General features: G+C 40.8%; 5 protein-coding genes and 1 long non-coding RNA gene across 8 annotated transcripts; 3 read left to right on the top strand and 3 right to left on the bottom strand.

The window, feature by feature from the left end:
* Positions 1-5,605: 5,605 nt before the first annotated feature.
* QPCT (glutaminyl-peptide cyclotransferase) lies at positions 5,606-19,994 on the bottom strand. Of its 2 annotated transcripts, none has more exons than XM_050894304.1 (7): positions 19,934-19,994; positions 15,139-15,285; positions 12,457-12,738; positions 9,701-9,877; positions 8,719-8,818; positions 8,115-8,231; positions 5,606-6,015 (listed from the first exon to the last, which is right to left on the bottom strand). In XM_050894304.1, the coding sequence occupies exons 2-7, from the start codon at positions 15,211-15,213 to the stop codon at positions 5,870-5,872; spliced, it is 897 nt and encodes a 298-aa protein (XP_050750261.1). In that variant the 5' UTR covers positions 15,214-15,285; positions 19,934-19,994; the 3' UTR covers positions 5,606-5,869. The 2 variants fall into 2 exon arrangements, with proteins under 2 accessions (XP_050750261.1, XP_050750260.1); XM_050894303.1 differs by lacking the exon at positions 19,934-19,994 and adding an exon at positions 19,485-19,729.
* Positions 19,995-26,101: 6,107 nt separating this feature from the next.
* Positions 26,102-81,830, top strand: PRKD3 (protein kinase D3). Of its 2 annotated transcripts, none has more exons than XM_050895128.1 (19): positions 26,102-26,142; positions 28,987-30,017; positions 42,053-42,191; positions 43,908-44,039; positions 44,757-44,914; positions 55,074-55,263; positions 57,954-58,031; positions 60,008-60,191; positions 61,722-61,845; positions 64,696-64,773; positions 66,460-66,736; positions 69,589-69,641; positions 70,025-70,097; positions 73,454-73,560; positions 74,155-74,316; positions 74,793-74,891; positions 76,459-76,726; positions 77,642-77,727; positions 78,595-81,830. In XM_050895128.1, exons 2-19 carry the CDS (start codon positions 29,727-29,729, stop codon positions 78,766-78,768), a joined length of 2,673 nt encoding a protein of 890 aa, XP_050751085.1. In that variant the 5' UTR covers positions 26,102-26,142; positions 28,987-29,726; the 3' UTR covers positions 78,769-81,830. The 2 variants fall into 2 exon arrangements, with proteins under 2 accessions (XP_050751085.1, XP_050751084.1); XM_050895127.1 differs by lacking the exon at positions 26,102-26,142 and adding an exon at positions 27,569-27,786.
* NDUFAF7 (NADH:ubiquinone oxidoreductase complex assembly factor 7) lies at positions 81,357-88,478 on the bottom strand. Its single transcript, XM_050895129.1, has 9 exons — positions 88,309-88,478; positions 88,068-88,148; positions 87,216-87,326; positions 86,001-86,211; positions 85,447-85,505; positions 84,591-84,704; positions 83,613-83,756; positions 83,096-83,269; positions 81,357-82,703 (listed from the first exon to the last, which is right to left on the bottom strand). Exons 1-9 carry the CDS (start codon positions 88,396-88,398, stop codon positions 82,494-82,496), a joined length of 1,194 nt encoding a protein of 397 aa, XP_050751086.1. The 5' UTR covers positions 88,399-88,478; the 3' UTR covers positions 81,357-82,493.
* A 452-nt stretch (positions 88,479-88,930) lies between these two features.
* Positions 88,931-105,934, top strand: CEBPZ (CCAAT enhancer binding protein zeta). The gene is made up of 16 exons (XM_050894452.1): positions 88,931-89,077; positions 89,242-90,761; positions 91,822-92,053; positions 92,639-92,804; positions 93,444-93,532; positions 94,055-94,108; positions 94,810-94,912; positions 96,080-96,148; positions 98,505-98,571; positions 100,075-100,175; positions 101,668-101,728; positions 102,841-103,049; positions 104,102-104,185; positions 104,663-104,724; positions 104,811-104,892; positions 105,711-105,934. The coding sequence occupies exons 1-16, from the start codon at positions 88,931-88,933 to the stop codon at positions 105,848-105,850; spliced, it is 3,186 nt and encodes a 1,061-aa protein (XP_050750409.1). The 3' UTR covers positions 105,851-105,934.
* Positions 105,748-107,432, bottom strand: LOC127014837 (uncharacterized). The gene is made up of 4 exons (XR_007766226.1): positions 107,347-107,432; positions 106,277-106,321; positions 105,928-106,011; positions 105,748-105,811 (listed from the first exon to the last, which is right to left on the bottom strand). It is a non-coding gene; the product is annotated as an uncharacterized LOC127014837 (long non-coding RNA).
* A 1,328-nt stretch (positions 107,433-108,760) lies between these two features.
* SULT6B1 (sulfotransferase family 6B member 1) lies at positions 108,761-116,369 on the top strand. The gene is made up of 6 exons (XM_050894584.1): positions 108,761-108,968; positions 112,406-112,518; positions 112,758-112,846; positions 114,626-114,716; positions 115,009-115,165; positions 116,070-116,369. The coding sequence occupies exons 1-6, from the start codon at positions 108,767-108,769 to the stop codon at positions 116,198-116,200; spliced, it is 783 nt and encodes a 260-aa protein (XP_050750541.1). The 5' UTR covers positions 108,761-108,766; the 3' UTR covers positions 116,201-116,369.
* Positions 116,370-123,688: the final 7,319 nt, after the last annotated feature.

The following is a 123,688-nucleotide window of genomic DNA, read 5'->3' as shown; positions in this document are numbered from 1 at the left end:
ATTTTCCCAAGAATGTATTGAGATATAGCACAACTCCATAAGAGAGTAAAATTGTGACCAGGTAGCATTTTTTTTCTAATGAGAATTGCTTACTGAATGCTGAATAGCTGAGAGAATAGGAAATTGCAGAAATACAAGTCCCAGTTCATAGAGATGTTTGATTGCTGTATTAAGCCATCTTTTGGCAAAGTCACAATTAGTTTTTGGCTGCAAAAATCCATCGATATTCATATTGTGGCCATTGTGAAGACAATCTGCCATTTCAGTTTCCAATTAATTTTGTGAGACCATGTTTCTACATTTTTATTGATGCTTTTATAGAAATTCAGATGGCTCAGCAACCATTTTCTAGTTGTAAGTATTCCATATTCATCTCTGATATTTCTTCCTTTTTGGTTTAACTGCAAAATTATTTAGCAATATACAGGGAAATAAAATATTTCAAACTTAAGATTTTACAAGCACCTCTTTTTATGATTAAGCCTATTTAAGATACAGGGCAGATGGCTGTATTGTTTCTGAAGCCAGTATTTCATTTTTAACGATGGAAAGTATTCTCTGATTCGATTGTGACTTTGTATTTTTCCTCTTTTGTATTTTTTCTGTAGTTCCAGGGGAAAAAGTATGTATTTACATTCCTGGTTTATATCTAGAGTACAGGTCAGTGATCGCTGACAGTTCTTAGTCATCGCTAGAGTGCTTAACTTTTGGGGCACGCTTGGAACAAGACTGCCTAACTTGTCTCTGCTTTTGCATTATTGTCCTACTGTACATCTAGAAGGCCATATTTCTTCAGGGCCTTTCTCAGAAAGCTCTTCCCTCTGACTGCTGTCTTTTTCTTCACTGCTCTGATAACAGGGAAAGGCCTTTTAGAAATACTTCGATTTTTTTCTGTTCTCCTGTGCAGTATGTATCTTATAATTCCCTAGCCAATACCTCCTCTGCACTTTCTTCTGCATCTCTTGGCTGTTGAGGAATGGGTTGCCCATTCCTATTGTTTCACTTGCAACTCAGGGTGCTATATATTGGCTTCCACCTTGTTAATCTGTATACTAAGTCAGTCTCTCCATTTGTCCAAGGTGGTTATATGGAGCTGTAGTATCTCAGGGACTCCAAAGACATTATGTTACCTGAAGATAATGGGTTTGATAGAGAAATCTTTCTCTTGTAGAACTGAGTTGAGAAAACAGCCTTCATGTGAATTTTAAAGATCTGTGGCCTCTTCACACTGGCTGAGGATTTCTTTTTCCACATAAGGACATTGCTTTCCTCTTTTTATTTTTTTCCTCCACTATCTGTGTTTCTCACTCTAATGCTTGGAGGAGGGCATCACTCTTGCAAACAAAGCGAGGTGACATTCTGCATGATGGTATCTTGCCGGGATGTTTTAGGCTGAGGGTAGTGTCCGGACTGCCGCTGGTATTACAGTCCATGTAAGCTGCAAGTAGGGAATCTAGTTCTGTACTTCATTTGCAGCAAGAGTAACAGTTTCATTGCTGTGTTAGAAAATGTCATGGCCTGGAAAACTTGCATTTAAAGATTACAGTGAACTTGTAACGATTGGCTGTGTTTCTGTGAGGTCAGTATTAGCTCAGTAATCACCTTTGTTTCATTACTCTGTCTTTACGTGTAGTCTATTACACATGCCATTGCTGCATGGAAATTCACTGAAGTACAGAACACTTGAACAGATTCTCCGTACCTCTTGGGTGCTGAACTAGACTGCACTCTCTACAGCGTCTGCAACACCTTAGAGCCAGCAGAATGGTTACAGTGTACTACTCTCGTGTGGCCTATTTGAGAATTGTTCCTTACTGCCCTTTCATAACCAAACGCTTGCCCTTTTCCTGACACTTTAAATACGTTGTATTATATTGATTGCATGCCTACTTGTTTTTAGTAGAAAATTAAAGCTCCATTTTATTAAAAAATGAAGCTGATCTTTGATTTAAAATGAGAAGGGAGAATGAGAATCCCAGAATTCTGAGTGCAATATAATCACTTTAACAAAATTATTTTTTGGAGTGATTGTTTACAATATATATCATATGTGCAGATGATAAAGATTCTTTTAGAGATTAGCAAAAGCTTTTCAGCTGCTTTATTGTTATGAATACATTAAGAATATTTGTTAAATCAGCACAGAGTAAAATGTCTCCTTTTATATGAGGAAAATAAAATCAGTGTCATCCTTAAATGACAAGGAAAAAGCGGTAATTTGTGTACCAGATTTTATAGTTATCTTTTTATATATATTGATTGTTTAAGTGATGCTCTCGGGTGATACTTCAATCTCAATGAGCAGATGTGTGAAACTTCAGAACTGTTTTGCTGGGTCTGCTACCAATGTAGACTGGGTCCTTGTAATAATTCTACAGAAAGCATTTTTACTGCATTTTGTCTTTTCTAATTGTATTTTGCTGTTAGGTGGTCACAATCAAAATGTTTATTTGAAATGTGGTGAATAAGAATTGCTAATTTACATCGTCTTTATTCCTGGTGATAGGAATGCTGCCCCAGCTAGAGAAAAAAGAGGACTGGTACTCGCTATCATTTCTGTCTACCAGAGGATTTGGCATTGTTACTCCCTTAACTTGTTCCAACTGTGATTGCATAGGATCACTTCACTTGTAGGTAAATGCATCAAGCTTTAGAGAATTTGAGGGGCATGTACCATTACTTAGGCTTAAGATTCTTGTGAAAAACTGCATTGTCCTGATATAAAAGGAGCTAGAGTGCCTACTACAATACAAATAACTAATGTAATATGGGGTTTTTTTGCAGCTTTACCTGTTGAGTAATGGCTCTCGAGTTCATTCTGTTCTGCGTTCCCCTCACCCAGGTAATAACCACATACACCTTTGGAAGGACTCTGGCAAGCCAGTGACAGTCTCTCGTGGGTGGCAGGTTGTTGATTTTTATTCCCCCCCGCCCCCTTGATGGAGATGTAACAAATCCTATTTGAGGAGAGATCCTGTGCAGCAATTCTGCTGATTTGTGTAATTATTAGATTAGTTGAAATCCCTCAGTTGATTTCTGTCCCCTGCTGCCACCATCCAACAGGGACAGAGAAACTCTCCAGGGATAGGTTCTTCAACATAAAGCGTGTCTCTGAATTCTGAAGTGATTATCTGTACTGTGCATGTCCAGATCGTATGGATCTGGATACTTGGTGATATTCCACGTCAAAACTGAGAGTGGAAGAGATACCAGTCCTGGTCTTTTCACTTGTATTTTTTCTTTTCTGGGTATTTTATCAAATGGCTATGCTTTCTCCTACCTGCTTGTTCTCCTCTGCCTGAGTAGCAGTGAGAACCCACCTTGCACCATGTCTTTGCTTTACTGACTACTTCAGGTTCTTGTGCTTTTAGGAGCTTAGATTCTTGGATTCATGTGGTTACTAGGCTGATGTAAGATTTCCTTCCAGCAGTTATTTTTTTAAATGAATGACGGATCATATAAATTGCTGAGATGATGACCCTACCCTCTTTAAGTAAACCCTGTCCGGGGCTGACATCCAGTTAAGAGATAGCCCTCTTTTCCTGTACAAAAAAAAAACCAAAAAACCCAAGGGAAAAAAAAAAAAGCAAGCCTCTTCATGTTTTCTTCATGTTTTGAGAACCACTGAATCATATTACACCAACCTGTATCTCATTTCTTTGGACTGAGTAAACATAACTCAAGAGAACTGCGTGCTCAGGCAGTGAGAAGTTGGTGACAAAATTGACATGCCAGACAGAGCATGGTGTACTGCATGGTTAAATTATGGTTTCAACTAACTCTAATAGAAATTTAAAAAAATTAGGCTTTTCCCAGTTATAACAACCTTCTGATCCCACATTTCATAATGAAGCCTATTTTGAGTTAACTTTCAAATCCTTGAAGAAGCAGAGTAGCAGTGCACACTGCAAATGCATACTGCATTTTTTATAGGCCCTGCAAAGTATGAAGTACCACAAGAGTTCACCTGTAAAAACGAAATTAGCCACACAAACTCATGTTTAGTATTTCTCTGTATAGCCATTTTGTTACGTTTTTTCGACACGTTTACTGCACGGAGGGTGCAGTAGGTGCCTTATACTGCTCAGAGTATTCAAACTTCAGAAGATTTAATTTAGTTGTTTAGAATGTTTTCTCATGGGCTGAAGTAGAGGAGAATATGATAGCAAAGAGTTCAAATAGCTTTGATGTATTTACACAGATGTACAGTAATATCCGAAAATAAACGCATCTGTCCAATTTTTAGAATTTTCATTGTATTCCATTTCAGAAGTTGCATGCAAAATAGAAACATTTCTCACAAATGTTAGTGATGGGAAAATGTAAAATGCTTTTGTTTCATCTTGAGCAACAAAACCAGATTGAATTTCATTTTCAGGCTGTCCTGTAATACTAAAATTTTACAAATTTGCATTGCTGTAAATACATATTTCTTTAAAATATCTATGTAAATATTGTCTTAGGTTCAGAAATGTTTGCTTTAGGAAAATGGTAAAATACGGGCCAAATCTGACATGCCTACAACTCCATAGCTTATTTCCTTTTTAAATTTCTTTGCCCGGGATAGAACTTTCTAATGGAAGAAGTTCAGAGCAGTAGAATACTGACTTGTTTTTTCTCAGTTCATCCTCTAGCAGCTTGATTTTTTTTATTTTTATTGTTTTTCTTCAAATGATCTCATCTTTTTCTCACCAGTGGAAACAATAATTCTGTAGGTAGCTTTTGAATACTGTTCTTCTGGCTTCTCCTATTGATTTCATTCCAGGCTAGATTTTTGCCAGAGTGTTATACTAAATTTATTGAATAATTCTAGTAAGGAATGTAAAAGCACAGGGTTGTTAAACTGGTGAGTATCTTTTTCTGATATAGGCTATGGCTTGTCCTTACTTTTTGGTGCTTACACTGTCTTCTTGCTTCTGACACTCATTTTACTCTCGATAGATAGCACTTTGCCCATGAAACCATATTTATATAAAATTATAGTTTCTAAAGTGATCACTTTCCTAGTATGATTACTTCTGATGTAATCTGTATCAAAACCAGCAGGTTTTGTTTTGGGTGGTGTTTTGGGTCAAATTACGAATGATTCTCACGTGACTGAATGGTGTGTGCTGGGGTGTTGCTCCCACACATCACCTACTCTTCTGTTTATATCTCCTGTGTTGCAGTCAAAGCACGATGGAAACCCCCACATACCTTCCTCTTAGCATCACTCCCCACCACCCTTCTCCATCAAAAAGTATCCAACAAACGACAGGGAGAAAACTGAATTTGGGTTATATCTCTGTTTCCTGGTGGCCTGCTGTCTGCGGACAAGAGCCCTTGCAGCCCTCCTTGTAGGGGAAGGAGGAGAGGGAGCAGAGAGGAGTAAAAATCCCTTCTGTGCGTCAGGAGTTCTAGCAACTCATTTCAGGATGGGGTGGTTTAGTTCAATCCAAAGTAGAAGTTTTAGTGTGATTTTTGCCTCTTTTGATAATGTGGTATAAATTTCCATTGCTGAACACTGCAAAAGTTGGTCACACCTTGTAAAAACTGCAGCTAACACTTAAGTCGGGAGGCATTCCCTCCTGGGATGTTAATATGTGACATAAAACAGTGATAACAATCTGGAAAAATTCTGGGTTTTTTTATTCAGAGGTAGACATGGAAAGATCAAATTTTTTCCAGGCTGAAACTAATTCTTATTTAATGCTGTCTTATTTGGCTACACGGAACGTTGGGCCAGGAACAGCTGAATCAATAACCAATCTAGCAAGAGCTATCATTGTATTTTGCTTCGCTTTAATGCCCTCCAATGCAACTAAATAGCAAATGTGAAAGTGGGCAAACAGTATTTAGAATGGAGTACGATTTGTTGCCATTTTGTCTGTCACAGGTTTAGATATTCCAGTACAAACACTTGCAGGATTTTGCTGAGATTGTCAATAGTGGTTTCGTCAAGGTTTTCTTCTGTGTCCTCCATGGTATGCCATACTGCAGGAAAAGGGGATGGAATCAGATGTAGGACTGGAACCCCTATAAGGAGGAAAGTGAAATTTGGAGAAGAAATGTTGGAGAAGTTCTGTTAAGCCAATTGATATGTCACCATTAAGCGAGAGTCAGGTAACTACTCAATAAGCTTACTTTATAGAGGAGTGTGTGTCACTGCAGCTTCCTTTTACCTTCTCTTTTTGAAGCCTGTGACTGCATCCCATCCATTTCATTGTGTTTCCTAAAATTGGCAGCTTCCTTTCCTTTGAGTACTTTTCCCTCTTTTTTTTTTCTTTTTTTTAAGGCACCTGTAGCTAGTAGTTTTACTGTGATACTTGCTTTTTTTTTTTTTTTTTTTGACATTCTTTGCATTGTAGTTGTTACCATGTTTAGGACCTACAGAAGGGCAGAGAAACCACTGCAGCGCCCCAAACTGAAAACTGATTACCACGTTCTTGTGACAGTGTTAAGGTTGAGCACTTTTTGAAGTATTTTTTAGTCCTCTCCATAAATGGTAAAATAGCGTGTCTGTATTTTTGCTCTGTAAAATAAAACCGCTGTTATCCTCAGATAAAAGAACTTCCACTTGAAAGGATCTGTATCACTGCATATATATATACCCACACATCAAGCCACCTATACATACTGCAACTTCTAGGTAAAAAGAGGAGTTAAATCACTCTTCTGCTTCCTGATCGCTTTTTGGGGGAGCATTGTTTGTCTCCAGCCTCTTTCCTGTTTTACTGCTTTTCCTGTCTCATTTTTCAGCTGCATACCACTAAGGAATCTGTTTTCTTCACTAGGTGTTAATCATGTTATTAGAAAAGGTTTTGAGGTGTAGTCATTGTTTTCCCCTATCAGCTTCTCCCATGTAGGGTTTTTGATATCCCTGGACATGCACATGATGGCTGTGTTGGTTTCATTGGACCTGGGCCCTGCCTTGGTGTGAAAAATGAAAGATTCATGGAGTTGAAGAGCCACTGAGCAGGAGACAGTAACCATAGGTCAGTGAAGAGAGCACTTGCTTAGAAGCGGAGAGGTGCACCTGCTCTTGTGCCTGCTTCCGGAGCTGTGTGCGCACTTTACATTGCTCAGTAGTTAACAGAGCATAAGCAATGGTAAAATTAGGGGCTGGATATGAAGATACCTCCCTCCTTTCCTAGGTAGATACCCTCTTCATTGAACTAGTGTTACATTCCTTTTTGGTTAACCCTTCTCTAGCAATATGACTCTTGTAGTCCTTGCTGTACAGTGGAAAACTTCAATCAGAAGAGTTTACTGTACCTACTACCCTTCTTTGGCCCACCTTAGTTTTGAAGATGCTCTGCTGAGTGCTTGAAGCAATAAGGACATCAAATCCACATCTTGAACTCGGAAAAGTGCTTTAATCACTCACCTGTAGCTTGACAAGGTGGCAGCAATAGTACAACTGCTATCCCTTTCTTTGATTATATCCCAAAGGAAAAGAATTGCCACAAAGTCAGAGGCTATGGCGTAGGTGTCTGCCAGGAGAAATGCTTAGGTAGGGAATCCCAGTTTCAGGTATGTGCCTAATTAATTCCAGGAGGGATTTCAGGCATATTGTGTCCTTTGCTATTTCTGCTGGCTACTCTATGCACCTTTCCCACCACTCAAGCTGACAGCTGTGAAATCTCCATTCTCTTTAGGGAATGAGGATGTCTAATTTGAGTATGTGAGTTTTTGCAGGAGTCAGTGCCTTCAAATTTAAACAGGTAATAGTGAGCATTACTGTAAGTTTGACAACAGATCTTTAGAGATTTTTGTAGTCTTTGAAGATACGACCCTTGAGTGTTTCACTGCTCCTAGAAATAGTAACTAGCCGGCTAGTGTGGTATGTAGTGATATCCCACTGGATCAGAGTTGCTTATCTTTGGCAGGACACTACTGCTGACAGAAATTTCCATTTTCTCTGTGCCACTGGAGCTGTGCTCATGCAAAATGATGATGGGTATGTTTTATCGCTGCGTTTGTTCGGGTATGTTTTTCAAAGCTGTGACTCTTGGCCTGCGTAAAGTTGGATTTGGAAGCCTCAAGTTGGGGCAGATAAGCTTGAAAAACAGGATCACACGCACTTGCTCATTCACTAAATGATGCATTTGTTACTGAACTTATACTTTAAGTACCTCTTAATAAAAATGGAACGTGGTCATCTTCAACCAAGCCTCGATGTAAAGTAGTCTGGAAATACTGCCTTTCGACAAGGTGATTCTTCAACAGATTCATGTTGTGTAGCTCTTGCTCTGTAATTCACAATGAAAGTGATTATTACAACTTTTGGACAATATGAGGCATGTTCGCACATCTGAATTATTTTTCCTCTTACATGGAAGCTTTTTCCATCAAAGAAGAAAAAGGAGTTGGTGACTGTCTTTTGCATTTGTTTAGTACTTAGAAGACCTCAAGATTGGTGCTATTACCATCATTTTACAGAAGTGAGAACCAAAACACAGAGGTGAAGCAGTTCCCAAGAGTCGCAGAGTGACAATCAGTAATAGAATCTGTTTCATGGCTTCCAAGTGTCTGGGAATCTTCCTCGGTTATTTAATTAATTAAATATTAAAATCTTCGTATAGGTTTAAGACACACCAAATTTAACATTTACATTATTAAATATTATAACTGTAAAACAGAAAAATAATCTAAAAATCTCATTTACAAGACTTGATACAATCAGAAACTACACACTAAATTTTCAAATTCACCAAAAGCCCATACCCCTCTCCTTACCAATTGCTTGAAGCCTCTGAAACCATCGAATAGTGTTTCGAAAATAATTGGGAAAGACTGGGTTTGGTGCACCAATTAAATCCAGTAGTACAAGCAGGTCCTACAGAAGAAAGAATCTTTAATACAGAATTCTTTACATTACTGCAACACCATCAACAGCAGCAGCAATGAAACCTCTTGGTTCCTGTATAGGTCATGACTAGGTCTTTGATAGCTCTGGCCAAAGATCTGGCTTTTCTACCGTGGTGCCTGAGAAAAACTCATTAGCAGAACCCGATTCCAATCTGATGGATTTTGCTGTCTTTCCGAGGAGGAAAAAGGTAGGCCATTTCTCTGTTCCTCCAGCTGAAGCAGACTGCATCGCTTTGTTTGCGGTTTGTGTGTTATATCCCTTTAAAAGAAAAACTATGGTAGGTGGGGAGAAAGAAGAGGAAATTGCTTCTTCCCCGGAGAACAACAAAGTCTGTCAAGGGAAAGACATTTTATGAGTCACAAGATACTCTGACAGAAGAGAAGTGTCTCAGCAGTGAGTAGGGAAACTAGAAGGCAGTAGGGAGAAGGGAGCAGACAACGAGGATGTTAGTAGGAATGAAAGGGAAACAGGGAGCTTGCTGTAGCTTAATGCTGAGCTAGGGGAGATTTGTTCATACGCCAATACTACGTCTGTGCTCTTTCCTAATCACTTTCAATTATCTCGCTTGAAGAAGGTGGGTATCCTAGTTTATATTATAATAAATTTGTGTATTTTGATTTTTCTATGACTCCTCCTCATACTTGCATGGAGAAGGTCTAAGCAGATTTACCTGAAAAGCTCTTGCCAGCTCTCTATTTTATCACATCTCATAAAATTTCCACAAGCTTGCTTCTTCCTTTAACTTTGCTGGGGTTCACGGTTTCTTGGGAATTTGGCCAATTACTTGCTAATTAAATATTAAAAAAATGCAATTTACTATTACTCATTAGGGAGGTGAAAGCCACTTACTATGCCGTGCAGCTGACTTGTGGTTGTTGAACCAGGTGGATGTGGAGTAGATACCATTTTTTGAGCTAAGTGTTGAGATCCATAGAGGGAATCGGAAGGGGACCACCGGACAAAGGCTTCTTCACCGTCAAAAAAAATGAGCTGAAGTGAAAGGTCTGGTCTTGATGTTGAGCTGGTCTGTTGGAGGAAGTTAAAAGTAACATAACTGATTCTGGCCAGAACATTAAAGGACAAATACTGTAGTCATATAAGCAACATCAGTAGGGGTATATTTTCAAGGTACCCTATGCAAACCTTCCTATGGCTGTTAAACACACGTTACGGTGTAATAGTGGTAGTGATCAGTCATTATTTATCTAGCACAGTGACACATTCTCCAGTCTGGTATCATTTTGGTTCTCGTTAAAAGTTTCATTTCTGACTTTAGCGGACATGAGCTGAGTATGTTGAGACAGGTCTGCAAAACCAGGTAGCAGAAACGTCATCTCAAGTAATGAGGAGACATGTCAGCAACAACACCTGATGTGAGTGCTAATATTATTACTTGATAGTGCCACAAAGGAGTAGTATCTCCGCTGCAGTTGTGCATCAGTGGAGGTGAATTATGTATTTGTAAAGTTGATGGTTCTTTGAGGGACAAAGAGCGGTCAGTCATGAGAAGAATGACCATTTCTTTTCCTTCAGGGGGACTTGCAACCACCAAGGCAACTTTACCCTAAAACCAAAGCACAGAGAATGGAGTAGATACGCCCTTCCCTTTCAACAACCAAAAATACCACAGCAGTAAAAACTAAGAATATATGTGATTAATGTATTTAAGGTCACAAAGGGGACATCTGTGTGAAATTTCTTCCCCATGTAGAAGGAGCCTTTTTTCTCGCTCTGTTTACTAACTGAAGCCTTTTTTGCACTGGTAGCGTTTCCTAATAATCTACAACATGGCGAAACCCAGTTCAGTTCCACTATATGAACAGTTTTGGGAACTGTAGTCTTGGCAGTTGCTATAAATATTTTAACCCCTCTATGAATTAATGCTACTTCAGGTGAAATTGCATGATATGGTTAAAAAGGTGGGGTCACTGGCAACAGTCATGTCCTGTATGGGCTACAACTCCTAACTAGCTGGAGCTGATCCAATATAAACAGTAGTGGGAAACTTCTATAAAATGTCACTCACGCAGGCAAGATGATATCGATTATGCTTACACTGATATATGGATTTCTCTAATGGCAATGCTTTGCTGCCCTTTGTCCTTTGCACAGGACAGAGCTCTTTTGATAAGTCATTCTGCATTACATTCTGGAGGAAACTGTATTAATGCCATTTGAATTTTAGAAAGTAGTATTTGTATTATTATTACTGTTTAACACATTCCCAGGTCTGAATAACGTAGAGAGATGTCTTTGCCCTTTAATTTTAAACTTACTCTACATAACTGGAGAAACATCGAGATAAAAATCACAGCGTCAAGTCAAAGTATAAATAGATTTGGCTGAAAACATAACAAAGTCTGTTATGCTACTATGAGCAGAGCAAAAAGGTCATAACTAATATGTTAAGCAGACAGATCCCAAAGTATATTTTGTTAACAGACTGTACGAATGGTATCCTGCGCAAAGTAATTACATTGCCTTTTTGTCAAATGCTGTCATCTTACATGATAAAACAATTTAATCAAAAAATGATATATTACTTGCGAAAAATTCCAGTCTTTAAGTCGGTGTGCAGGTTGTTCCATAAATAACCATCAAGCAGATTTATTCTAAATGAAACTTCTAAATGAAAGCATATTTAATACAGGAGTGCTGTTTTGTGATTAAAAACATTGGCATATTCTTAATCTTCGAATTCTTAAATATTCTAATGTCAGAAGGCACCAAATCAGTTTCTGGAAACAACTGCTGACAAGTAATCTTAATACCTGAGCTGAGTGTATTCCCGACACTTTGTAAAGCATTTGAGAGACCTTTTCCTGTGAAAGCTCTTAGTGTATGAGAAGTATTATTCTGTAAATAGTAAATACTGAACCAGTAGATGGCATTCATGAATCTGTAATCCTGCAAGTTTGTAATCCTACAAGCTTTTAGAGCTTGCAGGATCAACAGATTTTTGTGCCTAGCAATGGCAACACTTTGAAGCAGATTTTCATAGCATAGGTAACACAGACTGATAATATTATACTATTACTTGACTCAGCCATCACTTGTTTCATAAATAAACTATTCAAATTGATAAAGGAAACCAAGAAGAAAAGCTTGAAATCGTTATGGGATGGAGGGATGTGAGTGTAACTGTCCTGCACAGCAATTAGTTCATCCGTCTCTCAAAACAGAATACAACTGAGAGATTTTAAAAATGCAAGATTCAGAAAGCAACAAAACTTTGTCAATGACCCTAGATGTTACTGGATATGATGGGAGCTTCTGAGTAGGGTTCTGTGCCTTTTAGATAGGAAGTAGGACTACGTCTCGCCGAGTCTATGAAACATGTATTATTCATGTATAAATTGTTATTTTTATATAGTATATATTTATTAGATAAGTTTTAGATAGCCACCCTTTGCATAATAAGTTTTAATGTGATAATGTACTCAGAGTAGTAGATACAGATCTCTGTCCTGTTCTTGAAGTCAATGGGACTTTTACTACAGGCACAGCAATCAGAATCAGGCATGCAGGCTATGGGAGAGAATATGGAAGTGCCCTAAGGCCTATTGCTGTTGCAAAAACAAATGAAAATTAAAAAAGCAAGCTACCTTGATTAACTGAAGCTTGTTATCCAGAGCACGTGCCAGCTCCAATATCATAGCACAAGGCACGGCTGAATCAGTTGCTCCTACAAACACTCTCTCCTGCCATTGTTGTCCAAAGAATTTTGAGTCGTAGTGGCAAGCAAGTACTAGATGGCGTTTTGCAGAGGGGTTGAGAGTGCTGATGATATTTGAAAATGTTTGATATCCATATGGTGTGTATGTCTGAAATGTATCTTCTTCAATTTCCCAACCAGCCTGTAATCTTTGAAGACGGTGCTTGATATGCTGCAATTAAAAAAAAAAAATCAGATTAATCTTGCTTGCTTCAGAAAGATGTTACAGACAAATTGTCATTAGCTAATTAATAGTGGCACTTAAGCTTATTTCTGTAAGTTCATGGTATTTTTAAAAGATAAATTTTATAGCAAAAAATGTCACTTTATAAAATGAGCAACATCTTTGCTACCTTAGCCTTTGACTGGCTCACTTGCTTTTCATTTCTCCCTTTTGTCTTGTCTTTGGAGTCTGAAGGGGCTTTGAATGATTGCCCATTAATATGACACATTAAGATCTTGATCTCTGAAGTTTCCAGGCCAGTGTTTTTTCAGGTGTAACCAGGACAGATTTAATGTTTACCTCTTCAAATCTAAACTCAGTTGTGCCCTTAAATTAAATGTCAGAACTGCCTGCAGAGAACTTGGTGTGGCTATTTTGACAATTGCCACACATAGATGCCACAGCAATATAAAAAAAATGCTGGGTGGTTTTTTTGTTTGGTTGGTGGGGTTTTTTGTTTGTTTTTTTCTTTTAGTTTTTTTTAGCTTCTATGAGAAATCTGCCTTTCAAGTGACATAAGTTGTTTACAAGGCTATAAGAGACAGTCTGATTCCTGTAAATTAAAGAAAGAACTAAACATTTAAGAACAATGTTTTAAAAATGAAATCCTTTAAGTGTAGCTCATGTAAAGATAAAAATTAAGACAGTGAATCTATAAAAGAGATCATTCATTTTAGGTATCTTCCTACCTAAAGAGAATACCTCTAACAACCCCAGTTATACTTAGTAGGGAGTTCTGGCTAAGTCTTATTAGAGGGCCATCTCTGTTGAGCAGCTTATTTTTATGGGTCCCTAGAGTGCTTCTTCAAGGCAGATTCCTCTCTCTTTAAATAAACATTAGGAAGAGCCTCTAAGGGGAAAAAAGAAAATAGACTTTGAAGACTTGTTCTGCTCTTAGTGAAGTCAGTGGGAATATTGCCATAAATTTTAGTGCTAGAACAAACTTCCATTTTGTTTGTAGTCACCCTCTGAAAGCTTTTATGGCGTTGTATGGTCTATCCGCTATCTGTAGGCAGAGCAAAGGACGTCTGTTATGGATTAAGGGGAATATATAAGCCTGGATGGAGTTCCCATTGTGCATTAGCCGTGACTGGCAGTAGCCTTCTCCCTTAAAAGAGTCTGATGCTTTTTCTGTGTCTTAACAAAGAAATGTCATCCATTTCAAACGCCATTGTGCTTTGACAATGGAGGACACTTCTTTTTTTTTCTTTTGGTAGGGGTCTACTTCAGTACATGCTGTTACCTTGTAACAGGATGATCCTATTTTGAACGTGATTTGTGGTTTTCTAGCCTAGGCTCAGTTGGTTTTTTGTTTTTCTTACTTTTTCCCCTTTCATTTGGCTGCCTTCCAGGCTATCACTAAAGACACCACAAAACTAAATCTATAGAGACATGCATGCACACATAAACACAGGCAAAGCATAAAAAAGCTGCGTTTTTCTACTCTACCAATTGCAGAGTAGCAGATAAACTTATTGTAGACAAGGCTATCTTGGAGCTGTTGAGTCACTGCCTAGAGGGTAAATGAAGGCTAGTGAGATGTTGTGAACGTCTTGTAGTAAACTCAGCTGTACCACTGTTTTAGTCTCCTGCTTGGCTAATGTAATCCAAAGCCAGCATGGCACACAGTCCTGAAGATGCCCACGCCATGAGTGCAGAGCAGAGGTGCCGACAGGGCAGCAACCCAGTCGTGTGGTAACTCCTTGGGGCTCAAATACAATGTGCTGGAGCTTTTACTGGCTTGGGGCCAGGTGCAATCTGGATATGTTAGCCCAGCATTAACACACTGCTGCGCTTGGGCGAGCGGAGCTAGTGTGGTACTTGGACCAGTGCTGCACTTTGTCATGTTGACCATTTCATCTGCCTGCCCATTTGGGCCCCTCCGATGATCCCTTTTTGTGTTGATACACCCATCTGAAGCAACACTATAGGGGAGTGTAACAGCACTGGACCTCTCCAGAAAAAGGGGGTGGTGGTGTCATTTATTTCATCCCCGTGTATGGGCCCAGGGGGTTTGAACCAGTGACCAAAAACCTGCTCATGTGAGGGAAAGGACAACGGTTATGTTGTACTTTGGGTACCAAACCTGAGGCAAGCTTTTTAATTTAAAACATACATTTAAAAATGGACTTTTTTTGTTTTTTTCATCATGCTATGCAGCCCTGGGAAATAATGTCAGCTAAAGTGCAAGCTGTGTCATGTAGGCTCTATGCAGTCTAGACTTGAACAATGATAGAGTTGATCCTACCGAATGAAAGGAATGTGTCTGTCCCTTTAGTGGTCACTAAAGCCGCTACCAGAATATAAATAATAGATGTTCTTAGAGGTTTTCAGGAAATGTTGTCTTACCTGTCGTACGACATAATTTCCTGGTGATCCCGAGTATCTTTCTATCAGCATAGGGCGCAAATCGTTCTCCCACATTTCAGAAACATCTGTGTTTGCTGCAACTTTTTGAATAGCGTCAGAATGTAAAATTCTTGGTTGGTGAGAATACTGTGGAAGGAAGAAAAAGGAAAGATTATTATAACTATTACTAGACCTTTTTAACCATAGTTCTCTTCAGAATTACAGTAATGTGATATATTGGGCTACTTTGATTTACTGACAACAAAAAGTAATTTTAAAAAAAGCTTTTCTCTAAAAAATGATTGACATTTTTAAGTTCTGTGGCTTCTGTATCTTTGATTTCCATGCAAAACACACTAGTATTAAAAACATGGGAGAAATTTTTTACCTACTAGCTAGCTGTAAAAACTCAACCCATGATTGGGTTCTCTCTTTTCTAATATCTTAATTCTCCATACATACAGTCATGTCTGCAACCATGCCACCTTCAAATGAGGTTTACGTTGAGACAAACACCAGAAGCTTTGTTTTTAGTAGTAATAATATTTAGCTTTATGCTGTGTCTACATTATGAGGTGCAGTACTGCAAAGAAATGCCTAAGCTAGCTCAGTCCCAGAAAGAGTGAAGCTGTGTCATTGTGGCCTCTGCCCACAGTGGTGGTATTGGTGTGACTACACAGCACGGTGCAGCTCGTTTGGGGCCAGCTGGAGTATACATCAGCTTTGTGACACATGGGTTAACCTCAGAACTGGCAGCTTGTCTCCTGTGACAACAGCTAGTAGTGCTAGCTACTCCCAAGTGGCTGCTTTTCTGTTGCCTAAGCGTGGATGTTTAGAGCTATTTCAGGTGACCTAGAATACTTGAGACATCCTCATGGGGCTGGCAAATGCATGTCTTTGGCGTGCAAGAGCCTTGTGCCGTTCTGGAGTGGCAGCTGAATGCCAGGTGGGATCCCCAAGGACATCTCAAATGCCCCTTTGGGCACCTGATTTGAACCTATCCAATCTCTAGCAGTTGTCTCCTTGGGAACTTCCTGAGCCACTCCTGTTTTTAGAGATTCCTATTTTAGGCACTATCATAGGATGCTCCTGTCATATACGTTCCTTATTTCTATCATAGGGACTTCCCTCTACTCCTCTCTTTCTCCCACTGAAAAGTCCTGGTCTATTTATTTGTTCTTTGATCAGAACTGCCTTACATGATTGATCAGACTTGCTGTCTTTCAGTGTACCCTGTCTACTTCATCCTTTTTGAGATGAGGAAAGGGAGGGAAACTGGAATATGAGTGCACCATAGCTTATAGTGTAGGGTAATGGTATTTTCTATTTTATTCTTTTCCTTTCTTCAAACTGTTTAACAACTGACTTGCTTTTGGGCTGCTGCTGTATCAAACTGACATTTTCATAGATGTATTTACTCCATCATTGTACATGTTAACAAAAAACAATCATTCCCCCTCCTTTCCCACTCACCCACGTGCATCATTTCACATTTGTCTGAAATGACTGCTGAAACTCATTACCTGGCCAGAAAGTGTACTGACCCTGAGATCTTCTGCAGTCCTGTATAATGACCTGTTATCTTAATTACCCCGACTGATGAATATTGTTAAAAAATGGTTTTTGCCTCACTATTTGTCTTTTTTTCTACTTCATTTGTGTGTGTGCTGAGCAAAGCAGGCACAAGCACAAATATATTCTAGACTTCACTGTAAACATTTAATTCTACTCTTCTCTCTCTTCCTAGCTGTTTATCTATGTGTGGACCTTGCCTCTAATTCCACTTCAGTTTACTAGGGAAGTTAAGTAGAGAGCAGACACAAAGACACTGAATCCTACAATGCCAATTTTAATATAGTGTTTAAAGCTGAATTTTAAGACTATAAGAGCACCAAATTTTAGGATGTGCAGTTAACATTTTTAATGCTGGCAAATTTAGACATGGATTAAAGAAAAATTGCATTTCATCTGATATAAAAAAGAACTTCTACAATACAATTTCCAAACTTGTAAAAGATGCATAAACTGTCTTTTGAAAGACTAGAAGTTTAATACGGTGGAATTTACACCAGTGTAGAAAAGGGACAGGCAAGAGAAAAAGTTGTCAGGGAGCTGTTCTGTTTAGGAGGAACGGGCTGTAAGAGGATAGAGAAAAGCTAAAGCTATGCACTTCAGAAGAGTGTAGGACGACAATTTAATTAAGGAAGTTTAGAAAACATGCCTTCAGTTAAACAAGTGAAGGGCCCAATTCGAACGTGGCATCAGCTTGCTTCTAACTGTAGAGCACGCCTTTTAAGTGGGGTCATTGAATCACTTTGCAAAGAAAAATTATTATTATTAAAGTACAAATGTATGAAAACACTTCAGAAGAGAGGAATAAATTCTCATTTCTAATAATGGAGATATCTTCACATTTGGGAAGTGAAAGGAATTACAAAAGTGGTCATGAAATAAAAGAAGCAGGATGAGATCTGTAGGTGACTCATTCCTTACAGTGTTGGTCAATCCCTATTTCCTCCACGGCCACAGCAGAGAGGCAGAGCAATGTATTTATGATAGAGCTATCACTAAACCTTTTGTTCTAAGCTGCATAAAAGTGCAAGACTTCAACTTCTACAAGTAGCCCACGCTTACCTGCCGATTTTGGTATATTTCAGCTGGGTGCCAATGGAAGTTAGCTTCTAAGAACTCGTTAAGTTTAGGATCTGATTCCTCCTCCTCAAGGAGAGAAGGAGGGGAAGGTCTGTACGCTATAAGGCTTTCAGCTTCTGGCTCACGCACCCCTTTAGCGAGAAGGAACAAAAGTTGTCAAGGGACAAGAATTTGATGAGAAAGAGGAAGTGGTTCTTGGTTAGTGTCTGCATGGGCAGAGGAGTTCAGATGCTATGGTTCCGCGGTTAGATGATACTACTTACATCATTGGCAAGTAGATTGACTAGCTGGAATGGAATGAGCTAAAGAGTGTATTGGTGTGGCTCAAGGGGGCTGAAAAAAGGAGCACTGGGGCTACAGGCTTGTACATTGACTAGTATGACTAAAGATTTAGCCTCATGTATTCTTATATATGTATTATATATATACATATACATGTATTATGCATATTATAGATGTATTATGTTACAGATACGTAGTCTATACATGAGCTATATATATAGTAAGATACAATTAATAGAACAGAATGACAAAGTTTCTCTTTAAAAAAAAAACAAAAAACCAACACTTATTTGAATGGGGAGTGAATAAAATCAAGGAGAAAGGGAATGACTAAGGGGAAGTGAGTGGAAAGGTATGAGGGAAGCCTCATTTTACCAGTTTGTCCTGGACTCTGATCTACTGGTGAAGAGAACGGTGCACTGGATTAGTGGAGTTCAGTTAGTTCTGGCTGAACTTTGAGTTCATCTCTTGTACAGACACCTGGGGATGGGCCCTAGAAGTATATTTTCCATTTGGAAATTCCTGAACGCTTTAATTGAATGTAATTTGCAGTTGTATGCTCTCCCATGTTCCATGTGGTTTAGTTCTTCATGAAGAAACCATGTTAGTGTTTCATAAGACCACTAAGAGCTGTTACACAGAGAAATCAGGGGTTTACTGCTTATTATAGTTTCATTAAATGTTATCTCGAGACTGCTTTTTTCACTAGTTCACACCACACTTTGAATTAAAAACAATATAGTATGGCTCTACAACATATTAGAATATTACATCCTTTCAAAACAATTTTGCAGTAGCTATCAACACCATCCCTACTTGTTTTTCCTAGCTAAATGTGCATCACTGCTGGAAGAGCTATTTGTTTTTTCAAACTAAGCCACTGTCCTCTGAATCACCGTAATCACGTTGAAAATTGGAGTATAATAGAATGTTATGTTATATGGAATACAATTTCGGATTTTGATCCCTCTTGTCCTGTTTGGGACGTAAATTCACTAACCGCCCCTGACAAAGCTTATCGCGCTAGCTGCCCGTTCCCAGGTGGTGTGAAACGCATCGCTAACGTGACAAACGTGTGAAGACGACTTGTTCTCTGCAGCCATTAGCTCGGGGTGCGAGGGAAGCCATGTTATCCATCCTCACCTGCGCTCCCCGCAGACGGGACCGGCCCCGCGGCTCCCGCGCTGAGCGTGGGCCGGCGACCCACGGCTGAGATTCACGTTCGCGCCCGAGGCAGGATCACATGAGGCTGGGCGAGGTTTCCCGGCGGGCGGGCGGGGACCGGCACGCCGCGGGGATGCGTGCACCGCCGCCCAGCTGCTGATCCCTGCCTCCCGGGAAGGGGCTGCCCCTCGCCCCCCGCAACCAAGTGGAGAGGCGAGAAGAGCCTGAGAAACGCAAACGGGACCCACCTTCTCCAGGGTCCAGTCTGCTCCGGTTTCCCTCCCGTGCACCAGGTGAAAGCAGGCGACGGCGGAGAGGCACAGTGCCCCAAGCAGGCGGGAAGCGGCCGCCGCCCCCTCGCCCCCTGCCATCCCTCTCCTCTTCCCTCCCCTCACGGGAGGCCCGGGGTGGAAAGGGGAGAGCCAGGGCCGGTGCCGGCGGAGGAGGGAGGCAGGGAGGGAGGCTGCTGCAGAAGCGGGCGCTGGCTGTTGCAGCCGCAGCTCTGCCAGCCTCTCGCAGCTCGTCCCCCCTCCGAAATGAGCCTCGTCCCTGGCACCACGTCAGCAGTGCCAGGAGGGCTGCCTGTGGCCAGCCCCGGGCCCGCCGCCCCCTCCCTCCTCTCCTCCTCCTCCTCCTCCTCCTCCCGCCGGGGCCGCGGTGTTGCAAGAGGAGGCTCGCAGGGGCTCGTGATTCTCACCCTGAGAAACGCTGTAGCCTGCGGTTTCCCCTGAAAACTCCTTTTGTGTTTCTAGGGGCGGCTTTGAAATGCATGGAGGCTCCGTGGCGGCGTGTGACCTCGGCGCGTCCGAGCACAGATGGTAGCTCCAGGCACCTGAATGAGGGCTCTGTAAGAGCGGCTTGCGGCTCCTGCTGAGAACGGGCCTCGATCGTCGCTCCTTACTGATGACCAGTCTGAAATGAGTATTCGTGAAGGGTCTTGAAAGGCAAAGACCTACGGAACTGCAAAGTGGTTTAATTTATTATTTTACAAGCTCTCCTTATGACCTTTTTTAGGCCCAAAACGACAATACTTGCTAAAATGACAATCCTGCCCTTAGGCGTCTTAAATTCTGTAATTATACTATTAACTACCAATGAAGCAAAATTTGTGGTGAGGTGATATTTTGCAGTAGACCAATTAAAATGATTAAACCAAAGATATAAGCTTCTGAGCACACAAGCCCTTCAGGTCATTCGGCATCACCATCCTCGCTCTGTGGTGTTGCAGAAAACAACTGACTGTTTAAAGTCTCCATTTTTTACATCATTCTTAAAGTTCAGACTTAATGCTAAAACAAATTGAAAGAAAAAATAAAAGAAGAAAGAAAGAAAGGAAGGAGGGAGGAGGAGGAGCAGTAATCATCTTGCTGCTATTCAGCCTCATACTGGAAAGCCGCATCCTGGAAACTACAGCTTTGCAAGTATTCAAAGCGTCTGTGAGGGTAATATTAGAGAAATGGAGCAATTTGTTGATTTGCAGATTCTTGACCCAGATTCCACAGATTTCCTAGAACAGCTGGTGGATCTGCTGCCCAGCATACAGATGGGATCTCTGGTGGTGATAGTTTTACTGCAGATTCAGCATCCTTCTAGCTGATGCTCAGAATGTGGCTGTATCCAAAATTTTCATATACGGGGAAACAAAGTGTTAATTTAAGTCAATGCCATTTTTTTTTCCCTCACAAAAGTCCACACGTTGCTTTGTTAGGAAATTGTTCCAAATGCAAAGCCAAGTCACTGGTGAATAGGGAGAAATGGGCAATCATTTGATTACCAAGAAAAATCAGCATGGTTTACAGATTCTTAAGCAAAAGCCCCAGCATGTCAGCAGAGATCAAGTCACAGGAAATTAGTCTAAATCCACCTACCAAGATGACAGTGATCCCAACAGGACTACACAACAGAACAAAAATCTGTTGCCCCTCCATCAGATTTCCTGTGGTTGGCTATATAATCCAGATGCTGGACAAAATTTCTGGCTGATGTGCCAGGGTTCTCATACAATGTAGCGGAAAAAAAAATAATACAATAGCTACAGGAGAAATTTGCCAAGAATATACGCTTGATTCAGGACTAGCTAACACTGTTTTCCCCTAAGGGATTGTGGGCCCGCCGAGGGCTACAATTCTTTGCTAGATTATGAATTTGGCAAGCGTTGAATTTGACAAGTCATCTTAAGAGAGTGTTGATCTCACCTACACGGGACACACAGATAAAAATGTAAGTGCCAGACCAGACGCATAGAGAGATTGAATAGGATTTTTTAAAGGTGTTACTTTCAAAATTTGGAGGGGAGACCTTCCTCCCCTCCCCCTCATAACCACCCCAGAAAGTTCCTTGTCTAATGATATAAAGAAGACTGAGAAGAGGAAAAAAAAGTCTATTGAAATGTAACAGAAATCAGAGCAGTTCACAGCTGAAAAGAGAATTGCATAAATATTTTTAAAAATAATACACAAAGTTAAAAAAAATATTAATCAAAGGTGATGAACATTTTGTTTTTTCAGGGATTTATAAAGGCTAAACATTTTGTTTAGTTCTACTCCATACTACCAAATTGAAAATATGTCAACAAATTGCTCAGTGGTCAGCTGTTCTATTTTATACATTTTAAATAGTTGGTTTATTACCCTGAAAAATCTAATAGGTGTAACCAGATATCATCTAGAGGAAAAAAAAAAGGTAGATTATTTGAAGAAAAGCATACATTATCTGTGAAAATATAATCTGTACATTGTTCCTTTCCTGTGACCCAGTTGATGTGACAGTGCCATCTACTGCAGTCCCGAAGGATAGACGTTAGGGGCAGCACCGTCAAAAGCTTTTCCCTGTGCTGGCACTGCAGCATCTAAGTGTCTCAGCCCAAACCGCCGCTCAGAAGCTGAGGCTGCGTGCTCTGTCATTACCTTGGTTATTAACTCCGGAGAAAAGCACTGTCAAATGCTGCGGATTTAACGCACGCCTGTTTTCTCAAGAAGGGGGACTCCTGCACCTTCCACCATTTCAAATACAGTTTTGACGCTCAGCTCTTTCAACTGGCAGGCCCATCGTAGGGAGAGGAGAGTAAGTGCGGTTTGTTGTGTTTTGAATCCGCCTAATACAAGGTAATTTTGTGCCTGAGCTATGGCTGATTTACCAGCAGTGGTAAGCCAGCAGTTAGAATATACAGTCTGAGATTTCCAGTGTTTGGCAGCCTGGGCTGCTGCATATTCAGAAGTCCGTAGGCAGCTCTTACAGCCCAGAGGGAAAGGGTGGCGGGGCTGATGTTCAGAAAGGAGCACATGGGCCTGCAGGTGCCCGGTGCTCACATGTGTTCTGTGGGCTTGAGCTGCTATTCATCCCAGTCCACTCGTGCACCGTTGATCTCTGTGGGGTTTGGAACAGAGCCTTTGTCAGGTTGTGGAAGTACCACGCTTGTTGATTCAGGTTTAAGAGATTCTGTTTCCATGAGCTGATGTATTCACAGACAAAGTTTTACTAAATGAAATACGCAGGTGAACGCTAAACACTTATTTAGGGAAATAACTTCATGTTTGTTTCAGAGTGGGTACAGTAGGATTATATGATATGAATGAGGCTGCCCACCTGGCAGGCGCAAGGATTCGTGAGGTCATTACTTAAACTAGTTGGAGGGTAAGTGAATTCCAAAAGGTCTATTACATATAATTAAAAATATAAATATATTTTTTTTTTTCAGTGGATTTATACCAAGGTAAATTTTGATTCCATGTTTTTTAAGGCTATACTAAACTTTTCACTGTTTTGTTGGAGGTGGATTTTAGGACAAAGTTCAGCTAAGGGCTCAAACCGAGACGATGAGGTAATTCAGAGACACATCAACATTTCAGGATTTTATCCAAACCAAACCTGAACTCCTAACTCTTTTTCAGCTCTCTTACAGCGGGGGGGGGGAGGGGGCGTGAAGAAAGGAGACCATGAACTGCAAAAAAAAAAAAAAAAGGAAAAGAAAAGCATTTTGACATTTTGTCCATAGAGATATTAGTTCCTCTTTTTGCAAGCATTTCTTGTAGATCTTGCAAATCCAGAATGGGGGCATTTGCTATGCAAGATCAGTGTCAAAAGCAGTAAAAACTAATCATGGCAGCACATGCTTATGGAATTTCTCAGACAAATGTACCAGTCAAGTCTCCTCGGACATTGCCTTCTTTGTAACCCAGTTAGATGATACGAAAATATTCCAAACATCAGATTGGTGAGTAGAAATGAATATATTATGTTTCCATTTTCAGATACAAAATATCCAAATGCAATCGGCATTAATTTCAAACTGGAAAAACATGACGTATTTTTAGGGTTATAAAACAGTTGTTCCAAATGCAGTTTATCTATATAGACCTAGTGGCCCATATAGAATGAAAAACAGTTTTTTAATAAAAGCAAATAAAGAAAATAAAAGTTACCCGTTTCCTGGTATCTTGTAGCTGTAAGAGAGAGCAATTTGTAAAGTGCAGAAGGCTTCAGCAGGGAAAGCTCTGAGCTGTGAAAAGAAGCTAACCATCTGAGGGAATGATGTGGGCTCAGAAACAAGATGAAGAACTGATGAAATCCACAGGAAATCACTAATTATGGTAGTCACAAAAATAACAAACTAGAATGCTCTCCCTGTCAGTCGGTGCAGAGAGGGCTAATGCGGTCATGATGCTGTGCTATCTAGTCAAAGTCGGTTGTGCATATGCACAGAGGTATGTGCGGCTCTGTACATAGATGCTGAAATGCAGAGCTACTTTCAGATGTGGTTTACTTGGAGATCTTTCCAAACAGAACAGTTTTTGGATGCTTCAGGACTATTTGTTTAGTAGAAAGTACCGCTGCACAAATACTTAGAGCAGTTTGTTTTGTTTTGGCTGATGCTGTTCTGTGTTCTGTAATAAATTGATTTTAACTAATCCATCTTCTGTTCTAATTTATGAAAAAGCAGCTATTATGGCTTAGGGCAGCAAATTAAATGGCACCAACCCTATTGGATGGTATAAAGCTGAGCTTCTTTACAAAGAAGTATAATCGTTGCCCAGTGACTGTGGTAATACCTAATATCCATCTGGTATCGTCCATAAACAGCTATTTTTAGGGCTGTTACTCAGAATGTGAGAAGCTCACTGCACTTTAAATACTCTGGAGTATGACTCCTTACTGTGCTAAACATCAAAAATCATGTTTATGGAGGCAAGCTCTATGTTTACAGTGGTGGCGTGTGGGAGTCCCACTTTAGAGGAAAAAGGAAACTAAGATTGCTCAGTTATCTGGTGCAGAGCTTTGGCAAGAACATCCTCTATTCATGGAATAGCCTTCATTAAAAAGTCCCAGGGTGTTTTTTAGCATTCAAAACCAGTTAAAAGCAGAATCAGCCCTTAACTGCTACAGTTTTAGTTTAAAGTAGTTCCAGATTTCGACAAGAAGCTGCAGGCTAATTATTTATCAAATAAACTGGCTCCAGTCAGAACACGGACCTGGTTACGCTCTGTATCAGCTGCACTGTGTAAAGGTTCGATGCAAAATAGGGTGAAGTAAGCGGAAAGACTCCACTCAGCTTCAGTGGGTTTTAGGCCAGGCCTCAGGAGTATAAGAAGAAGGAAATGAGAAACGTACGTTACAAACAGCACTATAAATGACAGAGCGCTAATCTGCTTCTCCATCTGTGTCTCGCTGAGCTGAGAGTTAGAAGCCTTTGAATTTCTGTTGACAGTTTGCCTTTTCTAAGTGTTTTCGGTCGGGTATATAATTTAAACTTCAGTAACTTCTTATGGTAGTGGATATTATTTTAAGACTCGTACACAGAAATTGAATCCAAATTCAAGAAGGAAGATTATGGGTTGCCTTTTAACAGGGAGCTTTTGGGCTGGAGGGAGGTTACAAATGCAGTTTTGCCTTGTGACCTGTTTTATTTAGTACTTTTGCTAAATGCGTTTGCTAAATGTCTTGCGTGCAGAGGTTTGCTGATGATGCAAGGGTGGCATCATTAATGCAGAGCAGGAAGATGGGATTTGGGTGAATCAGAGTATTAGAAGGGGGGGCTGAAGCGCAGTAGCAGACAGGGACAGCCATGTCCGAAAGGGCCTGGAGAACTTCTGCGGTAAGCTACAAGCTCATCAGTGGGGACTACTGAGAGGAGCACGGGGAGCGGAAGGCACGCTGTTTGCAGAAAGCCCTTTCGAGCTACCAGGTCAGAGCGGCCACGAAAAAGACCAACGTGATCCTGTGACACACTAGGTCAAGTATTTCCTGTGCAGAGATGAAGGGCCTTGTCCGAGGCCCTGGGGAGATCTCCATGGGGCTGCGCCGCGCCACCCACGCCCCGGAAAGGTGAACTGAAAGCGGCGCAGATGGAGAGAAGGGCTGTGGCGGCCTCGGCTGGGCCCGGGAGCAGGGAGGCCCCGGGCGCTCCCTGAGGTACAGCGGGGAGGGCGGAGGAGCTGTCGAAACTCGAGGCCGGCGCTGGCACAACAGCGAGCGGGTGCGAGCTGGCGCCGACCCAAGTTTTGGCACGACTGGAGGCGGCGGCGGCGGGGCGCCAGCTGCAAAATGGAGCGCAAGCAACCGCTGAAGGCGCCGCCCCGCCCCGCCGCGCCCCGCCGTCCCGTTAGCGGCTCAGGGCAGCAACCGCCACAGGCAAGAAAACTAACGGAAACTCTTTCGGCGAGGCCTGCGCATGCGCCGCCTCACTCGCTGAGCCCCGCTCGCGCGGGGCACGCCGGGGCTTGTAGTTCGCCTGGGCGCGGCGCCCCGGGCCCGAGCGGGGCTGCGGGACTACAGCTCCCGGCAGCCCCCGCGCCGCAGCCCGTCCCGGGCGGCTCTGGTGTGTGCGGGGCGCCGCGGGGCTGCGCGGCGGGTGAGATGCGCGCGAGGCAGCTCCGGCCCGGGGGCAGCCGGCGTCTGGCGGGGCCGCAGGTGAGGGCGGCGGGGCGCGCGCGCCGCCGCTGGGGCCGGGAGCCGGCGCGCGGGGGGGCGGGGGCCGAGCCCGCCGCGCCGGGGAAGGGCGGGGGCGGACTCGGAAAGTTCCTGCCGCGGCGGGAGCGGCGACGTCGCCGCCGCCGACCCCGGCAAGGGCCCTGCCCCGGGGGCTGCGGGGGGGCCCCCGCCGCCCCCCGCGGGGGGAAGCGCCGTCGCGGCGGCAGCTCCGCCCTGGCGCGGGGGCGCCCCGGGGTGGGGGTGACGGGCCGAGGCCACATCATCTCCGGAGAGCGGCGCCGCGGGGAGCTGTGCCGGCAGGGGCGGGTCGCCCAGCGGGGATTTAAACCTGGGAGGGACGGGACGGGACAGGACGGGACGGGCGGCTGCCGCCAGCGCCAGCCCGGACGGGGCTGCGTGACCCGCGGCAGGCAGGACGCATCCCGCCGCCGCGACGACGGCTCCTCCGCCGCTCCGGCCCGGCCCGGCCCGGCCCGTGGTGGTGGGGAAGCCGCCCGCCCGCCCGTCCGCCCGCCCGCCCGCAACGCCAGCCTTGGCACCTGCGGGCGGCCCCGAGGTCCGGCGGCGGGAGCCCGGCTGCTGCGCGGCGGCGGCTTCAGTCCCTCCCGGCGGGAACCGGGAAAGCGGCCGGCTCCCGCGGGGGTTAAGAAGAGCGAGAGGAGCCGCTTGGAGCCGGGCGCGAAGTCCGTGTCTTGTCTAGCAGGGGGGAAGGAGGGTGAATTAAGTGCCAGATGTTGGAGAAGCTGCCTGAAAGCTGCTTCGTTTGGGAGCAGCCCCAAAAGGAAGGGGAGGGTCAGCGCTTCTGCGGCGAGAGCAGGCTGGAAAGTAGGCTGCGAGCTGTGCAGCAGGAGAAGGGGGCAGATGGGCTCCCTTCATGGCCCTTGTGCCTCTCTGCTTTTTGAGGTGCAGGGGTTTTTTTTATATATATAAAATACAGAATCGTAGGATCGAATATAAATTTCAATATGCACTTTATTTGATGTTCAGAATCAGTTTATCCTGACTACAAAGTGAGCGGTTTCTATGATTTTCCTTTCTTGGAAAGATCCGTTCTTTCCTACCAAGTAGCAAAAATAATCTTCATTAAAGGCTTATATGCAGATACACTTGGTATGAAAAGGCTTTGCAAATGCATCACGCTTTTGGTAAATATAATTAACATTCTAATTAGGCAGCTGTAGGTGAGCTTTTGCAGCGTGTTTTCACTGTCTAAATTAAACTTGCTTAGTAGATGCATTAATTCTTTCACATCGTGTGGCTTTTCCATTTTCTGTTATGTTGGTTAGGCATTATTGTTTTTCAATTCAGATTCACCCCTAAGGCTTGGTATTTGCTGTCTCTGGTATCTGTGAGAAGTGAGGGAGAGAAAAGCAATATGTAGAAAACAAAAATAAGTAATCTTCAAGCAAAATTGAAGGCACTGTGAAGCTGCTTTCTTGAGAAAAGTGCTTAAATGTTACTGTTGCTGCCCTTATTCTTGCTATTTATGACCTTTATCTGTATCGTGTTTAGTGTGTTCTTTAAGGCAGAAGTTGTCTTTTCAGGTGTCGCTGGTAAATGTCCAGCCACTCTTGAGTATTTGATGACAACAGTTTGTAGATACCTTCTGGATTTTCAGCACAGGTATCAATGTGTTCTCTGTTCTGGAGCCCCTGTTAGGAATTTTTATCACAGAACCAAGAGCTTATTTTCCTTCCAGTACTGCAATTTATGTACCTCTCTTTCCTTATCTACCTTTTAGAATGCATTGGCAGTGGGGTTTTGAGTTATTACACTGGTAAATACCAGGAGTGCGTAATCTATTAAATGGCCTGTTTTACCAGTTATCAGCCTTATTTCTAGTAAGGACAGTTTATATTGTGTGTGATAAACTGTGGCATTTCTTTTCTAAAATTTCATTTCATTTGATCTTAGTGACACTCTGAGATTTTTTTGTATGTAAAGGAAGGAAAAAATACATGAACTTGTTGATTTTGGTGTCCTGTATGGATCTATGCTTCTTTAACAGCTGTTAGCGATACGTAGTATCTATGTACTTGAACCACTTTTGCATTCACAGCTGACTTTCTCTGTGGCAGAAGTTGCATGGGGAATCTAAAAATGATTCTTTTCGAGCATTTCAGTTGGTTGTGAAATGCTTGAAATATCAAATCAGGTAGCCCAGCATCTTGTAACAAGTATTTTGAGCCTGTGCTCATGAAATGATTTATTTTAAAAGGTTGTAGCAGACTTGCTTTTTTAATCAGACATGTGAGCATCAAATGATCCCCCCCCCCCCCCAAGGAACCAATGCTCAATTGTATTCTATGCATATCTTCGTACAGTTAGAGTTTGTGCAAGATGTTCTTCAGTTGTCTTGAATAAAAGTATTAAAATGGTATCCTGAGTACATGCTACATAGAGGTTTTTTGAGTTTTGACGTTATGGTTTTTTGGACATTTCAATGCATTTAATAAATTTCCTTCCCTACCCACCAGCTTCTCAGTATACACCTACAGAGCAGAGCTGTGGTCTACTCCCCCCCCCTTTTTTTCTTTTCTTTTTTTTTTTTACCCTCTTAACTGTTAAGTGCTTTGCTCTGCTAAATTACTGTTAATTAAAAGATGTAATAACGTATTGGGCAGTCTTAGGTCTGATTTGTCTTGTGTATCATACAGTGGGAAAACAGTTAAGTTCAAGTTATAAGTACAAAATGTTACTAACATAACATATTTGAGTACAAGGAATTGGTGATCCTGCTGCTTCAAAGTAGAGTGGTTATGACATTGCTATGCAATTTTATGCATTTCATGTGAAATAACAACTTTATCTTTTCCCCTACAGGCAGAGTACAACGCTTCAAAATGCTGGAGATTATCTGGGTGAAGCTAGAGATTACATTTAATGTGATTGTGTCTTCAGACATTCTGCTCCTGCATTTTACGAGCTAAAATATTTTATAAAAATGAAATCAGATACCTTCACTGATCTCCAAGTTAACTGTGTCCTGTGAATTCAGAGAAGACTTTCTGAAGGAGGAATAGATTCATCACATACGTGGACTTCTGTTGTTGCTCAAGGATACACTTTTTTTTTTTCATTCTGAAAGGCTATCTACATGAAGATGAGTCTGCATTTAAGATATGATCTGTGGAATTAGGTGAATGAGGATACTTTTAATGAGTTACCAACACTTACTTCCATTTGTTTCCAGCTTTTTTTTAAATACATAAAAATGAAGGACAAGTATAAAACAGCAGAGCTGATGTATTTCTGTGAGGCCTTTATGTAAGCCTCTGTTGTCCGGACGTGGTGCTAAAGGACAGGCAATTTGCTTTTGATCAGCTGATTGTAACTGCGGGAAGAGAACCTTTAATTTAAAGTAACTTACAGCTGAAATTATTTTACTCTTTGGCTTGCACAGAATGAGAGGGAAAATTAAATTTTACTGGTCAGGGGCGTTTTACTGAACTAAGGAAGGGAAAGTTACATTATCTTTGTTTTCATTTCAAACCAAGAACTGACAACATATTTTTCTTAGAATTTGACTACTAGGGAGATCTCGACAGAGTAAAGCAAGTCAGATGTCAGCAAACGACTCTTCTCCCCCCTCCTTACAGAAGTTTTCCCCACCTACGTGTCATGCTGCTGCACCGCAAACCCCAACTTTGTCTTCAAGTCCCCAGTCGGGGCTCTCCAGTCGACTCTCCAATGGCAGTTTCAGTACACAGAGCCTCACCAACTCCCGGGGCTCTATGCATGGGGTCTCCTTCCTTCTGCAGATTGGTCTCACTCGAGAGACTGTCACCATTGAAGCTCAGGACCTGTCCCTCTCTGCTGTTAAAGACCTTGTGTGCTCTATAGTTTACCAGAAGGTATGGTATAACACTACCACGTCCTGCTGATGGCAACAGTTGTTTTGTAACGGACTGCTAGTGATAACAACATGTGACTGGAATATGCCAAGAAGTTTGGTACAGTGATAAAGATCCATGTTAGATGTTTGCAGTTATGCACAAAGAAATTTTGTTAACTCCCAAGATAGAAGCTCTTAATTTAAAAGGAGTAAACACTCCTGTTACTTTCTTGCTTGTGAAATCTAGTAAAAGAAGATGTAGTAGTAAATTTCCTGCAAGAATTAGTTTTCACAGTATGGAGAATATGTTTTTTCCTTTCAGTGATTGTCACTGATGCCTTAGGTTTATGCTAGTTTATACTTACTACTGTTAAGGAGTATTCTTGGAACAGTATAGCCAGCTGTAATGAAAGGACCAATTGTGGCTACAGAAGTGCACTGCAGGCCTGCAGGCTTGCATGATACTAGCTTTTCTTTTTGTTTCTAGTTAATAATTAACCCCCCCTGCCAAACAGCTGATACTGTCCTAGTATTGTTATTCCATATAAGGAATATATGTGTTACTCTTTTATGAGAGGACTGTTATCAGCATAATTTCTATTAAAAGAGGGTTGACCAAGAAATAAAAAAAATCTTAGCATACTTTTCAAATGTGTCTTGGTTAAGCTGTTGCAAGTTCTGACTGTCTAGGAAGGAAATATCATTGATCTTGCTGGTTTTGCATCCAAGTTTTATCTTTATTTAGGTTAGGTAGGTTAGATCCTACTAAGCAACCTGAAAAGTAGTTAACATTGTTTCATAAAATAATGAAGAAATAATTGCTCTTTTCCCTCAAGGCCAGGGCTGGATGAGAGGGAGGGAGCTGAAGGTAGATTATTTTGTAGGGAATTGTTTTCTCCATGTCTTTCATTGTTGTGATCGGTATTTATGGCTGATTAGTTTTATTAGATGGTTCTTTTTCACTTAATAGCTTGAAAGAAAGTAAATGCAAACATTATATGAACTGTCATTTGCATATGCTTGTGTGTCTTTTTTCCCCATCTCACAGCTTACTGCATCTTCCATATTTTTAAAAAATAGTTGGCAAGCAAGCTGATTCCATGATAACTTTATGGGCTACCAAAATGTAGTTCAGCATGTTAGTTCCTTTCTGAAGAGACAAGTTATTTGGGTCAACCTTTTTTTTTTTTACCATGCATGTTAGGTGCACTTTTTCGCAGCCATTTTAGGGGCCGCTTTTTCTTTCTGTATCAACTCCTTCTCTTTGCGTCTGCATATTTCCTGTCTTCTATCTTAAAGAAAGATGAAAACAAATACTTTCACACTTATTTGTCTCTTTCCTTTCTGTTCTTTTGGCAGGCTCAGCTAAAAATTTAGCTCCAGTTCTTGTAGCTCAAGAAACTTCTTGTATGCTGAGCCTAATCTACTGCAAAACTGATGAGGATTTCACGATCAGTTTTCCTCTTTTGTCTGGCTTTGATTCAGTTTATGCTCTCCTGCAGCTGATGCTACCAGTAAATGACTGCTCAGTGAGAACGCGTTTGCAGGCAGCAAACTGATCAGGAAACAACATTATGTGTGGTGGATTCATCTTTCATAAGTAGTTTAGCAGCCAGTGCACAAGTGGCAATATCCTCCCTTCATCTTCTATTTGACAGCAATATGTCCTGCTGTGACTTTCTTCTCTTAGATCTGGTGACTGTTGCAAGTATATTAAATATTCTAGTATTAATATATAGACAATTTTGTATTTATGTAAAAATTATAAACTGTGGTGTTCTGTGTACTGTCATGCATATGGTTGCCTGTTTTTTCCAGTTGAAAGCTTTGAAGCTACTGCGTATGCCTTTGAGATTCAACAGTGTTAAAGCTTCACTTTCCTTTCGTATTCCACAGCCTGCTTAAACTGTCTTTTCTTGACTGATTCCTGGCTCTCAACTTCAGGGTACTGTAAAGTTTGTTCGTGTGATAGTTCTGTAGTTAGCAGTGTCTATTTACTGTTGCACTTTAGTGAAAAAGGAGAAATATCTTTTTTTGCTTAGAATCATTTATAGCTTTTCTTCTTATTTGAATGGTATCTTTACTAGAATTAAATGGAAGTTTCCTTCTTATTTTTAATACTGCTTTTAAATCACATTTCAGCCTTGTATTTCTCTACATATCTGGAACAAAAAAGAAGTTTCAGGTATCCTTCCTCATTTGCTTGGGGGCTTGAACTGCCTGCCTAACTCTATTTCAGGCTACAATTACAGTATCAAAAATGTTGATTAGGACTTACGGCAGATCTCTGAGGAAGCTGAATTTTAACCTTTGTAAGAGTAATTATAGCATCCTCAGAAGTTTTCAGAAAAATAACTTTATGCCTTACCTTTATTTCTTTCAGGGGAAATTAATCAACTGGGGGGAAAACAATCCTGCAAAAGCCTGTGTTGGAGAGCAGTTTAATTAGGAAATAAGTACTATGTTTACCTAATGCATTTTCATAGTGCTTTCTGTATTGCCAGTCTTGCTGTATTGTTGATGGTCAGCTGTGCTTCCTGCTTCAGACGCTGCTGTTTGGTGTACCTTGTTCAGGTTTTGCAGAAGGGTAATTAAAAGTAGCATCAGCAGAACTGAAACTAGAGAGACATGTGTCTGCAAGAAGAGCGAGATGAGTAATGCAAATATTTGATGTGTCTCTTAGCTCTGTTAAAAATGTTCTAAACATCAGGAGAGGAGCAAAAACTTTTTTTCAAGTTTAAAGTTGAATTTGGGGAGCACTATGTTAGGGATATTGTATATTGGAATGCTTAATAGAAGTCCTCAGAAAAAACAAACTTTAGACTTTATAGCGATGCTTCAAAAGATTCTTGGTTATAGTCTCAATCTATCTTCTCTGTTCATTCCTTATCTAGATTGCTGTATATTAAAGTACCAGACATACAGTTCTCAGGGGGAGTCTGAAGAGGAACCAAAGCATGAACAGATATGACTGCTGGAATAGAGGGAGTGTGTTTAGAAGCAGAAAAATGTGTAGCATAAGTTGCAGATGGACAGTGTGTGTCCTTGCACAATGATCAGATATTACAGAGGCAAGTTCTTCATCCTGTTTTGTGTTTAAATACTCTTTCTTCATTCCTCACATGAGAGGACATGAAGTAGAACATAGGGCTTACTAGCTTAAAACTAGAAACTCGCATGTGGTGATGCTCCACTGCCTGCAAAATGAGAATTATGTAGGACAGCATGCTATAAAGGCTTTATTCTAGCTTGCTTATTTTGTTCTAGTTAAACTAATAGCTGTAAATGAAAAACATTTGATTGTTCTGTGCTATTACTTATATAGTATCAATACCTGCAAGATTTATTATAACTTTTTTCTTAAACTTATGAATCTTTACTTTAATGGTTCTGAAATTTTCCTTATTTACCTTTTTCATCTACAGACCTGTCCTTCATCCTTTTCATTTTCAGTCATACTCGGCATCCTCCTTCTTTACATACTTTTCCTCCAACGGCTTTGCTACATTTTACTATGAAATAGGCCAATTGCCCTCCTACCTTAGGGTGTTTGCCTGAAATTCTCGTGATCCTTTCTAACCGTTGCCTTCTCTTTGACTTGAGTACTGATACACTGTTTAACCGTACAATCTGTTTCTTAATCTTCCAAACTAGTTTTTCTTTTTCCACTTCACTGAACCCACCCAAACGATCACCACTTAGCAAAGTCAAAGGGGTATTTCTTATGTCTTACTGATTAACAAACCTCTCTCGGATTTTGCTTCTGTATTTTCATAACATGGTGCTGTCATATATCTTAAATTTAAAAAAGAAAAAAAAAAGGAAAACCAAACTTATTTTTTCACTCACTTCCTCCTCTTCCTCTGCCCTTATATATTTCTAGTGTTTCATTCATGTTTGCTGCATTTGTTTCCTGTCTATTTATCTCTTTCTTATCAAACTTGATCCAGCGTAGTATTTTTTTGGTCTGTCATGTGTCTGTCTTAGTTCACCTCCAAAAGTAATTTTTCCTTCTGTGGCCTGCCTGTTTCAGGTTTGTTCTTAAACCTTCTCCACCAACAATGTTTACAATTCTGCTATTGCTGAACTCTTCCATATAGTACTTTTTTTTAATTTCTTTCTTCAAAGAAGTCTCAAATTTATCTTGCTTACGTATAGGCTTGAAACCCTTATCTAGCACGTGTTGCTTTCATCTTGATTCCTGTAACTCTTGTGTGTTTGGTATCTGCTTTTGCTAGCAATAATATTTTTGTTGCCTTAATTTTTCGTCATCCTAACATGATCACTCTCTTTCAACTGCATGTGTAATTGTCTGTCTCTCAACAGCAAATTCATGATTGTGTATAATCTCATTTCTGCTTGATTACTGGCTTGCTTTGTGCTTCTTTGTTCTTTCATCTTATTTTTTGGCTATTTTTTCCATGTTGGGTTTTTTGGTCGTCTTTCTCTCTATAGGCAGAGTCCTTAAGTTGTGATTGTGTACCTTAAATGTTGTCTCCTTTCCCAGCAGTACTTATGCTTTCTTACTAGTGTTGTCTGATTGTTTCCTGCCACGTTATGCTGTTTTGACTTGCCTGAATTCAGGCCTTAATCTGTCAATAGCCATTTACACAGCTACTTATCATGTACACACTTGTATTTATTTCTTCAAGACTCTGAAGTGTGTAAGGTGTTGAGAACACAATTACTGGGAGTATAGCTGTGTTTAAAAGGAGTTAAATTTTGCATATTACACCTGCTTGTGAGTCTTTCCACTGCTTCTGTAGTTTCATACTTTCATTGTTTTTATAAATGTTGTAGTTCTGGTACATTGTATTCCCTGGTGAATAATTTGAATAATCTGAATTGAATGTGATCCTATCAGTATGTATGTACTTTTTTCATAGTCCTGCATATTATTTTAACTAGACTAGGTGGGATTTCATTTTCAATAATTGGAATATGACTGAAGTCCTTGGATTGTTTGGAAAACTAGCCAGTTTCCTTTGAAGATGAAGTAGACTGGGGCGCGGAGGGGAGGGAGGTGAGGAGATGTGTTCAAACATTTTGCTTTGGTAATCGGGGAAAAAAAGCCTGACATGAAGAACACACAAATATATCTGTAGAATTTTCTAACCAAGTGATGATTAACTGTATACCTGTATTATTCTTATTCCTAAGAACTCAAGTTTTAGTGGGGCTGAATTGAAGTAATTTGGATAGCTAGCTCTTCAGTGAGGGCTGCTGAAGGGGAAAGAAGTGTTTATTTTAAAATACTTTAAATAGTCATATTGTGAAAAGACCAAAACATGTGGAACGAATATGAGCTGTCTTCCAAAGGTTTGGACACTGTCACGGTAATGGCTATCTAACCAAATTGTGGCAGAGGTGTTGACTTGAAGCTTAATATGATTTCTCAAGTGTTAACAGATGTTTTACTAATAAAATACTGAGCAGTAAAAGAATCATATTACAAGGATCATATTACAATCCATCCATATTACAAATGGATCTCTACAACTCTTGCAGTAACAACTTAATTTGTTGTAATAAATAGGTAACAGTACTGCAACCATCCTTCTGGGTTTTTCTCCAGGTTAAGCTTGTAATAGTTCGTGGTGCTTATTTTTGAATGGCTCTAAAATTAATGGAAATCATGTTTTGTATTCATCAGCTGTGCTCAGATCTTTTTCCCCCCTGTTGGTCTGCCTTCTTGACTTGTCATCTGCTTTCTTCGTATGAGCTAAATAAGGCAGCAGAGTAATAGAGAGCTGAGGCATGAGAAGCAAACATGCCTGGGAGAAGTTGGGAGCTGGGGAGTACTGGGGGCACGGAGCTGGTATATGTGGGGCAGATTAGCATTTCCAGCATGGTAATAGGTTTGTATGCTGGGAAACCTAGCCAAGGTAATAGGTTTGTATGCTGGGAAACCTAGCCAAGCTGTAGTGCAAGTATGTCTGTACTGAGGCATCTCGTGAGGGAAAGATCTCCTGCAACGTGTTTGAAGCTAATTGTCTGTGTGATAATGTGATTTGGCACATGATTCTAAAGAGTGAATATCTGGGTAGGGATGCAGGATAATAGATTGGAGTGATTTCAGTGAACGAAGAGACCTTCCAAGGTAATGGGTGTTTTGCACCATTAGACTTTGGAATTAACTTTCAGTGGTTTGAAGCATTTGTTTTCAGTTATGATGGGTCATGAGATATTGGACCTTGAAACAATATCCGCCTACGCTTTTCCCTAGTGTGAATTTTTGGCGACTAGTCCAGAACTTTGTAAAGTAAGTCCTGGAACTTGAAGTAGAGGGGTTTTTCAGTTACTGCCAAGATAGAAAGTTGTGTTTCGCTCCAGCAATACTGGCCGCTATATATTGAGTTTTTCTGGGTAAAAAGAATGGTGTAATGCACTGTCAATTAAAACTAGACATACTGTAATACTTACAGTATAAGCATTCTAGATAACACCAATTGTTTTTCCTCAGTGTAATTGGAATAATGCACTAGTAGTGTTACCTGTGCTAGTACCACCCAAGTACAAAAGATTGCATACATTCTTTACGTAAGTTGATGATATTGGTGTACCAGAGATTAATTTTGGCACAGTCTATCGCATACGTAGACTTCGCGCAAGTGATTTCCTGTAGTTAGATGCTCTTTTGGAACTGTTAACACTGGGAACAGTCTCCTTTTTGCTTTTAGGAAACATAGTAATACTGGGATTAGCAGTTTATATGTTCTGAGTCACTGTGCAGATACTTTGGGCTTTTATGCAGGAAAGTAATAGCTGTATAATCCCGTAAGATAAAACAGGCTTTAAAAAATTCTGCTTTGAGTTTTGTTTTCAAGTTTACATTATGAGCTCCTAACACTTCAAAGGAACTGGATAGTGTTCTTCCTTAACAGCTTCATGTAATTGAGCATAAGGAAGGCTATAAAAGCTGTACTTTGCTGCAGTACAAGAGAGAAAAATTTGGTAGTGTACAGCTTGAACATATTTTAAGCTTTGCGTAAAAATTCTGTTAAAAGATACTACTTGAAATAAGAACCTTGTTAATCGATGAGGTTATTCTTGGCCAGCAGTCTGCACATAGCCTTCTGGCTAAGGTGCTAGCAAGGAATCCTGTATTCCCGAATGTACTGGGGAGCGGAAGAGAGAGCAGGGCGCTGCACGTCTGCGAGGAGCCAAGCTGCTTGGACAGCTCCCCCCATCGAAGCCTGGCCAAGTGCCTTAGACACAGGCTCTGATGGACCACCTGCAGCCCATCAGGGCCGGCCATGCAGAGGGCAGCCAGCCAGCGCTTCCATTGCTTGGGCGCACAGGACTGTAGTGGGGGCAGAGGAGAGTAATCTGAGCTGAAGTGTGTGGAAAGGAGTGGTCAGAGAGGCATCTTTGTGTTAGGGTCTGTCCTTTTATAACTGGGGAATCATGGCAGGGGTGTGTGCAAGGAAAGCGCAGGACTTGTTCATCAAACCTGAAAAGTTTTGTTAGGGACAATTGAATCTGACAGCCTCCTGGCAGAGGTGAGGCTGCTGCAGCTCAGTGTGCCAAGTGCAACCAGTAGCAAGACTGACCATGTATTCCCAGTAGGCACAGGCACTTGGAAAGAGGTGTGCAACACATACGTGCATACACACAGATCGACACAGGCAGACACACAGAGCACTCGCATGAACACAAACAGCAGCAAAGGTCTCATACTGTACCTTTCTCTGGTGGTTCAGGATGAAGGTCTGTTAGTGGGAAAACATACACACTCACGCTCTCTCTCTCTGCCCAGTAGCAGCCCCTGGATCTTGGTCTTTCCAGTTGCTGGTAGCTGGATATTCAAGCTACTGGGACTGCAGCCCCACTCCAGTTGTTGGCTCTTGATTTCACTCACTCTGGTCTCTCCAGTTGCTGGCACCACAGACACGTGGGTCGTCTGACCTGTGGTCTGGCTCCAGTTGCTGGCATTCAGCCCCCCCAGACGCGCACATGTGCTCAGAATGAGAACCCATCATCCAGGAAAGTAGTTAGAAGTAGAATTTAATGAAAACATAGGACACATGGTGCGGATCATGCACAGGGCATGGCCAGACAATTGTTCTAACCAGCCCCTGTTTACAGGTGACTGGCCTTTTTTATCATCTTATCCCTCTATTTTTTCCCCACGTTTGTTCCTCCCTGAATCACCTCTTTCCTTGCCTTTGATTCCTTCCATAAACATCCCATAATAAGTCTTGTACAATCCTAATTCCCCCGGCATCTTATAATGTGTGCCATACCATTGGGCAGCAACCCCTCTCAGTCCAAAAGGTGCTCTAGTGTTGACTTATTTTGTTGGGTTTTATGGCTGGAAGCGGGCTGAGGCTCTCCTGTAACAGCCCTGGGAGGGGCCTGGACAGGATATCCTTTCCTTGGGAGTCCTTAATTTGGGTTCCCCACCTGCCCTTATGCCTCTGTGCTCCTCTGGCATGTGGAGATGGGCCTTTGGTGGGCTGATGGCTCCTGTGATGGGAGGAGCTGGGCAGGGTGTTATGTGGGCTGCCCCACCTGCGTTGTTCCTCTGCGCTCCTTTGTGGGCATGCAGACGAGCACCTAACCTAACAGGCAGGATAGTTAAGGGAGCTGTTGCAAGGTTCCTCAGCTATGCCTGTCCCTGTTGTGGATTCAGGAAAACCTTGTAGCAACTGCAACCCTGTAGTACCAATGGAGAGGTTATCTCTATTCTAACGCTTTCAGTTTTTGGAATTATTTTTTCAGAAATGGATATTAAGCATGCACAATGCATAGAAAAATGTGTCCTGGGTGAAGTCTGTCACACATATCTGTAGAAACTGTATACAGAGTCTGTGTTTAGTGATAGACTTCTTGCAATAAATACTAGCATAGATTATTGTTAGTCTTGTTAGGCCTGGGCTTGTGATTCTGCATCTTAGTCTAGAAGCTACTGATGAAGCTGAAGCTGGTAAATAGAGCAATTATCTTTTATGAGGTTAAATGTTACAGTTACAAAAACAGACAACCTTTCACAGTCATTTCATCCATGTGTATGTATACTTGTTTTGAGAGAACAGGGTAGTAAAACATGTCACTACAGTGTCAAAAACGTTCATGATACACAGCTTAAAAGGTCAATTTAACGTAGAACCAAATGAGGATGTTGATGCCAACAGTTCTAACAATCTATAATAGATGATTTTGCTTTTTTTACAATACTTTTATTCCATAGAAATTAATTTAGCCTTTGTCTGGAATTTATTTGAAAACCAAATCTTAATTATAGGCATTATACTGTTACTTACAAACTTTGGAATTAATGTTGATGCTGCTTTCTAAGGAATGTAATGTCTCATATTTTTAATTATTATACTTGCTGTCACAAAGAGGATTTGAGTATTCATCTGTAACTCTTGTTTATTGTGTCAGCTAATGCTTTTTAGTCACCAAAATTCATGTGATATGTTTAAAACATTTTAATAAATCTAAGATTTGTACATGAGAATGGGTAAATGGTGCACATGCAGATTACTTATGGTCATAGCATTTAAAATAAGTGCTTCTTGGTATGTGATTATGTGACCTCTGGTTACTGGGGTGGGGGATTATGTGTAGGGATGTTCTGGCAGCTGCACGATAGGTTTATGGTCTCAAAGAATGAAAAAAAGAGAAGCAAAGACATATCTTTATCAAAAGAAGGACACTTAAACCTGTGAAATATCTTAGAGGTTCCTTAAAATCTGTGGTTTGTAGGTGATTCTGTGAACTTAATACAAAGAGGCAATAGTTCACACTGATTCTCTGAATCATCAGTTGTCCCTCCTGGCAGCTAAAATTAATATCAGCATTAATAAAAAGTGTCATGTTTATCTGCAGGCAGATACGTACCATGTTCACCTTGATTTTTCTCTCCCCTTTTGTTGGAATTAAGTTTTTTCAGCAGCATGATGCAAATGATATGCTGTAAATAGAAGTATCTGGAGGATACAATTGATTGTAGCACTGATGTCGTAGCTTCCTCTTGTTGATACTAGCATTAAGATGTGATACCTGGCTAAACAGAGTATATAGTATCAAGGAATAAAACCTCACAGCACTTATTAAAAAAATGTAAATATAACTTGTTTTCTTGTTAATTGAGGCACAGTGGAATTTTGAGTTAGAGCTTAAAGCAGGTTTATGCACTGTTTCAGGTGTGAAGAACTGTCAGTTCCCTTGGAAGACTTACTAGCATGCTGTATCTATGCATGTTCTGAATATGAAGTCAAGTCCTGTGCATACTTGCAGAGATACTGAGAGACATATTCGGGCAGCACAGCTAATTCTCAAGTTTTTTATTTGCTTTCCTAATACAAATAATCTTTGGGAGATTGGAAAAATGTAATTTTCAGAATATTCATGGATATTTGCTGTTTATCAAGATGAATCAGTGGATGAGTATACTGAAATAAAGTATGATAAAAGAGGAGTTCTTGCAGGTAATTCCAGATGACCTAAGGGATTTTAAGCAATAGCATTTTATTGTATAATGGTTTAAAAAACATCTGGTTTAGGGGAATATTATGCTACTGTCATATCTGTACCATCATGGCTACTCTACAGAGTACAAGAGAGTATCAAATTTATGTAGGGAACCTCAGAGTGAGTTGGGAGACAGAGGAAGCAGCCTGCTGCTTTGGCATCAGCCCAGTAAATCAGTTTCTTAGTGCTGCGGATTAAATATGTACTGGTGTCAGTATAATTTTGTCAGGTCCATCTTTTGCTTTTGCATGGATTAAATGGCACAAGTTCTGCCTCTCTTTGTGACTGTCCAGGTAGATATTATGCTTTCCAGAGCATGGGAATTCTTCAGTATTATGTATAATGTAAATGTGTAGGGTGTGCACACCAAAACAGAGAAGGCCAACTTAATATTTTGGATAAAATTGCTACCGGAAAGAGGAAGTTATTTTCTCTCTGAATGGGAAGGGAGTGTGAAAACAATGGGTGTGACAGAAACCTTCATTATGTCTTTGATTTCGTAGAAACAAGTTTTTGACTACTTTAGTTAAGGACGATTAATATACCACAAGCTTCATGCAGTTTAGACCCTGCTACTTATTGACTGATCAAGATCTAAATTACCAAACTCTAGTCTGTTACCTAATTAATTGAAAGTTTGTTGTGTGCTTTTCCATATTTTTTCCCCACATTCTTCCTGTTTTCTTCTGTGGAGCACTTCTGTGTGTGTGTTCCCACCTCGAGTTTGAATTCAGGTTTAAACAAAAAGGCCAGAGGAGCTGGTTGATTGGTACTCATTCCTCTCCAGGGTCTACTCCTGCTGTTTTTCTCTGTGAACTGTCTGTTTACTTTTAAGCTTTTCATTTTAAGAAGTTTTGCTAACACCTGACAATATTTTGAAGAGTGGGGAAAATACAGAATAAGAAAGCTATTTTCAGTGAAGTGTCATGGAAAAATGGTGTGTTACTTAGTCTATCTATTCCCTATATGGATTTGCAATATTATCTTCTGTCCTTGTGGGGAATCGAGTTTTCCTTTTCTTGCATCTGCAGATCTAAACTGTTGTAGAATAACGACATGGAGCCTCTCTTGGCTTGCCCCTCAAGAAAAGTGTGGCAGGTGCTGCTGGAGTGTCTCGAGCTGAATACCTGCCTGACCAGAATGTCTGTGAAATAAGGGTTACAGGTGGTGGTATCTGAGTTAGAAAGATCTGCATTGGCTTTCATGTGCCAGGCTGATTATGCAGGTCTGAGAGATTAAAAACCCAAAGAAACAAAAACCCTAACGTTTTTTCTTTTCAGGTTTGGAAAAAAGTGTCACTGTTGGTGGGGGGGGAACAGGGAAGAAGTTGGTATTGATGGGTTTTATATGTCCTGTTTTGATGTGGTGTTTTTTGGTGGGTGCTTTTTTTTTTTTTACCTTTTTATGCTACATTTCAGTTCAGAAAATGCTTCAGTTCCTCAAAAATAAGCAGATCAATTTTGTTTCTGTGGAACACTTAAAACACTCAAGTTCTGTAGCTGTTATTAAAAACATTTATGGATAAGATTATCAAAGGGCATGTGTTAATTTAGAGTTTGCTTTCTATTGCAGTTCCCAGAGTGTGGTTTCTTTGGCATGTATGACAAAATTCTTCTCTTCCGTCATGACCTGAACTCAGATAATATTTTGCAACGAATTACATCAGCAGAAGAGATACATGAGGGAGATCTTGTTGAGGTTGTACTCTCTGGTAGGTATTGTTGTAACAGTGGAACAGTGCTTTATTCAGTAGATTAAAAGAAAACAGGTCTTTATGGAACATTATTGTCATGCTTGCCTTGAGCTCTTTGACTTAAGTCTCATACTGGGTCACTGTTTTGGGGTAGAGGTTTCCAAGAAAATCCAAGTGGTACTGATGCTTCAGTACTCAGGTTTGTTATTGTTTCATTATCATGTTTTAGTCTTATTCAGGTTTACTATTATAAATAAATCTGAATTATAAGAGTATGAATTTATAATTATAAGTTTATTATTACAATTGTTGAAGCTGAAATGCAGGTAGGATTCAGAATTTGCTCTTCCAACCCTCTCATTGGCTTTCTTTTGCTTAGATCTGTCTTTTTGTTCTGTAGCTTTTGCCATTGATGGTTTATACTGCTAAAAGGCTTCATATAAACATAGCTGCTGAATCATACCTATAAGGATAGACTCTTAAGGGTTATTGTAGTGCTTGAAAACAGTTTCTTTTGAATGATAAAGTCCTTAGAGTGGTGGTTTTTAACCTGTAGTACTCTTCAATAAAGAGGACAAAAAAATCCCCAAACCCTAACTGATTTGAATTCTATGTGTTTCATCAATACTCTGTCGAATTCAACCAGAAGCCAGCTGTAGTTAAACTACAAATAAAAGCTGGACTGGTATCGAGCAGTTCTTTCAGACTTTTGAGCACTAGGTGCCAAACTGAGATTACATTCTAGAAAGAGAGATCTCTTGGCTCTCATGGGATTATATTTGTAAACTGCATCAATAGAGTATGATTTCCAGAGTCATAAGGCTGAGTTCCTTGGCTGCATTTCAGGACCTACTGTTCTAGGCATGTCTAGGGTGTTCAGTAGTTGATCATCTTGGTTTGAGCTTTTCATTGCTTCTGGTGAATGGCATATTTAGAAAATTTGTCGTGTGTGCCTCTTCTTGACAATCTCTGACAGTTTCCTTAAACAGACAGACCACCAGAAACCGAGGCATTTTGAAGACATGTAAATCTCTTTCAGTAGGGTTTTAAAACTGAGACATGAGAACCTGAATCTGAAGTGTTAGTACATATTTGATCAAAGAATAGTAGGCATCAGGGCAAGGTAATGTTGGTGTAAAATACCGCTTTTTTTTTTTACATTCCAAAGAAACAGGACAAAAAAATCATTTAAATATATCTATGCTTGTTTAAGAAAAAGTACATTGCTAGTGAAGTTTCCAGTGTTCCATGGAAACTATCTACAGTTCTGTTTTGATACACACAGAGTTCAATCTAAAAGCTTTTACTGAAAATGTCCTTTAGAAGATAAAAATCTAACCTGTAGAACTGTCCTTTGTTTGAAAATTTTGTAGGTCACAAAACAGCTTGAAAATGAAGTTGCTCTTTCAAATGTTTACTGTTAAGTTGATTTTAGCAAAGCTTTGTTGTATTTGCCTTGTCAACTTAGTGAGATTTTCAGCATTGTGACTCATACTGTTGATTAGTTGTGACCATTAGCCTACAGAATCCAACGGATTTTTTCCTCAGTAAAAAAGCTTACTGAAAGCTACGTAATCTTCTAAATGCATATTTAAATGGTATACAGTAAAATGCTGATGTCTAAACAACTTGTTAGTGTTGTTTGAGTCTACCATTTTTAAAACAACATGTTCTTTCCATAAATCCTTGTTGATCCTGCGGCAAGAACCATAACTTACTGCAATTTTTTAAAAGCTTTGGCTACAGTTGAAGATTTCCAGATTCGTCCTCATGCACTTTATGTGCATTCCTACAAGGCTCCTACTTTTTGTGACTACTGCGGAGAGATGCTTTGGGGTTTGGTACGACAAGGATTAAAATGTGAAGGTAGGTCTGTGATTTTTAGTGTATTTTTGTGTGTGTATATCTGTATAAGATGAGGAAGAAGAAATTGTATCTTGTTCGATATGTTAGCATGTGATAAAGGTAGTACTTCATAGATTTGGAAGGGTTTGTGCATCAGGAAACCCAAGTTCTGATCCTGGCATTAATGCAAACTGTGTGTGACTTTGGGCAAATGACTTAGAAGTGTTCTTGTTTCCCAGTTTGAAAAAAAAAAAAATAGCTAGCTTACAAGCATGTGTTCTTTGCACAAGGAGCACATACTTTGGAGAGACTCCCAAAGGGGAATCCCTTTCCTTATGGCCTTCATCCAGCTGGCTGCGGAGCACTCTGCAGCCTGCTGTCAGGTACTGACGCTGCCTGCTGACTGGCTTCTTGGCTCTTGTGCTCCAAAGTGAGGGAGTGATGAAAGCCTTCTGGTGGGGAGAGAAGTGAGGAGGACGATCAGCTGCTTCGGAGTCTTAGAACTTGTTTCTAGAGCTGGGCTTACTGGAGACCACTGTTATAGCAAGTAGTGCAAAAAAAAGCTGTTTCTGTGAATCGCATCAAGAACGCTAAAATAAGAGCATTTAACAGAACAATCTAGTTCTGCCTTTACCATTTTCCTGGATCATCTTTTTAACTGCTTTATCAAAATATTAGTACTATTTTGTTACTTTGAATGTTGGGAGTTTTTTTTGTCTAAAAAAACTTCTCTTTCAGGTTGTGGGTTAAACTACCATAAGCGATGTGCCTTCAAGATTCCAAATAACTGCAGTGGAGTGAGAAAGAGGCGTCTATCTAACGTGTCTTTACCAGGAGCAGGGCTTTCAGTTCCAAGACCAGCACAAGCTGAATACACATCCTCTGCCTCTGAAGAAGTATGTAATGTGAAACGGGAAACAATTTCTGGTTTTAAATCCTTTAACCTCTGGGGAGCTAGATAGTGTTGCAGGTGGCTCCTAATGAGGACAAGGGAGTTGGGCTTAACCATTATGATTGATGTTAGTTCATTTTTAAATCTGGTGAGTCTTAGACTGTGACACTTACTGGTAACTATTGTTACTGTGAGAAATGGAATGGGAAGTAAATTATAACTTTTATGTATAATTTTGTTATTACCCTGTCAGTCATGGTTATATGAACTCTGAGAACTTTGGTTTCAGGAATGATAAAAGACCTTGCCTTCTTTGTAATACAGATTCATTCTGTAATTACAGTATCAGTATAGAATAGTTACTTGGTGAAAGCAGTACAAATTGGAAGCTTTTATGCTGGGAGAGGAGAGAGTGTTCCTGATATGCTGTTAAGCTTTTCACAGAGTTTATCTAAAAAAAACCCAAGCCATATCAAGGAGGGTGTAGGGGATGAAGGGCTTACAGTAAAAACTGTCATCCATAATTGTTCTTTGTTATAATGGTTATGATGATTGCTGAGAGGTTATTGATTATACTGCAACTATATTGGGATCGTAAGATAGGACAGGCAGTGATTAGATCCATTTATTTCATTGCTACTTTCACCGTGGGATAGAAGCAGTGCTTTTGGCACTTAGTCTTTCCTACTTATCTAATTCTATTACTTTACAGTATAACAATTCTTACCGTGGTTTAAAATATAAATTGTATAGGTTGTCTAGTTCAAGAACATAATTTGTTTTAGCTAGAGGCTACGAAGCCTAGTCATGAGTCATGAAAAATATTTATTCTGATGTTTATAACTATTGGTAAGATTTATTCAGTAAACATAGAATTGTAACTGTTTCTCCTATCACAGAATTTAACTTTATGCTTTCTACATGCGTGTTTAGTACCTCTTTGACACCTCTTCTTTGCTATCCGATTTCGAATACTTGGCTTAGATGATCAGTAATATTTTTCATCTATCAGCAGTCTTAAAATGCTTTAGGTCAGATGTACAAGGCCATGTTCCTTTAATCATTTTTCTGTAGATGTAGGTAACTGTAAGTTTGTCCTGCTGAATGTTCAGTATGATACTCAATGACTTTTTTGTTTTGATTGCTGAAGTTTTTGTTTTAACTTAATTTCAAATATTTTGGGGGGGGGTTAATTTCCAAAATTATTTTTTAATTTTCTAAATATTTTTGCCTAACTTAGTAAGCTGTCCAGGCATGCCATACGTTGCTTTTTAAAACTGATAGCTTGAGGTAGTAATTGGATTTTGGTTTGCCTGCCTCCAGTGTTTTCCATTTTATCCCCTATATGGAGGTCTGTATGTGCTGTCTGTGAAGCTTGCCAGGCTGCTTAAAAAAAAAAAAGTCGTAAGAGTGAATTTTTAGCATTTTAGCTTCTGTGGAAATAAAGATTCATACATACTTTCCTGCTCTGTGCAAGGCTGTTCCATCTGGTTTTTTTCTTGGTTTTGTTCTATGATAGAACATAGAAAGTGCTCTTAAAGCTTCTTGGCCAGGTTGCTTTCTTATCCGGTCACCTTCTGAACCAACACCTCCCTCCCAGCCCCACTGAATTTTTTTTTCTCTCTCTCCCCCCCCCCCGAAGTAGAATCATAGAATAGTTTGGGTTGGAAGGGACCTTTAAAGGTCATCTAGTCCAACCCCCCTGCAATGAGCTTGGACATCTTCAACTAGATCAGGTTGCTCAGAGCCACATCCAACCTGACCTTGAATGTTTCTGGTGATGGGGCATCTACCACCTCTCTGGGAAACCCATTCCAGTGTTTCAGCACCCTCATTGTAAAAAGTTTCTTCCTTATCTAGTTTAAATCTACCCTCTTTCAGTTCAAAACCATTACCCCTTGTCCTATTGTAACAGGCCCTGCTAAAAAGTTTGTGCCCGTCTTTCTTATAAGCCCCCTTTAGGTACTGAAAGGCTGCAGTAAGGTCTCCCTGGAGCCTTCTCCAGGCTGAACAACCCCAACTCTCTCAGCCTGTCCTCATAGGAGAGGTGTTCCATCCCTCTGATCATTTTTGTGGCCCTCCTCTGGACCCTCTCCAACAGGTCCTTGTCTTTCCTGTGCTTGGGGCTGCAGAGCTGAATGCAGTACTCCAGGTGGGGTCTCACCAGAGTGGAGCAGAGGGGCAGAATCACCTCCCTCGACCTGCTGGTCACGCTTCTTTTGGTGCAGCCCAGGATACCGTTGGCTTTCTGGGCTGCAAGCGCACATTGCAGGCTCACGTCCAGCTTTTCATCCACCAATACCCCCAAGTCCTTCTCCGCAGGGCTGCTCTCAATCCCTTCATCCCCTAGCCTGTATTGATACCAGGGGTTGCCCCAACCCATGTGCAGGACCCTGCACTTGCCCTTGTTGAACCTCATGAGGTTCACATGGGCCCACTTTTCAGGCTTGTCCAGGTCCCTCTGGATGGCATCCTGTCCCTCAGGCGTGTCAACCGCAGCACTCAGCTTGGTGTCGTCTGCAAACTTGGTGAGGGTGCACTTGATCCCACTGTATATGTGCCGTGGTTTAACCCCAATCAGCAACTAAGCACCATGCAGCCGCTTCCCCCTCCCCCTCCCAGTGGGGTGAGGAGGAGGAAAGGAAAAAAAAGTAAAACTTGTGGGTTGAGATAAGAACAGTTTAATAACTAAAGTAAAATATAATACTAACAATAGTAATAATGAAATATAATAATAATAATAGTAATGAAAAGGAATATAACAAAAAAAGGAGGGGGGGGGGGAGAAAAAAAAAACCCAGTGATGCACAATGCAATTGCTCACCACCCACTGACCGATGCCCAATTAGTTCCCGAGCCGCGATCCGTGCCTCCCGGCCAACTCCCCCCTGTTTATATACTGGACATGACGTTCCATGATATGGAATGTCCCTTTGGCTAGTTCAGGTCAGCTGCCCCAGCTATGCTCCCTCCCAGCTTCTTGCACACCTGCTTGCTGGCAGAGCATGGGAAACTGAAAAGTCCTTGGCTTAAGATAAGTGCTACTTAGCAACAACTAAAACATCAGAGTGTTATCAGCATCATTCTCACACTAAATCCAAAACACAGCACTGTACCAGCTACTAAGAAGAGAGTTAACTCTGTCCCAGCTGAAACCAGGACAATATCCGCCCCTTATTCTATACCATTTACGTTATGCCCAGATCCCACACTTTCCAATACATTTCCAATTAATCACCATCACTTTTCCTGTCTTTTAATATATATGTATAGATATCATTCCCGCGGTCTATGGGCCATCTCTATCAAATGTCTGTTGAGTTCATTCAGTCCATGACTTAGGGCTCCATCTATCGTAACAATCTGTCTGGGCAGGAGGGATGATGCAAAGTCCGCTCAGTCGGCAGAACAGGATTGGGCTTCGGTGTGATGTGGCAGGCAGGTGACATTGGGCGCAGCAGGAGGATGGTGTGTGGTGTCGGATTGTTGCATGCTGAAGTCAGTCCTGGTTCCATCACTACTGCACTTCACTCAGTTTTGTCAAAGTTCATTCTTCATTAATCTAATTCTTACTATAATACTATTAATATAGCATATAACAGTTATAATAATGATGACATACAGTGGCAAGATTATATAGCAATTAATATCATACAATTTAATCTATTGGCTATTGTTACCTAAAATCAAATCCCCTTGAGGCACACATCGGACTTCCCCATCCTTCCGCATCACCCACCAAGTGCACCCAGGTCCTTGAGCAAAAGCAATCCCACGAATGGGTTTGCCTTTGCCTGAGGCAGGAGTAACCCAAACTGTTTTTCCTAGCATATTTTTTATGTGCACTACAGGAACTTTATCCCCTTCTACAGTACGTAAAAGTTCTGATTGGGTGGGGCCAGCTCGATTGACAGATCCTCTAGTGTTGACTAACCAGGTGGCCTTCGCTAGATGTGTATCCCAATGTTTGAAGGTCCCACCACCCATTGCTCTCAATGTAGTCTGTAACAGTCCATTGTATCGCTCGATTTTCCCAGAGGCTGGTGCATGATAGGGGATGTGATACACCCGCTCAATGCCATGCTCTTTGGCCCAGGTGTCTATGAGATTGTTCCGGAAGTGAGTCCCGTTGTCTGACTCAATTCTTTCTGGGGTTCCATGTCGCCATAAGATTTGCTTCTCAAGGCCCAGGATAGTGTTCCGGGCAGTGGCATGGGGCACGGGATATGTTTCCAGCCAGCTGGTTGTTGCTTCCACCATTGTAAGCACGTGGCGCTTGCCTTGACGGGTTTGTGGGAGTGTGATGTAGTCAATCTGCCAGGCCTCCCCATATTTGTATTTCAGCTATCGTCCTCCATACCAAAAAGGCTTTAACCGCTTGGCTTGCAGTGCATGCTGCACTGTTTCACATTCATGGATGACCTGTGCGATAGTGTCCATGGTCAGGTCCACCCCTCGATCGCGAGCCCATCTATATGTTGCATCTCTTCCCTGATGATCTGAGGTGTCATAGGCCCACCGAGCCATAAATAATTCACCCTTATGTTGCCAATCCAGTTCTACCTGAGCCATTTCAATCCTAGCAGCCTTGTCTACCTGTTGGTTGTTTTGATGTTCTTCAGTGGCCCGACTCTTAGGTACGTGGGCATTTACATGACGTACTTTCACAACCAGGTTCTCTAGCTGGGCAGCAATATCTTGCCACAATACAGCAGCCCAGATGGGTTTACCTCTGCATTGCCAGTTACTCCGCTTCCATTGCTGCAACCACCCCCACAGAGCATTTGCCACCATCCATGAGTCAGTACAGAGATAAAGTATTGGCCATTTTTCTCGTTCAGCAATGTCTAAAGCCAGCTGGATGGCTTTCACCTCTGCAAACTGACTCGGTTCACCTTCTCCTTCTGCAGTTTCTGCAACTTGTCGTATAGGACTCTATACAGCCGCCTTCCACCTCCGATGCTTTCCTACAATGCGACAGGACCCATCAGTGAACAGGGCATATTGCCTCTCATTTTCTGGCAGTTTATTATACAGTGGGGCCTCTTCAGCATGCGTTACCTCCTCCTCTGGCAATATTCCAAAATCTTTGCCTTCTGGCCAGTCTGTGATCACCTTCAAAATTCCTGGGCGACTGGGGTTTCCTACTCGACTTCGTTGTGTGATCAACCCACTTACCCCACGTAGCATCAGTCACATGATGTGTAGAAGGGACCTTCCCTTTGAACATCCAGCCCAGCACCGGCAGTCGGGGTGCTAATAGGAGCTGTGTTTCAGTACCAACCACTTCTGAAGCAGCTCGAACTCCTTCATATGCTGCTAATATCTCCTTTTCAGTTGGAGTATAGCGGGCCTCAGATCCTCTATATCCCCGACTCCAAAACCCTAGAGGTCGACCTCGGGTCTCCCCGGGTGCTTTCTGCCAGAGGCTCCAGGTAGGGCCATTCTCCCCGGCTGCGGTGTAGAGCACATTTTTAACATCTGGTCCTGCCTGGACTGGCCCAAGGGCTACTGCATGAACTGTCTCCCGTTTAATCTGTTCAAAGGCTTGTTGTTGCTCAGGGCCCCATTTAAAATCGTTCTTCTTCCGGGTCACTTGATAGAGAGGGCTTACAATCATACTATAATTTGGAATATGCATTCTCCAAAAACCTACAACACCTAAGAAAGCTTGCGCTTCCTGTTTACTAGTCAGTGGGGACATAGCTGCTATTTTGTTGATCACATCCATTGGGATGTGACGACGTCCATCTTGCCATTTTATTCCTAAAAACTGAATCTCCTGTGCGGGTCCCTTCACCTTACTCTGTTTCATGGCAAAACCGGCTTTCAGAAGGATTTGGATTATTTTCTCCCCTTTCTCAAAAACTTCTTCTGCTGTGTTGCCCCATACGATGATGTCATCAATGTACTGCAGTTGTTCTGGAGCTTCACCTTTTTCCAGTGCATTTTGGATTAGTCCATGGCAAATGGTGGGGCTGTGTTTCCACCCCTGGGGCAGACGATTCCAAGTATACTGGACGCCCCTCCAAGTGAAAGCAAACTGTGGCCGGCACTCTGCTGCCAAAGGGATTGAGAAAAATGCATTGGCAATATCAATTGTGGCGTACCGCTTGGCTGCTTTTGACTCCAGTTCATATTGAAGTTCTAGCATGTCTGGCACAGCAGCACTCAGTGGTGGCGTGACTTCATTCAGGCCACGATAGTCCACTGTTAGTCTCCATTCTCCATTAGACTTTCGCACTGGCCAAATGGGGCTGTTAAAGGGTGAGCGAGTCCTGCTGATCGCTCCTTGGCTCTCCAGTTGACGAATCAGCGTATGGATGGGAATCAGGGAGTCTCGGTTGGTGCGATATTGCCGCCGGTGCACCCTTGTGGTAGCGATTGGCACCTGTTGTTCTTCGACCCTCAGCAACCCCACAACCGAAGGGTCAACAGAGAGTCCGGGCAAGGTGGACAACTGTTCAATTCCCTCTGTCTCCAAGGCAGCTATACCAAAGGCCCACCGGTACCCCTTTGGGTCCTTGAAATACCCTCTCCTGAGATAATCTATGCCAAGAATGCATGGAGCCTCCGGACCAGTCACAATGGGGTGTTTTTGCCACTCATTCCCAGTTAGGCTTATTTCAGCCTCCAATACAGTTAACTGTTGAGATCCCCCTGTCACCCCAGAAATACAAATAGGTTCTACCCCTTTATGGCTTGATGGCATTAGAGTACACTGTGCACCGGTATCTACTAGAGCTTTATACTCCTGTGGATCTGATGTGCCAGGCCATCGAATCCACACAGTCCAGTAAACCCGGTTGTTCCTCTCCTCCGCCTGGCTGGAGGCAGGGCCCCTCTAGTACTGGTCATAGGATTCTCCACTCACTTGTTATAAAAATGGATTAGAATTCCTTTTCATAGAATCAGGAGTAAGATCAGCCCTTCCACTGTCGGCCACACCGCTCACAGTGCTCACTGGAGGCTGAAGCAACCATTTTCCTGGAAGAACCCTCATTTGTAGTTGTTTTTCCTCGCAATTCCCGTACCTGTGCATCTAGGACCAAGGTAGGTTTTCCATCCCACTTCCTCATATCCTCTCCGTGGTCAAGCAGGTAAAACCACAGGGTACCCCGTGGTATATACCTTCTCTCTCTTCTTTCCTGCCCAGAAGAATACCTTCTCCTAATAGCTGAGGTATTGGTCCGTACAGGTGGGCGGCCAAACTTATCCTCAAATCGCTGGAACTCTTGGGACCATTTCTCGGCTAGTATGTCTGGCAGTTTCTCCACAGCCGTGACGAGGGAGGAAGTGAGACTTTCTTCGTATTGCCGAAGTCGGCGAGCCAATTCATCTTCTGTTGGTCCCTCCTCGTCTTTCCAGTCCACTACTGCCAATGCACTGGCATACGATGATGGTGCACTTCGTACAAACTTCTGCCACATAGGTCGTGCACATTGGACTTCATCTGGATCTGTGGGTAACTGCCCATCGTCTGGGTCATAATAAACCATCTCCCGCATGGCTAATTCCCTCAGGTACTGGATACCTCTCTCCATGGTGGTCCACTTGCCTGGGTGACATACAACATCTTCCTTGAAGGGGTACCTTTCCCTCACGCCCGATAGAAGTCGCCTCCAGAGGCTGAGGGCTTGTGTCTTTTTCCCAATCACCTTGTCAATGCCCCCTTCCCTAGAAAGGGATCCCAATTGCTTGGCTTCCTTACCCTCTAATTCCAAGCTACTTGCCCCATTATCCCAGCATCGGAGCAGCCAGGTGATAATGTGCTCGCCTGGATGACGGCTGAAGTCTTTTCGCATATCTCGCAGCTCACTCGGGGGATAGTGACCGGGTGATTATCTCCGGTTCTGCCTCTTCCTCCTGTTCTCGTGATGGCCCTGCTTCACCTTCATCCTTCGCTAAGCGAACTGATTTTTTTGTATATTTCCTCTTCTGTATAGGGGCGATTGATATTGGCACCGGTTGATTCTCTAATTCAGCTGCATCATCCATCGCCAAGGTTTGAGTAGCCACAGTGCCTGTTGCTGGGGTTTGAGTAGCCACAGTGCCTGTTGCTGGGGTTTGAGTAGCCACAGTGCCTGTTGCTGGGGTTTGAGTAGCCACAGTGCTTGTCATAGGGATTAGAGTAGCTGCAGTAGCTGTCGCCAGAGTTTGAGTAGCCACACTGCTTGTCGCTGGGGTTTGAGTAGCCGCAGTACCTGTTGCCAGAGTTTGAGTAGCTGCAGTGTCTGTCACCAGGGTTGGAGTAGCTGCAGTTGTGGGAGCTGATCTCTGGGTGGTATTTTTAAATAGTTGTTTAACCCTAGGCAAGATCTGAATCACATTCAGGAACAGGCTGATTCCTAGCAATAGGACCATGCTAAGTTCAACATCCCAAGGATATTCAAAATTTACAAACTCCTTCAATGCTATTGTAATTAATCTGGCAGAGAAAGGGAAGATGTGGGAAGATGTCTCCCCAATAGGTTGGCTCCCCGAGGAGAAAAGGTAGAAAGTGCAGTTATTAATATTCTCTAGGAGATAGCACCCAAAGTACGGAGATCTCTCCCCCACAGATGGGTTCCCAGAGGAGAAAAGGTAAAAGGTACAATTATTAATAGTCTCCCATAGGCGGCTCCCGAAGTACAGAGGTGACAACAATGCCGAGTACAAACACCCGATTAGTTTCACGGCTTGCACTTCTATCATATCATAAACCAGTGTTACAAACAACAACAACGTGATAACTCTAGCCCGGTTCCCACAGATGATAAACAGCACAACAGGGAGCATATACTGCAAGTAGGGCATTACATAACGCAACTTCAAGAACCACACCACCAACTTTGAGAGCAAAAGAACCCACATTGTAACCAGTAACTATCAAACCAATGCAATGAATACTTATAACAAGTTTGTTTTAACACACTCTGATCAGATCCGTCGTTATCTCAACCCTTCGTGCCCCACGTTGGGTGCCAAAAAGGCTGTCGTGGTTTAACCCCAGCCAGCAACTCAGCACCACGCAGCCGCTTCCTCCTCCCCCCTCCCAGTGGGGTGAGGAGGAGGAAAGGAAAAAAAGGTAAAACTTGTGGGTTGAGATAAGAACAGTTTAATAACTAAAGTAAAATATAATACTAACAATAGTAATAATGAAATATAATAATAATAATAGTAATGAAAAGGAATATAACAAAAAAAGGAGGGGCGGGGGGGGAGAAAAAAACCCCAGTGATGCACAGTGCAATTGCTCACCGCCTGCTGACCGATGCCAGAGCCGCGATCCGCGCCTCCCGGCCAACTCCCCCCTGTTTATATTCTGGACATGACGTTCCATGGTATGGAATACCCCTTTGGCTAGGTCAGGTCAGCTGCCCCGGCTCTGCTCCCTCCCAGCTTCTTGCACACCTGCTTGCTGGCAGAGCATGGGAAACTGAAAAGTCCTTGGCTTAAGATAAGTGCTACTTAGCAACAACTAAAACATCAGAGTGTTATCAACAGTATTCTCACACTAAATCCAAAACACAGCACTGTACCAGCTACTAAGAAGAGAGTTAACTCTGTCCCAGTCGAAACCAGGACAATATGTCATTGATGAAGATACTAAACAGTACTGGTCCCAATATGGACCCCTGAGGGACGCCACTTGTCACCGATCTCCATCTGGACATTGAGCCGTTGACCACTACCCTCTGGATGTGACCATCCAACCAGTTCCTCATCCACCGAACAGTCCACCCATCAAATCCGTATCTCTCCAATTTAGAGAGAAGGATGTTGTGGGGGACCGTGTTAAAGGCCTTACAGAAGTTCAGATAGACGACATCCGTAACTCTTCCCTTGTCCACTGATATAGTCAGTCCATTGTAGAAGGCCACTAGGTTGGTCAGACAGGACTTGCCCTTGGTGAAGCCATGCTGGCTGTCTTGAATCACCCCCGTGTCCTCCATGTGCCTTAGCGTAGCTTCTAGGAGGATCTGTTCCATGATCTTCCCAGGCACAGAGGTGAGGCTGACAGGTCAGTAGTTCTCAGGGTCCTCCTTTTGACCCTTTTTAAAAATGGGTGCAATGTTCCCCTTATTCCAGTCACCAGGGACTTCACCTGACTGCCATGACTTTTCAAAGTCGTGGCAGTAGAACTGTTTTGGTGCAAATCATGTATACCTTCTTTATTCCAGCGCTGCTGCCCAGAACCTAGTAAGAGGATTCCCTCCTGGAGTGGCCGTCCCATCTGGATGGAAAAGATGGTGCTTTGCAGAGTGAAGGTTCCGCACACCTTTGCTGTTCACTCTTACACTCGTCCCACCATATGCCAGTATTGCAAACGACTGCTCAAGGGCCTTTTTCGCCAAGGAATGCAGTGTAAAGGTAAACATTTAATTTTCTGCTGGAGTGATACGTTTCAGTGTAGGTCTTGTATTTAAAACTGATTTCAACTTAGGTTTTGATTGCGAGAAGGTTATATACTGTTAAATGGGGAGGTACAATTTTTGAAAAATTGCGTATTTTTGAGAGGATTACAGCAGCCCTCATTTTCATTTTAGTAGACTGTGCATTGTACATTTTTCTGAAAAATAAGATTTAATCACATGGAGATTGGGAACACCTTAATTCTCGCTAAAGAATTTGTAAGTTTTCATTATATTATTCTAGTACAGAATACTGGTTATTATCTTTTGGAAAAATTTTATACAGGTAGATGCCTTTCCTGAAGTAGCTTAGACTTCATCAGCTACGTGGTTTTTATTTAGCATATGTTAAGATGCATGACTTCAGTTCTCAGACTCTTCTGTGCAGTTCCCAGGGCATAACTATGGCATTGTGATCTTCTTCCGGCTCTTTATTGCTGGATAGTGCAGATCTGTCAGCTTTGTTGCAGGAAAGAAAACTGTAGTGATGAATCATAAACATTAATATGGAAAGGACTTTCCATTTCTCTCATGTGAGTTTGTCAAACGTGAGTACCAAAGGTCAACATTTTGAAAGAGGTTGCTTAATACATTTTCAATTTCCTTTAGTAGAGGAGAGCAAAAATTGTAAGCTTATAGCTGTGTTAACTTTCTTTTGACTAAAAATACTGCTGTCTCATGTAAGTAAGGAAATAGTTTTATCTTTCATTTCTGTTTTAAGTCTGCATCCTGAACTGGTTTTGATTTTTTTTTTTTTTCAGTCAGTGTGTCTCTTGGATACATGTAATACATAAATAATGAAGCCTGAAAAAGATGCTTTGCAGTTCTAACATATAGATGCTACTGACCATATACAGTTGTTGTGACTGTATATCCAGCTGAACAAATGGGGCTACCACATCAGTTTCAGGGAACCGAATGACACTGGATAAAAATAGCATTTATTTATGGAAAACAAGCCTAGAGAAATGTTATGTATATGCACAGGACAGAAATAAGTATATTAATAGGCCTCCATTTATGCAGTATGATCCTATACATATTTTTAATATATCAGGGATTGATATCGAACAAATATTTTCATACTGCTTTCTCCTACAGTTTCTTAAGGTTTCCCACCGACTTCCTTGTGCACATTCCCAAAGGTTGGGGTCTTTCAACAGTCCCATGTTCCTGAGTACCCGTAAGAGCCCTGGATTTCTTGAATTCATCCAGGCTTCTACTTGGACTCTGAGGATGATCTTTGGGATGCTAAGGCTATATTTGTGGTAATAAATTAATGTGCGCAGGAACATTCCTGGACACTGAAGTCAACTGGGACAAAATGACCCATGCTCATGAGCAAGTTTTCTTAGCATCCCAGCCTGGGTGGCTGTATGCAGACTGCCTGTTGGGAACAGTTTCATGGGATGCTCTGATTTATGAACTAGACCTGGGAACTGTTTGGGATTGTGCTAATGCTGTGGGCCAAAAGCATGCTAGGGGATGTTTCTAACTGTTTACTAGACTGGAGAGTTGCATTGCAGTACTCAAGAATGTTTCTGGATATAGTTTAATTTATTAGGATTGACTCACTCTTAGTCTGTCTAGTTCCCTGGTAGGATTTAAATGTCTCTGTTTCTTCTAGCCCCCTTCAAACTAGTGAGGTAACCATATTCCATAATACGGACTGAAAACACTGCTATAGAAAGGACAGTTCATTAGTCTCCTAGGATGCTTCCTCGTAGGCACTCAGAAGCTGAACGGGATTGTATTTTGCTCCAGGGTTTGGCTTCTCTGCTACTAAAAATGGGGAGATAATGATTTTTCTCTTGTCTGGGCTTAAAAGGAAAGCACAGCGAGCTTTCTTTGGATAGCAGAAAGGGGCTAAATTATCAGTTGGAAAACAGTTGTGGGGGCAGTAGGGAGTTTTGAAATTCATGATGTTGATACAGAGTTGAAAATTACAACAATGCTGCTAATAAAGGAAATTCCTGTTAATACCACTAATGTTGTATGCTGGACTTTGTTCAGTAGGCTGCATCTGATACCTCGGATGCAGAAATGGCACACATCCAGGTTAGATTCCATCTCCACATCAGGCCAGATCTGGACATAACATTATTCTGTCTGCACTGTGTCAGCAGGCAGAAATGGAGCTTCAGTGTTCAGCCAAATCTGTAATCTGAATGATAGGGGAACTGAACTTTGGGATTTACTGCAGAGCATATTTGTTCTGTGATATAGGTGTGTGATACTAGAGGCTCTGATGGCTGCAAGTCTTAGGCAACAGGTGGGGAAAAATGATAGAGATGAGACATTTAAATCATATAGCAATGAAAAAAAGGATGTGGAACAGATGAGAGGATGGGAAAAATTACATCATAATGGAAAAAATAACTACAGAGAAAGCTAGAGAAGTAGAAAACTGTTTTGTACTGGAAGGGGAAGTGCTGACATAATAAATAGTGGTGGGGCAAATCAACATGTGACATCAGGACAAGATTGTTAATTTCCTTCTGGAGGTGACCTCATTGGCACTGTCTTCAGTTACATGCAAATGTGTGAATCTGAACTGAAGCTTGTGATGGAAGTAGTGAATGATAGAATGTTAATGTCTGAGTAGGAGCAAGATTCTGGTATCATGGGCTTATTTATCTTCTATTTTAGATTGCAGATTCAACTGTCACAAGCGCTGTGCGTCTAAAGTACCTAGAGACTGTCTTGGAGAGGTGATTTTCAATGGAGGTAAGATCAGAAACATGCTTTCAAATACTGACGGATCTTTGGAGGCTTAAGAAGATGCATTAGCTTTTGGTTCCCTCATCTTTGAATATTTTACACCTTTTTATTTTATCTTCCCCTTTTTTTCACCTGAGATTGCTGACAATTAAAAAGATTCACTGTAAAACTTATACTCTGGTGACTTTAATTTTACTTAGTCAGTCTTGGCAAGTACAGTGTGCTTTGCTTGAGATTTGCTCAAGGGAAATAAAAATCAAGAAGCGTTCTCAATGTACAAAAATTAGATGTCTGTTGTGATCAGTCTGCTCATTGTTCACCATGAAATACGTATTTTTAAATGTTAATATCTGAAGACAAGTACCATTTTTTGTCACTTTCTCATATCCATGATTTTTAGTGGCCAGAGTTAGCCCAGCAGTTTGAGGTAAAAGAGAAAGGAAAAAAACCAAGCCAAACCAAATCAAAAAACCCCACTCTAATTTTTTGAAACCTCAATTAAGTAGGACTATTTTCTGAATAGACCTTACAGAGTTGAAAGGGGAAGGTGGGGAACAGTATGTGGAAGAAAGTTTAGAGTCTTATTTTTATAAGTTTTAGACCAGTGTTAAGCTGATGAAGTATGAGATGGATGAGCAGACAGTGAGGTGGATTGAAAGCTGGCTGAATGGATGGGCCTAGAGGGTGGTGATCAGTGGCATGAAGTCTAGTTGGAGGCTGGTAACTAGTGGTGTACCCCAGGGGCCGATACTGGGTCCAGTCCTGTTCAACATCTTCATTAGTGATCTGGATGATGGCTCAGAGCGTACCCTCAGCAAGTTTGCTGATGACTGGGAGAACTGGCTGTTATGCCGGAGGGTTGTACTGCCATCCAGAGAGACTTTGACAGGCTGGAGACATGGGCTCACGAGTGTTGTTGGACCAGATGACCTCCACAGGTCCCCTCCAACTTCAGCCATTCTGTGGTTGTGTTGCCCAAAATCTTGGTCCTTGGCACACTTATTTTTGAGGGGAATAAAATTGATGACATGCAGCAGATCACACCAAACTGTACAACCTGATTTAGAGGCCTGGGCAGCAGCCCTGTTAGCCAATGGGTCTGTTGCCGTTGCACAACGTATCCCATCCATTCATGCTTGCCTTCTCCAGCTCCAAGGCTCTTGCCTGGGTCTTTAGATTGGTGGCCATGAACAATAGTGTGCAACATGTTGTTGCTGCAGCCTGCTTTCACCACCCTTGTGATGCTAAGGTTCTAGGGCACACAGTTTGGGAACTAAGATTTCATACAATTCTTCTGTGGACATAAAGAGTTGTTTATTTTTTGTTCTTTCTCCCACCCTTAAATTGAGCTCTCCTCAGACCGAGAAAAAAAAAAAGGCTACAGATGAAGGTATTTGTGTGTCTTAATTCTTAGTTTTCCAAAGTGCAAGTTGTTCAGCTTTTGGAAACTTTAAACTTCTGCCAGCAGAGAGTCAGATGTGAATAAGATCTGTTCTGTTTTTGTCTTTTCCTCCAATACCACAACCCCCCTTTTCTCTCTTGCTTTTGCTATTATGGGCTACAAGGGCAGCGAGAACAGAGTTGGGTTTCTGTTGACGGAGAATTTCATTTGCACAGGAGTAATTCTCTGGGTCATCTCTAGCCATCGAAAGGTTATTTTGTACTGGTTACTTGTGGAACAGAATTGCTTAATGAGATTTAGGTTTAGACCTTAAGCTTTTCACCCCGTTTCTTTCAGTATGATTCTTGTTCTAGTTGAGCCTCTCTTTCCTTGGCATTTAGCAAAACCAAATTGATAATGTTTATTAGCATACTCTGCATCATTTAGCAAAAACTTGAGGATTTTGTTTATTCTGATTGTACTTTTATGTTTACTTGCATGAACGTGAACTGAAGAAGAAATTTTGTGGATTTTTTTGGGTTTTCCTTGGCTTTTTTAGTTGTGTATTTGAAATAATATCTGAATCCTGTGTTGTTTCCAGAACCTGCTAGCCCAGGCCAGGACTTGGACATGCCAATGGAAGTTGATAGCAGTGAAATGAACAGTGATGGTAGTCGAGGTCTAGATGATGCTGAAGAGCCCTCTCCTCCAGAGGACAAAATTTTCTTTATGGATCCATCTGACCTTGATGCAGACAAAGATGAGGAAGCTGTCAAAACCATCAGGTAAGTCATAAGGTGGATTTCTTTGCTCAGGATGTACTTTCCTCAATATTGTGAGTAAAACATTTCTGATTAGCCCAGTTTTACTGCTTAACGTGTTGTTCTTTCATTTCTGTTTGTTTTTTTTTGACTTGAAAATGCTTTGTAAAGTTATCCTGTCTCAAGAAAATCTGAAACATAAATAAATTAAAATAATATAGTCTCTTCTAATTGGAAAAAGTGCTGTGCTATGACTGTTATCTAAGAAATAAAACCAGATTATCAAAACATGGTAAAATTTATGGCTTAACATGGCTAAGACATGACTAAGGTCTTTGTGACTTTAGCCTAATTTAGTTACTGTTACACATGTGTTGATTTAAAAGGAATTACTCGAGATGTTTTAATATTCACATCACAATCTATATGCATTTTAGACAGAAGTTTGCTTTATTTATCTTGAATGTGATTTTTCTGAAGTCTTCTATCTGATAACTGTTACATAGTTCCTTTAATCAAGTTTGGTCTTGTTACTTTCTGTATTATTCTGAATAGTGTCATCCTGATTTTCTTAAGTCATTCTTAATAACATAAGAGCAGTTGTATTAGGTCAAACTAAAGGTCATTTTAGCTCAGGGCTTAATAGCAAATATGTGAGGAAGAGCATATAGTGATACCTTCCCAACTTTCAGTAATTTATAGCTCAAGGACTTCCTGAGTTGGAATTAGCATCTTTTTTGTGTTCCACCTCTAAGTAGGATTTGTCCGTTTACTTCTAATCTGATTCGAAGCAATTGAAGTTTTTGGCATGTACAGCATCCTGTGGCAGCCAATTCTACAGTGTAACTATGTGCTGTGTTGAAGCATCCTTACATTTTTGGTTTTGAATCTATCTTGTGATTTCGTGTGTTTACAAATGTTTCTCTTAGTGCCACATGTAGGAGCTCTTGTGTTAAGCAGGAGACTTGGTGGTTGACTCCATCTTCAGTGGTATTAAAACCTGTACATTTAACTAATGACTCTGTCAGAATATTAGAGATTGTCAGATCCTTGTCTGCAGGACAGTTAATATCCCTGAGCATTGGTAAAATTTTCTAGTGCAGCTGTGATTTGAATTAACACACCCCTGTTTAAGCATACTTTCAATTTATGAAAATATAGATAGGGACCTTCATTAGTGTAATAACAATATTAAGAAATAGCATAGTCAACTTAGACAAGAGAAAATAATATCGATGCTGATGTTAATTATATTTTTATGCTGGAATAAGACCAGCAGTCTCAGCTAATTGTTTTGGGAGAGGATGATTTCTGTAGGTGTCCTCATTCCAGTGTGTTTCTTCTGTGTTCCGTAGAGTAATTTAAGTACTGCAATACTTGAACTAGGAGAGCTAGTGGGAGCTCAGATACTTTATCAATTTTATCTCTCAATGAAATTTGTATGGGAAGAAAAGGTACCTGTTCTGAAAATTGTGAACTAAATGTGTAGTACGAGTAATTGCAATACAGCTGTATTTTAACTTGTCAAATATTAACTGTTCTCTCTTTTTTTAGTCCTTCAACAAGCAATAATATTCCTCTCATGAGAGTTGTACAGTCGATCAAGCACACGAAGAGGAAGAGCAGTACAATGGTGAAGGAAGGATGGATGGTCCACTATACTAGTAGAGACAATCTGGTCAGTGACTTTAGTTTCTTCCTATATTAAGTTAAATTATTTCTCTAAACCAGTGTATTTTATTTATTTTATTTAGATATTCTGATTTACAGTATCATTTGAAAGAACTTAGCCATGATGTTTGTTATAAAGAAGTCTGGTGCAAAGGAGAAACTGTAGTTTATTCAAAATTCTTCATGTGGTGATTCAACAGTACTTTTCCTTCTCCCTTTTAAGGAGAAGCATCTCTAAATTGTCTCAAATGAACTGCATGTTTAAGATTTCAGCTTTCCTGAGATAATAATTTGGAATAATTTGCTTATGTCTTCTTTCTGTTTAGCAGTTGAACTAAGTATTCGTATCAGTGTTTTTATTCTACTACATGAAAAGGTGGAAATCATTATAAAATGATGAGTACTGAAATGGTTGACACTATTATTCTAATGATCTAGGTGTTTGTAAATATTTATGTATGGATATGGGAGCCTTTCATTCCTCTAGCAATTCACTCTATCTAAAAGTAAGCATTATTGAACACCATCCCCCCCACCAACTCACTATTCTTCTTGATGTCGGCGGAATAAAGAGTTGTGGCTTGACTGTATGTCTTTGGGTATGCAAACATCCTCCAAAAAGACTACACTGTTTGTTTCCAGTGCTACCAATAATGATCTCTTAATTTAACCATCTTAGGCAAGCTCCTTGGTTTTGTGTATTGAGGAGGAAGATAAGGAAGAATAACTGGGTTCCTTAGAGTTGTCTGAGGGAGTGACTCCTCTTGTTTTTTGGTAGATGAATGAAAAGGATGAAGTCAAGAAGTTCCCAGATCTCATGAAGCACAGTGTGTCATATTGAGACTGTTCATGAAAGGCAGTGTAAATACTTTTGCATTCTTGGTCTCTACGCAGGAGTCTGCTTGAAGGGGACCTCAGGAATTGAGAGAAGCAAAGCTATTTAAGTTCTGCTGAAATCAAGCTGAGGGGTGATACTAGTCAGTTCAGGTTACTGTAGTATTTTTACCTTTTGTGACTGTCAGCTAAACAGACCACTGCAAGTGGTCTGTCAGAAACTACCTTACAAAACATTTCTTTAAAGTACAGTTTTCTAACACCTAGATGTATTTATCACAAACCAAAATAAGTATCTAGCATATTTCAGATGAGATTCTAGCCAAGGCTACTTAACAGACACAATTTTCATCAGCTGGCTATGGAAAAACTAAGGCCAGGTAGCAGACGAAGATGAATAGTTCTAGCAGAACTGTTCAGGGCAGACTTGGTATTCAGCTCTGATTTAATCTTTCAGTACAGCCAGTACATTTTTCCGTGGACTTTTTTTGAACCTCCTCATAGAACAGTGATCAGGTTGTACACCTTAGCTTAGTTTGATTTTCTTCATCTGCCAGTCTAGCTGCTACCTAGATGACACCTACCAAAAAAGGCCATTCAAATGAAGTGGAGTATTCTGCCCCAAAGCAAGATACCTTCAGCAAAGCAAGATCTCACAGAGCTTCCTAATGAGAGGAGACTTCTGTATTAAGCGTTACAACATTGGCTATTTCCCTTGACTGCTCTGCTCTCAGCAATGTCAGACAATTTCCTATTCCTGAAAAAGCTTGAGCTTTCTGTAAGTTCCAAAGAGGTTCATTTTAACAGCGATATCTGTATGCTTCTTGCTGACCCTGGATAACAAGGTATTTCACCCTTTATAATGAGAAGTTTCTATATCATTGTCTGTATTCTTGTCCTCACTCTGAGCCCATCCTCTCTCAGAATAGGGTATGGGCAGATTTTGAATCCCTGAGTGAGTTACCAACCTGTTCCTTAATTTCCTCCCCTCCAAAGTCTTCCCTGATTCATGATTTAATAAAGAGCATATATGTCCAAAGGACAGGTTCACCCTTATGCTTTCACCCAGTTTCCATTCAGTGCTGGCTGGGAATTCCATTTAGTTAAATCCATTCATGACCTAGCTTTCTTTATCTAACTCCTACAGGCAGTCTTAGCTTCCCCATGAATGAAGAGATTTAAGCTCCTCTGTATTATGTTTCAAACTTTGTCATCCTAGGCCAGAGTTAAGGGTCTTGGATTTTTGTCAGAGAAAAATGAAAATGGTTTTCTAACTATATGAGCATGGTGCAAACAAAGTAACTTAGAGTCATACAGACATATTAGCTTTCTGAAAGCTTCTTTGTTTTGAGGCATGTTCTTCTGCTTAAAATTACAAGACAGTTATCTGTGACAGCTTATTCATATTACTTTTTGGTGGAGAAGATATTTCTCATTGGTGGAGACTTCCAGAAAATGGCTATTTAGTCTGTCTTGATTTTTATTTTATTTTTTTTTCCCCCAAGATATTTTGTCCACTTGGATCTCATAATCTGTCTGTCTTGCCATGGTGTGCTTTTGACCTTCTAGAATTCTGGGTTGACAAAAGAATTAAGGACTTGTTAAGCTTGCTCAGTCCTTGAACCCTTGTGATGTTGGTGTGAGGGCACAGAGGGAGAAAGCATGACTCCCACAATTGTTACTAAATTAAAATAATTCAGGTTTTGTGAGCACATGCACCTGGAGTGAAACCTGTGTAGGTAAGTGTTTCTCCTGTACAAGATAACTGCTGTTGTCACTCTTATTACTGTAATGTAAGTGATATTTTTTTCTGGTTTGTGGACATAATTTTTGAGCCTCTTCTTGAGTTTAAAAAAGTCTTTATTCCCAAAGTGTGTTTTTTCATGTATCTAGTCTAATGCAACTGTAGATTAACGTTAATTGATTATCTTAGTCATTTAAAGCATTTCTCATTTAAATAATCAGATAACAAAAGCCATACCAGTGATTTATTCCTTACGTTATTGTACTGTGCATTTTGTAGAGAAAAAGACATTACTGGAGACTGGACAGCAAATGCCTCACACTATTTCAAAATGAATCTGGAACAAAATATTACAAGGTAATTAATGATGATTAATAATTATGTTGTACTTGATTTACTCAGTGCTTTATAGATCTGAAATCTAGCTGTGAGCAGTATAAGTATTATCTCCATTTCCCCATCTTTTTTAATCAAAACTGTGACCAGGTTAATTGTTGACCAAAGCTTGTAAGTGAGAAGGACCAAGACTAACTCTGAGAAGTTGCTTGCAGCTCCTGTTCTAATCCCCTTGAGTATGTGTCTCCTTACATTTTACATGTACTGTTCTCCTGAATTACATAGCATATTAATCTTTTTCTTCACAATTACCAGAGAATTTGTTTCACCGCCAGTCTAATGAATGCTGGGATTCTTGCGTTTTATAAGTAGTGACTGAAAGTTTGCATGCTTATGTATTTTATTTTGAGGTTCCCAAAATTAAATTATTCCCAACTGTACAACTTACAGTTGCAAGCAAGATTTAGAGGAAAATTTCCTGTGCAGCCTGGCGTTACATAAATGAAGCTAAGCAATAAGTTTAGTATATTGTTAATATAGTAATGTGTTCAGTGGTGGAATATTCAGAATATGTGTTCGAATGTATAAACAGGATTTTTCCCTTTCTTGTCTTATACCTTCAGGTGGGGGTCCAAATCTTGCAGCTTCTTCCTTTATAACATCTCTAAGATCAAGCCTTTTCTCTGTACACCCAGCTAAACTTGCCCAGATCCTTTTCATCCCTATCTTGACCAATGCAGTCTCTTCTTCTCAGACCTCTCTGATACTTGTATTGCCCTGTGCATTCAAAACACAGCTGGTAAAATATGTTCCTTGCTTGTTGGTCCGTTATGTCGCTACTTTCAGTCCTTTGACTTGCCCCTTTGCACCCCTTTTTTAGTCCTTTGACTTGCCCCTTTGCACCCCTTTTTTTAACTGCTTAAATCTCAGGTTATTTGTCTTTGCTGTTAGAATCATTCATGGTTTTTGCCTTTACATTTATTTGCTCTTCATCTTAATTAGCTACTGTCTCTTATCCCCCTAATGCCAGCCCGGTGTTCACCTGCTTGTTCACTACTCTTGCAAGTGATGTGCACCTGTACACCTTCCCATGTATGTGGAATGTCCTCCTCCAGCTAGTGTGAACTTGCAACCATTTCTTCCTTCAGATCTGTTCTCTAGTACTGCTTGTACCATGATCTCAAACTGACAAGGTAGAGGAGTCAGTAGAAATTGTTAGTGTCTGTATGAAAGAGAATCTTTACCCAAAACAATTCAGATATGTGAAGCAGTGCGTATTGACTACCTTATATAACCACATCCTCCTTTTAATGTTGTCTTGTTTCACTTTTTTCCCTGTCATGTTCTTCTCTAGCTAAGCTGTATAAACTACAGGGGGAAAATGGTCATTTTATGTTTGTGCATCATTTGTATGCATGTCTCATGCTGAATATAAATCCAGTTTGTCTGAGTAGAAAATAGTAGTTGTATAGAGAGAAGTGTGGTGGGGCTGGAAGTCTCTCTAAGGCTTGTATAGAGGAATTCAGAAGACTGTGGGTGGGCAATGGTCATGCACAGTTTGACGGTAGTTGTGAAGCTTGGTATTTTGGTTTTGGTATTTTGATATATTTGCTTTGATTTCTTTGCAAACGCTTTAAGTTTTGAGTATCAGTATATTAAAATATTATGTGCGTTTTCATTTTTTTAATCTTTAATATTTTTCTTCAGGAGATTCCACTTTCAGAAATTCTCCAGGTGACTCAGCCTCGAGATTTTTCAAACGTGGTGCAGGGCAGCAACCCATACTGTTTTGAGATCATCACTGACACGATGGTGTACTTTGTTGGCGAAAACAATGGCAGCAGTCATCACAGTCCTGTTCTTGCTGCCACCGGAGTTGGACTTGACGTAGCTCAGGGCTGGGAGAAAGCCATTCGTCAGGCTTTGATGCCAGTCACTCCTCAAGCTAGCGTTTGCACTGCTGCAGGACAAGGAAAAGATCACAGTAAGCAGGCAGACAAGGCACTGTTGTTCATATTCTGAAGCTGTTAATGGTAGAGATTCCTTTCAGAAAAGAGCTTATTTAAAGTGAAGTATTGTCTGTCTATTCTCTGCTGAATTGGGTCCATAATTTTCCACAAGTCTCTAAAAAGTGACACTCAGGTTTGTGGAGGGTGGGCAAATCCTTTAATCTGTTGTAGCAGGAGGTAGTAGTTAAGAATCAGATTTACAATATGAATGCATATTGCAGTGCTTTATTGCAGGCATAGGCTCATATTCATTATCAAGGCTCCACTAAACTATATATTGTGTTCTTTCTCTTCAGACATCTCCTTGTTCCTTGCAATGACATTCATTCACATTCTGTACTGAGATTTATGCTTTCATTCTTTAGTTTACTTTCATCTTCCAGCTACTCCTTAATCTTCTTTTAGTGAAATTTTCTTTTGCAGGAGATTCTGAGATTAGTTTCTCTGTCTCTGATATCTGGCTACTCTGCATCAGCAACAGTTAAGAACACGTAAATGCTAGTCTGAGGTAAAGGCACTTTCTGAAAATGCAACTATGGTCTGAAATGGTAAACTATGAAATGCTGGTACTGGTATCTGTATTTAACTACAGTGAAGAAACATACCTGTAAGATGGTACCTCATAACTGGCCTTATACATACGTAAAATGCCACTTCCGATATGAAAGTCTTAGTTGCAAATAGATACATACCAAAGCTCTCTTTGTTTTCTAGAACCTCAGGCTTACTGTTGCTGAGACTTGCAAAGACAGTTGCTTTTTCCAAAATCAATATTTTTTCAGATATAAACAATAACATTTTTATATAAAAACCTGACAGTGGTAGGGAATAGAGCTGCAGGGGTAGATACAGAGAGGAAGTATTTTAGCATGTTTAGGATTGTAGGAGTATAAGAAACTACCATGAATTGTGGAGTGGTGTTTGCATATTCTTAGACAACTCAAGTTGGTTTTTAAACTCTAAAAAGCTCACAAAATGTCTGTTCATCCCTCTCCTCCCTACACACTGTGAGCCATGAAATGTATCTCAAGAGCCTTTAAGAAAATTAGACTTCTAGTTAAAAAAACAAAGCCCCAAAAGCCTCAGATATGTTCTTTTAAATGAAAAGACCAAAAGAGGAGGGAGACATTGCTAGTGCTTGAAATACTTGCAGCAGCAGGAAATTTGTAGTGTCAAAACGTCCACAAGACACTAGCTGATCAATTTATATGACATTCTGGCCAGAAAGTAGCTAGAAATGAGGATGCTCTTCCAGTCTCACCCATGGGAAAGAGTCCTTTCTGACCTCGTACCTGGTGCTTGGGGTGGGATGTTTCTTTGTGGGATGTTTCTGAGCTGAAATGAGAAAGAGAAGATTAGTAAGCTGTTACCTGGTATAGATTATATATTGAGTCCTGGCATTACTGATTGCTTCAGAAGTGACAATTTTTCAGCCCTTATTCTTATGCATTTCAGACACTAGAAAAATGGATTTATTTGGAAGGAGTAACTCGATCTCTACCTACCAAATATTTTGTATTCTGTAGCCATCTGTGGAGAAGGGTTCAGTGTGTTCTCTTTGAACAGTTTCAAAAACTATATCTTCACTTTCTAGTTACCTTGTTTGAACCTTGCTGCAGTTTGTGTTGACCTTAGTAAATTTTTTGTCTGCCGCCTTTCTTGTTTTTCCTTGTGTTCTTGTTATTCCAATACAGACTTGACTATAGTCAATAATCAGTAGACATATGCAAGGCTGTAATTCCAGTTCATATGTCAGATGCAGTATTCAGAGTGTCTTTGCAAACTAGTGTTTGTTGCTATCTTAAGTCTGTAAATTCCTTCTTTGAGATAAAGCACAGGTGGCAAAAATCAGATACAGGCATTTTCTTTGTTCTCTGAAATAGTGTTTTTAAAGCTCAAGGCTCTTCTTAGGGTGATAAAGGCTCTTTTCAAAGTGCTAGTAAATCTATAGTATATCTTCTATCCACCTTGTAGGTGAATTTGTTCTACTGTTTGGGTTTTTTTTGGAAGTTAACATAAGAAATGATAGGTGTCCATATGTCTGAGACGCTTCATGTCTGTCTTGGAAGTCAAAGGAAGAGGGTGTTTTCTGCCTTCCTTGACATATCTCTTCTTGTCCGTGCATCATAATGTTATTCCTGTAATGAAAACTTTGTGTCAACATCTGCTGCAGGCTAAAAAATTCTGTATCTTTATCTGGTGCTTTTTCTTGCAAATTACATTTCCTAGATGTGCTCTTATATTCCAAAGATTGATATGCTTCTGTAGTTTATCCATGAAACAAAGATCGTTTATATTATGGGTTTTATTGCTTTTTTAATTATCAGATCTTCTGTTACTTGCTTTGCTTGATTTGTTTCCTTTTCTTATGCATTAATTCTGTGTATCTTGATGCCACAGAAAATTAGTAACCACATTCATTTGACTGTAAGGAATCTACCTGGTCCTCTTTCCTGTATTTTTCTGTATTACTACCAGAAATTCTTAGTAGTTTAATGAACTACGATACAACTGCTGCATTACTATTGCTTTTGGTTCTCCAGCTCTCCATTATGTATACGCTTGTACTGTTCTACTATTTTTGTAATCAGCAATATGACAAAAATAGACAAATAATCCCAGCAAAACTCCCGGGGTTGTTTATCTAATCAATCTGTGAAATCTGAGTTCCAGGGTATGATGCTTCTGCAGAACATCAATAAAAATTGTTTCACCATGACTGGGTTAGAAGTCAGTAAAAGATTTTTGTTTTGGTTTTTTTTCCCATTTTACTAGAAAAAGTCTGACCTTCCTATTTACTTACTCAATTATATCTTCTTTATTGCAGAAGAGTTATCTCTAAGCATCTCTGTTTCAAATTGCCAGGTCCAGGAGAATGTGGTGAGTAATGTGCATTGTATAACAATGGTGTTTATTTACCTGGGTATTACAAAGTAATTGGTAGTAACATCCAGTGTCTGGATGAGAAAGCAACACCAGGGTATTATAGCTAAAGAAGTCTGTGTTATATATAGGAAGTAATCTACTTACCTGGCACAGCTGTTAGTTTGTATGAATGTATGTCCTTGCTTACAGTGCAGTGAAGTGGATCCTCTTCAGGAAAAGTTTGTTGTGTTTTTCCACTCCATTCAGGGTAATGATGGCAACCTTTACAGAGTTTGATTAATGTCAAATGTAAATACAGCTTAGCCCGTACTAACTAATATGCTCGTGAACATTTTGATTACTCCTGATATTTGTGATTTCTTTTTTTCATGCATTAGGATATCAGCTCTGTGTACCAGATATTTGCTGATGAAGTGCTGGGTTCTGGTCAGTTTGGTATTGTATATGGAGGTAAATTTACATTATATTCTGTTATGCATTTATTAAGGTAGAATGTCTGTCTGCTTGATAAAATTAGCCATTTCATATTTACTTAGCTGTATCTAGAATGTCTAGGTGAAGTTTATCTTGTAAAAAGTTTGTTTGGATTACTTTGTCTCTGCAGTTTTATGTACAGTATTTCTTACAGTTCATTTTTGCATTTAGAGTTTTGCGTTGGCATAAAAATCGGTTTAGAATATGCATTGCATTTTGTCCACAGTTAAATACAAAGCAATCTCTAGTCTGAATTTGGCCTTGGTTAATGATTTGGGGTTTTTTGATTGCAAATTCTAACACTGTTGTCTGTATTATACAGTATTAGAAGTCATGTATTTAAGGAGGCTGTCAGTTATACCTGTTTTTAATGATACCTGAGAGATGTGGCCAAAAGCAATTAGAAAAATACATATTTTAGTTTATGGTTTGACAGTATTTATGCAAACATATTATTGACATATTTTATGCAAACAGTTTTGCTACAAATTTCTGTCAGCAGGATAAAGTAGAGAGAGGAATTCTTTGTTGAGAAGTCTCAGTTTTAGGTTTCAGTTGTAGTTTTATCACTTCTAGTTTTTAAAAACTTCTATTGCAACATATAACTTGTTTATAGTATGTAATCACAAAAAGAAGAAATACTAGAAATGCATCATATGAACTCTGTTTCTCTCTCTTTTGTTTCTTTTTTTTAATCCCATGTATTATCTCCAGTGTTGAGAAAACCACAGACCATAAATCTGGAAAGAAAGAAAAAGTGATAACTAATGTTTTAAAAGCGGTAACTTCCTGCTTCTGTCATGTTGTCTTTCTAGTCAGGAAGTATTGTGGCTATGATTTTTCTGTATGCCAGTTGTGTAGTTAAATATTTTTCTCTATTACTTCTGAACTGCTTGATGGAAATGTAGTTTGATGGTCTGGTTTTACATCACTCTTCAGAGAGGTCTTTTATTTCCCCTCTGCATTTCTTAAAGCATAATGTGAATCAAAGTGTGTTCCCTCTCTTATGAATAGAACATGCACAAATGCAGACAGTATTTTAATGTTTTGATTTTATTTCTATATATACTTTCCTAAATTGCCTTTTAGATAAATCTCAGCTTGGCATTTTGCATGATTCAATGCTTATAAATGCTTATAAACATAATAAATGCTCATAAAAGGCTTTTATTATATTAAATTTTTTCACTTAATGTTGCCTTAAAATATATAGGATATGCATACTCAGTTTCTTAAGATAAAATCACAAGCTGAAAGAGCAAGAAAAGAGAATATAAAAGAATATTCTTTTGCTGGCTCTGCACACAGCTTAATTGTTGCTGGTGGGGAGACTAGATCTGGTAACTTCTAATATTGGCTTCTCCCCACTTGTGTAGGCTTACTGAAATAATGGTAACAAACCCACCTTTTATTTAAACAAATAAAGGTAAAATTAAGTTGCTTCCATTGTTGTGGGTTTTGTTGGTTTATTGGTTTTTGTGGGGTTTTTTTTTGATGTCATCTATTCTCAACAAACTTTTACAAATTGTAAATCAAGAAATTATAGGATATTGATATCCAACCCCTGTTTCTTTCAGTGACAACAGTGTCCCTCTGCTTTTCCTATTTTAGTTAGTTTTGAAGGGTCTGAAAAATGGAGACAGGAAAAAAAAAATTCTTGACAGTTTCTTACTGATGTAAAACTTGCACTGAAACCCGGTTGGTTGTGTTTTACTTAGGAAAAGGAATTTTCAAGTTGCTTTTCTGTTAATCTTTCGTCATGTTCTATTTTTAGCTCTAATCTAGCTTCTGTAGTTAAGTGTTTTGTTAGTTTGGTGGTTTTGCTTTACGTTCTCTTGCAACTTAGCATTTGTCTTCTGGGTTTTGCATCGAGTTCATAATTGATGGTATTTCTGCTACATTTCAATATAATTTGATGTCTAGTGAAGCCAGAGTAATTTTCCCTGAATCTAAGGTTTTATTTAAATTATAGCTGGGTGCTGTGATTTCTAATATTTTGCCTAAAAATTGCTGATTTGTTACAGACAAAATGACAAAACTCCCCACATCTCTCTTTCCAGACTTCTGGCTTTATGCTGTTGCCTGTGACAGTCCATTATACAGCGTATACTTTCCTTAGGACTAATGTAACCTTTTTAAAATTTATTTTTTGCTCTCCAATTGTTAGTTCTGTTTGGTAACCTTGTAAACCCTTTTGGACCTTGAGTGATGTCTCCATTAACTGCCTTACTTTGTCCGGTGGAGATAAGCCTGGTTTTGACCCTTTATTCATGATGATGTTTAAGGCAGGTGCATTAGTTGCTTGGCGCAGCAGCCTTTGGAGCAATTCCTATGCCCTGCCTAAGCCCTGGCCACCAGTACTGACTGCAGAGCAGCAGGTGAGGCCTGGCTGGGTGGTTAGCAAGGCGTAGCTGGGCTCCCCGTAGCAGTGCCAGTAGAGTCCTCTGTGCCTCTTGCACTGTAGCTGTGTGTGTTGTCCCTTTTCCTAAAATGGCTTCCAAACCCTTCACTGAGCAGATAACGACCTTTTTTTCTTTGGTGCGGACTTACTGTTCTATATTAGTTTAGTATTAAATGTCTTAGATTATCAAGGTCTTGCAGTGTGTGATCCCATTAACCTCTCTGATGTGAATGTGATAGAAGTCAGTTCAGTTGTGGAGAAGCTGGGTAGGCATTACAGCTACTCACTTAGCCCTTGAAACATTCTATCTGTATATTGCAGAATGCTTCTCATGTAGCTGATGCAGATTGCAGAAAGGAACAGTACTTGGTGCTATCGGCACATTTTTTTTCTCACCACAACCTTTTAGAGCTTTTTGATCACAACAGACTGCCCCTGGGTGTTAACGTGTTGTTCTTCGTGGCACTTAGTTACTCTCACATTCCTGTAGAGTTATTAGGTATATCATTTCCTGTGCATGTGGAGCCCATGAAAGTATCAAACCACTGGAGAAGACTTACAGATCTTTCTTCACATTGGTCTTGAATGGTTTCATTGGTTTTTTTACAGGAGAGAGGCAATATTCTGTTGGAGTAGGTATTACTTGCTCATGTGCAAGTCCCTTGCACAAGCAAAAACTTCACCTAATACATCTAATGTCAATGTGCATACCTGACAGCAGACTAGTAACTAGTTGATATTTACAACACTCCTGTTGAGGCTGATCACTTCTTGTTACTCATATACCAGTTGCAATTTTAAATATAAATATAGTAATATTGTACACTTGTACAGAATATACTTGTTTCCCCAACAAGGAATTTCTGCTGTAATGTTTTATAGCTATGAGTTGCTTCTACCTCTTGATGGCTGACATTGACTTTCTGTTTAGGAAAACATAGGAAGACTGGAAGAGATGTGGCTATCAAAGTCATTGACAAGATGAGGTTTCCAACTAAACAGGAAAGTCAGCTTCGTAATGAAGTAGCCATTCTCCAGGTACAAAAGTATTTTTGGATCACATTGGAGTTCGGTCTCAAATAAGCCATTAATGAGATTTTGTAATATGTGTACGTGCTCTGAATTGATTTCTAAATCTACATACGTGATTTCTGAGTCTTTTTGTAAGAGGGAATCTTAGAAGAGCAGGTATTCCTGAGTATTTGGTAGAGTTGATAATTTGGGGGTGGTATCTACCCCCTATAGGGGATCCACTGGAGACATGTACTTTGGCTCCATGTTGTCTCCCTCAGGTAGCAGGAAACTGTATTATTTTTTACTGTCTTCCACTACTGGCTCCTCAATTTATGAGTGTTATTCTTGTATGTTCTGTACTCAAGCTACTGAGTGTATCAACTGTAAAATTAATCATTACAGATAATTTGTGTTAAAATAAATGTCTTAGTAGTGATAATTGGCACATTTCATGGGTTGACGTTTGTTTCAAGCTAGTTTCTTGCCTTGGACATTTTGTTTTTTCATCTCTAACTCTCCGCTTAAGTGCTTTTTGATTTGTGGTACAACATTTCTGTGTAATTCAGGATATTTCATACTGTTTTATTTTAGTGATGTACCTATACTACTTTATTTTAGAATTTGCACCACCCTGGGATTGTGAACCTGGAATGTATGTTTGAAACCCCGGAACGGGTCTTTGTTGTGATGGAAAAGCTGCATGGGGATATGCTAGAGATGATTCTTTCCAGTGAGAAAAGTCGGCTTCCAGAACGAATAACTAAGTTCATGGTCACTCAGGTTGGCATTCAGTCTCTCTACTTTGAGAGGAAAGACTAGATCTGTCTTTTGTAATTATGTGAGAATGGAGTTTGGAGAAGGGGTGTTCTGTATTGTTATTTAAAAGAGACAGCACAGAGGGCTGCACATTGAATGAAAGTTGAATAAACATGGAAAGAATTTTGAATGTTAATTATGTTAAATTTTTTGCCCTTCTTTCCCAAGACATAACATTATGGACATCCAAAGATGCATGTCAAAACAGTAAGCATTCAAAAAGACAGAGAGGGAGGAGGGGGGAAAGAAAAAAAAAAGAGGAAAATAAAACCCATCAATTCAAAGTCTTGATAGGCTGGAAAAAATAGTACTTGCACAGTACATACAGGTTAATTCTTGAAGACTATGTTGATACAAATTACTGTATTGGTTAGTGTGTGTGGCTTTTGACACTTCTGATCTGCTTGACTAGTTCTGAAAATTTGCTTTCCTTTTTGTAGATACTTGTTGCTTTGAGGAATTTACACTTCAAGAATATTGTGCACTGTGATTTAAAACCAGAAAATGTACTACTAGCATCAGCAGAGCCATTCCCTCAAGTGAGTGAAGATTAAAAAATACTTCTTTCATCACTTTTCATTGTTCTTTTTTTTAAAGAAATATAGGCATTGCAGCTTAAAAAGTGACCTCTTGTGGGATTGTTCAACCGACTTAGTCTAGAATTACTTGAACTACAGGTATTATTGTTGTCTTTTTTTTTTTCCTTCCAACTTTTAGCCTAGCTTTATGCTCAATAGTCTGTTTCAGTTTCTTTCCCCTCAGACGTGGATCATGTCTCACAACAATGCTGTGCAGCAGCATTCTTTCTTCCAAGGATCCTGAGAAGTACAACTACTGCCAGCACTTAGCAAAAGGCTGTGTAGACTGCATGTGTTTTTATGCTTCTGAAGAGTACATGGAAATTGGTATTCTGGATTAGTGAGAATATTCCAGTGGAAAAGGCACAGGACTAGAAGCTTCAACACCAGTCCTCATTTCTGTTCCAGTGCTGTTTCACCCTGGGAAACAATTTCTTCCCTGTTGTGCATCTCCTTCTCTTGCTCGCTCTTGTCTGTGTTGCTTATAAGCTGTTGTGAAAAGGGACTGGCTCATTTGTCACTGGTCTTGCTCAGGGACCTTCATCATCAGTATGTGTGATATTACATTGTAATATAAACTAAATAGCTAATTTCTGTAGGAGAAATGTTATTCAGTGATATTAGTATTTAGGTACTGTCAACACTTATCCCAGTCAACTATCACCTTAGATACCTTGGATAGTATGGATTTTGTGGAGGATATAAAAAAATTAAAAGCTGCTAGGCAGAATCAGGGTATTGCTTCCAGTCCTGTGACATTAATGCAAAGTGGAGTGGACGTTTGGAGAGTCACTTGTATGCCTCTATTGCATTGCTCTTTCTTATACCCTGAGGAGGACTTATTAACTTGGGGTTAGTGTTGGACTTGATTTGGATCCTTTTATCTGTACCTGTGCCTGCTGTGTTCAAGTTTATCTGTGTTCAAGTGTTTATCTGCCTGCTGTGTTCAAGTTAAGGAACCATCCCAGAACCATGAAGATTTGAGCATCAGTGCAGGCACCAGCTGTTGATGCTTTTTACTTGGATGATTATTGGACTGTTCTGTGCAGAGCTGGCTGGGTCGGAGTTCTAGCTAAAACTCATGGTTTGATTTCTGTGTAGCTGAAGCCTCCAGCTTCAGGAATATGATTAAGAGGAATGTGATCTGGGTGGGATTCATGTGCTTTTTAAATTTTGGTTCTGTGCCTTGTGAGGGTGCAGATTTGCCTCTGAAAATGAGCTGAGTTTGGAATCAAGGTTTTGTCCTTATTTGCACACTTGTGGCCATGTACTACACAGACTGCCTCAGACCTGAGTCTGTGCAAGGCCAGTTCAGGTCTTGCTCTGAAGCATGGTTGATCCACAGTCTGCAAAAACAGCAACCTAAAACCTTAACTGACTGGCTTACGTAACGTTTTGTCTCTGTTTTAGTGCATACAATGTTTAAATGATGGCAGAAGGGGTATCAAGTACCACTCTGGTCTTGGGCAGCAGCATGCTTTGGAGATCAAGCAGGGATTTCTCAGTTTAAAATGTATTTCTTTTGCAGGTGAAGCTGTGTGATTTTGGCTTTGCACGTATCATTGGTGAAAAATCTTTCAGGCGCTCTGTGGTGGGGACACCTGCTTATCTTGCCCCTGAAGTGCTCAGGAGTAAAGGTTACAACCGCTCTCTAGACATGTGGTCAGTAGGAGTTATTGTCTACGTGAGCCTTAGTGGTACATTCCCATTTAATGAAGATGAGGATATAAATGATCAGATTCAAAATGCAGCATTTATGTACCCACCAAATCCTTGGAAAGAAATTTCTAGTGAAGGTAAAGAAATGAATTTTCTCTGTTAGAATGTCTTTGTGTGTAGATAATGCATTCAAATGCTTAAACCTCAAGGTTCATTCAGATAGGAGTGTGAGAATTATTGATAGTTTGAGTTTAGTAGACTATGCTAAAATGGATAAATACGAGCTGGCATATATTTGTGAAAGATAAATTGTCAAATATAATGTTTTAGATAATTTTCAGGGCAGGAGGAGCCAATAGATTTAGCAAGAAAAATTAATTGCATGCATGAGGAGTGGGGTGAATAACCTGAAACTTCCCAGAATTCCCAATGAAAAGTTAAATCATGTGTGAGTATTTGCTGCACGCTGATTTCAAAACATACTTTATCTAAACTATAATTACAGAAACAGTTCAAAGTTGAATCTGGAATTTTAGTTTTGTACATCAGCAAGTGAAACCAAACTTGGATCTAAATGTCAGGTCTGAACAATCTAGAAGTTTACAAGGTTGGTCTCTAGAGTTCTCCAATGCCAGCTTTGTAATTAATAATGTATGTATGATTAACACACAGGTAGATGTGGAAGGACATATACAAAAGTATACAATAGTGGAAGTACCTACATAATTTTGGAATACAGGATTATGCTCAAGTTATTTAGGCACTTCTGAAAATCACTAAAATCAGTAGGGAAAAAGATTAATGAGTAATACAGTAAAGCTTTTAGTGTTTCCATCAAAGTGGGGGGGAAGTTTGCCCCATACTTGTTTTGTAGCCTCATTTAACATAAGCAAAGCTGAATATAAAATTCAAGAGCTTGATTAAGTTTAAAAGAGTTCAGTAGGATATGCACACACACAGATAAAAAAATTACTTTCACTGCAGCATGTGAATGATGATAGAGGTGATTAGTATTTAAACAATATAATTTTTGTTCTGTTCTTCTTTGTCAGCCATTGATTTAATAAACAATTTGCTTCAAGTGAAGATGAGAAAACGTTTCAGTGTTGACAAATCCCTTAGTCACCCATGGTTACAGGTAAACCCATCTGCCTTTTTCACTATGTTTATAATGCGTGAATAATGATTTTTTTTTTTTTATTAAATCCTTCAGAGGCTTATTAAAACTGCTATCAAAGTTCGTTAACAAGCATTTGTGGAGGCTTGATCATTTCTGTTTTTAGCTTTACATTGTATGTGCTCCAGGATTTTATCCCTCTGTTAATGGCTTCTTTCCTCAAGGAAAATTTTGTCTTACCGTCTCTCCCGCCCACTACTTTCTGTCTGACACCAACATAGAGTTTTACTCTTCTGGCACCTCTCCTGAATGCGGGCAGTGATGAGTGCATGGAACCCCACTGAAATCAGTATAGAGACAAACATTGTTTGTTCAGTGCTGAAGCAGACACGCAAGCTGGTGTGTGCTATAACTTGTAGTTGTTTTAGAACAGAATTGTTTGGAATGGAATTTATCCGCTGCTTTGATGTGGGTTCCTTTCACAATGGTTTCACAATACTATATGCACATATCCATGCACACAAATAACTTAAAAGACGTTAAGGAGAAAATCCAATTAATTCTGAGTACAAACAATATTGGAACGAGTATAATTTCATGTATGTGTATATATACAATTAATTTTATAATACAGCTAATGTAGCTGTCTTGTTACAAAAAGTTTTCATGATTTACAGTATTACAACCTTAGATACTAGCCTGTTTAATTTTGAACTGTTCTTTGTGGACACTCTGTTGGGGTATTTTGGGGGGAGTGTGGGGTTTTTTTTGTTGATTATATATTGTGGCTATTTATACTAAAAGTAGAGACAAACTGCAGAATTTATCTGTGAGAATGTAGTGCTGCGGTTTCTTAAACTGCTTCCTTAAATCTCTTTTACTCCTTAGGATTATCAGACTTGGCTTGACCTCAGAGAATTTGAAACACGCATTGGAGAGCGTTACATTACCCATGAGAGTGATGATGCACGCTGGAAAGAACATGCTTATGAACACAACCTTGAGTACCCCCAGCATTTTATTATGGCTCCTAATCCAGATGACATGGAAGAAGACCCTTGATTTATTCGTTGTGCTAAACTGCAGCAAAGAAGGATACTCCAGTCGGAAACTGAAGATAAGTTTTGGAACAACTGTTGCTCTTTCTGAATGCTGTGCACGTAGTTCAGTGTACAAAGCCCCAGAGGATCCTGTATTGACGTGGGAATAGACTGTCGTCTGACAAGCTTTTCTCCATCGTGACTTAAACTATGAGTAGTTACTGGACAGTGGGATAAGCCCCATTGGGTAACGTTTCACCGAGCTGTGTGGCTACAAAGCCATTACTGAGGTGTAATGTGTACAGATTGAATGGTTTGTGTGTTTCTCAAGGTTTCGTGGTTTTTTTTTTCCCCATAGCCTATACAATAAGAATTTTGTAATGGTTTTCTAATCCCTATTTACTAGGCCATAGAGGACTGTTTTCTGTTACTTAGATACATCTCCCGTTTCCTAAACTGTGCATGGTGAAAAGAGACTGTAAAAAGAAATTGGTGCCGAATACCTTGGCTAATAGCAAAACGTGGTTTAGGTTGAATACAGCTTCATAGATGAAGGAATAATTTGCTGCTGTTAAGACAGTTAAGTATGTGTATCTTTGCCCTAATTGAACTTTTTCCAGATACCCCAAAAAAAGAAAACCCCACAACTTCTTACATTCCTCTTGAAATACTGGCTGACAATCTAAAGAGATGACAATCAAAGCTATGCTAGTCCTTTATTTTGTCTGTTAAAACAGAGCAATAAACCACAACAGTGTGTTGCTGTGCAAGGCTGGCACACGTCATTGATACACACCAAAGGCATTTTGCCTTAAAACTACACAAGTAATGCACAGAGAGCACACAAGACTTGATGTAGCATATCCTTTCACTCTGGAAAAACAGCTTCTAGCAGAAGGATGTGGAAGAATAGGGAAAAATACATGCAGCTTTCTTCTGTTGTTTTGAGTAATTAGATTTTTAAATTTTTCTAATATTTTTCTAATTTGTTTTAAGGTTCCCTGGACTTACATCAGGAATAGATTGTAGCCTGCTAGCTTGTATCTTAACTCTGCTCAAAACCTAGGAGTAACAGTGGATATCAAACCACCTGTTGCTTCTGCCAGGGCAGCTGGATTGTAGGAGAAAGGGCTTTGCCGTCTGACCTTAACCTGCAGCCCTTCCCGTCCTCTTTACTGTGCTCAGCGTTCTTGTTTGAGCTGAATGAAGAGTCTGAAACCAACTCCTAATTCAGGTTTTTATGCAGATGCCTCAGCTGATGGATTCCCATCCACTTACTGGACTTGTGGCACAATAGAGAGGAAGCAGCAGTGTTCTCTGGAAATGATTCCCTCAGAGGACAGAGTAACAGTTAAAGTTCATGGTATTTCAAAGAAGTTTGAGGCCATGAATGCTAAGTGCAAATGGAAGAGGGTTTTTTGGTCCTATTTTAAAAAATGGAAAAGGTGAAATCTTTCCCTTTGTGTGGGATAACAGCATTGTGCTGCTGGAAGGTGCTGGATGGCTGTACATATCCCTGATGTGCCAAGCTGCTTAACTGGAGCTTGGTTTAAAATACTCGTTAAAGTATTGATACAGGCTTGAACTGCAAAGTCAGTGAGAGGCTTTGGGGTAGCTCCTCTCTCTCCTACAACGATCTTCTTTTTTGTGTGTGTATGTGTGTAGATAAGTATTTTTTTTCTACTGTTGTTATTCAGGTAAGGAAGCAGGTGAGCAGACTTTTTCTAAGTTGTTAGATATACATAAAATTTTACAAGGTTATTTCAGGGCTGGCAGCTGCTTGCAATGACAGTGACCTGGCAGTAAAGTCAGTGGCAGTTGCAGAAGTATGTACCCACAGGTAGGTTTGGGTCTTTAACCCACCTTTTCTTTTCCTATTGCCCTTAATCTAACTGCCACTGCATTTTGTAGGTGTCCAAGCGGGTGAAGGCTGAACTCCGGCTTCCCTCTTAGGATATACCAAACTTTGCACAAAACGTTGGTGCACTCTGTGTGGCAGTTTCCTCCAGCCAGCAGTGGGCAGAGCGTTTCAGCCCTTCCAACCACCACGCGTCCTCTCTCCTAGCACACGTTTTTCTCAGGTTTGTGCAGGGGACTTGCCTGATGGCAGTCCCTGCCACTCCGACGCTGGGGGTCATCCTCCCCCTTCTACGCTGTCAAGGCAGTGCAAAGGAATTCAGAAGGGGCAGAATTTTTCCCATAACCTTGCCATCCTGTTAGGGCAGGGTTTCAGGACTGATTCTTCAGAGAGGCGCTATTTTTCGTGTTTGGAACCAGAACGAACAATCACCTATGAAGCTGGTAGTGTGGTGTTTGCCCAGGCTTGGCAAGGGAAGCAGTGCTTTTTTTTCAACTTTCACTGCTCAAGTGACCAAATTTCAGTGACGCCATTGCTGTCTTGCCTCCTAGCTGTAATAATGTAGATACAGTCTGGTTTTAAACTTCAGATTTTATTCTTGAGCTGTCACTTCAGGTTTTCCTGTGGGTTTTTTTGTTTGTTCGTGTTGTTTTAAGAGAGGAAATAAAGCCAGCTCAGTCACTTGAAAAAGCACAACAGGAATAGAGGAAGAAGGGGACAACAATGACGTAGGCAGCCTGGCTGATGTCTCTCCCCATGAAGTCTGCTCTGCTCCAGAATATTACATGAGCTATTTATTCTTCAAGTTGTATTTAAAAAAAAAATGCTGTTGGCCTTTGGAGGAGATTGCCTGACCATATATGCAGACTTATGGGGCCAGACAATAGAAGCCACAAGCAGCTAATAGTTGAGGAACCAAAAAAATCAGACATACATTAAGAGTAAACTTTCTTCAGAGTAGTAAAAAGATAGCTGAGTTTTTTTATTCCCTTTTTTTCTACCTTTACTGCAAACTTTGACAGCAGTAGGTTACAGTGTTTAATATCGTTACCCCTAGATGAATTAAGTCGCGTTCATTCAAGAAATAGTGCTATGATGATGCTAGAAAAAAGCTCATGTAAAATTTATAGCCTCAAAAGGACACTGTCAAGTACTTTTATATTTTTATACATCCCATTGTTTGTAAATAGCCTCTGATAGGGAAATAAATTTTATTTTCAAGCTTATCAGACTTGTTCTTTTTATTTACATGAATTCTCTCTCCTATCAAATGTTCTTAGAAGTAAATGGTTCTTTATACTTCCTTGTTTGTGGATTTGTGATTAAATACGCCCTGCTGTGGGAATTGTTAGCAGATGCTTTGGAACTAGTGATGCTTTTTGCATGGTTCCTGTCACCATTCTCTTTATAAAAAATACCTTCAAAAATGTCAAGGCATCTTGTGTTTTAAGCAAGTACCAAAGCTGAGTACCCTGAAACATCATTGTTCATTCTCTGCTCTCTGTACACTGGTTTCTGTATGTGCAGCATTTGATTTCTACACATACCATTCTGAGTAGGTCAGTCAACAGGTTTAGTGTGCTGCACTAGATTTAGTCTGAAATAGCACTCCCTACCAAAACGTGGCTAGGCCCTGAAGCATAGATTGGTGCGAGACAATTGCCTGGAGAAGTAATGTGACATTTCATGTGCTTTTGGTTCAAAGATAAATCAAAATATTTAGTTCTTACCTTATTGTGTATGTAGCTATATGCTGATTACATTATTGCAAAACATTTAGTATGTGAAACCATAAAATGCAGGGCTCTATTCCTTTTGGGTTTTTTATTTATTTAATAAGTTGCTATTGAAAGCTACTACTATCAGACATTTTGCTATAGTATTTGAAATTACTTCAGTAAGAGTTCACCAAATCCAGCAACAGGCGGTAAGGGAGACTTTGATTCTGGCTTATGTTTGTCAGGATGTACAAGTCTGTGGTGAGGCAGCAGGGCAAAAAAGTTAAAACAGTCCCCCATCTTCTTGGGATTCATCAGCATATCATAGCTGTGAAGTAACTGCTCATGAGTTGCTGTGTCACGTGAATTCTGCAAGAGCACCTAAAAAAAAAAAAAAAAAGAACGTAGGTTATAGCCCTTCCTGCTTTCCTATAAATTCCCTCATACCTGCAGTCTCTTGTTGCATCCTTTTCACTTATACTAATGTAACGGTGCCATAATGTTCAGTAGAACTGGTGAGATCCCTGGTGGAGCTCATACACTGATGTATGTAGCAAAGTTTTGCATTAAATACTTCTAAATATAATACAATCAGTTTGTTTTGAGGGATCCAGAGTAACTTATGTCTAGGAGAAGCAACTCTTTGATCTCATACCTACATGTTGTTTTGAACAACTTTCTTTTAAAATCAGATTTTTATAAAAACTCTCTTGCTGATTAAGAGTGTTGCTTGTGGATTAGGAGAGTTTACGTACCTGTGAACGCTATCGTACCTGCAATCGGAGGTCAATGCCCATGTTTTTTAAAAACTCCCGCTGTTTTATGGGGCCTAATGCAGCTGTTCTTCCCTGTGTCATCTTTCGAAGATAGCTGAAATCAACATCTGCTGTCAGGTCTGCTGTGCCTGGAGCTCTCAGTACGTCGTGAAGCTTGTGATTCCGGAAACCCTGAAAAATTAAATTGGAAGATTATACTCTGCTGTACTCTTGGCTACCGTAGCTGGAGCTAGCAAAGACTAAGTTGTGCATGTGAGGGGTGAGAACAGCAAATTATGCTTTGAAAATTTGAGATAAATGGAGCAAGGGCTCAGATTATCCTTTCTGTCTGACAGAAACCCTTATGGGTACTGATTAAATAAGAACTCAGTTACTCAGTTTTATGATTGCAGCATAATGCAGTTTTTGCTATTATGTCCACCCAAGACCTTTCTCTTAGAAGAACCTAATGATCCAAGTGACAGATAAAAGTAACAGAGTATTTTGGTTTATTATTTCAGGGTAAATGACTTACCCGGAAAGTGTCAGTTTTGGTTCCATCATGACCATAATCAGCAACCAGTGCAGCCCCACCATCCTTTTCTATACGACAGGCAAGCCTCTGAATGATGACACCAGCCTCAGGACACACTTCCACATGATCTCTCGTTTCTTCAGGCTAGTGCAGAGTTCAGAGATCAAAACACCTGTATTAGCAAACAAGTACAGGGCAAGAGTTCTTCACACTTGACGTCTTGGGAGTGTTGTCACTTCACTGGGGCACAGAGGTCTGGGGGTGTATTCTAGGCTACCTAGAGCTTGAGCTAGTTTTTGCTAACAGTCATTTTCAATTAGTGTTTTCAGAGTGCTGGATTTCAGTCATCTCTTCTATAACCTCTAGTCAACCAAAATGAAAATTTTTCTAACAAGTAGGAAAACCTGCATCAGGTGAAACTGCATTACTGTGGTACTGAAAGAATGAAAATAGCTCTTTAGCTGTGTGCACCCTTCAAAAAGGCCTTTCTGTGTGAAACTTTGTAGTTGGTTTTAATCTCAACTACTTTTTGTAACTTTAAGAATCCAGTGAACTTCAGGAAAAAAAAAAAATAGACACTTTCCATGAAAGGTCCATGAAGTACCCAGCTGCACTGAGTACGTACACAGCATGTTGAGAGCCTGGCTTAAGCAGGACCGCTGTTGAGATGGTGATGTGACACATGCAATGCAGAACTCCCCCCATCACTTGCTGCCTCAGTTTGCTCTCTGAAGCATTTTGTCTGTTTAAGCTCTGATTTTGCAAAGTTTGATGTACATGTTTCTTGTTGTGCTGTATTTTCACAGCGCACAAAGTTAAATGCTTGTGGAAGTTTTGCAGAATGGAAATGGTAAGCTGTATTTACTCATTTATAGACTGAGAGCCCTCCTCTTGCTGCCAAAGTAACTGAGAAGCAGTAAATGTACTTGAAAGAGTCAGTGAAGATGTAAGAACGAACTCTGGTAGGCATAACCTTACCTGAATAAAGTTTTCTGTCGCGGGGGTACCGGATGGTGACAGGACAAACCGCAGCTGGTCAGGAACTTCTGGATCTATATCAACTAACACTTCACGCCAGCCTTTCTCTGTTCTCTGTTTAATGAACCCAAAGTACTTATTTTACACTCTTCACAGGTGCAACAGTATCTTGTTTATTTGATTGAACTAATGTGTCAAGCATTTTTACAAACGTTTTAAGAACATAATATGCTATTAACAATAATTATTCATTCCTATTTAATTCCATAAACTGCCTTGGAAAAAGCTCGTGGTAGAGACTCATCTGCAGAGTCAGCAAATATAGGTTTAATTATACTTAAAAGGAACAAATGATGCTGTTAAGAAAAATGCTGCCTCTTCTATTGACAGTGCAATGTTTAACTTATCAAAATATAGTATTTTATTCTACCAGTGATTTTCATAAACTAACTATCAAATTGAAGTTGAAAGTTTCTTCTGAATCCTAACTAGCCTTTATTTTGCTATTCTTATTACCATTCAAATGAAAGCCCTTCAAAGCATTGTCTTTGTTAGTAGTGGTACATAAAATAATGTTGAAATTAAAAACTTACTAATGTAGCATAAGAAATAAGAAAAAACTTGAGATTTATCTAAGCAAAAAGAAATCTTTAGCTTTCTACAAGTTTTTCCATTCAAGAACAATTATTAATTTTACAGTTATCAGTTGAATTAAGCCTTATTTGTCTAAGTTCAGTTAGACATATTTTATCACCATAAACAATGCATGTGTCTAGTTTGGCACCATAATTCTATTCTTCAAAGAGAAAAGGTGTTTAAGTAGACGGTCACAATTACAATAATCTTCTTGCTATACCTGAAACTTATGTATTGGCAGGGCATCAAAAAACTCATGTGCTAGGTAAAAGCTATAACCTGTGGGAACGTAAAAAAGAATGCATTAAATTATTAATGCTTCCATAGCAGCTTCCAGTTGAAAATTAAAATGGTTTTATGATTTTTAATGAATTAAGCTAGTTAATGTGGTTGTGAAATAATTATCATTACTTCCAGCTTGGATACATCAAAGACAGCATTGCTACAGCTAGCTCTGGCTTCCAGTCCATGAATTTTAGATTGGTATCTCCTGAAAGGAGATTCAGGCAAAGCCAGTAAATGGTTTCCCAGGAAAAGAAAGATTCAGAATATACGAAATTGGGTAGCTATCCCAAAATGAAGGTAGTCAGAATAGGTAGCAGTTACAAAAATGAGTCAAGATCCTGCCTCAGACTCGTACAAGAAGTAAGAACAAATATGTATATTAACTACTTCTCTATCCATTATGAAGGCTAGCAGCGATGTCCTCCATTATCAAAAGCTGCAAATGGAGGAAGGACGCCATCCCTGTAACAAGACGTTCAAGCTCCTTACCTGGCGGCACATCTTGAACGTCTCTGTACCAGAAAATGGGAATTCCAGTCTTGCTAATGCCTTTCATGTAAGCAGACTTGTCCTCGGGGTTTGACTGCACCTTCCCTCCTGTCAGCATCAGCGCTTGGATCTCACTGAGTTTGGGACTCACTTCTACCAGATGAATAGAGATGTCACATTTACTAAGTAAAGAGGCAAGCTGGTTGAAGACCTATAAAGGCAGATGAATTCTATTAGGCACATTCATGTGCTGTATACATTAAAGGTTTAAGAATTAACCTTTAATCTCATTATTTATATTCAAGATAAAAGATTTAGTTGGCTTTCTTTTAACAAAATGGTCTCAGTGAAAGAGACTGCATTTTGCTCCTCCAGAAGGAACTGGGAATTTCTTCATCAATTTTAATAAAAGCTGCTACGCTTCTAATAAAGTTGGCAAAATACAGCACACAGTATATAGTTGTAAGGACAACAACATGAAATGCTCATTTAGAATAGTAATAGCCTGAGAGTGAGTAGCTCCTCTAAGACCTGCAGAGGGTTTAGCATTAGGAGAAAAATAGTTCAGTTTTCCCAGACACCATAAACAACAGTGTTCAATATCCTACATTTCACTGTGCTAATTAGAGTTTTTTCATTAACATATGTAAATAAAACTTCTTCTGAGGTACTAAATCCCATTAGCAATCTGTTTTTGAATCAGTAGTATTTTAATTAATAGACCGCCATGCAAGCATGATTGCACACAAAGGGTTAACTCAGAAGAAAGAAGCCCCTGAAATCCCCAAAGGAACTGACACAACTTCGCTCAGGTATTATTATCCTCCCCCGCTTCCTCCTATTGCTTGCACTGAGGCCTCCCTCCCAGTTACACACAGCAGCACCCTCCTAAATGGTTTTCAGTTTTCTCCTATACAGAAATAATTTGTAATGGAACATTCCTGCCCTCCCCTTCTATCAAGTAGTGTTTGAAAGATTCCATGCGTGTCTGCGGAGTGTGCACACACTGGCCTGTGTTCTGCTTTCAACTGAGAGACCTGGTCTCAGAAACATGCATGTATTTTAATTAAAGTCTAAGCTGCAAATCTCCTGACTGAAATGATTTGGTTATGAGGGAAGGTTAAACCCCAACAGCAAAACATCATTCCTTCAGATTTCAGAGTAGCCATGGAATACAGCCAGAAATAAAGAATATTAATATTAGTTATCACCTACCCGTAATATATCATCGATAAGAGTGCCTCTCCCTGGGCCTAGTTCCACCAGCTGGAATGCTTTAGGTTTGCCCGTGGCTATCCATTCACTAATATACCATATTCCTATTAACTGACAGTGAGAAACAACACAAAGAAAGAGTTACAGTGTACTTGAGAACTTGAGGAAAGTGGTATCTGCCTTCTGTCTGATAATAACTAAGATACTATGCAATATTCTCTCTCCGTATTTTAAAGTTATGAAAAATCATCACAATACATAACTTCGCCCTCTTCAAGTATTAAAATTGCCACTGTTTGCTGTCAGCCCAGCAGAAGGAACTCTCCATCAGTAAATGTGTGGGACTCTTTTCCAGCTGGAACAAGAACTTAAGGCTCAAATGCAGGTCACTGCCCAACTGCCTCTGAACAACTGTTCTTCAGGACAACGCATTTACCAAAGTGTCATCCAGAACAGCATTTAGCCAGTCTTCACTACTAGAAATGATACACAAACCAGAGTGAACCAGAACAAAATCTGAAAATGATTTTTGAGTAGAGTTTTCACACTGGGAAACTACCGTAACTCTTTTTACTTATAAAAAAGTCCTGTATGAAAATAAGCGTTACCAAGCACAGACAGTGTCCCAGACTGTAACACAGGAAAGGCCTCCCTGATCTTCCAGAAAAACAAAACACCCCTTCCCCCTCCAAACCCAATTTTTCTTTTGGGAAATAACTTGAAGCTCATCATTGCTATTCAAATATTTTGACATTGGTAACATACCCGAACACAGGCTTAGAAATCACAGCTGGCCCCGTGTAGCTAAAAAATGAAAAGAAGTTACTTAAGACACAAGGAACTATGCGTTACCTCTCCAAATACCTGACTTATTTCAGGTGAGGTGATGAAATCCCCGCTTTCGCCAATGCCGCCACGGCGCGTATAGTAACCCTGCGGGGGGAGAGGGGAGAGGAGCCGGGGCCCCGGTGAGCGCCACGGTGGGGTCGCTTTCCGGCCGGCTGCGACACTACGGGCTCCGGGGGCTCAGGCACAGCACCCCCGGCCCGCAGGCCGCGACGGCGAGGAGCCCCCGGCCCGGCCCCGCCCGCACCTGGCCGGGGTTGGTGAGCGCCTCCCGCATGTACTCGGCCACCGTCACCGGCCCAGTGGCCCGCAGCTTGAGTAGCAGGTGCCGCAGCATGGCGGTGGCCCGGCTGGGTCCTTCGGCCTCCGCCTCGCCCCCCGTGCCCGAGGAGGGCCGCGCCGCCGCCGCCGCCGCCGGAGCTGTGGGGAGAGGAGGGAAGGGGGGAGCTCAGCGGGGCGGCTCGCGGCTCCGGGGAGGGGAGGGAAGGCGGCGGTTACCATGGCGACGGGGGAGCCGACGGCGGCCGGCGGCACCCAGGGCGGCGGCGAGGAGCGCACGGCGCGCGGGCAGCGGGACCATGGCAGCGGCGCCCGTAGCCCGCTCCTCCTCCCTCTCCTCCCCGGGTCCTGGCCGCTTGGTGGCCGCGCTGCGTCCCGCCGCCTGCGTAAGGACGGGCTCCACCGGTTGAACGCCGCTGAAGGCGGGCGACAGGCCACTGAGTTTGCCCGAGACGCCCCCCTTATCCGCTCTCCCGCCCGCCCCTCCGGCGAGGTCCGCGTGAGCCCTCCACTCCCCTTGCAGGACCTGCGGGCCCTCGGGACCGGAAGCGCGCGCCGCGCATGCGCGTAGGAGCTTCCGGCGGGCAGCGATGGCGGCGCTGTGGGACTTCGGCATGCGGGACCCGAAGAAGGCGAGCGGCGACAGCGCCGAGGAGGAGGAGGACGATGAAGAAGGAGAAGATGGAGATGCCGAAGAGTTCACGCTGGACGAGGTGCTGCGCCTCGGCGGCACCAAGGTAAAGGGCTGGGGGGGAGGGAGCGGGTGCACGTGGCGGCCCGGCCGCCGCCCGGGACGGGCCCTTGTGGGGCGCGAGGTGTGAGGGGGTGGCGGGGGGAGCTGTTGGGAGCGCGCGGCCTCGCGCCGGGTCCGCCTGTAACGGCCGTGCGCTGCCGCCCGCAGCAAGACTACCTGATGCTGTGCGCCGTGGACGAGGCGGACGAGATGGTGGACGGCGGCAAGAAGGACGCGATCGACGACCTGAAGGAAGGGGAGCTGGAGGCGTTCGTCAGCTCCCTGGGGCTCGGCAAGTATGCGGAAAGTTGCCTGGTGGTGGAGGGAGAGGAGGAGGAGGACGGCGGCAGTGAGGAGAAAGAGAAGCCCCCAAAGAAAGAGAAAAGCAAGAAAGAAACTAACCCTCCTTCGTTAGAAAGGAAGAAAGAAAAAAACGTCAAGGAGAAGACAAGCGGTGTGAAAGACAGCAAGAAGAAGCAAGCTGGCAGTGATCAGGTCCAGCACCTTTCAGCAAAGAAAGAGAGGCTGGAAGAAGATTTTGAGTTTCATGCTAGGCAAGTGATACTGATCAAACCAGGGGGCAAATGGTATGATCTAGAATACACCAATGAATTCTCTTCAGAGCCACAAAATCAGACGCTTCTGTCCAAGTATAAGGCCTTGGCCCAAAAGCTGTACCACCATGAGACAGAGCTGTATAAGAATAAGACAGATTATCAGAAGGGGGCCTCTTCGGCGTGGATGAAAACTGTTGTGTCGTCAGGTACCTTGGCTGACAGGATGGCAGCGATGACACTTCTCATTCAGGACAGTGCTGTCCACAGTGTCCAGTTTGTTGAGAACTTGGTAAACCTCATAAAGAAAAAGGGCAGCAGGCATCAGAGCCTCATGGCTTTGGATACCTTCAAGGAGCTTCTCATTTCGGATCTCTTGCCAGACAATCGAAAATTATGGTCTTTCTCGCAGCGACCATTTAACAACATAGAGAAGATGTCGAGTGGCAACAGGGATTCAAGAGACAGGCGGTTGATACTGTGGTACTTTGAGCATCACCTGAAACTGCAGGTGGCAGAGTTTGTGCAAGCGTTAGAAACACTGAGTCATGATTCTCTGACAGCAACCAAATCCCGAGCGCTGGCAGTTGCCCATGAGCTTCTCTGTAACAAGCCTGAGCAGGAGAAAGTTCTGCTTGTTCAGCTGGTAAATAAACTAGGAGACCCTCAGAACAAAATCGCCACCAAAGCCTCTTATCTTTTAGAGATGTTACTTCACAAGCATCCAAATATGAAGGGAGTAGTGTGCAGCGAGGTGGAGAGGCTTTTGTACCGGTCAAACATCAATGTGAAAACTCAGTATTACGCCATTTGCTTTCTAAACCAGATAGTCCTCAGTCATGAAGAAAGTGCATTGGCTAACAAGCTGATAACTTTGTACTTTTGCTTTTTTCGGAACTGCATCAAGAAAAAAGACGTTGAATCCAAAATGCTCAGTGCTCTTCTTTGCGGGGTAAACAGAGCTTACCCTTATGCTGAGACTGGTGATGAGAAAGTGAAAGAACAAATGGACACGTTGTTTAAAGTTCTGCATGTTGTGAACTTCGGTACCAGTGTCCAGGCCCTGATGTTACTGTTTCAAGTGATGGACTCTCAGCAGACTGTATCGGATAGGTACTACGCAGCACTGTACAAGTAAGTGACAGGTTTGCATTTTTTATATAAATTTCATTTTATGAGGTAGTCACCATTAATTTAAAGTTGTAGAAACACTTATTTTGCTTTTAAGATCTTACGAGTTTTGTGTCTCATTGGCTAAAAATTTCTGATGTTTTGCATGAGCTAGAAGAAAATGCATGTGATTTCTTTGACTTAACATGGGAATAAAACAAACGGTAGTGATAGGTCCTGAGAACACAACATATGCATTTCATCCTTTGCACTGTTTTCTGGTGGCATGTTTTAATTCCAGATGTTATTTGAAACTAATTGATAACTACTTCTTTTGAAATTACTTTTACAGGTACTGTGCTTTAGTCATGTAATAGCCTAAAATCTTGTTTCCTTTTTTTCATGGGGGGCGGGAGGGGAAGGGAGAATATTATGTTAGCAAATTCTTTAGGTTATTTAATTTGTGTAGTTGGAAAGCCTTGTGTTATAAAATTATGTCTGTTTTTTGTCCCAGCTGATTGTTTAGACTCTTTGTAGGATCCTTACAGGCTTCTGTTTAGTTGACCAAAGGGAAACTGCTGATTTTTTAAAAAGGAAACTCAAGTTCCCCCAGCATGTGCAATGTATTTAAGAACCTTACTGTGCCTGGCAGCCTGGAAAAAATGTGGAGTAGAAAATGAACTTGACAATACATGTGTCTGGTCTGATTGTGAAGCCTGATGACTGTTAACCGTTTTCTTTCTATTTTTTTGAACATCTGAATAAATCAGATTAGTTTCTTACTTTGAATATCTCAAATTCTGAAACTGTTTTCAGTTGAACTCAGTTTCTTTATATTTTCTTGCTTTTTTTTGTTTACTGAGACAGGTTTTTTTTTCATCTTCAGTGTCTCATACATATTTAGAAATATTACACAGCTGTTGACAGTTCAGGGTTGATCGTAATGGTTTTGAGTATTGGGGAACAAGCTGTCACTGGTCTTTTAGATGGCACTCTGAAAAATGTAGATGATTGTTGTTAATAGCTATTATTCTCCTACCAACATTATGACAATCAGCAATATTTTCTCCTGTGTGTTCTACAGGAAGCTTCTAGATCCTGCTTTAGCAACCTGCTCAAAGCCATCCATGTTTCTTAATCTTGTCTATAAATCTCTGAAGGCAGATGTAGTGTTACGGCGTGTGAAGGCCTTTGTGAAGAGGTTACTTCAAGTCACTTGTGGACAAATGCCACCCTTCATTTGTGGAACCCTGTACCTTCTGTCTGAGCTTCTGAGAGTAAAACCAGAGTTAAGGGTCCAGTTACAGGATCATGTGGTATAAGATGATTTCTTTATCTCATTGCTTTTTCAGTAAGAGCTATTTTCATGAGCACCTTTCCCTAACCTGTTTATTAGTAACCTGAGGATTTGCTAATATGTTATGTTATGGGAGAAAGCACTTGAATGATTATAACTACATTAAAAATCTGCATAAGCGAAGGTGTTTTAAGCGTTCTAGCGGGTCCTATGGACTTCATTCATGGAGAGAGGATTATTTTGCTGAATGCTGTATAAGTAAGCAGGTGAACATTCTTCACCCAAAAGCTTTGTCAAAACATGGCCTGTTTGTTTCTTCTGCCTGCAATCTCTGAAGTATAGCTAGGCAGGACTGGATTTTTTTTTTTTTTTTTTTTTTTTTTTTTCTTCAGGTGGGGAGGGACCATTACACTTGTGTGATGTAAGCTCTAAAGTTCAATTTTAGGTCCTGTATCAAGGCCAGAAATCTGTATTGCTTAAATATTGGCCATCATTTGTTTATATTTCTGTAAGTAGCTTCTTAAGAACTATATGTGCATTTTTCTAATAAATCAGAATAAAACTGGATGGGAAAAGCTATTCGCTAACATTTTTTGTTGTTTAGGAGTCAGATGATGAAGAGTGCTTTAAGGATCAAGAAGAGGCTGAAGAAGAATTTGTGGATGCAGACAAAGAAGTAGAAGGTGAAGAGAGGAGCACAACGGAAAATTCTGCTAAAACAAACGATTCAAATTCAACAGCCTCGTGGGTGCATCATCTGAATATGGGAGGTAAATTAGCAAGAAAATGTAATTCATTTAACTTCTAACATTCCGTAACAGTGACAGGTGATCAAGATTTGTTGTAAAATTAAGTGATTAAAACATTATTTTAGTTTTTCAAATTGAAGTTTGATTCAAAGCAATCAGTCAGAGTAATTTTTGTTTATCTATTAGCTCAGCAGTGATGAAGAGACTGTATGAATCTGCTAGCATATGTCACTTTATGCAGTTTATTGCATTAGTGCCTAAGCAATAAACAGGCTTGGGATTTTTTGCTTCCATGTTCAAGCACCTTCAGAGCAACGTAGCCAAGGTTAGGATGTGTATCTGCTCATTTGCTTGTGAAGCTTGCTTGAACAATTCATCTAGCTTTGAACCTGCTTCTAGTTTTACTCTTTCCTGAGGACCTTTTGGAACAGAGCAGGGGTTTTCAGGAGCTTCCTTGGAAGCACGTAGGAACTCACCTGTGCACCTGATCATACACTGGGGAAGGGCAGCTGAATATAACCCTTACTTGCTACTGAATGAATCTGTGGCCTGTCCAGCTAAGAATGATGGATAGCATTACTGTCATGGTGAAATGAAAATAACACTCTCATAAAGTTGCCTGATGAAATTTAAGTTGTTTTCATCTACTCTGCCCCTCAGGCAGGAAGAGTGGAGCTTCGTATGATCCTATGCACCGAAGTCCTTTATACTGTGGTGCTGAAAGTACAAGCCTTTGGGAACTGAAGAAGGTAAGGCATTCTGATGTTGCTGATTACTGTGTTTCTTAGTGCGGCCCTTGTATTGGGAGAAGAAAATTAACTTGGTTATTCTTGGAGTAGCTACCTGGGTAACATAACAGAAATGTTAAACGACACATTGTTCAGCTTTATGCTTGTATATGTTACATACAATGCTGATATTCTGGAGTAGGGAATAGGAATTTTTAAGTGGAGATTTGGACAATAATAATCTTTTTTTGACTTTTGGATCTTAGCTTTGTATCACTAAAGCTTTTTAGTGTCGAATTAAATAAAATTGTAAGTGAGAATGTATTTAGTTAACGCAAACAAAAGATTAGAACTTGATGTTCTTCAGTTGTTCAAGGGCAGAGCACATCAGCCTTGCACTACTACATGCGTCTGCACATTATTTGGTGAGTTACAGAGTGGTCTTATGACATAGTGGTGTTGTCAGGAGTCTGATACGTCAACATGAGTAATGACTGCCTTTATTTTTAAAGCAGAAATAAATAAGTGATTCATATTTTTCAGCTTTCTGAACATTTTCATCCATCTGTGGCCCTATTCGCAAAAACAATTCTAGAAGTAAGTGATTTTACTAGTCTGTAGCTTTGAAGTTTGATTTTTATGTTAGCTGCATTTTGCCATTTGAAAGAATACATTATAAAGCCTCCTTGCACTCTGCAGATAACTAGCAGCTCTGCAGCACTGTAACATACGCTCAAATGCAAAGCTTTTCATGGAATTATAGTGTTCTATCTAAAGGAGACTGCTCACAGAAGTAACTAACTTCGTAGAGATGTGGGTATTACATGATTCTTAAAGCTTTTTTAGAGTTTTGGTCTATCTTTTTATTTAAAATGGGGTTTTTATGTGGGGAACCCTGCTGTTGGAACAAATTCTTCTTTAATACTGTTGTGGTATCATGCCAAAAATACTCAAACCTACACAAATATGTATTTAAAATATTTATTTTCATTTCAATATATTGTATCCAAATAGTGCTGAGTATTAACTGCTATTGGCATAGTACATTTCAAGGCAGTTCATCACTGAAACAAAGTGAAGGAGGTGTTTTTTAGTTAAGAAAATACTGAAATTCCAAAAATAACAATCTGTACAGGAGTGTATTAACTGGTCAGACTTATGTGGTGAAGTATCCCCAAGTCTTTATCTTTTTAAAGTGTGGTTTAGTGTTTTTCTTGGACAGTTTGAGTCCTCTGTGTTTAGTTGCTGTCTTTCTAAAATGAAGACGTTAATGATTTTTGGCTTTTTTCTTCTTTCAGGGAAATCACATTCAGTACTCCGGTGACCCTTTGCAGGATTTCACATTAATGAGGTTCTTGGATCGCTTTGTGTACAGAAATCCCAAACTCCATAAAGGCAAAGGTACAAACTTCTCTGTACATATTAGCGTATGATCTTGATTACTGATGGTGACCAAACTCTTTTTCTCTCAGATTGCCAAGTAACCCTTTGTGCTTGTCAAGTATTCAAGGTGCATGTGGTGCAACAGAGGAATGGGGTCAGTCTTCAGGGCTGCAAGAGAGATGTCTGCAGCTTAGAACCAGCTGACAATCACATACTGCTGCTCTTACATCTGCAATGCAGAAATTCCTAACCTAGCTGGAATAAGCAAAGTGATAGGGGAATGTAAAGACTACAGAATGGTTGAGGTTGGAAGGGACCTCTGGAGGTCGTCTGCTCAGGCAGGGTCACCTAAAGCAGATTGCCCAGATGTCCAGATGGCTTTTGAATGTTTCCAAGAATAGAGACTCTGCTGCCTCTTTGGGCAACCTGTGCCAGTGCATAGTCACCCTCACAGTGGAAAAGTGTTTCCTGATGTTCAGACGGAGCCTTCTGTATTTCAGTTTGTGCCCATCGCCTCCCACCCTGTCATGGGCACCACTGGAAAGTGCCTGGCTCTGTCTTCTTTACACCCTCCCTTCAGATATTTATATGCATTGATGAGATCCGCCCTGAGCCTTGTCCTCTCCAGGCTGAACAGTCCCAGCTCTCCCAGCCTTTCCTCACAGAAGAGATGCTCCTGTCTCCTCCAGCCGCCTTTGTGGTCCTTCGCTGCACTCTCTCCAGTAGCTCCTTATCTCTGTTGTGAGACTGGGGAGCCCAGACCTGGACCCAGCACTTGAGGCGTGGCCTCACCAGCGCTGATCAGAGGAAGGATCCCCTCCCTCCACCTGCCGCCAACGCTCCTCCTCACGCAGCCCAGGTTATCGTCAGCTGCCTTTGCCACAAGGGCACATTGCTGGCTCACGGTCAACTTGGTGTCCACCAGGACGCCCGGGGTCTTTTCTGCCGAGCTGCTTTCCAGCTGGGCAGTCCCCAGCGTATCCCGGTGCGTGGGGTTGTTCCTCCCCCGGTGCAGGGCTTTGCACTTCCCCTTCTTGAACTGCATGAGGTTCCTGTCAGCCCATTTCTCTGACCTCTTGAGGTCTTTATGGATGGCAGCAAAACCCTCGGGTGCATCGGCCACTCTTCACAGTTTTGTATCAATAGTAATAAAGTAATTTTTTTCTGATTTATGTTCTGCTACAGAAAACACCAGCAGTGTGGTAATGCAGCCGAAGAAGAAGCAGTTTATGAAAGATACGCAGAATCTTGCAGGTAAGCCAGTCCCTTTTCAGTTGAGATTATGATGGCTAAAGAATTCTTGGCTGGTTGTTGTAGACATGTCATCTGCGCTGTCTATGCTAGTTCTGTTAGCAATAAAAGAAAGTCCTATCCATCAGGAGTGCAGTGGTGGTGCCTGATGGTCAGGATCAGGTCTAATCTTGTAAGGATGCATGGAATCTCCATGGCTGAAACCTTGGATCCATTGAATCATTTTAAGAACAAATGACATAGAGAAAGTCAGTTACCTCAACTGTTAGCCTCTTGAGTAGGAAAACAGTTCATCTTCTACTGTAGCACTTGGCTTTACACACCAAAATTTTTTTTTAAGACCTTTCTTTTCTCTGTTTTTACCCCCTAATTGTCAATTACTTTCTATTGTAGTAATTCCTTTTTCTTAGGCAATGCATAATGAAGATCATACCTTCTGTTTAGCCATCCCATTAAGAAACATATAACAGCAAAGGACAGAGCTACTGAAAACTGCATGCCTTGTTTTCTGTCCTATTTTTGCTATGACCTGCCTATGCTTCCTGTACCTTCTCTTACGCTAAGTTATATTTTTCCTGCATCTTCCTAAAAGGAAATACACCCCCTGGGTAAAGAGTAGATTTGCAATCTTGTATAAAAATTTTAGAACATTGTTACAAATTTTTCTTGTAGCTGACAGTGTGATACCTTAGGGGGAAAAAAGGCTAAAAAAAGCCTTAGAATTTATTCCAGCTAATGATATTTCTAGTTAGAAGAGCAATCTGTTAGGGTGCTAACCTCAGAGGGACATGAATTTATAAAATACTAACTAAATTTTCTGCTCACAAACATGCCATTCTTATGTCTGGCATCCTAGTTTTACGAATAACGTTTTTTAAGGTTCTTAAAAATATCTAAAATTATATAAAAATCTTTAAAATGTATGCTGATCTAGCAGTAGTTAATATAGTAGTATTGTGTAGTTAATGTTTTTATTTGTTTCCAAGTTATCATATAACCACTTTTATTCTGCTTATTATGATTGAAAAATTACTTAAAATCTCAGAAAATGGATTGATACAATGATTTAAATCACATTAAGCCTTTCATTAAATGATATGGACTACTCCATACAATGCCACAGCTGCAGCTATTGTTAGGATTAGTGTAAGGTATCTTTGGTGCTGTTACTTTGCTAAGAGTCTTCCTGCCTCCAGAAAGAGGCTGCCTTTTGTCTAGTCCCACTGTTTCCAACGGTTAAGGGCAGGATTTGGTGGTAAGAATCAGCAGTTAAAAATCGGGGTAAACCATCAGTAAAACATGCTGCTTGAGGACAGAAGAGGTACCATCTTCTCTGGTAGAATCTCTGTAACGTTCCCAGGGATGTGCTTTCCTCTAACTTTGGGTCTGTTGTGTTGCACAGAGGTTTTAGTTATACAGATTAGCTGATGTACCTTTACTGATGCATGGTTTTATGGCTATCAAAGCTTCAAGTAGGAATTTTTACCTAGAATGCATTTGAAGGTACAGTTTATCTCATTCTTTAGTTTATTCCGAGTTGAAGGAGCAGACTGAACATTTAGAACTGAAATTGAGGAAGTTAAGTGTTCTACAAATGAAGCATCTGATATAAAAAGTATGGATATATTAATATGGATACAAAAATCTGCACTTGTTGCATCTAGCTGGTCTCTGCTGAGGCTTAGGGAACTGAGATTGCAAATCCTCTGGTACCTTCTACTATTCATTTGAAGAGTCCTTCTGTGAGTATGCTGGTCTGATTTTGGAAACTTGGACCCTTGTCACTTTGAAAATATTATAATCTCTGCCCACTGAGATAATCAGTAGCTCTTCCTCCTTTGATTTATTTCTGAGGTGGAGGAGGGAAGGGGAATGTATGAGGGTAAAAAGCTTCTCCACAGGGAACCAGATCAATACCCTGTTTGATCTGCTGTTGCAGTGTCATATTTTGCCTCAGTTCCTCGGAAATGGAGGCAGGGTGAGGCTTGATCCCGTCTTCAGCGTGCTCAGCTGGTGTATGGTCCTGCCTTGCAGCTGCTGACGAGCATTTCTACTGCCAGGAGTGCTGGGCAGAAGCGGTTCCAGTGGTTTAGTGCATGACAGCAAGTTTATCTTATTTCCTACTTTTTTTTCTTTTTTTAAAATGCATTCCTGCTGTAGGTGATTGTAAAACCTCCCTTGCTGATACATAAATTAGAACCTGGTTAGGGCTATGCTTCTTGAGTTTTTCCATAGGGTCTGCTTACATCTAAGTATCAGTATATACACATACTTCTGTCTGTGCATGCTATTTAACCTTTTAAAAGAATAACAATCATTTCAACTTGAGGTAAAATCAGTTCTTTTTTTGCTTTTGCAGTCAACAGTAAGGAATTCCGTGCCAAAGATGAAAGCAAAATCCCAGTGGATGAAGTGTTTTTTCACAGGTAATGAAATACTTGTGAATATTCATTTTAAGTGTTTCTTAATGCAATGCCATCAAAACCCATTACATTTCATAAGTATTCTCTGGTATTCCAAGTGTTTGCAAAATTTGATTAATTTGAGTGACTTGTGGTGATAGTACTTTCCTTAGAATGTAATTTCAACATTTGTCAAAAGTGCTTAGGAAAGAATATCACTTATGAACAAAGGCAATCAGTGCTTGTAGTCTAAAATTAAGTAAGTTGACACTGTAATAAAGAAGCCTTAAACAATGGGTAATGAATGTCTTGTGGGTTGTAATTCTTATGCATTAGAAGTATATTTAAAAAAACCTGGAATATACCTTGTTAATGTTATTAGCATGAAAGCTTATTAGAATGGAACAGTGCAAAAAAGTCAGAGGAGCTAGTTTTGTGTGTATTTATTTTTTTATTATTCATAAATCATATTCTTTCTGTTTAGTTGGCTTTCCTTTGAGATTATGATATAAAAATGCAGATGTAGCACTAAAATTGAAGTGATACACATTTGGCAAAGTTCTGTTCTTATTAGATCAAAATACCAGGTACCTGTGAGTGTCTCCTTCGGAAATCAGTGTTTGAATTAACTTCATTTATTTTGTTTAATTCACTTTGTTGGGTTTTTTTTTTGTTTTTTTGTTTAATATATCCCTTGCTGTTGGGGCTTTTAAAATTTTTTGAAGTATCAGGTTAATGGAACTTACTAGTCTTAATTAATTGATATTATAATTGTCCTGGTTTCGGCTGGGACAGAGTTAACTTTCTTTTTAGTAGCTGGTACAGTGCTGTACATTGAGGAATGTCATATTAATAAATAAATAAAATAGTGGTATTAATTTTAGGATTAAAGAAAAGCACCTTAAAAACATGCCTCTCTGAAAAGTTAACAGTACTGTTACACTGAAGATGACTGAAACTGAGATCACACATTTAAAGTCTTCCATACGAAGTGCTGTACTCTTTTGCTCTTGTATATGATCAAAATTGCCTTCCATGTTTGGTGGTTCTTTCATATGAAATGAAGGAGAGAAAGTGGTTTAAAAAGGGCTGACAGAAGATAAAACTAAGCACACAAAAGAGGGCTATGGGGGAAAAATTAACAAAATTTAATGGGTGAATCTCTTATATATATATTTTTTTTTTTCCCCAATTAGATTCAAGTTGGACTTGATCCTTTCTTCCTTATCAGTATAAGGCAGATTTTAACATCTTTCTTGTGCCCTTCTATAAATTCACTATGTTCAAAATAATTTCTGTCACCTTTGGCTGTGAAATTTCTTTGTTTTAAATCTTACAGTAGTGGCTTACTCTTTGAAAAACAAAGAAAATACAAATTTCTGATTTGAGATGTGTTTGAAACCATTACTTACAATTTTCAACTGGCAACATACATGTGAAACAATCTGCAGGTTCTTTTTTTTTTAAACACTTGTCATAAAGATCATCACCTCTAATTTTATGTCTGAGAGCAATGTATTATTTCAGATTTTATTCAAAGTTCGATAAGAGGAGAGAGAAACAAAAGCGTCAGGATGATGAAGAAAGTGTGGAAGATGTAGATGATGATGAATTTGAAAGAGCATTGGGTAAGGTTGTGTTTTTCCTTGCAGTAATTATCCCAATATTTCCTGCTTTTGCAAATTATTAATTGATCCTTTTTATAGTTTATATTGTATAAAAGAGCCAGATACAGGAATATGGAAGTGGAAGAAAACTGGCTTTCCAATTCCCATACTATGCTACTACAGCCAGCAGTTCATACTATGCATCACATGAGCCAACTGGATGGCCATCTCGTAAAAGAGGTCTTGCTCGCACTACTCCAGTAGCATTCAGCTTGTTTGAATGGTTGGAAATTGTCTGAGTTTGAATATAAGCTCATGAGTGGCAGTTCATGCCTTTTTGGTTTTTTCCTAATGTAGTCTGAGAGTTAAATAACTTTTTCTAACAGCATGTAACATTTGCTTCTATTCTTTCTTTACTGCTTGGCCTTTTTCAATCTTCCTTACAGTTTCTGTCATTGTTCCTAACATCTTTCATAAGGTGATTTGTTCAGTTAGGTCCTTGGCAAACTTCTGCAGTAGTCTTAGCTCTTTCTGTAGCATGTACTTTGTTTGTTTTGGAATTAGTGTATGATTTATTCCAGAATCTAAATTTGTTAGTGTACCGTAAAATGTCCATTATTTTATGATTTCATATTTTACTTATACAGTAATATGTGTATTTGGGGGGAAAAAAAAAATCCAGTTAGCTCTCCATAACTGTTTTGTACAATATTTTTAGAGAATTCTGAACTCCCATAGCATGATTCTTCCTTAGTGGCTCAATTAGTATGGTCTTAGTTATGACAAGAATCCGTTACTAATTGTGTTTGTTGTTTTGTTGTTAGTATCTCTAATAAGTTGACTGTCTCTGAGAATTTGCTTCTTAAATTCAGAAGCTTAAATTAAGGACCCTCTAATGTTAGCGTTTGCTCTTTGAAACAGAACAGTTGTACTTTTTCAGATTTTGTTTTTACCTGCTATTTTATATATAGCAATTTGTTCCTAAGTGAATCCGATGATAGGAGTTTTCATCCTCTAGTCTGCTTGCTTTTCTGTCAAAAATTATAGTGAATACTTCTAATCTGCAAATTAATATACAGATTAGCTGGCAGGACACTTACTTGGGGTATCTTAATTGAGTCTTTGTTCTATCTGACTTGGAGCAAATGTTTGAGACTTGTGATATCCCACCTGCCAACTAAGTTTGAATCACTGGGCAATTGTGTGTTCATTTGTGTCTGTGTGCTTCCCACATCATCTAGTTCTGGCCAGAAATTGCATCCCGGATAAAAAAAAACTTTCATTATTTTTCAAAGAAAAACATTTTTTCACAAAAAGTCCAGTTAGCTTTAGGTAACTGTTTTGTAGAGTTTTTTTCTATAGGAGTATGAACCCTTTGGTATCAGGGCCCTTTGTTACTGATGGAGATCATATAAACTGTTCAGGAAAATGATACCTAAAAATAATATATTTTGCAATTACTTCATATTTCCTTGTTTGACTTTGTAGTAATAAACAATTTTTTTCCCCCTAGATACATTTGAAGCAGCTGATAATGCCATTGATGTTGGCCAGGATGACCTTGATTTTGCTGGGTAAGACTTTAAATTGGTTCTGTCATCTCTTGTTTTAATACCTATGTAGAGTTTTACTCTGCAAAATTGGATAGACCTTTTTCAAAAAGACTCAGAATATCACCTTGCAAAAAAGGCAATAGCAGTTGTACGCTGGGTAATGCTGCTTTTCTGCATGTCCCATAATGGAGCATCGTGATCCTGTGGTGCTTATAGTCTGGCTTGACATGTGAGACCTATAGTATTTTATTTATACAATGCAGTGACCCAGTAAGCAAGGTAAAATCTTACTTGTTTTTCATTGTCTCAGGTTTCTGTTTGAGAATTACCAAGTACAAAAGTAAGCAGAATGAGGCATAATGGTACTGCTGCTGTAAGGACTGGTTGTAACTGGACCTAACACAGTAAATCAACTTTGTGGAATCCAGAATCACAGAGCTGAATTCACAGGAAGTCAGCAGTTTCGTTAATCATAGAATCATTTAGATTGGAAAAGACCTTTAAGATCATTGAGTCCAACTGTGAATGATTAAGTAGCCTCTTTTTTACTTAAAGTATCTGCAATACAGCTTTCGAATCAGCACAGAAACTTTTTTCCTTGAGGTGAAAGGAGAATTAAAGCTTAAACTTCTAGTGAAACCTGAACATTTTTGTGATCCAGACTGGTTGTGAGTAAAAAATAGCAGAGAGGAGACAAAAAGCAAGTAACCATCTAGTACAAGAAGAACCATGTTTCCTTTCTTAAGAAAAAAAAAAAAAGTCGTCTTATTTCTTCATTTAGTAGAGTTGCTAGGTGTACCAGCAGTTTGTGTGTTTTACAGAAAAGGCTTTCTGAAAAGGAGCAAAGGCATGTAGGAGATAAAATACTGAAGCTGACATTTCTGTTAATTTCAGAGTAGGATTCTCTCCAGAACTTCTTAAAATGGTTGACTTTTATAATACAGTTCCATATGCTGATGTTGAAAACATACCTGAGTGCATAATACATGTTTCTTAGGTCTCAGCCTACAATTACAGTACTTTGCAATGATGTTGAACTTTTCTAACATAGTGTTTGCCGGTAGATAGATGTTATCTGGATGCAAACAGTATTTTGCCAGACGAAGTGCTAACCTTGTTACATATTTTTTTAGTAACATAAAAAAGAAAACCAAAGGTGGTAAGAAAGGCCAAAGAAGCGAGGAATCCAATGCTGACTGGGAGGATTCTGATGATGAAGATGAATTCAGTGATCTGGATGATGAGGAAGTCTCCTTAGGAAGTATGGAGGAAGACTTTGGAGAGGATATGGATGAAGAGGGAGGTGTATTTATGGATGTGTCTGATGATGATAACAGTCTAGGTAAAGTACCATTTATTATCAAAAAATGAGAAGAAAAAGCTTTAAAAATAGGTTATCTAATATGTAATTACATATATAAATTCAGATTTAGTTACCTGGGAGGGAGGTTTGGCTTTTAAGTAAAGAAGTGACAACAAGTCCTTCTCTGGACAATGAAGTCTTAAGAGAAACGTTTCCTGGCACAGTTTCCTAGATGAGAGTGGGAATTAAGCATCTGGGTATAAAAACTTGCAGACAAGACATGTTTCTTTCATTCTGAAAACATTGGCAGTAACAAAAGTAGCTTTATACACAAATAACAGTAGGCAGAAATATTAAAAGATCTCAAAGAGAAAACTAAAAAAAAAAAAATCTGGTACTTGGTAATTTTTTTATTTCTTTAGACCTAGTTAATGTGATTTTTTTTTTTTTTTTTTTAGATGAGGTAACTTTTATTTAAATTGCTGTCTCATAAGTAACAGCTTACTCTTCTAATACAGCTAGGCACCCAGATTTTTGTTACCACTGTAATAATAACTGATTGTTGCACCTGCATGGTTTTATTATCTTTTCAACTGAAAAGCAGTTTACACAGTATACACTTTATGTGGCTGGAAAAGCACATAGATTTTGGAGTATTTCAACTAATAACTTAAGGTCACAGGAAGATGATTGAGGGTAGAGGAGGTAAACTATTCATACAGCTGTTAACACATTAATCTTTCATGAGATTATTATTTCACCAAACTTACCAAGTGGACATTCAAGGTTTACATAACACCTGCTTTTAGCCTTCATGTTTTATGTTTCTTAGTATCATATTTCATTCCTTTTTGGTGCTGTGGAAAAAAAGCATAAAGAGTGGCACACCACTGACCAATTTTTAATTGTCTGGGTTGAAGAAATCCCAGATTTGTTTGTGTGTGCTGTGTTTGAAACTTTTTTAAACTAAAGACTTGGACCATTATGACTAATATGCCTAAAAAGAAATTTTAGTCTCTGCTGTGCTTTAAATATATGTACATGGTGTGAGAATGAGGGATTGATGTATCTTTTTTTTTTTTTTCTGTCAGAGCCGAACAATGACAAGCAATTGAAGTCTGTCAGTAAAAAGGGCAAGAGAAAGAAAGATATGAATTTTGTGGGATCACTTGAAGGTAAGCAAACACTGCCATGATTTCCATTTGAGAAGGCTTAATACAGAGTCTGAAAAACTTTGGAATCAGAGGGTTTTAGTACAGTAAATTATCTACACTTTTGGATCTGGGTTCAGATTTGAATAAACCGTAAATGAAAAGGAGGTTGTCCTCCAACCAGTGTGGCCTAATTCAGAGTGACAATCTGCTGTTGAAGGACTGGGAATTGAAGGAGGAACTTTTGAAGGCAGGATGGAGTTGTACTGGCGGTTTGTGCATCTATTACTAACACCTGATGCACAGATTTGTGCCATTTGGTTCTTGGTTGGAAACTTCTTTTTCCTTTTTTTTAGGGGAGGTGGAGAATAAAGGTTTCTAACACAGCTATTTTAAATGGTCTCATTAAATAAATAAAGAAAACATTAAAAACATAGTAACAGTTAGTGTCTTTGTGAACTTGAAATTCTGTCTCATAAGAATAATACTTTTTGTTTGAAGGATCCAATCGAGGAAAGAAAAGAAAACTCAAAGATGCCAGCATACTGGCATCTGCAGAAGAGGTGAGTTTGATCAGTGCTTAGCAAAAAGTGATCAAGCATTTTACCTGTTTGTTTGTAATAAAATACTAAAATTTTTCTCTTTAAAGTTTGGCTCTCTGCTGGATGAAAATGCTGGGTCTAAGTTTGACAATATTGGAATGAACGCCATGGCCAACAGAGATAATGCAAGTAAGTGCATGCTACAAATAGCAGACAGTTGTAATGCTGTTTTACTTCTTTCTCTTCAGATTCTGTACTTAAAAAGATGTACCTTCTTTAACTGAAATACACACATGGTCAGAAATCACACAGTAGGGACAGTAGCTCAGTGTCAGTAAGACATGACTTAGTTTTCTTCATCTAGGAGAGATGCCCAGTGCTAATGTTAACTGTGACTACTGGAGTGAATAAGGCTTCAGAAAAGAGGAAGAGGCTATCATGTGGCCCTTTCACACCGTAAATAAGAACAGGCAGTATGCTGTTTGTCAAGCGTTCGTGTGAATTTTGCTCTGATGAAGAGTGTCCTGGAGTCTTGTGAAGGGAAGGCATAAGGCGTGGCTGTCTTTACCTACCTACCAGAGTGTTTCCTTGCAGTATCAGTGAAGCAAAAGTAGTTTCCCATAAATAATTCTAATGAATTAAATGTGTATATACTGATTGAATAATCAGTCCTTTGTAGAGCTTTTACAAGTCTTGCTGGTGTCACCTGAAAAATGTTAACATGACTCAAACACTGTGTACTCCTAACACAAGCGCGTCTAGCATTAGTAAAATACAAAGCAATGGCAAGAGCAGTCTTAAACTCTGAGTTTCTGAGATGGTAGGGTATGTTTTGTGAAATGAAAAAAACAAAACTTTCTCTGGTGTCAAAAGAAATTGGCAGCTTGCACTTTATTAACATTTATAAATACAGTAGCCAAGTTTTAACTTTTACATGATTCATCTGTATTCCACATCATGGTCAGAGGCATCCATCGGCTCCTTATTTCTCACCTTTCCTCTTACAGATGTCAAACAGATCCAGTGGGAAATAGAGCGTGACAAGTGGCTTCACAATAGGGATGTGAAAAGCATCATCAAAAAGAAGAAACAGTTCAGGCACAGAGGGCTGAAAAACAAGTACAAAGGCAAGAAATCAAAAAGATGAACTGGACATTTTAATGTGGACATTTTTACAATAATTATTCTAAAATAATTTTTTAATTAATCACACATCTTTCTTACTTTAGTTCTTGCTGCTTAACCATGTCATTTGGTCATTCTCCCTTATGCCATGAATTCCAGACCACTCATTGGATTTGTAATACACTGAAAAATAGGAAAATCCATGTCAGCTCTAAGTTAGGTATGTCTGAAGGTGAGCCATTTTGTGGCTAGTTTTGTTGGATGTATAGTCCTCCAGTCCTGAGGACTCTATCCAAGAGTCTGACACTACAGCCACACCTATGCATAACAGTAAACACTTCTGCAGTGTCTCCTGGGATACGTTTTAAGCAATAATAAAATTGGTTTTATACATAAGATGCAACAGAAGCTTCAGCCATCCTTCTGAAGCCAACAGCTACAAACCTACCTTCCAGAATTGATGGAAACCTCTTCTGCATTGTGTATCTGAAGTCTGAGATGAAAGATAAATCACAGTTACTTAACATATTTTAAGACAAATAATTAAATGCACTATTTTTCTAACTAGATTAGTTTTACCTAAGTTTGTCTGAGTTCCTTAGTTACAGCCACCATTAAATAATGTGATTTGAATTTACTTTTTTTTTTTTTAATTGTATCACAGACTGTATTCAGGTTACTCATATGTGCAGCCCTATCATCACAGTGTTTTCTGAGCTTCCTCATGATTGTGATAACCAAATGCAACCTACAGATTCCCAGGAAGCTGAATGCCTGTCATAGACGGACAAACATAGTCTGTCAAACTAGCGCTACACCCTGCGGAGCCCTGAATGCAAAATAAGGCTACTGCTGTGCAGAGCAAATCTCCATGCAGTAACTATGCTGGTGCTTGGCTTATTTTTGTGTTACCTAGGCACTGAGTCATAAGTCTGAAAGACTTGAGGGACTGAAGCTAAATCATCTGGAAGATGATGCTGGCCGCCTCATGCAGCCGGGTCTGTTGTCTACCTGGGAAATGTCAAACCACAGAGCCAGTGAGACCTAGACACAAGCCAGGGGATTGCTTCAAGGGCTGAACACCAGATGCCTGAAACAGGATTGATCAATTCCTGCCTCAAGTGCAGACAGCCCCTCCTTTTTAAGTCCCTATTTGAGCCGATGCCGTTCCTATTAAAATGCACAAGATTCAGCTTTGTTCCTGGTGGTCACGTGCTGCCTTTCAAAAGTTTCCCCATGGTTTTGGTTTTATAAAACTAAAATAGGAGCTTGTCCTTGAGGAGCCACGTAACAAGCGACTACTATATACCTACACTAATACAAGCCAAACTACTGACCCTGACGCGGCAGGTTTTCTTAAAAAACCCACGCACGCAGCGTACGCGCCGTGGCGGTGTGAGGCGCTCAGGGCACCTCAGGCGGCCCCCGCGTGGAGGAGCTCGTCCTGTCACGGCGGCACTGGCAGCCACAGCCGCCCCCTCCCCCGGCGGGGTGTGACCCCCAGCCGCCCCGCCGCACCTTGGCTGCGGTCCATGGCGCGGTAGAGCAGGAGAGCGCCGAGCAGCCCCGCCGCCTCCAGCAGCAGCAGCCCCCTCACCACCCGCCGCGCCATCGCCGGGGCACGGCGCCCTTCCGTTACCGCCGGTAACGGCTGCACATGCGCAGTGCGCCCGCGCCGCCTACGGTTGGCTCACCTCTTCCGTACAGGCGGGCCGCGCATGCGTATTACTTCCGCTCGTGTGCGCCCGGTGCCGTAATGGCTGAGCAGCGGAGATGTTGGTGGTTGGGGCTCCTGCCGAGGCGCTAACCTGCGGCCCGGTCGCAGGCCGACGGAGGCAGAGGCGCGTCTCGGCAGCCCGCGTCTCCCCCCTGCTCCGCTGCTGCCTGGGCAGGCCGAGGTGGGGCCACTGCTTAGCACAGTGGTGGCGTTGGGTGCAGGTGGCAGTCCTTGGCTGCTGCCACTCGCCCTCGGCGGTCCCCTCTGGCTGCTGGCAGCAGGTCCGACTCGCCACCACCTTTCCCTGCTGCCCAGGGGGACCTACTGTCCTCGCCTCGCTGTTTCAGCTGTGGGCTGGCAGCATATGTGCCCACCACAGCTAAGAGGCCGGGCCAGGCCTTGCTGCCCCATGTTAAGGCTCTTGATCAGGTGCCCCCTGTTAGGTGAGGGAGCAGGCCTGCACTTCAGTACTGCTCTCCTGCTGCTTCAACTGGTGGAAGAGCTCCTCTGCTCCTGGGACCCAGCACTGGTTGGCCTGTGTTTCCTGCTAGGGAAAAACAGCTAGATACATAAGGCTCATGGCTGTTAAAAAGGGAGGATGTTGAAAAAACTTGTGCCATTCAAGATCTCAGTATTTAATTGTCTTTTTAACATGAAAAAGGGCATTGGTGCAGACTAGCTCCCACAGGAGGTATTTAGAACCTAGAATGGCAGCATCCCTTCTCCCTCAGTATTGTTCTTTCTGTTTTATGGGTTTGATTTCATTGTTTTCTATTATTCGCTATCTATTTTTCTTAACTCACAGTATGGGGCTGACTTTATTGCCAAAATAAAACCTCTTGGGATTTTTCTTATTAGGGACTTTCTTTTCTTTGTGAGATGCTTTTTCTCCTATTAATGTTATGTAAGATTAGATACAATATTTTGCTGCTCATTCTTACAGGGCGATTCATTTTCCAATTCTGTTTTCCCTGGTGGCTGAGCTTGCAAGTATTACTTGCTATCAGTGGGATTTCTTACTAAAGTAATTAGATTATAAGTCGACAGGATCAACCCAGCTTCCATTTCCAGAAAGGTGGGAAGGGAGGAGAGAAAGAAACATAACAAATTCGGGGGAGGGCAGAAGTAACGCCAAGGATTTCTACTCCACCACTTAAAAACGTCTGTTTAAAGGCACCTACTGCATTAGACTAACAGTTTCACACCCCAAAGGTGGTAAACATGGCTGAGGATAAAAAAGCCTTTGTTGATGAGATAAATAAAGCATTGGCAAAGTCTGAAGGGCTTACCTTGAAGGATCTGCTGTTCTCCTACCAGGGAACCCTGTACCCTGTCACAGTGTACAGTGCGGAAACGTTCCAAGCCCCGGAAAACCTGGAAACCAGAAAAGATGATAGGGTGCTGGTGTCCTATCCCAAATGCAGTGAATACATTATAAATTGCTTGCTGTAATTAGCTGACACAATAAGAAGGAAAACCAACTGATTGTGGTTGTACGTTGTGTGAGGATACTGGGCATTTCTACTACAACCAGAGGCAACGGGTTTTTGTCCTGCTTTGTCTTAATTAAGCAGTCTGTTGCACTGCTTTTTAATATGGTTTATGTTTCTGAAAGGAAAAGACGTTTTAGTGTTCAAAGATATTTTGGGCTGAAGAAGTGAGAATCAAGTACACAGTTTTTTATATATCAGTGGGACAAGACAACTCTGCCAGTATGATAAACTGTATTCTGAAAAGCGTGTTAGTAATGTAATGTAGTGTAATGTACAAAAGCAATAAAGTTACGCATTAGACTCTTTAAGGTGTAGACAGTGACATGGCACAGCATCTTTACTTGCAAAATTATAAACTGTTTCTCGGCGTTATTCAGCATCAGCATTGGAGTTTTTTGTTACTGCAAAATGGTATTGACTAAGACATACTGGAAGTCTAAATCTTTTAATCAGAGATTTGTAGAAAGGAGGAAAGGCGCAACAGGAGCAGTGAAAAAAACCCAACCAACCAGCTAGTTGATTTTGATCAGTTTTATTAAATGTCAATTGTGACATGGTTGCTTACAAGGAAGGGATGGGTTTTGCTAGTCTAGGAAATCCTGTCCAAGCATATGTTTCTTCTTTGAGACCCAAGCAGCAGAAGCTTAGGGTTGTCAGAGAAAATGTGGGTCCGGGGAAGGATTTCATTGCACTAGCATGGTAGTGGATGCGGTCAAGTTGGGCTCTAACCAGAGAGTCCTAGGTCAAGGTCTCATTCAGCACATGGAATTCCCATTGGTTGGTGAGTTCTGATCTGGAAAGAAACTGTGGTGTGTTTAGGGGCTTAAGAAGTATGCTTGTAGTGTTTAGGGTGAATTTATAGCAGCTGTGAGACAGGACACTGAACCAAGAGAAAGAGAGGGCAAATACAAAAGGAGGGAGCTGGCACAAAATGTGAAATGTGCATCTTTATTTTAAGGAGCCTGTAATTCCGTTGGGTTTGGGTCCAGAGTTTTGCTGGATCCTATAAAGACCTAAAAAGTCATTGTCATAACTTGGCACTGGCTTTGATTTCTCATGGAGTTTGGAAGAGTTCAGACATGGAGTTGTGATGCTGATTGCCTCTGAGGTTTAGTAACTCAGTAAACCTCTCCTGCTCAAGGAGAGGGATCAGTAGATAAAGAGATCTCACACTGTTAATATCGGGCAGTTTGTGGTAGGTCAGCAGGGGGAAGTTTTACCAAAGACCACTGCCAGTTGTCAGTAGGAGAGGGAGTACACAGCTCCCCGTGGTTTGCCGGGGAATGCAGCACCCTGTTACCCGGCAGGCACTGGCGGAAAAGCATGTACGGGAGGTTGCACGGAAGAAATGGGAAGGCAGGAGGGAGAGAAAGTGCTGCGTTTGTGCAGTGCAGTGTAGTTACAATCTGCAGGTAAATCTTTTGGAATTTTCTCCCATTCGGATGTTTGCTCTTACACTCTTAAACAGTGCTAAATAGATTTCTTGTCCTAATTTCCTATAGCTTGCAAAGTGGGGGGAAAAAAGGCAAGAGAGGAAGATAAAGAATGAAAAGGAAGGATCAGCTGCCCCATTTTGAAACCAGAAATTGCTGGGCTCCTTCTTGCCCCTTGATGCGACGCTTGGACCCACCAAGCCATAATGTCACCAGGCACTAATAAAAATCTCTCTGCAGGCCTCTTTCCCTCTTGAGCCAAGGGAGCCTGGTGTCTGGCTTCCTCTGCCAGCTTCTCAGGTGTTTTCCGTGCAGGGCTCCAACCCTTTGGCATTTGCCAGGTTTAGATGGTCATGAACATGCCTGATGAAGGACTCATATTGAGGCCCTTCAAGAGATTTGTCTCTCAAAGCTTTAATGTTGTCCTCATTCCTTTTACTTATTAAGGATTATGAAGGTTAAGTTACAGTAAAGTCTCACTATATAAAATGTTTCCCCTAACTCAGGTGGGCGCAGTGGAGAGGAAAACTGACACAGAGAACTATTAATGAGGTAGGGGTGAAGGATGATGGAGCTCCAGGATGCAGTACTTCCTAGGGACGGGTCACACGATTGAGAAGCCGATAGGGGGTTTAGAGACTAGGGATTTTAGGATTATCAATTGTAGCTTTTCTTTAAAATAAAATTTGTATTTGTGCACATACAATTAATACTGGGCAGATAAGGACATGGATTTGGAGACTTAATGCTTTTGGCTCTATCTGTGTGTAAATGGGTGAGTGATATAAATGATATACATCCTACAATGTCTTATATATAAATATGATGCTGGGTGGTGTATAAATGTAATATTTGTATGCATTATAAGACATTGTATGATGTGTACACGTTGTATACACGTTATTGTATAAATATGACATGTATTGGCTGCTTCCATCCAAGCATCCTGAGGTACTTTATATAACATAGGGTGGAAGTTATTCCTTTCTGGGAATAACTTTCCACTGAAAGCATGACAGGTTAAAGCTGTTTGCATTGTGTGTTCTCTGTTAGTGCCTCTGGCAGCTGTGTTCACAGGGGACTCGCAGCGTGCAGGAGGCGGTGGCAGTTCCGCAGCTCCATCTCCAAGTGCTTCCCCACAAGGACACAGGGAGGGAGCTGCGGGCCAAGGTGAACATGCTGTTCCCTCGCTCTGTTCTGCCGGCAATCAGCAGAGCATCAGTGGAGCAAATTTGTTTCCTGGAAACCTTGGGGAAGCAGGCACCACAGCGCAGCTCCAGGAGCTGGCCACAGGCTTGTGCTGGAATGGGATGCTGTGTGGGGGAGGCTTTGCTGCAAGATCCCTTCCAAAGGGTGAGGGGTGGGGAGGGATGCAGGTGTCCAGTGGGTAACAGCTCTTCCAGCACTTGTTCTGGCATGCACTTTATGGAGACAGCAACAGGCACAACTGAGGACAAGCACTGGCAGTGACATTTAATGGATGACTCCATTTCGTCCTTGACCCAGGGCAGTAGAGAGAGGCAGATACTTTCCTCAGCAGAATGAGCAAAGCTCCTTGCTTGTTCCTTCCTTCTCCTATCCAGACCCTTCCCAGGTGTTTCTCTCTAAAAGCCAGGAAAGCTCCCTTTATTGTCTGCCACTAACTGTTTTATGAATATATTTAAAAGTTTTTAAGTGCATCATTGAGTCAGTTCTGCTGCCAGAGCTTTCCACATACCAGTTATAAGTGAGCCAAGAAGGTCACAGTTAAGAAGCTGTTGAGGATCTCATGAATGGAAGACATTATTTTGTTTATAATCATTTGAGAGCTTTAGCATTATTTGTCATTTGATGACTGTCTATTATGCTGAATTAAGCCATGTAATGAGAAGGCTGTGAGATCTTATATAAACCTCTGATATGTTTTATTTGGTTCTCTGGGTTTCTTGATGCAGGTGTGAACTGGCTTATCCAGATTTTAAGTGATTTGATATTTATAACTATGCAGAGTAAACCTGTAGGCATAGAACTACCATTTATTGAATGTGGAGATCCAGATAAATATCAGGTTAGTGTGTTGAACCACTTAAAGTCTGTTGTTTTCTCTCTCCTGCACCCCCGCACACAAGTTATTAAAATGAAGTCATGCAGCAAGTAAAGATACTTCTCCTGAGAGGGGAAAAAAGATAATCTTGGATGACTAATGCCTTTTGATTAGGGGCTGTTTCACACAGGCGGCTCTCACAGATCATCGCTGCACCCATGTAATAAACCTGTTCTCACTTACGGTTCTGTTTATTTCTAAAGAGGATGAAGCAGATTCCATCTCCAAGGATTTTGGCAACAAATCTGAATTATGATCGCCTCCCCAAGTCTATTTTCAAGAAAAAGCTAAGGTGGGCTTTTTTATTTTTCCAAGAACTAGCCTCATCTCTCTGACAGTACCAGCATGCAAGAGTAATTTTGGGGCCACATCCTTTTCTTGCATCTACGCGGGTGGCACTGGGGGAAAGCAACTTGGAGACAGTGGGAATCTCATGACGCCTGGGCTGGCTTAGCACCCCTGCAGTAGCCTTAGGGGTGCTGTAGTTGACATAAACAAGAACAGATCTAGAGGCTGTTGCAGTGCTGAGAAATGGCTGGAGTGTCACACTTTCCTCTTTTATGCTACTCTTTTCTGTGCACAACTGTGGTGGGAATGAATGTGGCAGCAGTATCTCTGGGACATTGACTGTCTCCTTGCAAACAGTCACACTGTTAAAACTTTAATATTTCTGGTACTCGGTCACTGAACAATGGCGGATATATAGCACTTACGAAATGTACCACGGATGAAGGAAATAATTGGTTAAAGGATGGGGATTTTTTCCATGTTTCATTTGTATTTTTTCCTGTACGAGACAGGAAAATTATATATAAGAAAAAAATTAATGTGTATAACTTGTTTTCAGAAGTTTTTACGCTTCTCTGAGGATTATAGTCTCTTAGGACTTCAGGTATGTTATTGCCATGCTTTGAAAAATGGGAGAGAATTGTAACAGCTGTGGTTTCCTGAAGGAGAATCGAACAGAGCTTTTCCTAGCAGGGGTTTGGCAAATGGTTCCTAATAATTTCCCAGGTCTTAGGTAGTTGTGAGATAGTACTCAGTGACAATATTACAGTTTTTCCAGTTGCTTCTTTCTACAATTGCTTCATGACATAAACAAATCTTAGAAGTGGTAACAAGGTCTTTATTATGATCACATTATAAATTTATTCTCCATGCCTTAACTAATAAAATATTTTATAGCCCCCAGTATGTTATTGATTGCAGAATGTTTGGTTATACTCTCATTTTGGTTGCCAGGGGAAATAAGTGATGTAAAATTGTTGGCCTCTTTCTCCCACTCCAGATACTAGTGCTGTTTCGAAACACTAAAGATACAGCTGTTTCATTTTTCCATTTCCATGACAATGTGCCAAGTGTCCCCAGTTATAGCTCCTGGGGTGAGTTCTCAGAGTTCACGAATGGGAAAGGTATTGTTATAGTTACTGAATGTAGCTGAAGAAGCAACAGAAAAAAAATATTTAAAAACAACAAAATGGGGCCAGTGGGAAAACAGCTGTGTCATAATTAGTTTACTGATGGCCATACCTCATGGTAAAGGAGGCAGCTGAATGCCAGAATGGGGAGAATGTCCAAAAGATGCTTTGCTTCTGGGTATTTTGCTCTTCCAGGCAAGGGTGAGGGAGTTGCATGGCAGCTTGACAATGGCATTAGGTCAAAATTCTGCCACTTAATGATGGAGGAAATGCTACAGATCTGAAGTGGTAATGAAATGACAGTTTGTTGTCTTTACTGTTTCTGCACACCTCATTAGCAACCCAAATTTTAGATTTAGACTGATGTCTGGCTTTGGCTTTTAAGGGATGTTTAAATAACAATATAGTAACAGAGGGGAAGCACATAGTGAAATTCATATTTCTGTGTGGAAACCATTTACCTACAAAAGTCCAGAGGAAGCCTCTATCATTCTGTTGTACAGTAAGGTACCATGGAACGGACAGGCTGTTCTGTTTATTTGCATTGATGTAACCAATAGGCAACAGAAGGCAATTCTTCAGTTGGAGAGATATAAGTACCCAGTAAGAAAAGAAGGTCACACGGATGCTTTTTTCCTCTTCTTTACAATCAGATGGGGATCCTATTTTGATCATGCAGTCACCTGGAACAAACATGTTGAGGATGAGAATACTGTGATCATAATATATGAAGACCTGAAAGAGGTAATGCAGATGCTGTGTACTGACAGGTAAAACACATCTGAGCCCATTCCTTGAAATCTGCTGAAATTAACAGCAAAAGGCACATGTTTCTGAAAGAGCAAAATCAAGTTGATTTCAGTGACAAGTTGAGTCTGTCTATACAAAAGCTGAGCTCCAGTGTAATGCAAAAAACATACTGTGAAGGAAAATACATATTGTTATTAATAGATGATGGCAACACGCATCCCAACTGGGTAACTCCTTTTTTAGAGGAAGCATATTGTATGTCTCCCTTTCACTGTGTTGCTTTCAGAACCTGACTGCCAGTGTAAAGCAGATAGCTGAATTCTTTGGATTCTCCCCAACGGCAGAGCAGATCCAGTCCCTTGCAGACAGGGCCACTTTCCAAGCAGTGAAAGATAAGGCTGAGGAGACTCATGGTGCTGTTGGCTCAATTCTTTTCCACAAAGGTAAATTTGTTTGTAATTTGCCGGGTGAATGGTAGCACTGCATCTTGGGCAGACAGGAATTTGGATTGGTAGATGGTTAATCTTTCTGTATAGTTTTCGAGGTTGGGAGTTGTTTAAAAAACACTGATTGTGCTTCAGGACGCTGTCACTTGATTTCATCACAAGGGCCAGTACCATTCGGTAAAGCCCTGTATAATGTGATTAGCAGAAGTGCCCTACAAGTAGCACACCCTTCAGTCGTGGTATGCAGTAAGCACCAATTAAAACAAAGAAGAGTTTTATTTTGGCTTCTGTGAGTACTGGGGATAGCCTGGCACTTGGTCTACAGAGTGCCTCCACATATGTTTCTTCTTGGGTTTTCTAAATAACCCTTGTGATTGTGTATGAACCTCAGTCAACACGTGGAATCCACACTCCACAAATTGAGCTGTGTCTTTTAGTCGTGGATCAAGCTAGAGCTGTAGACTTAGACAACCTCAGACTGTGGGCTCTCCAAAATCTAAATTAAAGGTAGACTGCAGCTTAGGGCAGTGTATGGTTGCAGTGCACAAAGCTCTTGCAGTTAAAAGCCAAATCTTTGAACTTTCTGGGTTGGTTTCAAAACTGCTGGTCATCTGTTATGGTCTTCTGCAGCTGTACAAGGCACATGCCAAAGCTGTGAATGCGGACCAGTAGCTTCCTATGTTCACTTTATGTTCGCATTCTATTGAGGACACCAAACATAAGGCAAACATAAGAGTATGTTCTTGGATCAGAGATTTTTTTCTTGCAGGGGAAAAAAAAAAAGAAAAAATGAATTATCCTAAAATATGATAATAAGTGAGACAAGGTAGTTTTTTGTTTTAAATCATACTCCTTGGTCCTTACAGTCAAGGGTAATATTTTATTTTTCTTTATATTCCAGGTGTTGTTGGAGAGTGGAAAAATCTTTTCACTGAAGCTCGGAACCAGGAAATGGATGCCAAATTCAAAGTCTACTTAGAAGGAACTAAGCTGGGAGCGAAGTTAAAGTATGATGTGTACTGCAAGGCCTGAACCTCCTTTACAGAAAAACCTCATGTTCAGGCTGCTTTTCATTCACTTTTAGGAAATAAAACAGAAACCAGGACAATATCTGATTTAAAAATTTTGAAAATCCAAGCAATCCTTGCTTGTGCAGTTAGTATCATTGACTTGACTGGATTCTCTTAAATGACCTATAGTTCTTCGGCCTCACTTGGTTTTTAACACTGATTTTTAGCTATGATTTCATGTTACCTGGTAGAATCTTGTGTGGAATATATATGCAGTAGTTAAACCTGCTGAAATAACTGGAAATGTATTTAGTATGTTGGAAGTGATTTTCCAAGAGATTTTTTAAAACAATCATGAAGTGTCATTTTGATTCTTAATTTCTAAGTATTCATATATAACTTTAGTTTCAAAGTTTGTAATGTGAAATGAAATTTCAAAAGGTCTTGTTGTAGTTGTCTTTTGCTACTTTCTGTGTACTGATAAATGTGAGAAAAAAGTAAAGGAACTCGGTGGAAATTTTCTCCCCCTTTCGGCAATAATATTTTTCTTTCTTCTGGTAGTGTGAGATCTCATCCTGAGCAATTGAAGGAATTGCCTCGGACAGAACTTGCTTATGGAGGTTGGAGTCTCCCTCCTGGTGGTGGCTTGCTTTGTTGCTTAACCTCAACACAGGGTTACCCATGGGGGAAATTGGAAACATATGTTGAGAACACCAGCTTTTGTCCACATGATTGTTGGGACTCCTGAGCACCCACCCTACTTTGGATGTTGAGGAAGCAAATGAAGAAGCTCCTGGCTGGGCAGGAATGGAGGGAAGTCACTTCTTTATGGTATCAAGGCAGAGGGGTTGTTAACCATCTGGTTGACTTGCTTGGAAGAAGGGACTTTTTATACATGAGAGAAGGGAGTGTGCTACTTGCATAACTCTGGAAATGGAGCTTTTGCCTGGGTGATATGGGTTTGCCTGGATTACTTTATGCCTAACAGTAGTACATACGATCTCAGAGCCAGGATGTGGATTTTGTCTGGACGTCTGTGTGGGAGCTTTGAAGTGCCACTGTCCAGAACAGAATGACTGTCCTTTGGTGGTGCCAGAAGACCGGTATGCACAAGACGGTTGAACATTGAATGGTCTCAGAACGGGCTACCGTTTTAGGCTGCAGTTTTCCCTTGGGAGGCTGGTTAAACATCAGTCTTAGACAGCTGGTTGTTTTCCCCACCAGAGGCATTTCTTTATCTCCAAAGAGAGGGAATACAAAGGAAAAAGTACTTGGAGAAGGAATGTGTGGGTAATGGGCACACAGTTGCTAATTTAGCCAGTAGAGGAGGTTACAGTCTTCCTCCTCATAGTTTGTCAGCTTCTGTCTGAGAAATAATTGTCTTAAGTGTGGTAAATGACTTGGCAGAAGAAGTGTTTGTTACAGCAATGTTGGGTAAAGAATATACATTTGCCAGGCTGAAAACTCAAGTATTAGGTACTTGAAGTGTTGACACAGATGGACTCCATGAGACCTTCTGCTGCACACTTTGTAAGCTGATGGTAAACACAACAAAATCCCGGTCATTCAGTGCTAATGAGAATCCCTTTCTAAAAGTCTGCCAGTGACAAAGGAATGATTAAGACAAATTAACTTCAATGCATAGTTAGGAACGTCTTGTCATTTTGTAGTCAGATCTCCACAAAATCTTGTTTGTCTGTCTTTCCTGGCATATTCCCCTTTTAATTTTCTTCTGTTCTAGCCGTGTTTGCTGTAGCAATGAAAACTGCATACAGCTCACTGATGGCGCAAAAGACCTCCAGCTGTTGGTCCTTCAGGTTGACTACCTATGATGCCAGTGTCCCAAAGACTGGCATTCGCATGGTGGGAAGAAAGGATCGATGCAGATGTGAATTTGCTTTCAAAATTAACAGCTGTAATAATGGCCATTTAAAATAAGTAAACAAAAAGTGGGGTACCAGTGAGGATTGAAGAGCAAAATAGAACACACAAAACCAAACTGTATCAGAATGAAGTGGTTTAATACCAAACAAATGAAAGTTCCAGGTTGCTAAAGCTATCTCAAACAAATCTGAGGTTCCCTATAAGCTTTACATAGGCACTGGAAAAAGCAGCAGCATTCCATGGCTATTCGCCTCAGCTGTACCTGCTGCAGCAGTAGGTCAAGTTCATTGCTAAGCAATTAATAAAAGGAAGTTCAAAAGGCTTTGGTTGAGGATGATGCTGAAACAGGAGCCCTACTTCCTATTAAAGTAGGTTGCCTGAATTACTGATAGATCAGTAATAGCCAGCCTGTCCACTTAAACCGCCGTATTTCTCAGTTTAAGATTACAATGAAGTATTCCAGGGTAGTTCAAGAGGAAATCCTATCTCAAGATGCTAAATAGGCTACTCTTAAATTTGTACACCTTTTGACCAGCAAGGTTATTTAAGCTGAGGTTGTTTAGTTATCTGCGGGAATATTTTATAGGTGACATTCTTAAATTCATTCAGTCTGATCTGCACATTCTTCTCAGTGCATATTCACATACTCAATAATTGCCAGCTAACGATGAGCATTAAAGAACATTGAGTATAAGACTAGTGAGTGTGAGGGGTGACTGATTGTTTTGCAGCTTTCTGTGTGTTATAGGTGTTAAAAATGATGTGGTGGGGTAACAGGGAAGAAAGCTGGACATAATGTCGCTGGAGAAATGGAAAATTTGTACCTTCCTCGAGCACTTAAGCACATTCAGGATGAAAACGCAATGTGAAGTGCTTTGAGATGGTGGCATTGAAGGTCAAATCCAGTAACCCACAATGATTGCAGCTATCGACAGCAGCTAAACTAAACAAAAGATTCAAACCCAACAGAAAAATTAAACTCCTCATTGTGGAAAATCACCAGTCATATATTCTTTCAGCCATACATATAGGGAGCAATTTTGGATATATATTTTCCATTTCTATACTTTATATAATGTTTTCGCTTTTATACTTTTCTTTTTATTACAGTACTCAGCAGTAAAACTTTAAATGGTATGTTTGACACACAACATTTAAGGAATATGTTGGATCATTCAGCTTCTAAAGAAGAGATTTTTTCACTCCCTGACCGCAGTTTTGATTTCGTTTTTTCTGTATTTGTGACCTGCTTCACACTTACCATTTTCCAGCAGTTGTAGGTATTTATGATGTCTACATTTATGGTAACTGGTAAATGCTGCTCTATTAGTACTCTGTCACCTCCATTTCCCTTATGAGCTGTTCAGTAACAATCATAAGGCAGGAAAGTATATTAAAATGATAATGAAAAAGAGAAATTGGAGTTCTTCTCGGAAAAGGGAAGCATAAATGTATCTTTTGTGTGCTAGAGATGGCTCCCTCATGTGTGTTTGGGGTGTCAATAACCCAACCAAAAAGGAAAAGAATTCTGGTACTGAATTATAACAAAAGTAAAATGGGATCAAAGCAGACAGAACTGAGCTCCATTTTCTCATTTACAAAATGTGAGCATTTCATATTGCAGCATTATGCAGTACATTAATTGGAAAAATAATTAATGTTGAATTACAACAGAAGTGCTGTAAAAGTACAGGGCACATGACATCCACAGGAACATCAAATAATTTTTTTCTGAGGGTAGGCTGGCTATTAGAAAGGATGCCAAATGGATTTATAATGATGGGGGACATGAAATACAGTCATCGCAATCTTGTTATGACAGCAAATGCCTGGACTTGTATTCTTGTCCTGGACTTGTATTAAAGTCCTAACACTTTGATCTGAATTTTGGCTGAACGATCACCTTTGGTGGGGATTAGCACCTTCTGTTTTACTCTTAACACACTGCAGAGCTTGGCAACGTACACTGGAAGTGTTGAAATGAGACTGGTCAGTGATTGTTACAGACGTTAATATTGTCAGGATTGATGCAAAGGAGAGAAATGGAGAACAACATTATGAATGAGAGCATGCTGTATCAGTACTGTGTCTGAGTGCATTGCTAGAGCACTCTGGTAAAACATTATTTACGTTTAGATGTTTATGGTCATGGATACAATTGTCCTGTATTGCTATCGCACTTTGTAATACTTGTAGATTGGATAATATGAAGTATTAGCCAATAAAATATTCAGTTTGCACCTGAATGGAAAGTTTTTCATATGATCATTTGGCTTCTGCAAAAACTTCAGAGGCTTGAGGAAGACAGAAAATTAGTCTTTGACTTTGCTCAAAACGTGAGGCAGTCAGGAGCAGTCAGGAAATGAAGGGAGGCTGGGAAACTGGTGTCTTGGGAGGCTTGTGTACTTGTGAATAATATAAGTTTATTAACATAGGCTTGTGGGGTCTCCAGTGAGTTCCCTGCTGTTTTGCATTTTACAAGCCAGTGAAGCCATTTTCATTACCGGAACACTCATTAGCGTTCCCCCAGCAGGTAAATAAGTCATAGTTTCATTATTGTGTATTTCTGATATATCCATAGGCAATGTATTTATATTCAGAGGAAAAAATGAAATACAAGATAATCTTAGGCATTAGACATATGTCCCAAAAAATGTTAAAAAAACCCCCAACAAACAACCAAAAATGGAGCGCTTATATTCTTCCCTCTTCTTCATTTGTTTTCTGCAGACACAGAGAGTGATCAGAATAACTTCTGCAGATGACTGGGCTGGTCTCTTCTTTCATTCTTTGGGCGAGTATTTATGCTGACTACAATTTTAATTTTTTTTCCTGTCTCCCAGCACAATCCGCCCTATTTTTTCCTGATGGCATGGAATCTTTTCTTCACTGACTGTTATTTATTTAGAAAACTGTTTGTTTTTCTTCTTTGTGTTTATTTCTTTCCTGGCAAGCCACTGTGTTTGTCTTCACTTGCAACGCGTAAGCTTCTGAACACCCACCTTTCTTGCTGCCGTGGTACCAGAGGCACGGTCAGCACGCATCACCAGAGAAAAGTTACCTTAATGTTGTGGTGCTGAGGGAATATAAGTAGAAACTTTACACACCGAGGCCGTGAGGTGGTGAGACCTTATGCCGGTGGGTGAGGGGGGCCCTGGGGGCTGCTCTTCCCGTGCCCGGGGAAGCTGGGGCATGGCCTGGTGGAGGCTGCCTCCGCCAAGGCGCCATTGAATAGTCTTCCTGTTAAACAGGGCGGCCCTGCCTCAAATGGACGGGACGTTAACTGGAGTAGGACAAGGAGCAGCGGTGGAGGCTGGGCTTCCCTGCACCTCAGTCCCTCCGAAATCGGGTGGGGACGCCTGGCGGTGTCAAGTCAGACGTGAGCCCAGGGCCCTCGCCACGCTGAGGGGAGGTTGTGGAAGGAAAACCCCTCTCGCCTCACCTCGCCTCAGGAGCAGTGGGAAAGTGGGGTCTTCCATGGCTGCCACAGCCCACCGGCCTGGGGCTCTCCCGCGGCAGGAGTTTTCTCTCTTAGGCTGTCCAGCACTTCACGGCCTACTTTTAAAGGTGAAAGGAGTTGTTCTCCCATGTCTGAAAAATACGGTTCAGCTCTCAGACTGGGCTGGGGCAAATACATGGGGGAGTCAGTTCCCCTCCTGGTGACCGACAGACCTCTTGTGCCAGCCTGTCTGGGGTGAGCAGCGGTTGCAGGGTGGTGGTAAATGCGGTCCCCCGTGCTGTCTAAATCCTGACCTCCTGAGGATTTTCTAGCAGTAAAGCCTGGCTGTGGTCTTACCAGAGAGAAAAAACATGGCGTGGGAGGATGTGGAGGAACGGAAGCACACAAAACAAGCGGGCGTGGAAAGGAGAGCGGCTCTGAAGGCTGTATGTGTTTGATGAGTGTGTTCCCCATACAGCTGGAGATTATAATTTGGAGCAAAAAGCCTTGGGAAAGCCACCTGCACACAGTGATGCCGGTTGGAAGTGTGTGTGCGCTGCAGACCCTCAGCAGAGCAACAAATGTGTCAGAGCGCTGGGGTTTGCTCAGGCCTCCTGTTGTCGTACTGTGGAGCACTGTATTCATGGTGGAGGAGTAAACAGGGCAATAAACAATCTTCTGTGGCACTTAATTGCTTTTGCAGGCCATTTTGTGCTTCTCCAGCCCCTGTGCCCTGACTATCGCTGTTTTAAATAAGCAATCTGAAGCACAAGAGACAGAGTGTGTATTTTATACACGGGTGATTTCAAAGTTTCTGTGCAGTGGAGGACAGGCCCTCTAGGGCTCTCTCGTGTTGCATTTTTCACTGCCAGGGTTTTGAATGGTTTACGATATAGGGCCATACAAGTGCTTTGTCCACAAATGAATTGTGTGCTGAAAGCCCAAGGGCACTGAAAGAGATGAAAAATGCATTAATATGGAAAGACAACTATGTAATGCAGTAGAATAAGTATCATTAACTGCTGTAAATACAAAGCTGTTTGCCGGCATGACAGACCCTCCAGAATAACAATAACAGAAGTAGCCTGAGTTTGCTTCAGAAGGAAAACTGCTCAAAGTCCAGAATTAAGTCAAAATCACTGAGGGTAAAAGGAAGAGACGAGACAGCGTTAGCTCAGGTACAGTGATGCTGCAGCCTTTCAGTGGCACAGAAGAGGAGGTGGATGCTGACGCACCAATGAAAATGTATCAAAGCAGTCAATATGGCAAATTGTGTTCATTGAGTAAGGAGCAATTCAGTTGGAAAAAGAGGGAAATCAAACCAAATGCAGCATCTCTTTGCAAAAGTGAATATAAGTACAGAACAAATTGAAACTAAAGAAACCAAAAGTTAGGCCGAGATCACTTTGGGCACACTGAGCTCCTCTTGCCTACTGGCTCATGGATTACATTTACACTCATTTACATCAACATACATGAAGTCCTGTTTTAAGATACGGAAGCCTCCAGGACTGAATCCTGCTTCCTGCCTCTGTAACCTGCCCGTGGCAGCATGTTTCTCCCCTGCGGGTCCCGCTGCACCCCACAGCCACCCTGCTGTCCTGAGGCAGCGCCAGGCATGGTGTCCTGGGCACGGGAGCTACTGAGATGCTACAGCAATTTTATGGTGAGCTTAAAGAGAGGAAAGGAGCTTGAAAAGAAATGCACTGAATGTTTTTTTGTGTGGTTTGCCCATAGACATGATGGCTAGGCGGGAGTCATCTCTAGCCTGGGAGCTGAGTAGCCATGATTACTGCAGTCCCGAGGACTCATGTTAGCAAGGGCCACAGGCCAAGTTTATTGACTAACACAGTCATTGGGCTACTTGTACACTGTGCCTCCAAAAGATGGTGTAGACATTGACAAAAAAGGATCTAAGAAAGGATTTCCGTACATAAAACGAGATGTGTTTATTTAAAATAGCACCACAAATCATCTGCCAGAAGGGCTGTTTTGAAGGAAAAGCGCGTACTAATTGCTGGAGGCTAAAGGGAGAGGTAGATGCTGAAGCTCAAGAAGTGCCTTCAGGCTCTGCATTCCAGCTCCCTGTCTCTGCCTGCCGCTGAGGAGGGGGAAGGTGGGTTTTCAAATGTGCTACATTTTGCAGTCTTTTCTAGCAGTTAGCTGCAGTGATGTCTGCCCTCCCTC

The sequence above is a fragment of the Gymnogyps californianus genome, chromosome 3 (assembly GCF_018139145.2).
Source record: "Gymnogyps californianus isolate 813 chromosome 3, ASM1813914v2, whole genome shotgun sequence".
NCBI lineage: Eukaryota > Metazoa > Chordata > Aves > Accipitriformes > Cathartidae > Gymnogyps > Gymnogyps californianus.
This window is presented reverse-complemented; position numbering and strand designations above follow the sequence as displayed.

Excerpts from the sequence above, each read along its gene's own strand:
- QPCT (XM_050894303.1), bottom strand. The coding sequence starts at position 19,607 with ATGGCAGGGGGCGAGGGGGCGGCGGCCGCTTCCCGCCTGCTTGGGGCA. Across the intron at positions 15,286-19,484 it reads CAGACTGGACCCTGGAGAAG|TATTCTCACCAACCAAGAAT; the intron begins GTGGGTCCCGTT and ends TTCCTTCCACAG. Across the intron at positions 6,016-8,114 it reads CGTTCCATTTTTATTAAGAG|GGGTTCCAGTCCTACATCTG; the intron begins GTACTTAAAGTA and ends TCCTCCTTATAG.
- PRKD3 (XM_050895128.1), top strand. The coding sequence starts at position 29,727 with ATGTCAGCAAACGACTCTTCTCCCCCCTCCTTACAGAAGTTTTCCCCA. Across the intron at positions 55,264-57,953 it reads CCAAGGAATGCAGTGTAAAG|ATTGCAGATTCAACTGTCAC; the intron begins GTAAACATTTAA and ends CTTCTATTTTAG. Across the intron at positions 74,892-76,458 it reads CAGCAGAGCCATTCCCTCAA|GTGAAGCTGTGTGATTTTGG; the intron begins GTGAGTGAAGAT and ends TTTCTTTTGCAG.
- NDUFAF7 (XM_050895129.1), bottom strand. The coding sequence starts at position 88,398 with ATGCTGCGGCACCTGCTACTCAAGCTGCGGGCCACTGGGCCGGTGACG. Across the intron at positions 83,757-84,590 it reads CGACAGAAAACTTTATTCAG|CCTGAAGAAACGAGAGATCA; the intron begins GTAAGGTTATGC and ends ACTCTGCACTAG. Across the intron at positions 83,270-83,612 it reads CCAAAACTGACACTTTCCGG|GGTTTCCGGAATCACAAGCT; the intron begins GTAAGTCATTTA and ends TTAATTTTTCAG.
- CEBPZ (XM_050894452.1), top strand. The coding sequence starts at position 88,931 with ATGGCGGCGCTGTGGGACTTCGGCATGCGGGACCCGAAGAAGGCGAGC. Across the intron at positions 90,762-91,821 it reads TACTACGCAGCACTGTACAA|GAAGCTTCTAGATCCTGCTT; the intron begins GTAAGTGACAGG and ends TGTGTTCTACAG. Across the intron at positions 104,893-105,710 it reads GGCCAACAGAGATAATGCAA|ATGTCAAACAGATCCAGTGG; the intron begins GTAAGTGCATGC and ends TTCCTCTTACAG.
- SULT6B1 (XM_050894584.1), top strand. The coding sequence starts at position 108,767 with ATGGCTGAGGATAAAAAAGCCTTTGTTGATGAGATAAATAAAGCATTG. Across the intron at positions 108,969-112,405 it reads GGTGTCCTATCCCAAATGCA|GTGTGAACTGGCTTATCCAG; the intron begins GTGAATACATTA and ends TTCTTGATGCAG. Across the intron at positions 112,847-114,625 it reads ATTTTCAAGAAAAAGCTAAG|ATGGGGATCCTATTTTGATC; the intron begins GTGGGCTTTTTT and ends CTTTACAATCAG.